The sequence below is a fragment of the Phyllobates terribilis genome, unplaced genomic scaffold (genome assembly GCF_046119375.1).
Source record: "Phyllobates terribilis strain yellow unplaced genomic scaffold, ASM4611937v1 Scaffold_208__1_contigs__length_3488620, whole genome shotgun sequence".
NCBI classification, from domain to species: Eukaryota; Metazoa; Chordata; class Amphibia; order Anura; family Dendrobatidae; genus Phyllobates; species Phyllobates terribilis.
Genome location: NW_027362968.1, coordinates 2,692,094 through 2,836,272, shown reverse-complemented (window position 1 = coordinate 2,836,272; position 144,179 = coordinate 2,692,094).

The following is a 144,179-nucleotide window of genomic DNA, read 5'->3' as shown; positions in this document are numbered from 1 at the left end:
AATATAAATATATATAATACGTCAGCGGAGCAATCCGGCCACTTTCTACTGAATATAAATATATATAATACGTCAGCGGAGCAATCCAGCCACTTTCTACTGAATATAAATATATATAATACGTCAGAGGAGCAATCCGGCCACTTTCTACTGAATATAAATATATATAATACGTCAGCGGAGCAATCCAGCCACTTTCTACTGAATATATATAATACGTCAGAGGAGCAATCCGGCCACTTTCTACAGAATATAAATATATATAATACGTCAGCGGAGCAATCCAGCCACTTTCTACTGAATATAAATATATATAATACGTCAGCGGAGCAATCCAGCCACTCTCTACTGAATATAAATATATATAATACGTCAGCAGAGCAATCCAGCCACTTTCTACTGAATATATATATATAATACGTCAGCGGAGCAATCCGGCCACTTTCTACTGAATATAAATATATATAATACGTCAGCGGAGCAATCCAGCCACTTTCTACTGAATATAAATATATATAATACGTCAGAGGAGCAATCCAGCCACTTTCTACTGAATATATATATATAATACGTCAGCGGAGCAATCCAGCCACTTTCTACTGAATATAAATATATATAATACGTCAGCGGAGCAATCCAGCCACTCTCTACTGAATATAAATATATATAATACGTCAGCAGAGCAATCCAGCCACTTTCTACTGAATATATATATATAATACGTCAGCGGAGCAATCCGGCCACTTTCTACTGAATATAAATATATATAATACGTCAGCGGAGCAATCCAGCCACTTTCTACTGAATATAAATATATATAATACGTCAGAGGAGCAATCCAGCCACTTTCTACTGAATATAAATATATATAATACGTCAGCGGAGCAATCCGGCCACTTTCTACTGAATATAAATATATATAATACGTCAGCGGAGCAATCCGGCCACTTTTTACTGAATATAAATATATATAATACGTCAGCAGAGCAATCCAGCCACTTTCTACTGAATATATATATATATAATACGTCAGCGGAGCAATCCGGCCACTTTCTACTGAATATAAATTTATAATACGTCAGCGGAGCAATCCAGCCACTTTCTACTGAATATAAATATATATAATACGTCAGCGGAGCAATCCAGCCACTTTCTACTGAATATAAATATATATAATACGTCAGCGGAGCAATCCAGCCACTTTCCTCTGAATATAAATATATATAATACGTCAGCGGAGCAATCCAGCCACTTTCTACTGAATATAAATATATATAATACGTCAGTGGAGCAATCCAGCCACTTTCTACTGAATATAAATATATATAATACGTCAGAGGAGCAATCCAGCCACTTTCTACTGAATATAAATATATATAATACGTCAGTGGAGCAATCCAGCCACTTTCTACTGAATATAAATATATATAATACGTCAGCGGAGCAATCCAGCCACTTTCTACTGAATATAAATATATATAATACGTCAGAGGAGCAATCCAGCCACTTTCTACTGAATATAAATATATATAATACGTCAGCGGAGCAATCCAGCCACTTTCTACTGAATATATATATATAATATGTCAGCGGAGCAATCCAGCCACTTTCTACTGAATATATATATATATAATACGTCAGCGGAGCAATCCAGCCACTTTCTACTGAATATAAATATATATAATACGTCAGCGGAGCAATCCAGCCACTTTCTACTGAATATATATATATATATAATACGTCAGCGGAGCAATCCAGCCACTTTCTACTGAATATAAATATATATAATACGTCAGCAGAGCAATCCAGCCACTTTCTACTGAATATAAATATATATAATACGTCAGCGGAGCAATCCAGCCACTTTCTACTGAATATATATATATAATACGTCAGCGGAGCAATCCGGCCACTCTCTACTGAATATAAATATATAATACGTCAGCGGAGCAATCCAGCCACTTTCTACTGAATATATATATATAATACGTCAGAGGAGCAATCCAGCCACTTTCTACTGAATATAAATATATATAATACGTCTGCGGAGCAATCCAGCCACTTTCTACTGAATATAAATATATATAATACGTCAGCAGAGCAATCCAGCCACTTTCTACTGAATATATATAATACGTCAGAGGAGCAATCCAGCCACTTTCTACTGAATATAAATATATATAATACGTCAGCAGAGCAATCCGGCCACTTTCTACTGAATATAAATATATATAATACGTCAGCGGAGCAATCCGGCCACTTTCTACTGAATATAAATATATATAATACGTCAGAGGAGCAATCCAGCCACTTTCTACTGAATATAAATATATATAATACGTCAGCAGAGCAATCCGGCCACTTTCTACTGAATATATATAATACGTCAGCGGAGCAATCCGGCCACTTTCTACTGAATATAAATATATATAATACGTCAGCGGAGCAATCCGGCCACTTTCTACTGAATATAAATATATATAATACGTCAGCAGAGCAATCCAGCCACTTTCTACTGAATATATATAATACGTCAGCGGAGCAATCCAGCCACTTTCTACTGAATATAAATATATATAATACGTCAGCGGAGCAATCCGGCCACTTTCTACTGAATATAAATATATATAATACGTCAGCGGAGCAATCCGGCCACTTTCTACTGAATATATATAATACGTCAGAGGAGCAATCCGGCCACTTTCTACTGAATATAAATATATATAATACGTCAGCGGAGCAATCCGGCCACTTTCTACTGAATATAAATATATATAATACGTCAGCGGAGCAATCCAGCCACTTTCTACTGAATATAAATATATATAATACGTCAGCAGAGCAATCCAGCCACTTTCTACTGAATATAAATATATATAATACGTCAGCGGAGCAATCCGGCCACTTTCTACTGAATATAAATATATATAATACGTCAGCAGAGCAATCCGGCCACTTTCTACTGAATATAAATATATATAATACGTCAGCGGAGCAATCCAGCCACTTTCTACTGAATATATATAATACGTCAGCGGAGCAATCCGGCCACTTTCTACTGAATATAAATATACAGTAAGGTTTTTAATATAGGCAGTATAGGTACCGTCCCGATTTAGGGTCACCTTGCCGCTGGTAGGACGGCTTGTATACTTTTTTTGATCAAAAATAGTTCACTAAGAACCCTATATTTATTATGCAACTTTGCTTTACATTTATATATAATGATGGTAGGGTATGAGATATATTTTTTGTCTTTTGTAGGTTTTGAATATAAATATATATAATACGTCAGCGGAGCAATCCAGCCACTTTCTACTGAATATAAATATATATAATACGTCAGCGGAGCAATCCAGCCACTTAATACTGAATATAAATATATATAATACGTCAGCGGAGCAATCCAGCCACTTTTTACTGAATATAAATATATATAATACGTCAGCGGAGCAATCCAGCCACTTAATACTGAATATAAATATATATAATACATCAGCGGAGCAATCCGGCCACTTTCTACTGAATATAAATATATATAATACGTCAGCGGAGCAATCCAGCCACTTAATACTGAATATAAATATATATAATACATCAGCGGAGCAATCCGGCCACTTTCTACTGAATATAAATATATATAATACGTCAGCGGAGCAATCCAGCCACTTAATACTGAATATAAATATATATAATACGTCAGCGGAGCAATCCAGCCACTTTTTACTGAATATAAATATATATAATACGTCAGCGGAGCAATCCAGCCACTTTCTACTGAATATAAATATATATAATACGTCAGAGGAGCAATCCAGCCACTTTCTACTGAATATAAATATATATAATACGTCAGCGGAGCAATCCAGCCACTTTCTACTGAATATAAATATATATAATACGTCAGTGGAGCAATCCGGCCACTTTCTACTGAATATAAATATATATAATACGTCAGAGGAGCAATCCAGCCACTTTCTACTGAATATAAATATATATAATACGTCAGAGGAGCAATCCAGCCACTTTCTACTGAATATAAATATATATAATACGTCAGAGGAGCAATCCAGCCACTTTCTACTGAATATAAATATATATAATACGTCAGCGGAGCAATCCGGCCACTTTCTACTGAATATAAATATATAATACGTCAGCGGAGCAATCCAGCCACTTTCTACTGAATATAAATATATATAATACGTCAGTGGAGCAATCCAGCCACTTTCTACTGAATATAAATATATATAATACGTCAGCAGAGCAATCCAGCCACTTTCTACTGAATATAAATATATATAATACGTCAGCGGAGCAATCCGGCCACTTTCTACTGAATATAAATATATATAATACGTCAGCGGAGCAATCCAGCCACTTTCTACTGAATATAAATATATAATACGTCAGCGGAGCAATCCAGCCACTTTCTACTGAATATAAATATATATAATACGTCAGCGGAGCAATCCAGCCACTTTCTACTGAATATAAATATATATAATACGTCAGCAGAGCAATCCGGCCACTTTCTACTGAATATAAATATATATAATACGTCAGCGGAGCAATCCAGCCACTTTCTACTGAATATAAATATATATAATACGTCAGCAGAGCAATCCAGCCACTTTCTACTGAATATAAATATATATAATACGTCAGCAGAGCAATCCGGCCACTTTCTACTGAATATAAATATATATAATACGTCAGCAGAGCAATCCGGCCACTTTCTACTGAATATAAATATATATAATACGTCAGCGGAGCAATCCAGCCACTTTCTACTGAATATAAATATATATAATACGTCAGAGGAGCAATCCAGCCACTTTCTACTGAATATAAATATATATAATACGTCAGCGGAGCAATCCGGCCACTTTCTACTGAATATAAATATATATAATACGTCAGCGGAGCAATCCGGCCACTTTCTACTGAATATAAATATATATAATACGTCAGCGGAGCAATCCAGCCACTTTCTACTGAATATAAATATATATAATACGTCAGCAGAGCAATCCGGCCACTTTCTACTGAATATAAATATATATAATACGTCAGCGGAGCAATCCAGCCACTTTCTACTGAATATAAATATATATAATACGTCAGCAGAGCAATCCAGCCACTTTCTACAGAATATAAATATATATAATACGTCAGAGGAGCAATCCAGCCACTTTCTACTGAATATAAATATATATAATACGTCAGAGGAGCAATCCAGCCACTTTCTACTGAATATATATATATAATACGTCAGCAGAGCAATCCAGCCACTTTCTACTGAATATAAATATATATAATACGTCAGAGGAGCAATCCAGCCACTTTCTACTGAATATAAATATATATAATACGTCAGAGGAGCAATCCAGCCACTTTCTACAGAATATAAATATATATAATACGTCAGAGGAGCAATCCAGCCACTTTCTACTGAATATAAATATATATAATACGTCAGAGGAGCAATCCAGCCACTTTCTACTGAATATATATATATAATACGTCAGCAGAGCAATCCAGCCACTTTCTACTGAATATAAATATATATAATACGTCAGAGGAGCAATCCAGCCACTTTCTACTGAATATATATATATATAATACGTCAGCGGAGCAATCCAGCCACTTTCTACTGAATATAAATATATAATACGTCAGCAGAGCAATCCAGCCACTTTCTACTGAATATATATATATAATACGTCAGCAGAGCAATCCAGCCACTTTCTACTGAATATAAATATATAATACGTCAGCGGAGCAATCCGGCCACTTTTTACTGAATATAAATATATATAATACGTCAGCAGAACAATCCAGCCACTTTCTACTGAATATAAATATATATAATACGTCAGCAGAGCAATCCAGCCACTTTCTACTGAATATATATATATAATACGTCAGCAGAGCAATCCGGCCACTTTCTACTGAATATAAATATATAATACGTCAGCAGAGCAATCCAGCCACTTTCTACTGAATATAAATATATAATACGTCAGCGGAGCAATCCAGCCACTTTCCTCTGAATATAAATATATATAATACGTCAGCGGAGCAATCCAGGCACTTTCTACTGAATATAAATATATATAATACGTCAGTGGAGCAATCCAGCCACTTTCTACTGAATATATATATATAATACGTCAGCGGAGCAATCCAGCCACTTTCTACTGAATATAAATATATAATACGTCAGCGGAGCAATCCAGCCACTTTCCTCTGAATATAAATATATATAATACGTCAGCGGAGCAATCCAGGCACTTTCTACTGAATATAAATATATATAATACGTCAGTGGAGCAATCCGGCCACTTTCTACTGAATATATATAATACGTCAGCGGAGCAATCCAGCCACTTTCTACTGAATATAAATATATATAATACGTCAGAGGAGCAATCCAGCCACTTTCTACTGAATATAAATATATATAATACGTCAGCGGAGCAATCCAGCCACTTTCTACTGAATATAAATATATATAATACGTCAGAGGAGCAATCCAGCCACTTTCTACTGAATATAAATATATATAATACGTCAGCGGAGCAATCCAGCCACTTTCTACTGAATATAAATATATATAATACGTCAGAGGAGCAATCCAGCCACTTTCTACTGAATATAAATATATATAATACGTCAGCGGAGCAATCCAGCCACTTTCTACTGAATATATATATATAATACGTCAGCGGAGCAATCCAGCCACTTTCTACTGAATATATATATATATAATACGTCAGCGGAGCAATCCAGCCACTTTCTACTGAATATAAATATATATAATACGTCAGAGGAGCAATCCAGCCACTTTCTACTGAATATAAATATATATAATACGTCAGCGGAGCAATCCAGCCACTTTCTACTGAATATAAATATATATAATACGTCAGAGGAGCAATCCAGCCACTTTCTACTGAATATAAATATATATAATACGTCAGCGGAGCAATCCAGCCACTTTCTACTGAATATAAATATATATAATACGTCAGAGGAGCAATCCAGCCACTTTCTACTGAATATAAATATATATAATACGTCAGCGGAGCAATCCAGCCACTTTCTACTGAATATATATATATAATACGTCAGCGGAGCAATCCAGCCACTTTCTACTGAATATATATATATATAATACGTCAGCGGAGCAATCCAGCCACTTTCTACTGAATATAAATATATATAATACATCAGAGGAGCAATCCAGCCACTTTCTACTGAATATAAATATATATAATACGTCAGCGGAGCAACCCAGCCACTTTCTACTGAATATAAATATATATAATACGTCAGAGGAACAATCCAGCCACTTTCTACTGAATATAAATATATATAATACGTCAGCAGAGCAATCCGGCCACTTTCTACTGAATATAAATATATATAATACGTCAGCGGAGCAATCCGGCCACTTTCTACTGAATATAAATATATATAATACGTCAGAGGAGCAATCCAGCCACTTTCTACTGAATATAAATATATATAATACGTCAGCAGAGCAATCCGGCCACTTTCTACTGAATATAAATATATATAATACGTCAGCGGAGCAATCCAGCCACTTTCTACTGAATATAAATATATATAATACGTCAGCGGAGCAATCCGGCCACTTTCTACTGAATATAAATATATATAATACGTCAGCGGAGCAATCCGGCCACTTTCTACTGAATATAAATATATATAATACGTCAGCGGAGCAATCCAGCCACTTTCTACTGAATATAAATATATATAATACGTCAGCGGAGCAATCCGGCCACTTTCTACTGAATATATATAATACGTCAGAGGAGCAATCCGGCCACTTTCTACTGAATATAAATATATATAATACGTCAGCGGAGAAATCCAGCCACTTTCTACTGAATATAAATATATATAATACGTCAGCAGAGCAATCCAGCCACTTTCTACTGAATATAAATATATATAATACGTCAGCGGAGCAATCCGGCCACTTTCTACTGAATATAAATATATATAATACGTCAGCGGAGCAATCCAGCCACTTTCTACTGAATATATATAATACGTCAGCGGAGCAATCCGGCCACTTTCTACTGAATATAAATATACAGTAAGGTTTTTAATATAGGCAGTATAGGTACCGTCCCGATTTAGGGTCACCTTGCCGCTGGTAGGACGGCTTGTATACTTTTTTTGATCAAAAATAGTTCACTAAGTACCCTATATTTATTATGCAACTTTGCTTTACATTTATATATAATGATGGTAGGGTATGAGATATATTTTTTGTCTTTTGTAGGTTTTGAATATAAATATATATAATACGTCAGCGGAGCAATCCAGCCACTTTCTACTGAATATAAATATATATAATACGTCAGCGGAGCAATCCAGCCACTTAATACTGAATATAAATATATAATACGTCAGCGGAGCAATCCAGCCACTTTCTACTGAATATATATATATATAATACGTCAGCGGAGCAATCCAGCCACTTAATACTGAATATAAATATATATAATACGTCAGAGGAGCAATCCAGCCACTTTCTACTGAATATATATATATAATACGTCAGCGGAGCAATCCAGCCAATTTCTACTGAATATAAATATATATAATACGTCAGCGGAGCAATCCAGCCACTTTCTACTGAATATATATATATATAATACGTCAGCGGAGCAATCCGGCCACTTTCTACTGAATATAAATATATATAATACATCAGCGGAGCAATCCAGCCACTTTCTACTGAATATAAATATATATAATACGTCAGCGGAGCAATCCAGCCACTTTCTACTGAATATATATATATAATACGTCAGCGGAGCAATCCAGCCACTTTCTACTGAATATAAATATATATAATACGTCAGAGGAGCAATCCAGCCACTTTCTACTGAATATAAATATATATAATACGTCAGAGGAGCAATCCAGCCACTTTCTACTGAATATATATATATATAATACGTCAGCGGAGCAATCCAGCCACTTTCTACTGAATATAAATATATATAATACGTCAGCGGAGCAATCCAGCCACTTTCTACTGAATATATATATATATAACACGTCAGCGGAGCAATCCAGCCACTTTCTACTGAATATAAATATATATAATACGTCAGCGGAGCAATCCGGCCACTTTCTACTGAATATAAATATATATAATACATCAGCGGAGCAATCCAGCCACTTTCTACTGAATATAAATATATATATAATACGTCAGAGGAGCAATCCAGCCACTTTCTACTGAATATAAATATATATAATACGTCAGCGGAGCAATCCAGCCACTTTCTACTGAATATAAATATATATAATACGTCAGCGGAGCAATCCAGCCACTTTCTACTGAATATAAATATATATAATACGTCAGCGGAGCAATCCAGCCACTTTCTACTGAATATAAATATATATAATACGTCAGCGGAGCAATCCAGCCACTTTCTACTGAATATAAATATATATAATACGTCAGGGGAAAAATCCGGCCACTTTCCTCTGAATATATATAATACGTCAGAGGAGCAATCCGGCCACTTTCTACTGAATATATATAATACGTCAGAGGAGCAATCCAGCCACTTTCTACTGAATATAAATATATATAATACGTCAGCAGAGCAATCCGGCCACTTTCTACTGAATATAAATATATATAATACGTCAGCAGAGCAATCCGGCCATTTTCTACTGAATATAAATATATATAATACATCAGCGGAGCAATCCAGCCACTTAATACTGAATATAAATATATAATACGTCAGCGGAGCAATCCAGCCACTTTCTACTGAATATATATAATACGTCAGCAGAGCAATCCGGCCACTTTCTACTGAATATATATAATACGTCAGAGGAGCAATCCGGCCACTTTCTACTGAATATATATAATACGTCAGAGGAGCAATCCAGCCACTTTCCTCTGAATATATATAATACGTCAGCGGAGCAATCCGGCCACTTTCTACTGAATATATATAATACGTCAGAGGAGCAATCCAGCCACTTTCTACTGAATATAAATATATATAATACGTCAGCAGAGCAATCCAGCCACTTTCTACTGAATATAAATATATATAATACGTCAGCAGAGCAATCCGGCCACTTTCTACTGAATATAAATATATATAATACGTCAGCGGAGCAATCCAGCCACTTTCTACTGAATATAAATATATATAATACGTCAGCAGAGCAATCCGGCCACTTTCTACTGAATATAAATATATATAATACGTCAGCGGAGCAATCCGGCCACTTTCTACTGAATATAAATATATATAATACGTCAGTGGAGCAATCCAGCCACTTTCTACTGAATATAAATATATATAATACGTCAGTGGAGCAATCCAGCCACTTTCTACTGAATATATATAATACGTCAGAGGAGCAATCCGGCCACTTTCTACTGAATATAAATATATATAATACGTCAGCGGAGCAATCCAGCCACTTTCTACTGAATATAAATATATATAATACGTCAGAGGAGCAATCCAGCCACTTTCTACTGAATATAAATATATATAATACGTCAGCGGAGCAATCCAGCCACTTTCTACTGAATATATATATATATAATACGTCAGCGGAGCAATCCGGCCACTTTCTACTGAATATAAATATATATAATACATCAGCAGAGCAATCCAGCCACTTTCTACTGAATATATATATATATAATACGTCAGCGGAGCAATCCGGCCACTTTCTACTGAATATAAATATATATAATACATCAGCGGAGCAATCCAGCCACTTTCTACTGAATATAAATATATATAATACGTCAGAGGAGCAATCCAGCCACTTTCTACTGAATATAAATATATATAATACGTCAGAGGAGCAATCCAGCCACTTTCTACTGAATATATATATATATAATACGTCAGCGGAGCAATCCAGCCACTTTCTACTGAATATAAATATATATAATACGTCAGCGGAGCAATCCAGCCACTTTCTACTGAATATAAATATATAATACGTCAGCGGAGCAATCCAGCCACTTTCTACTGAATATAAATATATATAATACGTCAGCGGAGCAATCCGGCCACTTTCTACTGAATATAAATATATATAATACATCAGCGGAGCAATCCAGCCACTTTCTACTGAATATAAATATATATATAATACGTCAGAGGAGCAATCCAGCCACTTTCTACTGAATATAAATATATATAATACGTCAGCGGAGCAATCCAGCCACTTTCTACTGAATATAAATATATATAATACGTCAGCGGAGCAATCCAGCCACTTTCTACTGAATATAAATATATATAATACGTCAGCGGAGCAATCCAGCCACTTTCTACTGAATATAAATATATATAATACGTCAGCGGAGCAATCCAGCCACTTTCTACTGAATATAAATATATATAATACGTCAGCGGAGCAATCCAGCCACTTTCTACTGAATATAAATATATATAATACGTCAGCGGAGCAATCCAGCCACTTTCTACAGAATATAAATATATATAATACGTCAGGGGAAAAATCCGGCCACTTTCCTCTGAATATATATAATACGTCAGAGGAGCAATCCGGCCACTTTCTACTGAATATATATAATACGTCAGAGGAGCAATCCGGCCACTTTCTACTGAATATATATAATACGTCAGAGGAGCAATCCAGCCACTTTCTACTGAATATAAATATATATAATACGTCAGCAGAGCAATCCGGCCACTTTCTACTGAATATAAATATATATAATACGTCAGCAGAGCAATCCGGCCATTTTCTACTGAATATAAATATATATAATACATCAGCGGAGCAATCCAGCCACTTTCTACTGAATATATATAATACGTCAGCGGAGCAATCCGGCCACTTTCTACTGAATATATATAATACGTCAGAGGAGCAATCCAGCCACTTTCTACTGAATATAAATATATATAATACGTCAGCAGAGCAATCCAGCCACTTTCTACTGAATATAAATATATATAATACGTCAGCAGAGCAATCCGGCCACTTTCTACTGAATATAAATATATATAATACGTCAGCGGAGCAATCCAGCCACTTTCTACTGAATATAAATATATATAATACGTCAGCAGAGCAATCCGGCCACTTTCTACTGAATATAAATATATATAATACGTCAGCGGAGCAATCCGGCCACTTTCTACTGAATATAAATATATATAATACGTCAGTGGAGCAATCCAGCCACTTTATACTGAATATAAATATATATAATACGTCAGCGGAGCAATCCAGCCACTTTCTACTGAATATAAATATATATAATACGTCAGAGGAGCAATCCAGCCACTTTCTACTGAATATAAATATATATAATACGTCAGCGGAGCAATCCAGCCACTTTCTACTGAATATAAATATATATAATACGTCAGAGGAGCAATCCAGCCACTTTCTACTGAATATAAATATATATAATACGTCAGCGGAGCAATCCAGCCACTTTCTACTGAATATAAATATATATAATACGTCAGAGGAGCAATCCAGCCACTTTCTACTGAATATAAATATATATAATACGTCAGCGGAGCAATCCAGCCACTTTCTACTGAATATATATATATAATACGTCAGCGGAGCAATCCAGCCACTTTCTACTGAATATATATATATATAATACGTCAGCGGAGCAATCCAGCCACTTTCTACTGAATATAAATATATATAATACGTCAGAGGAGCAATCCAGCCACTTTCTACTGAATATAAATATATATAATACGTCAGCGGAGCAATCCAGCCACTTTCTACTGAATATAAATATATATAATACGTCAGAGGAGCAATCCAGCCACTTTCTACTGAATATAAATATATATAATACGTCAGCGGAGCAATCCAGCCACTTTCTACTGAATATAAATATATATAATACGTCAGAGGAGCAATCCAGCCACTTTCTACTGAATATAAATATATATAATACGTCAGCGGAGCAATCCAGCCACTTTCTACTGAATATATATATATAATACGTCAGCGGAGCAATCCAGCCACTTTCTACTGAATATATATATATATAATACGTCAGCGGAGCAATCCAGCCACTTTCTACTGAATATAAATATATATAATACGTCAGCGGAGCAATCCAGCCACTTTCTACTGAATATAAATATATATAATACGTCAGAGGAGCAATCCAGCCACTTTCTACTGAATATAAATATATATAATACGTCAGCGGAGCAATCCAGCCACTTTCTACTGAATATAAATATATATAATACGTCAGAGGAGCAATCCAGCCACTTTCTACTGAATATAAATATATATAATACGTCAGCAGAGCAATCCAGCCACTTTCTACAGAATATAAATATATATAATACGTCAGTGGAGCAATCCGGCCACTTTCTACTGAATATAAATATATATAATACGTCAGCGGAGCAATCCAGCCACTTTCTACTGAATATAAATATATATAATACGTCAGCGGAGCAATCCGGCCACTTTCTACTGAATATATATAATACGTCAGAGGAGCAATCCGGCCACTTTCTACTGAATATAAATATATATAATACGTCAGCGGAGCAATCCAGCCACTTTCTACTGAATATAAATATATATAATACGTCAGCAGAGCAATCCAGCCACTTTCTACTGAATATAAATATATATAATACGTCAGCGGAGCAATCCGGCCACTTTCTACTGAATATAAATATATATAATACGTCAGCAGAGCAATCCGGCCACTTTCTACTGAATATAAATATATATAATACGTCAGCGGAGCAATCCAGCCACTTTCTACTGAATATATATAATACGTCAGCGGAGCAATCCGGCCACTTTCTACTGAATATAAATATACAGTAAGGTTTTTAATATAGGCAGTATAGGTACCGTCCCGATTTAGGGTCACCTTGCCGCTGGTAGGACGGCTTGTATACTTTTTTTGATCAAAAATAGTTCACTAAGTACCCTATATTTATTATGCAACTTTGCTTTACATTTATATATAATGATGGTAGGGTATGAGATATATTTTTTGTCTTTTGTAGGTTTTGAATATAAATATATATAATACGTCAGCGGAGCAATCCAGCCACTTTCTACTGAATATAAATATATATAATACGTCAGCGGAGCAATCCAGCCACTTAATACTGAATATAAATATATAATACGTCAGCGGAGCAATCCAGCCACTTTCTACTGAATATATATATATATAATACGTCAGCGGAGCAATCCAGCCACTTAATACTGAATATAAATATATATAATACGTCAGAGGAGCAATCCAGCCACTTTCTACTGAATATATATATATAATACGTCAGCGGAGCAATCCAGCCAATTTCTACTGAATATAAATATATATAATACGTCAGCGGAGCAATCCAGCCACTTTCTACTGAATATATATATATATAATACGTCAGCGGAGCAATCCGGCCACTTTCTACTGAATATAAATATATATAATACATCAGCGGAGCAATCCAGCCACTTTCTACTGAATATAAATATATATAATACGTCAGCGGAGCAATCCAGCCACTTTCTACTGAATATATATATATAATACGTCAGCGGAGCAATCCAGCCACTTTCTACTGAATATAAATATATATAATACGTCAGAGGAGCAATCCAGCCACTTTCTACTGAATATAAATATATATAATACGTCAGAGGAGCAATCCAGCCACTTTCTACTGAATATATATATATATAATACGTCAGCGGAGCAATCCAGCCACTTTCTACTGAATATAAATATATATAATACGTCAGCGGAGCAATCCAGCCACTTTCTACTGAATATATATATATATAACACGTCAGCGGAGCAATCCAGCCACTTTCTACTGAATATAAATATATATAATACGTCAGCGGAGCAATCCGGCCACTTTCTACTGAATATAAATATATATAATACATCAGCGGAGCAATCCAGCCACTTTCTACTGAATATAAATATATATATAATACGTCAGAGGAGCAATCCAGCCACTTTCTACTGAATATAAATATATATAATACGTCAGCGGAGCAATCCAGCCACTTTCTACTGAATATAAATATATATAATACGTCAGCGGAGCAATCCAGCCACTTTCTACTGAATATAAATATATATAATACGTCAGCGGAGCAATCCAGCCACTTTCTACTGAATATAAATATATATAATACGTCAGGGGAAAAATCCGGCCACTTTCCTCTGAATATATATAATACGTCAGAGGAGCAATCCGGCCACTTTCTACTGAATATATATAATACGTCAGAGGAGCAATCCGGCCACTTTCTACTGAATATATATAATACGTCAGAGGAGCAATCCGGCCACTTTCTACTGAATATAAATATATATAATACGTCAGCAGAGCAATCCGGCCACTTTCTACTGAATATAAATATATATAATACATCAGCGGAGCAATCCAGCCACTTAATACTGAATATAAATATATAATACGTCAGCGGAGCAATCCAGCCACTTTCTACTGAATATATATAATACGTCAGCGGAGCAATCCGGCCACTTTCTACTGAATATATATAATACGTCAGAGGAGCAATCCAGCCACTTTCTACTGAATATATATAATACGTCAGAGGAGCAATCCAGCCACTTTCCTCTGAATATATATAATACGTCAGCGGAGCAATCCGGCCACTTTCTACTGAATATATATAATACGTCAGCGGAGCAATCCGGCCACTTTCTACTGAATATAAATATATATAATACGTCAGCAGAGCAATCCGGCCACTTTCTACTGAATATATATATATATATAATACGTCAGTGGAGCAATCCAGCCACTTTCTACTGAATATAAATATATATAATACGTCCGCGGAGCAATCCAGCCACTTTCTACTGAATATAAATATATATAATACGTCAGCAGAGCAATCCGGCCACTTTCTACTGAATATAAATATATATAATACGTCAGCAGAGCAATCCGGCCACTTTCTACTGAATATAAATATATATAATACGTCAGCGGAGCAATCCAGCCACTTTCTACTGAATATAAATATATATAATACGTCAGCAGAGCAATCCGGCCACTTTCTACTGAATATAAATATATATAATACGTCAGCGGAGCAATCCGGCCACTTTCTACTGAATATAAATATATATAATACGTCAGAGGAGCAATCCAGCCACTTTCTACTGAATATAAATATATATAATAAGTCAGCGGAGCAATCCGGCCACTTTCTACTGAATATATATAATACGTCAGAGGAGCAATCCGGCCACTTTCTACTGAATATAAATATATATAATACGTCAGCGGAGCAATCCAGCCACTTTCTACTGAATATAAATATATATAATACGTCAGCAGAGCAATCCGGCCACTTTCTACTGAATATAAATATATATAATACGTCAGAGGAGCAATCCAGCCACTTTCTACTGAATATAAATATATATAATACGTCAGCGGAGCAATCCGGCCACTTTCTACTGAATATAAATATATATAATACGTCAGCAGAGCAATCCGGCCACTTTCTACTGAATATAAATATATATAATACGTCAGCGGAGCAATCCAGACACTTTCTACTGAATATAAATATATATAATACGTCAGAGGAGCAATCCAGCCACTTTCTACTGAATATAAATATATATAATACGTCAGCGGAGCAATCCAGCCACTTTCTACTGAATATAAATATATATAATACGTCAGCGGAGCAATCCGGCCACTTTCTACTGAATATAAATATATATAATACGTCAGAGGAGCAATCCAGCCACTTTCTACTGAATATAAATATATATAATACGTCAGCGGAGCAATCCGGCCACTTTCTACTGAATATAAATATATATAATACGTCAGAGGAGCAATCCAGCCACTTTCTACTGAATATAAATATATATAATACGTCAGCGGAGCAATCCAGCCACTTTCTACTGAATATAAATATATATAATACGTCAGAGGAGCAATCCAGCCACTTTCTACTGAATATATATATATATAATACGTCAGTGGAGCAATCCAGCCACTTTCTACTGAATATATATATATATATAATACGTCAGCGGAGCAATCCAGCCACTTTCTACTGAATATAAATATATATAATACGTCAGCGGAGCAATCCAGCCACTTTCTACTGAATATAAATATATATAATACGTCAGCGGAGCAATCCAGCCACTTTCTACTGAATATAAATATATATAATACGTCAGAGGAGCAATGCAGCCACTTTCTACTGAATATAAATATATATAATACGTCAGCGGAGCAATCCAGCCACTTTCTACTGAATATAAATATATATAATACGTCAGAGGAGCAATCCAGCTACTTTCTACTGAATATATATATATATAATACGTCAGCGGAGCAATCCAGCCACTTTCTACTGAATATAAATATATATAATACGTCAGCGGAGCAATCCGGCCACTTTCTACTGAATATATATATATATAATACGTCAGCGGAGCAATCCAGCCACTTTCTACTGAATATATATATATATAATACGTCAGCGGAGCAATCCAGCCACTTTCTACTGAATATATATATATATAATACGTCAGCGGAGCAATCCAGCCACTTTCTACTGAATATATATATATATAATACGTCAGCGGAGCAATCCAGCCACTTTCTACTGAATATAAATATATATAATACGTCAGCGGAGCAATCCAGCCACTTTCTACTGAATATATATATATATAATACGTCAGCGGAGCAATCCAGCCACTTTCTACTGAAAATAAATATATATAATACGTCAGAGGAGCAATCCGGCCACTTTCTACTGAATATAAATATATATAATACGTCAGCGGAGCAATCCAGCCACTTTCTACTGAATATATATATATATAATACGTCAGCGGAGCAATCCAGCCACTTTCTACTGAATATAAATATATATAATACGTCAGCAGAGCAATCCAGCCACTTTATACTGAATATATATAATACGTCAGCGGAGCAATCCAGCCACTTTATACTGAATATAAATATATATAATACATCAGCGGAGCAATCCGGCCACTTTCTACTGAATATAAATATATATAATACGTCAGAGGAGCAATCCAGCCACTTTCTACTGAATATAAATATATATAATACGTCAGCGGAGCAATCCGGCCACTTTCTACTGAATATATATATATATAATACGTCAGCGGAGCAATCCGGCCAATTTCTACTGAATATATATATATATAATACGTCAGCGGAGCAATCCAGCCACTTTCTACTGAATATAAATATATATAATACGTCAGCGGAGCAATCCGGCCACTTTCTACTGAATATATATATATATAATACGTCAGTGGAGCAATCCAGCCACTTTATACTGAATATAAATATATAATACGTCAGCGGAGCAATCCAGCCACTTTCTACTAAATATATATATATATAATACGTCAGCGGAGCAATCCAGCCACTTTCTACTGAATATAAATATATATAATACGTCAGAGGAGCAATCCAGCCACTTTCTACTGAATATAAATATATATAATACGTCAGAGGAGCAATCCAGCCACTTTCTACTGAATATAAATATATATAATACGTCAGCGGAGCAATCCAGCCACTTTCTACTGAATATATATATATAACACGTCAGCGGAGCAATCCAGCCACTTTCTACTGAATATATATATATATATAATACGTCAGCGGAGCAATCCAGCCACTTTCTACTAAATATAAATATATATAATACGTCAGAGGAGCAATCCAGCCACTTTCTACTGAATATAAATATATATAATACGTCAGCGGAGCAATCCGGCCACTTTCTACTGAATATAAATATATATAATACGTCAGCGGAGCAATCCAGCCACTTTCTACTAAATATAAATATATATAATACGTCAGAGGAGCAATCCAGCCACTTTCTACTGAATATAAATATATATAATACGTCAGCAGAGCAATCCAGCCACTTTCTACTGAATATAAATATATATAATACGTCAGCGGAGCAATCCAGCCACTTTCTACTGAATATATATATATATAATACGTCAGCGGAGCAATCCAGCCACTTTCTACTGAATATAAATATATATAATACGTCAGTGGAGCAATCCGGCCACTTTCTACTGAATATGAATATATATAATACGTCAGTGGAGCAATCCGGCCACTTTCTACTGAATATATATATATAATACGTCAGCGGAGCAATCCAGCCACTTTCTACTGAATATAAATATATATAATACGTCAGCGGAGCAATCCAGCCACTTTCTACTGAATATAAATATATATAATACGTCTGCGGAGCAATCCAGCCACTTTCTACTGAATATAAATATATATAATATGTCAGCGGAGCAATCCAGCCACTTTCTACTGAATATATATAATACGTCAGAGGAGCAATCCAGCCACTTTCTACTGAATATAAATATATATAATACGTCAGCAGAGCAATCCGGCCACTTTCTACTGAATATAAATATATATAATACGTCAGCGGAGCAATCCAGCCACTTTCTACTGAATATAAATATATATAATACGTCAGAGGAGCAATCCGGCCACTTTCTACTGAATATAAATATATATAATACGTCAGCGGAGCAATCCAGCCACTTTCTACTGAATATAAATATATATAATACGTCAGCGGAGCAATCCAGCCACTTTCTACTGAATATATATATATAATACGTCAGAGGAGCAATCCAGCCACTTTCTACTGAATATAAATATATATAATACGTCAGAGGAGCAATCCAGCCACTTTCTACTGAATATAAATATATATAATACGTCAGCAGAGCAATCCAGCCACTTTCTACTGAATATAAATATATATAATACGTCAGCGGAGCAATCCAGCCACTTTCTACTGAATATAAATATATATAATACGTCAGAGGAGCAATCCAGCCACTTTCTACTGAATATAAATATATATAATACGTCAGCGGAGCAATCCGGCCACTTTCTGCTGAATATAAATATATATAATACGTCAGCGGAGCAATCCAGCCACTTTCTACTGAATATAAATATATATAATACGTCAGCAGAGCAATCCAGCCACTTTCTGCTGAATATAAATATATATAATACGTCAGCGGAGCAATCCAGCCACTTTCTACTGAATATAAATATATATAATACGTCAGCGGAGCAATCCGGCCACTTTCTACTGAATATAAATATATATAATACGTCAGAGGAGCAATCCAGCCACTTTCTACTGAATATAAATATATATAATACGTCAGCGGAGCAATCCGGACACTTTCTACTGAATATAAATATATATAATACGTCAGTGGAGCAATCCAGCCACTTTCTACTGAATATATATATATATATAATACGTCAGCGGAGCAATCCAGCCACTTTCTACTGAATATAAATATATATAATACGTCAGCGGAGCAATCCAGCCACTTTCTACTGAATATAAATATATATAATACGTCAGCGGAGCAATCCAGCCACTTTCTACTGAATATAAATATATATAATACGTCAGAGGAGCAATCCAGCCACTTTCTACTGAATATATATATATATATATATAATACGTCAGTGGAGCAATCCAGCCACTTTCTACTGAATATATATATATATATAATACGTCAGAGGAGCAATCCAGCCACTTTCTACTGAATATAAATATATATATAATACGTCAGCGGAGCAATCCAGCCACTTTCTACTGAATATAAATATATATAATACGTCAGCGGAGCAATCCGGCCACTTTCTACTGAATATATATATATATAATACGTCAGCGGAGCAATCCAGCCACTTTCTACTGAATATAAATATATATAATACATCAGCGGAGCAATCCAGCCACTTTCTACTGAATATATATATATATAATACGTCAGTGGAGCAATCCAGCCACTTTCTACTGAAAATAAATATATATAATACGTCAGAGGAGCAATCCAGCCACTTTCTACTGAATATAAATATATATAATACGTCAGCGGAGCAATCCAGCCACTTTCTACTGAATATATATATATAATACGTCAGCGGAGCAATCCAGCCACTTTCTACTGAATATAAATATATATAATACGTCAGCGGAGCAATCCGGCCACTTTCTACTGAATATATATATATATAATACGTCAGCGGAGCAATCCAGCCACTTTCTACTGAATATATATATATATAATACGTCAGTGGAGCAATCCAGCCACTTTCTACTGAATATATATATATATATAATACGTCAGCGGAGCAATCCAGCCACTTTATACTGAATATAAATATATATAATACATCAGCGGAGCAATCCAGCCACTTTCTACTGAATATAAATATATATAATACGTCAGAGGAGCAATCCAGCCACTTTCTACTGAATATAAATATATATAATACGTCAGCGGAGCAATCCGGCCACTTTCTACTGAATATATATATATATAATACGTCAGCGGAGCAATCCAGCCACTTTCTACTGAATATATATATATATAATACGTCAGCGGAGCAATCCAGCCACTTTCTACTGAATATAAATATATATAATACGTCAGCGGAGCAATCCGGCCACTTTCTACTGAATATATATATATATAATACGTCAGTGGAGCAATCCGGCCACTTTCTACTGAATATATATATATATAATACGTCAGCGGAGCAATCCAGCCACTTTCTACTGAATATATATATATATATATAATACGTCAGCGGAGCAATCCGGCCAATTTCTACTGAATATAAATATATATAATACGTCAGCGGAGCAATCCAGCCACTTTCTACTGAATATATATATATATAATACGTCAGCGGAGCAATCCAGCCAATTTCTACTGAATATAAATATATATAATACGTCAGCGGAGCAATCCGGCCAATTTCTACTGAATATAAATATATATAATACGTCAGCGGAGCAATCCAGCCACTTTCTACTGAATATATATATATATAATACGTCAGCGGAGCAATCCAGCCAATTTCTACTGAATATATATATATATAATACGTCAGTGGAGCAATCCGGCCACTTTCTACTGAATATATATATATATAATACGTCAGCGGAGCAATCCAGCCACTTTCTACTGAATATATATATATATAATACGTCAGCGGAGCAATCCGGCCAATTTCTACTGAATATAAATATATAATACGTCAGCGGAGCAATCCAGCCACTTTCTACTGAATATATATATATATAATACGTCAGCGGAGCAATCCAGCCAATTTCTACTGAATATAAATATATATAATACGTCAGCGGAGCAATCCAGCCACTTTCTACTGAATATATATATATATAATACGTCAGCGGAGCAATCCAGCCACTTTCTACTGAATATAAATATATATAATACGTCAGCGGAGCAATCCGGCTACTTTCCTCTGAATATATATATATATAATACGTCAGAGGAGCAATCCGGCCACTTTCTACTGAATATAAATATATATAATACGTCAGCAGAGCAATCCAGCCACTTTCTACTGAATATATATATATATAATACGTCAGCGGAGCAATCCAGCCACTTTCTACTGAATATAAATATATATAATACGTCAGCGGAGCAATCCAGCCACTTTCTACTGAATATAAATATATATAATACGTCAGCGGAGCAATCCAGCCACTTTCTACTGAATATAAATATATATAATACGTCAGCAGAGCAATCCAGCCACTTTCTACTGAATATAAATATATATAATACGTCAGCGGAGCAATCCAGCCACTTTCTACTGAATATAAATATATATAATACGTCAGCAGAGCAATCCAGCCACTTTCTACTGAATATAAATATATATAATACGTCAGCGGAGCAATCCGGCCACTTTCTACTGAATATAAATATATATAATACGTCAGCGGAGCAATCCGGCCACTTTCTACTGAATATAAATATATATAATACGTCAGCAGAGCAATCCAGCCACTTTCTACTGAATATAAATATATATAATACGTCAGCGGAGCAATCCGGCCACTTTCTACTGAATATAAATATATATAATACGTCAGCGGAGCAATCCGGCCACTTTCTACTGAATATAAATATATATAATACGTCAGCGGAGCAATCCAGCCACTTTCTACTGAATATATATATATAATACGTCAGCGGAGCAATCCAGCCAATTTCTACTGAATATAAATATATATAATACGTCAGCTGAGCAATCCGGCCACTTTCTACTGAATATAAATATATATAATACGTCAGCGGAGCAATCCAGCCACTTTCTACTGAATATAAATATATATAATACGTCAGCGGAGCAATCCAGCCACTTTCTACTGAATATATATATTTATAATACGTCAGCGGAGCAATCCGGCCACTTTCTACTGAATATAAATATATATAATACGTCAGCGGAGCAATCCAGCCACTTTCTACTGAATATAAATATATATAATACGTCAGCGGAGCAATCCAGCCACTTTCTACTGAATATAAATATATATAATACGTCAGCGGAGCAATCCAGCCACTTTCTACTGAATATAAATATATATAATACGTCAGAGGAGCAATCCAGCCACTTTCTACTGAATATATATATATATATAATACGTCAGGGGAAAAATCCGGCCACTTTCCTCTGAATATATATATATATAAAATACGTCAGTGGAGCAATCCAGCCACTTTCCTCTGAATATATATAATACGTCAGCGGAGCAATCCGGCCACTTTCTACTGAATATATATAATACGTCAGCGGAGCAATCCAGCCACTTTCTACTGAATATAAATATATATAATACATCAGCGGAGCAATCCAGCCACTTTCCTCTGAATATATATATATATATAAAATACGTCAGCGGAGCAATCCAGCCACTTTCCTCTGAATATAAATATATATACTACGTCAGCGGAGCAATCCAGCCACTTTCTACTGAATATAAATATATATAATACGTCAGCGGAGCAATCCAGCCACTTTCCTCTGAATATATATAATACGTCAGCGGAGCAATCCGGCCACTTTATACTGAATATAAATATATATAATACGTCAGCGGAGCAATCCAGCCACTTTCTACTGAATATAAATATATATAATACGTCAGAGGAGCAATCCAGCCACTTTCTACTGAATATAAATATATATAATACGTCAGCGGAGCAATCCAGCCACTTTCTACTGAATATAAATATATATAATACGTCAGAGGAGCAATCCAGCCACTTTCTACTGAATATAAATATATATAATACGTCAGCGGAGCAATCCAGCCACTTTCTACTGAATATAAATATATATAATACGTCAGAGGAGCAATCCAGCCACTTTCTACTGAATATAAATATATATAATACGTCAGAGGAGCAATCCAGCCACTTTCTACTGAATATATATATATAATACGTCAGAGGAGCAATCCGGCCACTTTCTACTGAATATAAATATATATAATACGTCAGAGGAGCAATCCAGCCACTTTCTACTGAATATAAATATATATAATACGTCAGCGGAGCAATCCAGCCACTTTCTACTGAATATAAATATATATAATACGTCAGAGGAGCAATCCAGCCACTTTCTACTGAATATAAATATATATAATACGTCAGAGGAGCAATCCGGCCACTTTCTACTGAATATAAATATATATAATAAGTCAGCGGAGCAATCCGGCCACTTTCTACTGAATATAAATATATATAATACGTCAGCGGAGCAATCCAGCCACTTTCTACTGAATATAAATATATAATACGTCAGAGGAGCAATCCAGCCACTTTCTACTGAATATAAATATATATAATAAGTCAGCGGAGCAATCCGGCCACTTTCTACTGAATATAAATATATATAATACGTCAGCAGAGCAATCCGGCCACTTTCTACTGAATATAAATATATATAATACGTCAGCGGAGCAATCCGGCCACTTTCTACTGAATATAAATATATATAATACGTCAGCGGAGCAATCCGGCCACTTTCTACTGAATATAAATATATATAATACGTCAGCGGAGCAATCCGGCCACTTTCTACTGAATATAAATATATATAATACGTCAGCGGAGCAATCCAGCCACTTTTTTGACTATATCAAACGTCAGCAGAGCTAAATATTTTAATTAAAGTTTACAACCTTATTCGTTCCGTAATTCCATTATAATGGCCCCCAAACGCCAGCACGTTCTTTCTGAGGAGAAAACTCAGGCAAAAAAATCAAAAAGGGCTGAAGCTCAAAAGGTTGGTAGAAGTAGGGGTAAAAAACAGCACCTTAAATTGCAGCGTGAAAAAAATACTGTCAGAAGAAAGGCTGCCCGTCATAATCTCACCCCAAAAAAGCCTCAACAGATGCGCAACGCTGACGCTGAGAGGCATAGGTCTGCTCCAGAGAGGCATAGGTCTGCCCCAGAGAGGCGTAGGTCTGCCCCAGAGAAGCATAGGTCTGCCACAGAGAGGCATAGGTCTGCCCCAGAGAGGCGTAGGTCTGCCCCAGAGAGGCATAGGTCTGCCCCAGAGAGGCGTAGGTCTGCCCCAGAGAGGCATAGGTCTGCTCCAGAGAGGCGTAGGTCTGCCCCAGAGAGGCATAGGTCTGCCCCAGAGAGGCATAGGTCTGCCACAGAGAGGCGTAGGTCTGCCCCAGAGAGGCATAGGTCTGCCACAGAGAGGCGTAGGTCTGCCACAGAGAGGCATAGGTCTGCCCCAGAGAGGCATAGGTCTGCCCCAGAGAGGCGTAGGTCTGCCCCAGAGAGGCATAGGTCTGCCACAGAGAGCCATAGGTCTGCCCCAGAGAGGCGTAGGTCTGCCCTAGAGAGGCATAGGTCTGCCCCAGAGAGGCGTAGGTCTGCCCCAGAGAGGCATAGGTCTGCCCCAGAGAGGCGTAGGTCTGCCCCAGAGAGCCATAGGTCTGCCCCAGAGAGGCATAGGTCTGCCCCAGAGAGGCGTAGGTCTGCCCCAGAGAGGCATAGGTCAGCCCCAGAGAGTGTGACAGATGCTGAGCTTCAGCAGCATCGCAGCGCCAATGCTGAGAGACACAGAGGAGCCCGTACTAAACAACCTGCCCGCTGGGGTTAAAAACGGAAGATCTCGCAACACTGCTTTGCTTACTGAAAACTTCAATGAAGACGACATTGAGGCATGCTATCTTGGCCCAATGAACAACAAATGCTCATTTTGTAATGCCAACCATTTCCAAAATGAAATTACAACAAACTGTTGTCATAGTGGAACCATCAAACTGGAAGAAGTGTGAATGCATCCCTATATTACTAATTGCATGAAGAGATCAGAACCAAACTCCAAGAATTTCATGGAAAACATAAGATCATACAATAGTGTAAACGCTTCTGCATCAATGGGCGCACAAATTGACCAATCAATTAACAGGCGATCAGGTCCTTTCTGTTACAGAATCCATGGGCAAATTTACCATGCAACATCTGCGTTGCACCCTAACCAAGGTGAATCACCAACATACGCCCAGTTATATATTCTGGATTCGGCACAATCCAGCCAACAGTGGATGCATTCGTAATCTTATGGAAAATCTACAAAGAATTCTGGAAGATATCAATCCTTTCTCCAGAGAATACAAAAATATGTTGCAATTTGAACAAGAAGAAATGCTAAAAGCAAATCTAGAAAACCGAATGCCAATTGAATATAGCATGACTTTCGTGAGAGAAAAAGTAAATACTATGCACCCCGGCAGAATCAATGCTCCAACTGCCAGAGGGGAAATTGCTGCCATTTCCCACAGCACAGATGGTGCACCCCCAGAAAACCGTGACATTACCATTCATCCAAAAAGTGGAATTTTACAAAATATATCTATTCTGAGTAGACTCTGTGACCCAATGAGCTACCCTTTGCTTTTCCCTTATGGGGACTCTGGGTGGACTACAGAACTAAAAAAAACAGTTGGTCGAGGAAATGTGACTCCACTTCAATGGTATTCATACCACTTTGCCATTCGTGATGGTACTTTTAACCAGTTCCTTAATGCAGGAAAGCTGACACACCAATTTATGGTTGATGCCTATTGCAAAACTGAGGCAAACCGTTTGAATTGGGTGTGCACAAATCAAAGTACTGTAAGAGCTGAAGAATATGACGTCCTTCACCAATTCATGACCAACCACCGTTTCATGAACATAAATATCCTACCTGGAAAAAAAGTCATATTGCCATCGACTTTCCAAGGAAGTCCAAGAAATATGGCACAAAACTACCAAGATGCCATGGCAATGGTCAGGAAATATGGCAAACCAGACCTATTTGTAACAGTAACGTGCAATCCAAAATGGAGGGAAATCAGGGAAAACTTACTTCCCAGTCAGCAACCATGCGACAGGCCCGATTTAGTAGCTCGAGTATTTAACATGAAACTAAAATTGCTACTTGGAGACCTAACCACATACCCCAGATTTGGACGTGTTAATGGTATGGTGTATGTAATTGAGTTCCAAAAAAGAGGGCTCCCTCATGGACACATATTGGCATTTATGGCCCCGGAATACAAAGCCTGGGAAAAAGAAAGAATTGACAAAATTGTTTGTGCAGAGCTCCCGCACAAAGACACGCATCCGAAGCTTTATGAAATTGTACAATCTTGCATGATGCACGGTCCATGTGGTCCACTTAATCCAAATGCACCATGCATGGACAATGGAAACTGTACTAAAGGTTTTCCCAAGGATTTCTGTTCCGAAACTAATAGCAATGTAAATGGATCCCCTAAATATCAACGCCGGGATGAGAACAACTTTGTTGAACTTGGTGGAAACAGGGTTGATAATAGATGGGTTGTACCTTACAATCCTTATCTTTCCTTAAAATACAATGCTCACATAAACGTTGAGATTTGCAGTTCTATACAAAGTGTAAAATATTTGTTCAAATATGTTTACAAAGGGCATGATTGTGCAAATCTACAGTGTGTTACTGCTGCCACAGAACAAGAAGCCACGGTTGAATGGGATGAAGTAAAAAATGACTTAGAAACGCGATATGTAAGTGCACCTGAAGCATGCTGGAGACTCAGGGAATATAAAATGCACCATCAACCTGACCATGTGGAAAGATGAAATGTCCACCTTGAGGACAAGCATACAATATGCTTCATAGCAGGTAAAGAAGCTGAAGCTGTGCAGCGGAAAAACACCAAGTCTAAACTTCTTGCTGGGTTTAAACTGAATCGGGAAGATCCTAATGCCCAACAATATTTCTACATTGAAATCCCTGAACATTTCACTTGGGATGAAAAAAACATTAAATGGAAACCACGTTGCAAATGTCATAAAACCACAATTGGCAGAATGTTTAACGTTAGTCCATTAGACAGAGAAAAATACTTTCTCCGAATTCTCCTTCTCAATGTTAGAGGCGCAACATCTTTTGAGGATCTCAGAACAACTGAAGGAAACCGTTTTGCTACTTTCCAAGAAGCCTGTATTGCAAGAGGGTTAACTGATGATGACTCTGAATGGGATACTCGCCTAACAGAAGCTGCCACTTATCAAATGCCAATACAACTTACACAATTGTCTGCATTTATTTGCATCATGTGTGAGCCGTCTAATGCTGCAGCATTGTTTCAAAGGCACAATAAAAATCTCATGGAAGACTACACCAGACGTTTCCCTCATGTAGAAAAGGCCGTCTATATGACATTACATGAAATTGAGCCTGTGTTACGGACACATGGAAAGTCATTACAAGATTTTGGCCTACAACTTCCTGTTGGCAAGTACGATGATCCAATCAATTCTGGCAAATATTACGACCCTGTTGCGGAAAAGGCTTTGTTTGAGGAGAAATTCAAAATGTTAAACCCAGGACAACGAAAGGCTTTCGAAAAAATCAGAGAAGCTTTTGAGATTCCAACTTGCAAAAACGTCTATTTTTTATTGACGGACCTGGTGGAAGTGGTAAAACATTCCTGTATAATACAATCATGCATTACATTCGGAGCAAAAATGAATTAGTCTTGCCATGTACATTTACAGGCATTGCTGCTACTTTGCTGGAAGGAGGCCGAACTTCCCATAATCTGTTCAAACTGCCTATACCAATTAATGAAACGTCGACGTGCAATATTCGTCATGGCAGCAATACTGCCAATGAGTTGAAAAACGCCAAACTCATAATCTGGGACGAAGCTTCTACGGCTCCAGCTCATGCTGTAAATGCAGTTGACACCTTCTACAAAGAACTCATGGCTGAAGATCCAAAAGTTCCCTCCAAAAAACGTTCGGAGGTGCAGTGTTTGTTTTTGGTGGAGATTTTCGACAAATCCTTCCTGTTGTTCCACATGGCAGCAGAACCGAAATAATTTCAGCATGCATGAAGAACAGCAATTGTTGGAGGAATATTGAAGTCCTCAAATTGGACCAAAACATGCGTACCAATGAGGACAATGTCCCCCAAGAACATCAAGGCTTTTCCCAATGGCTTTTAAACCTTGGAGATGGAAAACTTCAAGAACCAGGACTAGAGGAAGGTATCTTTGAAATTCCTTCTGTCTGCATTGAAAATGGATGTATTGTTGATGCTGTCTTTCCTCAAGTCATACAACCAGAAGATAAAAGCATTGCAAACCGTGCAATCCTAAGTCCAAAAAACCAACATTCACATGAACTGAATGAAAAAGTTCTTAGACGAATTCAGTCTGAATTGAAATGCTACACCAGTATTGATTCCATTCAGCAAGATACTGCAAATGCTGAGGAAGCAGCAAACTATCGATGGAGTTCTTAAACAGCTTAACGCCTGGTGGTATGCCTCCTCATAGATGACATTTGAAAGTTGGAGCAGTAGTCATGCTATTAAGAAACCTTAACTCAAGAAGAGGTCTTTGCAATGGCACCAGAATGGTTGTGAAGCAAATGATGTCAAAAGTCATTGACTGTGAAATCCTCAGCGGATCATTTAATGGTAGAAGGGTATCATTCCCAGAGTTATTCTGCCCCAAGCCATCCTCATCTTCCTTTTACTTTAAAACGAAAACAGTTTCCCTTAAGACTTGCTTATGCTATGACCATCAACAAAAGTCAAGGGCAAACACGGGATTCAGTTGGCATATATTTGCCATCTCCAGCCTTCAGCCATGGCCAACTTTATGTCGCCTCTTCAAGGACAAAATCCTTCCAACAAGTCAAAGTCAAAGTTTTTGCTACTGATCAACGAGGCAACTTAAAGAAAGACCACAGAGTTTACACCAAAAATGTTCTTTACACAGAAGATTTTGCACAATAATTTTTTTTTCCAGCTAATAGTTTAATAAAATGTAAAATGTTATATATAACAGTGAAAGTGTCTTTCTGTTCAAAGCCAAAATGGGTGGCGGCTGTGCAGTGTGGTGCCTGAGTCAGAGCGTGTGCACACTGCACTACGATGCCATTTTACTGAAGACACTGTGTGTGCAAATTCCCAGACACAGTGTCTTCAAGAAAATGGCGCCAGATATTGTGAGATGCGCACACGTTGACTCAGGCACTATTTTATGGGAACAGAACATGACCGGATGGGGGCACAGTATGGGAGCAGCACATACCAGGATGGGGGCACAGGATGGCAGCAGCACATACCAGAATGGGGGCACAGGATGGCAGCACATACCAGGATGGGGGCACAGAATGGCAGCTGCACATACCAGGATGGGGGCACAGGATGGCCGCAGCACACACCAGGATGGGGGCGCAGGATAGCAGTATATACCAAGATAGGGGCACAGGATAGCAGCACATACCAGGATAGGGGCACAGGATGGCAGCAGCACAAGACCGGATTGGAGCACAGGATTAGAGCTGCACATACCAGGATGGGGGCGCAGGACAGCAGCAGCACATACCAGGATAGGGGCACAGGATGGCAGCAGCACATACCAGGATAGGGGCACAGGATGGCAGCACATACCAGGATAGGGGCACAGGATGGCAGCTGCACATACCAGGATGGGGGCACAGGATGGCCGCAGCACACACCAGGATGGGGGCGCAGGATAGCAGTATATACCAAGATAGGGGCACAGGATAGCAGCACATACCAGGATAGGGGCACAGGATGGCAGCAGCACAAGACCGGATTGGAGCACAGGATTAGAGCTGCACATACCAGGATGGGGGCGCAGGATAGCAGCAGCACATTACAGAATGGGGGCGCAGGATAGCAGCACATACCAGGATAGGGGCACAGAATGGCAGCACATACCAGGATGGGGGCGCAGGATAGCAGCAGCACATGACAGGATGGGGGCGCAGGATAGCAGCAGCACATTACAGAATGGGGGCGCAGGATAGCAGCACATACCAGGATAGAGGCACAGGATGGCAGCACATACCTGGATAGGGGCACAGGATGGCAGCAGCACATATCAGGATGGGGGCGCAGGATAGCAGCACATGACAGGATAGGGGCACAGGATGGCAGCAGCACATTACAGAATGGGGGCGCAGGATGGCAGCAGCACATGACAGGATGGGGGCACAGGATAGCAGCACAAACCAGGATGGGGGCGCAGGATAGCAGCACATACCAGGATAGGGGCACAGGATGGCAGCAGCACATTACAGAATGGGGGCACAGGATAGCAGCACATACCAGCATGGGGGCGCAGGATAGCAGCACATACCAGGATGGGGGCACAGGATGGCAGCAGCACATTACAGAATGGGGGAGCAGGATGGGAGCAGCACATGACAGGATGGGGGCGCAGGATGGGAGTGACGCGCCCCCTGGGACATATTCCTTTTTGAGGGGAATACCCGGCACCGGATCAGATGGGGGTTGTAGTCTCCGAGCGGCTGTGACCCGGCCCGTGCCCAGGGCGTCAAACTCAGTGTTATGTGGCAGTCCTACAGATGTTATTAAGAGTTCTTTTGTGTCGACTACGCCACCCGTTGTGATGCGGTCACTGTGGCCGCCGCTGCAGCAGGGTCCGCTGAGGCTGATGGTGGGTGCGCAGCTTGGTGGGATAACCCCCAACGGGAGGGGTATAGCCTCAGGGGGGACAGGTGCAGAGGATTGGGGTTGTGGTGGTGCAGTGCAGACGGCAATTAAGACAGAGTCGGGTTGTGCAGTTAAGGGTGTTTACTTACTGCAGATGTTGTACTGGTCACTCCAGCTTTGAGTGACCACCCGAGCCGTGCTGCGTCCACCAGGTCCTGGATCCAGCCAACCCCCAAACAAGTCCGGAGCGTGGCCCTGAGCTCTCCTTCTGTCCCGTTCTCTGGCCGTCCCCACCAGTGATCCACCTAGGTCCAGCTCCCTCGGGCCTTCTGTTGGGACACCCTTGGCCTTGGGTTCCCTGACCCTTCATGTGGTATGCCTTCGGGGTGGATGTGGTGGGTGACCGTGGCAGATGCTGCCCACGGCCTCCGGTCTCTGGCTAGGGTGTGTTTTCTGCCCCCACCAGTTTGGGATCCGGTACCCTGTGCCGACTCTTCACCCGGGGATTTAATTTGGGTTCTTGGAGTCCTCTTTTCTGTTTCCCCCTCTGGGTCTCTCTTCTCCTCTCTCACTCTGGGTCTCTCTTCTCCTCTGCTCGCTGACTTGTTCTCTGCATCTGACCCTGATCTTAGTTGGTGCCCTCCTTATATATCCCTCTATGTGTGAGCTCAGGTGACCAGCACCCAATGAGCTCCTATCACTACCCAGACTGCACCCCCTATCTGCCCCTACACTACATGAGATGTTCCAACCCCCTCCCACTCCAGCCAAGGACAGACTCGGTCGTACCTGCACATTTCTAAGTGGGAGTACCGTTGGTCTGCCCTCCGGAAATGGGATGTGTGTAGTGCATGCAGCCTACCGAGCTCAGTCCCACTCTCCATCCTTGCCCGGGAGTGGAATATCACACCTCTGGGTTGAGGTGCAATACCCCTGTAGCAGCCGAATCCTCAGGGTGCTACATTCCCCCCTGGTAAATCACAGCACGTCCTCGGGCTGTAAAGACAAAACACCATACATGCAATTTTTTTTTTTTCAATATCAACATAATAAAACATATAAAACTTTATAAATATATGCAACATAAAACTTTTCATAAAAATAACTTTCTCGTCGCTTCTGGCTCCTCCTCCGGTCACTGTGCAACGTGTGACCAGGTAACACGCGACAGTCTCTGGAACACGTGGCTTTCCTATAAAACCAGTAGGGGGCGCTTTAGGAAGCGCAACTATATACAGGGGAATTTGGCCGCTCTCAGTCCTCGGCCAGGTAAAGGGAAGGGAATGGCTGCTCACAGTCCTCAGCCTGGTATGGATACGGGATAACGGGTAAACAGTTCACTCATGCTGGTCCCAACGGGGACTATATATGTAGCAACAGTTTCTTTGTTACCCGGTCGGGTAACTATTTACATCTACTGCTCTGCCGCACTCAACGGCGTCTTCCTCCTGCTCTTTGCTTGTAGCTGGTTGTAGCTTCAGACCCGTCCGGGTCCTCTTGCTCCTCCTCCTCGCACCGCAACTCCTCCTCCGTCAGGCGGTGTACGTGGAGGGCGTAAGGTCCTTTGGCACACTTGTGCCGGGTGAAGGTGACCTCGTCTCCGATGTAGAGGTCACGACCTCTGTGACCCTCCGGCAGATGGGATTCAACGTCTCTGCGCGTTACAAAAACGTCACCGAAGGTGTTGCGGTCTCGGATGAAGCCCCACGCATGCTGCTGGTTGAACTTGATCACTGTCCCGATGGTGCGGGGACAATGCGCTGCACGGGGGTCCCTCCTGGTCCGGCTCTTCTGCTCGGCACTCCGTACTTGGGCCTGTTGCTCTCGGACCCGCCTCTCTTCCCGCTCCCTTGCGAACTCCGCGAGCTGCTGACGGCAGCACTCAGCGCGCTCTGCCGCAGCTGCCCGGGTTTCCCCGGTGAACCCCATTAGATCTTCTCCCGTGGGGTCCCACGCAAATTGGGCTTCTTCCAGAGGAGGCGAGACCCGTGCCACGGGCTTCGGAGCCGGAATCAGGGGCTCACACAAGGGCCCTAGTCTCTGCTGCCGCTCCAGCTCATGGAATTCTTCGGGCCAGATGAAGGGCCGCCCGTCCGGCCATGTGAGCTGGCTGAACAAGTCCTCCCCCAGATGTGGCACCCTTGGTTTCGCGGGCGCGGTGTTGGCGACGCCCGGGTTGCCCAGGCCTTGCGGCCAGGCCTGGGGCATCTGGAAGGTGAAGGGCACCGTTAACACGGCGGCGCCCTGGGCTACCTGGCCTTGCGACCAGGCCGGAGGCTCCGCGGAGGTAGGGGGCGCTGTTGGTGATGCGGCGCCCGGGGGTACTAGGCCTTGCGACCAGGCTGGTGGTATTTCCTGCTTTGTCACGCTCCGGGTCGAGGCGTGTGACGTCACAGGGGTCGCTGCGGCGGCTTCCGGTCGGGGCCTAGTCCATAGCGGTGACATGGCGGCTACGGGCACAGCAGGGGGACTTTCGGGCTCTGCGACGGGGAGCTGGGGCAGGTGGGCGGTTTCCCGGCTTGGGGTATAGGCGTCCCCTTTACCTGCCTCCTTGCGTCCGGCTCCCTTCTCGGCGCCGTCTCCGGCCTTGGGTCCTCCCGCGCCATCCTCAGAGGCGGTCTGTTTCCTCTTCCAGGGTAGCGTGCTCCGTTGACTGGTCTCAGCTTGCTGGGCCATCTCCCGGCTCCATTCCGCCAATATCTCGCGCTGTACCCGGGCCATCCTCCGTGCAAGGCCCTCCAGGGCAGTCTGTGCACACTCCCGGTCTCGGGGGAGCTGTGCAAGGACCTCCACTAGGCCTAGTGGGGTCGTGGATTCTAGCAGGCTCCTGGCCAGCGGGCCGGTGCTGCTCTGCTCTCCTTTCTCGGTCTCTAGCAGACTCCTGGCCAGCGGGCCGGTGCTGTTCTGCTTTCTCTCCATCTCCGGGTAAGCTCCTCCGCTACTCTTCTCCAGGCTTCTTGCCTCCGGGTGCGCTCGCTCCAGCCTGCTCGTTAGACTTCTTGTCTCCGGGTGCGCTCGCTCCAGACTGCTCCAGGCGGCACCCATCTTCGTTCTTTTCTTTCGTCTCCTCCCACTTCGAGGGCGGTCCCGGGGCAACTCGGTGACTGTCAGCTCCAGGGGCAGTTCTTCCACGCTGACAGACACCTCCAGCATCACAGTCTCTGTTGGTGGGGGCGGTTTCCACTTTTGGCGCCATTTTCTGTCCTGGCCCACGATGGGAGGCGGCCTCTTGCCCTCCTTTGGCACGCCCATAATGGCGTCCGCTCTGCCAAGGCGGGAAATCTTCGGATTTGGCGGGAAGCGTCGCCCAGTGGCGGGAAACTCTGCAGATGGCGGGAACAAGCTGGAAATGGCGGACAATCGGCGCGAAACGACCTGTGATGGGGTCCGATGGCGTGGACCCTCCGGAACCGGCGGGAGACTTCTTTCTGAGGTAAACTTGCACTTTTCTTCAGGCACGCAGTACCCGGGTGTTGCGGGCACGTAATCCTGCCGACTACGCCAAAGTTGACGCGCCCCCTGGGACATATTCCTTTTTGAGGGGAATACCCGGCACCGGATCAGATGGGGGTTGTAGTCTCCGAGCGGCTGTGACCCGGCCCGTGCCCAGGGCGTCAAACTCAGTGTTATGTGGCAGTCCTACAGATGTTATTAAGAGTTCTTTTGTGTCGACTACGCCACCCGTTGTGATGCGGTCACTGTGGCCGCCGCTGCAGCAGGGTCCGCTGAGGCTGATGGTGGGTGCGCAGCTTGGTGGGATAACCCCCAACGGGAGGGGTATAGCCTCAGGGGGGACAGGTGCAGAGGATGGGGGTTGTGGTGGTGCAGTGCAGACGGCAATTAAGACAGAGTCGGGTTGTGCAGTTAAGGGTGTTTACTTGCTGCAGATGTTGTACTGGTCACTCCAGCTTTGAGTGACCACCCGAGCCGTGCTGCGTCCACCAGGTCCTGGATCCAGCCAACCCCCAAACAAGTCCGGAGCGTGGCCCTGAGCTCTCCTTCTGTCCCGTTCTCTGGCCGTCCCCACCAGTGATCCACCTAGGTCCAGCTCCCTCGGGCCTTCTGTTGGGACACCCTTGGCCTTGGGTTCCCTGACCCTTCATGTGGTATGCCTTCGGGGTGGATGTGGTGGGTGACCGTGGCAGACGCTGCCCACGGCCTCCGGTCTCTGGCTAGGGTGTGTTTTCTGCCCCCACCAGTTTGGGATCCGGTACCCTGTGCCGACTCTTCACCCGGGGATTTAATTTGGGTTCTTGGAGTCCTCTTTTCTGTTTCCCCCTCTGGGTCTCTCTTCTCCTCTCTCACTCTGGGTCTCTCTTCTCCTCTGCTCGCTGACTTGTTCTCTGCATCTGACCCTGATCTTAGTTGGTGCCCTCCTTATATATCCCTCTATGTGTGAGCTCAGGTGACCAGCACCCAATGAGCTCCTATCACTACCCAGACTGCACCCCCTATCTGCCCCTACACTACATGGGATGTTCCAACCCCCTCCCACTCCAGCCAAGGACAGACTCGGTCGTACCTGCACATTTCTAAGTGGGAGTACCGTTGGTCTGCCCTCCGGAAATGGGATGTGTGTAGTGCATGCAGCCTACCGAGCTCAGTCCCACTCTCCATCCTTGCCCGGGAGTGGAATATCACACCTCTGGGTTGAGGTGCAATACCCCTGTAGCAGCCGAATCCTCAGGGTGCTACAGGAGCAGCACATGACAGGATGGGGGCGCAGGATGGGAGCAGCACATGACAGGATGGAGGCCATATACCAATATAAATGCTCGCCACCCGGGCGTAGAACGGGTGGTTCAATAGCTAGTACATTATAGGTGAAGTAGACTCAAAAGACCAAGCAGATTCAACCTTAAAGAACGAGTCATTACTTCTTCTTTTACCCATGAGCCCCGCACGTCATGCCCAACTGCCCCAACGCACATTTTGAATCTTCCTCAGGGGGTGCCCCTGCGTGCGTTGGGGCAGTTGGGCATGACGTGCGGACTCACGGGTAAGTGCCTCATTCATTACCAGTATACTTATCTCTAACATTCAAGAAGTTGTCCACTACTTTATGTATCCCCCCCGGGCCCCTAAGACTTATTGTAAATACCTTCTGTTGCTGATAATGCCTGTGAGCGGCGCTATCGTTGCCTCTCACAGGCATCACGTGACTCCGCGCTGACGTCATGACAAGTGAGGCGTGACTCAGCACTGGGGTCCCCACGGTGGCCGCTGGGTTGTGGGTGGGGTTACCCCCGCGTCACACCTTGCATCCACCGCGCGCTTTCCCAATGAATGGAGAGAGGCAGAGCGCGTGGTGGATGCTGGGTGTGACGAGGAGGGGTCCCCCGCCCACAGCCTGGAGTCCACCCTGGAACCTGGAAGACAAAGACCCCCGGCTGCTGCCAGCACTTGTCGTGACATCAGCGGATGTCAGAGCCGGCTGCAGCCGGGGGTCACATGATGCCTGTGAGCGGCCAGTGATAGCGCCACTCACAGGCCGTATCTGCAACAGAAGGTATTTACAAGAAGTCTTAGGGGCCCCGGGGGGATACATGGGGGGATATAAAGTAGTGGACATCCCCTTTCAGCCATGGCGCTCTATTTTACCACCTGTGTGCCTGCTTTTATGTAATCTCCACCTATATGATGTGTGCTGCTCCTCTTTATTGATTTTGATTTAATTATACTGAGTTAGGACCTAAGCACTATAATACTGTTGTGGGGATCTATGTGATACTGCTATATCTATGTCAGATATGTAATTGGTCTGGCACCCCCACTAAAACCACGTCCCCTCCCCCACCCCCCACCCCCCGTCCAACTAATCTCATATATGTGTGTCTCTCTTGTGATTAATAAAATTGATGTTGATATTTACTTTATGATTGAAGTAGTAATGACTCGTTCTTTAAGGATGAATTTGCATTGTCATTGTATCATAACACAGGATAACAAAAAAAATGGTGGTAGCCCATGCAAGTGCTGCACTCACTATTCTGCTGGTGCAGTCACTGGGTACATACATTACATTACTGATCCTGTACTGATCCTGAATTATATCCTGTATAATACTCCAGAGCTGCACTCACTATTCTGCTGGTGCAGTCTCTGTGTACATACATTACATTACTGATCCTGAGTTACATCCTGTATTATACTCCAGAGCTGCACTCACTATTCTGCTTGTCCAGCCGCTCCCTCTCTCCTCACACACATATTATACATATATACACAATAATAACTACCTACACCATGACATCTGGTCCGGTTACCAAACAAATAATAACAATATAATAAACAATAACCGACAAATTATATACAAACTAATATATACATTCTTTTTTTTTTTTTTTTAAATAACATAAATACTAACTATACAAATATATACAAGACAAAACAAAACCCCCCACACTCAAGCCCACCAGTCCCTCCCCGGCACTGACCTGAGAGCTGGTCCTGCGCCTCATGCCTCAGTCCAACGTCCATAGGCCAGATCAGGCAGTGCCAGTTTTTCACCCAAATAACCAGTGTCCCACAAGATGAACCCACCTCCCCCCTTTTCCCTCCACCCAACCTAACAGCTACACCCAAACCCATATATACAATATATACAGAAACAAACAATACAATAACCACAACTGACAAAGCCCAAATTCGGCGCCTGCAGCCCTACATCACTGTCTACTGATCAAATACAAAAATCTATGGTGTCAGCAGCAGCCCACCACCAGGAGAGGAGATGACCACACTAGGGCACACTAAAAGAAAAGCCCCTCCAGAGGAGAGCGGCCCTCCGTGTACCCAGTCTCCCATACTCCAGAGAACGCACCTTCACCAGGTCACCGAGTATGGTCCTAAACACATCGTCCACTGGGAGGATTTTCCGTTGCGTCGATACTAAGCACCGCGCGTTCCACGTGTGATACCTAACCACTGCGCTAACTAGAAATAAGGTGCAGTGGTCCCGACCACCCAGGTCCCCGAATGCTCCATAGGCCAATTCCGCATAAGAGAGACCGACCAGCCGGGGCCAGCCAATGGAGGCGCCCATCCTGTTGTACACCTCTGTGTTAAAGGGACAACGAAGCAGGAAGTGGTCCATGCTTTCAAGCATGGTACCACAATGCTCCCGAGGACAGTTCCTGTCCTCAGAGCTCCTACACTTCAGATTGTCCCTCAAACACAGTTTCCCATGGAAGCAGCGCCAAGCCAAGTCCCAAAACTTCGAGGGATCCTGATAGAATTCAAAAGATGCAGACCCACCCCAACATCCCGACTTGGGCAATCCCTGCACACCAGAGGCCTCTGAAAATGAGTCAACAGAACCCTTTTGTCAAGGAGCTTCCTTGGCAGAGTCCTGACCTCCCACATTCCCAGACCCCACCGACGAATTACCTTCAGAACCACAGTAGCGTAAGCCGGTAGATGTCAATGTGGTGTGCGTAGATCTTTCACTTGCCCTCCTGTCTCCCATTCCTGGAAGAAAGGCTGAAACCATCCCTTACAGCAGAATACCCACGGGGGAGCCCTCTCTTTCCAGAGGTTTGCAATATTGATCTTAATGAAGGTATTCACAAGGAATACCACAGGGTTGACCATACCCAACCCTCCTAGTCTCCTCGTACGGTAAGTAACCTCCCTCTTGACCAGGTTCAGTCTATTCCCCCATAACAGTTGGAAGAACAAACTGTAAACCCGAGTCCAGAGAGGCTCCGGCAAGATGCACACACTGCCCAGATAGATCAGCAAAGGGAGCAGGTAAGTTTTGATCAGGTTTACCCTTTCCCTTAGGGTCAAAGACCAACCCTTCCATTGGTTCACCTTCTGAGTGGCGATCTCTAGCCTGCTGTCCTAATTTTGTTTGGGGCAATCCCCCTGGCCAAATTCGATGCCAAGAACTTTTGCGGAGACTTTGGGTCCTGGAAGGGTGTACGGGAGATCAAAACCAGAATCTCCTCCTCCCAGCCAGAGACTCTCACACTTATCCCGGTTGATCTTGGACCCGGATGCCTCCGAGTAGCTATTTACTTCTGATATCAGCCACTCTGCCTCCCCATCAGAGGAAACAAAAACGGTGACATCATCGGCATACGCCACCACTCTCAGAGTGGCTTCCGGTGCTGCTCGGTCCATCACGATCCCAGCCAATGGTCCACGCTCCACCCTCCTAAGAAGTGGGTCAATCGCAAACACGTACAGCAGCGGGCTCAAGGGACAACCCTGGCGAACACCACACCCAACCTCAAAAGAGCTGCCAATCCAACCGTTCACAAGCGGGAAACTCTCTGCCCCAGCGTACAAGGTCTTAAGCCAATCAACAAATCCCCCCGGCAGGCCATACCTCAGAAGGACAGACCAGAGGTACTCATGATTAACCCGATCAAACGCTTTTGCCTGGTCCAATGACAGCATGTACCCCTTCCAGTCACCAGCCCTACCCTGCTCCACCGCCTCTCGGACACAGAGTACAGCACTAATTGTACTGCGGCCCGGAACAGAGCAATGCTGGGCTCCCGAAAGGAGCCGGGGCGCAAATTTCACCAACCGATTAAACAGCACCTTTGCCAAAACCTTCCTGTCTGCATTGAGAAGCGCTATGGGACGCCAATTCTCAATGCAAGATGAGTCCTTACCCTTTGCCAAGATAATCAGGGCAGACCTCCTCATTGATTTTGGCAGAGTGCCCGATGAAAGACATTCATTGAATACCTCAGTCAACAGGGGAACCAAGGCGTCCTTAAAGGTCTTATAGAATTCAGATGTTAAGCCATCTGGACCGGGAGATTTCTTTAGGGCAAGCCCTTCAATCGCCAACTTAACTTCCTCTTCCCTGATCATCTCTGTCAAAACGCCAAGAGAGGGGTCTACCCCTGGTTCGGGGACGGCTTCAGCCAGAAAAGCCGACATCTCATCCCAATCCAGATCCCTCTCCCCCAAGAGGTGCGAGTAGAAGGATCTGACGACCTCCAGGATCCCTAATCTGGATCTTTTCAGGGACCCCGCAGTGTCAACCAGTCCTGTAACAACTTTACTATTCACTGACATCTTGCAGTTTCTGTAAGGGTCTGGCGAGCGGTACTTCCCATACTCCCTCTCAAAAACCAAAGATGCGTGTCTATCATACTGACACCTCATTAGCAAAGATTTCACTCTGGAGATCTCCTCACGGCTACCTCCAGTTGAGACAAGATGCTCGAGTTTCCTCCTCAGGCCCTGATACAGGTGGTACCTGTCCAGGCTCCAGAGGCTCGAGAGCTGGCGGAAGAATCTCGCCACCCTTTTCTTGAACATCTCCCACCACTCTGACTTACTACTACAAAGATCCAGTAAGGGTACCTGGCTCTGAAGAAAATCCTCAAAGGACTGTCTTATCTCCGCTTCTACCAAGAGAGACGAATTGAGCCTCCAAAAGCCTCTTCCTATCCGGCGAGTCTCTGTAACATTCAGAGAAAACAAAATCAAACAGAGATCAGAGAACTCCACCTCAACAGCAGATACTGCTGAAGAGACGGCTTCCTCCTTTAAATAAAACCTGTCTATCCTGGACCTACAGTTACCTCTATGATAGGTGAACCCCTCGTGGACTGCGGTGAGCCGGATGTGGACATCTACCAGGCGAGCTTCACTAGCTACAATATTAAGGGCGACGCCATCATAAGTCAGCTTGTCTCTGGAACCTCCTCTATCTCGGGGCCTCGTGACAGTGTTAAAGTCCCCTCCAAAGACGACCTGCCGACTCGTAAAAAGGTAGGGCTTGATCCTCATAAAGAGACACTTCCGGTCCCACTTAGATTGGGGACCATAGATGTTAATGAGCCAGAGCTCTTGTCCCTTCATGAGGACATCTAATATCAGGCACCTCCCCATTTCTAACTCAATAACCCGTCGGCATTCTACCGGTGCGGTAAAAAGGACCGCCACTCCGCTATACGGCTCGGCCGCAAGAGACCAATAGGAGGACCCAAGTCTCCACTCCCTCTGCCATATTTGGCAGCCTGGTCTCTTGCAAAAAGAAAACGTCAGCTTCAACCCGGCTGAGAAAATCAAAGGCCGCCAATCTAGCCATATTTGACTTAATGCTGGCGACATTAATGGACACCAGCGTCAACGGAGTGGGTACCGCCATCATTGGTGATTGAGTTAGATGGCTTTCTTCTTCCCACTCCCCTTATCCTCTGCCTCAGAGGAGGAATCCTTCCCCCTCTTTAATGATACAGAGGTGTCCATTCCCACATTTTTCCTTCTTTTTTCGTCCTCGTCTCCGGACTCTGGGCCAGTCCCTCCCCCCAAGGACCTTGCATCCCCAGGAGAAGGAGACTCGGCGCCCACTGTAAGCTCCGCCGAAGCCAGAACCTCACCCTCAGCCTCCTCTTCTGAGGAAGAGATGTTGTCAAGGGCTTGGAAGCGGTTAGAAAGACCAACTAGAGGGGAGTCAGTTTTACCTTCCTTAGGTACCTTGGTCAGAGCGGGAGAAGATGTTTTATCTCCCTTCTTTCTCTTCTTTTTGGTGCCGAGCTTACGCTTGTTCTCTAGCCACCGCTTATTATCCTCATCCATACTTTCATAATGGGAGGATTCTGAGGCAGAGGGGGTTTCCTCCCTGTGGATCCTCCTGATCTCCTCATCAAACTCATCATCCCTCGGGGCCTCAGCAGCAACACTGGCATCCAGGACAGGGGCCGCCCCCGTAGCCCGTGGCTCGCCCCACTCCCTCTCCTGTCTGCACTTGTCTAGACCCCTCAGCTGGGCAGGCATCTTTTTATTGTTTTTCTTCCCTGGCCCCTCAGCTACCCCACCCCTGCTAGTTCTCTCCCCAGCAAAATCGGCCTCACGGCTTTCTCCCACCGGGGTCTCGACTGCATTAGCGAAGGAGCGAGGACAACGGCTGACTGGGTGACCTAACTCACCACACAGGTGGCACCTAATCTCCACACAAGAGGCAGCAAGATGACCGACACCCCCACACAATGCACATTTCTGCACAGTGCAGTTTGCACTGAAGTGTGTAGGGTCGCCGTACCTGTGACAGAGCTTTGGTTGCCCCAGGTAGAAGACCAGGATACGATCCCTACCCAGGAAGGCAGATGATGGAATGTGGGCAACCGTACCACCTGAACACTTAAGTTTTACCATAAACGTCCAGGCCCCTGACCAGATACCAAACTCGTCACGGTTTTTATTTGGCATCTCCACCACCTCTCCACACTGACCAAGCCATAATCATCAACATTAACAGAAATAAACACTTGAAATAGATCACTCTGTGTGTAATGACTCTACATAATATATGAGTTTCACTTTTTGTATTGAAGAACTGAAATAAACTAACTTTTTGATGATATTCTAATTTAGTGAGATGCACTTGTATATTACCTCTCTTATCTGAGATTCGTGTACAGGAGACCTATATCAGTTGGGATAGCGTTTTACAGGCATCTAGTCAGGGATTATTGCATTGTACTCCGTGCTTAAAAAAAACTATTCCCTATTGAGAACGCTGTTAGCTGCTTTTAAAATAGGGACAGGTGCTAGATGGTATTATCAGCTGGAAATGAGTGTTCATTCTGGATGTGTTTGATCATATCTCATACACCACATGGCCAGATAAGGTAGCAAAATGTTAAAATGACATTTGCGGGTGAATGCATTTTTCACCGTTGAAAAAAATGCAAAAGTGCAAAAACGCATCAAAAACGATAAGTGTGAACTTAGCCCAAGGTCTGGAGGTGCATTTTTGCTTTTGGTTATTTATTTGGCTTTATATACAGTGGCAAATCCAACCAAAACAAAGCAACGAAAAAGGAGCCAACGGTTTTAAAGATATGCATCAAAATTTATTAGTACATAGATGATCAGACAAAAGCAGGAATCAGTGTGGAAAACACATGAGGAATAGAAACCCGCAACAACCCTCTCCACAATGGCGGACACATGCAGGACCAAACAGTACAATTTAAGTCGGATATAGACTATCTAAGTATTTGAGGAGTAACACCATACATAGATGATATGTCAATACATATTTTCAAGTACAGCACCTATACTGGACTAGAATACCCATGCTGTCCTATACTGCTGAGTGTACGTTCCCTATCATATGCCAGATATAACCATAAGTGACCTGCTAAGTCACTATATACATACCAGAGATATCAAGCTTCAGCAGAAGACAGTCAGGGAATAGTCAAAGATTTAGAGGTCCGTCTAAGGTCGGCACATGCGGAGCAGAGAAGTCCCGACGCGCGTTTCGGTGGTTCCCTTCGTCAGGGGGCATGTTTGCTGCCTCGCTGTCACTTGCTTATATTGGCGCCAGGCACATTTAAAGACCGGAAGTGATATCAGCGTCACTGCGGAGACCAGGACGCCAGCCGACATCCGCATCATGTGACAGCGGAGGGGCGGGGCTTAAGCCCTAACGCCACACACCGCTGAAACACACAGTGTCATTGCGGAGGTAGAACGCCGGCCGGCATCCGCGTCATGTGACAGCAGAGGGGCGGGGCATAAGCCCTGACGCCACACACCGCTAGAACACAAAGACCGCGGGACCAGAAGTGACGTGCGCATCACCATGGGGATCCGGACGCCGGCCAGCATCCGCGTCATGTGACAGAAGCGAGGGCTACAGAATAGCCACAACACCTCATGTCACTGGGACACGGAAAGCCGGCCGGCGCACAGACCCACATAGTCAGCACATTTGCCTGACTGTCTCCTTCACTAGGCCAGGTATCATCGCAGCCCTCTCATTGAAATAACGAGAGTCAGTTCTATAAGGCCATGATGCCACATATCAAAGATTGTCTAAAAGATAAAATAAAGAAAGAGGGGAAAGAAAACATGAACTGGGGGGGGGGGACCCAGAAATGTAGAAATTTTTCCAAATTTATTAAAAAAGAAAAACTTAAATATCACATGGTCATAAGTATTCAGACCCTTTGCTCAGTATTGAGTAGAAGCCCCCTTTAGAGCTAGTACAGCCATGAATCTTCTTGGGAATGATGCAACAAGTTTTTCACACCTGGATTTGGGGATCCTCTGTCATTCTTCCTTTCAGATCCTCTCCAGTTCCGTCAAGTTGGATGGTGAACGTTGGTGGACAGCCATTTTCAGGTCTCTCCAGAGATGCTCAATTGGGTTTAGGTCAGGGCTCTGGCTGGGCCAGTCAAGAATGGTCACAGAGTTGTTCTGAAGCCACTCCTTTGTTATTTTAGCTGTGTGATTAGGGTCATTGTCTTGTTGAAAGGTGAACCTTCGGCCAAGTCTGAGGTCCAGAGCACTCTGGAAGAGGTTTTCATCCAGGATATCTCTGCACTTGGCAGCATTCATGTTTCCTTCAATTGCAACCAGTCATCCTATCCCTGCAGCTGAAAAACACCCCCATAGCATGATGCTGCCACCACCATGTTTCACTGTTGGGATTGTATTGGGCAGGTGATGAGCAGTGCCTGGTTTTCTCCACCCATACCGCTTAGAATTATCACCAAAGTTATCAAAAAGTTCTATCTTCATCTCATCAGACCAGAGAATCTTATTTCTCATAGTCTGGTAGTCCTTCATGTGTTTTTGAGCAACTTCTATGCTGGTTTTCATATGTCTTGCACTGAGGAGAGGCTTCCATCGGGCTACTCTGTCATAAAGGCCAAACTGGTGGAGGGCTGCAGTGATAGTTGACTTTGTAAAACTTTCTCCCATCTCCCTACTGCATCTCTGGAGCTCAGACACAGTGATCTTGGGTTTGTTCTTTACCTCTCTCACCAAGGCTCTTCTCCCACGATTGCTCAGTTTGGCTGGACGGCCAAGTCTATGAAGACTTCTGGTGGTCCCAAACTTCTTCCATTTAAGGATTAGGGAGGCCACTGTGCTCTTAGGAACCTTGAGTAATGCAGAAATTATTTTGTAACCTTGGCCAGATCTGTGCCTTGCCACAATTCTGTCTCTGAGCTCCTTGGACAGTTCCTTTGAGCTCATGATTCCCATTTGGTCTGACATGCACTGTGAGCTGTGAGGTCTTATATAGACAGGTGTGTGCCTTTCCAAATAAAGTCCTATCAGTTTAATTAAACACAGCTGGACACAATGAAGAAGTAGAACCATCTCAAGGAGGATCACAAGGTAATGGACAGCATGAGACTTAAATATGAGTGTCTGAGCAAAGGGTCTGAATTCTTATGACCTTGTGATATTTCAGTTTTTTTCTTTTTTAATAAATTTGCAAAAATTTCTATATTTCTGTTTTTTTCAGTCAAGATGGGGTGCAGAGTGTACTTTAATGAGAAAAAAGAATGAACTTTTTAGAATTTACCAAATGGCTGCAATGAAACAAAGAGTAAAACATTTAAAGGGGTCTGAATACTTTCCGTACCCACTGTATATATTTGTTCAGGATGTGGGGGGGGCGCGGTCCCGGGCCCATTAGACTATAGTTGCCCCACTGTATGTACATATATATACAATATTCATTTTTTAGAGTTAGGCATATAACAATTTTTAACAACTGCATACCAATTCCGTCTTGTTTCATTGGCACTCTCATACATAAACAGCGATGGGTGACATTGATGCCTGTTCCCCAGGTAGCACATTTTAATCCCACAACTGGGGTTATAAAATCCTTGGGGATTAATTTCATAGTGTTTTTATGAATTTTTTTTATATAGTACTGTCCACACTGAGTATTTAATTCTCCCCTCTTTTCCTTCCTTTTTTTACTGTCCCATTTTACCATTCTTATTTGAATAAAAATGAATGAAAAACTAAAAATAAATACAATTGTTCACGTCCCCCACTCAGCAACAGCACTTCCGGCTGGAACATCACTCCGGACGGGCACAGGAGAGGGGCAGATTCGGGATGTTGCTCCCGCAACATTTCCACCTTGCCAGAGGACCCTACCATAGTCACTACCATGGAGTGGGAGCTGGAGGACTGCTAACATAATTGTATTCATCTGAATGCTTGAACCAACGGTGCTGTACATACCTAGTACAAATGAACTCAGCTGTCTCCCTGCGGTGGATCAGGGGATACCTTGTGTAATATTAAAGATTTTCCTGCAAAAATTGCTGTATATTCACAATTATTTTCTATTAGTCATTATTATAGGTGGAGATTGTCTTACTGACCCCACAGCCCTGGTGAGAAGGGTGGTCTCTAGAATACAGAAGGTCTTATTATGTCACAGTGGGGATGTGACCCCTGGGCTCCCCAGGACGCCCAGCACCGAATCCAATTGGTTCCTGTGCATAAAACTTAGGTCGAGCCACATTTAGGTAAAAGGGTCCGAGTCTATGGATAAAATCTATGGATCAGAACATGCTTTTCCTAGATTGACCGTCATTTCTAGGTGTAACAGAATCACTGGTCCTCTCCTCCACTTTTGGCCGAGGTCTGGAGGATTACTGGGAGACATGGAACAGATGTTCTCCTGTTTGTAGCCCACCCATCAGACATGTATGTCATAAACATCTGACACCCCATAAATGTCAGGAGGACTCTATTAAATACAAAGGGACATTAATCAATTTAAAAGTTTTATTTTTAAATTAAGAATTGCATGGAAGGACGAGGAGATGTTCTTGGAGGAGCCTCCTTCTTCAGCAGATGTTCCTTGCTGGTCAGGAGGCCACATGTAGATGGTACCAGTCCTTCCATACAGGTACAGCATTGATGGTGGACGCACTGTACTTTCCTCAGGGCGCTAGACGTGGCGGTTTTCTGCCCTCGCGATGTTTATGGAGCCGCGGTGACAGACACCAAATAAGCAGCTTTCTCGGATGGAGTGAGCAGCCCTGGATAGTCCACGCCGGCAGGATGAGATCACCCGGCGGAAGAGAGAACCTATGAGAAGAGACGTAACACTGATGTCAGTAACAGGACTCCATATCAGAGGACACGGCTGTGCGGTCACTGTGGCCGGACGGCAGAGGAATCATCCATACACAGGTACGGGGGGATTGTCCGCCATCATACATGTGACAATCCCACCACTGACAGATCTGCTCCACGGCCGACACCACACAACATGGGGCTTATTGTCACACTCACCTCTTCTCCTTTCCCCTTCTTCTTCTCTCTCTGGTTTTTGTTGTTTTTTCGGTTTTCTTTTCCCCTGAACTGGAAATTCGAATAAAAAACAAGAAAAAGATGTTGATTATAAACTCCTAAGAGATGAGCTTTGTATGGTTCTATAGGATGGTGTTATTCTCGTGGCTTGTAGCCCTGGTAATCGATTATTGCCCCATAATGGGGGAAATATGTCACATATACATAACATCAGCAGAGGGGTGAGAATTAGATTACCCAGAGAACTGATTAATATGAAACCTGCCAGGTGGGGTCTCGACAAGGAGCTATGTCCCTTCTTACCATGATATTACTTGTAATGTGCCTCAGTGTTGCCTTATAATCAGTTACATAAACCTCAGTGTAACATTGAGGCCATAAAGGGGTCAGTATGGGCCATATGGGGCCGTGGGCGCAGGATTCGGGTCAGTTTAGCAGAAGACTGAACGGCCCCTTAGAACTTTCAATGCATAAAAGAATGAAGATTTTTACAGAATGAACTGCTCATCGCTTTATAGGGAGAAAAAAGTAGTAATTTTCTGATCCTTTATGTGCACGTTCACATTACATGTTTTGACCACAGACTGTGAAAAGATGTCATATATACCTGTACACACCTGACAATGGGGAAGACTCTCTGTAATTAGCAGTGAAACACTGCTTGTCTCCATCAGGTTTAGAAGGGGAAGATTCTTGCTGCCTGTTTGGTAGAAAAAAAACATATAAATTACAAGCGAAAACAATAAAAAATGGACGAACACCCGTCTGCAAGGCCGGTTAGGACATTTGGATAACATGGAGGAGGCACCCTGCTCAGGACCCACTTCTATCACTAAGAATGGAGAATCGCTAGTAATATTGGCCTGTAATGAGCTGGAAATGATTGACTGGTCGCAATGATCGACTGTTATCGCTGGCGTTATCACAAGCCAGAACCACAGTGATCATCAATCATGGGGTGGTGGCGCTGGATATAGTGCTGAGTTACACTTATCTTACAGTTGATCTTCTGATATATCAGATCCAAACCCGATAATAATAATTTATTCACATGTCTGAGTGTTTTGCACTCTCTGGGGAATACACTGGAGGTGGCTTCAGTTCTTCATCGTTCATCACCCTGGTATTGGTGGAACAGAGCTAAAACATAGAGAAAAATAAAATAAATATATATTTAAACTTTATTTTAATTATAAGTTTTATAGATCTTACCGGTCACACTTACTTTAGAAAGCCTTTGAGACGATGATATAAAGTTCAGGCTTTCTGGCCAGTCATTGTCCTCGCTTGTGTCCCCCTCATCTGAATCAATAAGTTCGTAATTGCTACATTGAGCTGAAAAGCACAAGTGTTATTAGAGATTATTAGTATGAGACCGGATCACGGAAAGTTATCATTTGATCACTAATAATGATTGGGACTGATTGTCACAAAATATGAAAGACAAGACACACAAAAGCTTTCTGCAGATGACGTCTCCTTCTACTTACGGTCAAAGTAGCCAGTGTCCTCTTCTGACTCAAAGTTAGGAATGAAATGTGGCTCCTTACTTAGAAGTCTGTCAAAGTCTATGCCACATAGGAATGGATGCATTTTGATCTCTTTAGCTCCTCCTGGGAAAGGAAGACAATAAAAAGTGATATAGACATTATCAGACAGACAGCTCCATATCTGAACAGTTTATGTTACTCTGAACTGAAGACTGAAGGCGAACAGAGCTGATGTGAAGAAAAGTTGCTGAAAGTCAGAGCATGAAGTAAGGGAATGGAAAAGCAGGTAAAGCAGAGAACCTCAGTGCTGATCCTCAGGGGCGTGATCATTTATCTGGTCACAGATGTGTAATAATTCATTATTAATACTATTATATACATTACCTGTCCCAAGTCTATGTGCCGGATCTTTTCTGAGCAGCTCAGTGATGATGTCCTGAGCATCAGGTGGAGGAGTGCGATTATCAAATGTCCAAGTTATCTCATCTGTTATATTAAAAGAAAATGTTACAGAAAATAAAACCTCTTCATTTACTTTATTAAAACAAAAATCTTTTGTATTAACACAACAAGTAACTAAACCACAGAACCAATCTAAGCAAATAACAATGACACCACACCGCATTCAGATTATTTTACTTACCCCTTAATATACTGCAGTAAGTGTCATATTTGGAATCCCCATGAAATGGTACACGGAATAGAAGGAATTCGTGTAGGATGATCCCTACCGACCACCAGTCCACAGGCCGCCCATAGCCTTCCTGTAAGATGACTTCAGGGGCGATGTATTCAGGGGAGCCAGCAATCTGGAAAGCAACAGAAGAAGGAGATGAGGAGCTGAGAAAATAATTGTGACGAATAACATCAGAGGAAAACGTTTTCTAGATGAGAAGATATCAGAGAAGAAGAAATAGATGAGAAGAGTAAAGAACAAGATCCTGTAAGTAAAGCCGACCTCATCATCACGGAACTCTCTGGTGACGTCCTCGGTTGGAGCCTCGTAGGTTTCTGATGTTGGTCTCATGAGGCCGAGTTTGGAAAGTCCGAAGTCCGTGACTTTAATATGACCAGATGCCGATACCAGGAGGCTGTGAAAAAACAGACGGTGTCAGCCCCAAGTAATAACCCATAGACTTTATGACAATCTCTAACTTTCTTCCTCCTAGAGGGGGCACTTACTTCTCAGGCTTCAGGTCTCGGTGCACCACACCAAAACTGTGCAGGTATTCCACAGCCAGGACTGTTTCTGCAATGTACTTTCGGGCCAAGGGGACGGGTAAAGGTCCATAGATGTTCATAAGACTGCCACAGTCTCCTCCTACAGGAGAAAGCAAATATGACAGGAGAGGGTTTGTTACAATGTAAATTACACATGATGCGTGTGAATGAGAAATAAGCGGAGACATTGGGGCAGGATGTCACACAAAGAGATATACTGTGTAATAATGCAAAAGAAAAACAATGGAGCGTACCCTAATAGTAACTAGGACTGCGCTGAATGTCTATGAAGCAAAACCACAAATGTGCAAAAGCTGCAGAAATAAGTGCAAGGAAACAACGTCCCATATAAAAATGTGAAGTTATACTATGTATATTACAATAAATAACCTAAATAAATCTATAATTGATAGAAGGTGTCAGCCGTCTCATAGTATGGTGGAATATAACCTGACGGAGTATGAAACGCTTGTTGCAGCGCGGTACTCATACTTTTTTTCTTAAATATAGCTATCCACTCTCCTTCATGGCTGGATATTACCATCAACAAGAATATATTATATATACTACCCCATGCTATGAGATTGCTGACATCTTCTATGATTTATAGATTTATCTCGCTTATTTATTGTAAGACACTATACTTTTTCGGCCGTATTAGTATCCCTTTTTTCTATGAGTTACCTTGTTAGTTTAAGTTATTTATTCCATGGGACTAATAAAGATTCATATTTTATATAGGGGGTTGTTTTATTGCATTTATTTGTACAGCTTTTTCTCATTTGTGGCTTTGCTTTATGTACTGTACAATGTATAGCGTATACTATATACTGCAGAGCGACCCTATACAAAAAGACAGAGCTGGGCTTCATCTACGAGCCTCTGGTTCATTTCTCTATGAAATGCTCATCTACCGTGGTTCCCCAAAAATAACAACTACCCCGAAAATAAGCTCTAGGATTATTTTACAGGATTTTTGGAGTATGCTTGAAATATAAGTCCTACTCCAAAAATAAGCCCTAGTTACAGTCAGGGCCAGCATTAGGAGGGAGGGGGACACTTGGCAGTTGCCCAGGGCCCGCACTCTTTTAGGGGCTCCCAGCATTTCTATTCCGAGACTGCTTTATCTGACCATAATGTGACCATAGGTCCTTTAACTACAAGAGAGTCTAGATGAACTGAAGGGGAGGCAGGCTACTGTGTATCATTTATACTGTGTGTGTATAGGCATGTGTATGTATGTGCTGTGTGCATGTACATATCTATGTATGTGCTGTGTGTGTATATACATCTGTATGTGCAGTATATGTGTGTATAAACATGTGTATGTATGTGCTGTGTGTGCATGTACATATATATCTATGTATTTGCTGTGTGTGTATATACATGTGTATGTATGTGATGTGTGCATGTGCAGTGTTTGTGTGTATACAGTTGTGCTCAAAAGTTTACATACCCCGGAAGAATTTTTCTTTCTTTGCTTTGTTTCAGTATGAATGATAACAAAAAAAAATTTTCTCCACTCATGATTATTGGTTGGGCGAAGCCATTTATGGTCAAACTCAGCAAATACTGGAGGCAAATTTTCACTCATCAGCACGGAAGCTGCGGATGGGACGTACTTGGACGTTCCAACATGACAACGATCCAAAACACAAGGAAAAGTCGACCTGTCATTGGCTACAGCAGAACAAAGGGAAGGTCCTGGAGTGGCCATCTCAGTCTCCTGACCTCAATATCATTGAGCCACTCTGGGGAAATCTCAAGAACGCATTTCATGCAAGACATCACAGGAATTTACAGGAACTGGAGGCTTTTTGCCCAGAAGAATGGGCAGCTTTAACATCTGAGAAAATAGAGAACCTCATCCACAACTACCACAAAAGACTTCAAGCTGTCATTGATGTTAGAGGGGGCAATACACGGTATTAAGAACTGGGGTATGTGAACTGTTGATCAGGGTCATTTGGATGTTTTTGGTTGTCATTAAGATTTAAAAAGAGAAAACACAGGAGTTTGACAATAAATGGCTTCACCCAACCAATAACCATGAGTGGAGAAAAAGTTATCATTCATATTCTCTGAAACAAGAACAAGAAAGGAAAAATTCTGCCGGGGTATGTAAACTTTTGAGCACAACTGTACATGTGAATATGTAGTGTGTGTATGTGCAGTGTGTGTGTTTGATGATATAGTTATATTTGAAAAAATGTTTCTTTTTTTCAAGAATAAATGTGGATTGTTGTGCATGAGGAAGACAATAAGACATCCCCTGAAAAAAAACTAACCCATCTCTAACAGCAAAAAACTATAGACCCTGTGTTATTTTTGAGGAAACATGGTGCAAACTGTTAAAATTCAGTCAAATCCTCCTTTCTCCATAGTGGAGATTTCTGCCATGCTCAGTGAGGACATACCCTGAAGACTTTCACAGACAAATTCATTTTTCTGGCATTTTGATAACAGATAACTTATAGTAAAAGCAGTGTGGACATGTAACCATCTATGTGGTCACATTCTGCTTATGGAGAAGGTCCTAGAGATGAGCAGACCAGCGCTGGATATAGATACGATGGAGATGTCCTACCTGGTACATACTCCATGACCATGCACAGATGACGTGTGGATGGAAAGGAGCACAACATGGAGGCCACGAAGGGACAATCTGCGAATGTTAGGATGTCCCTCTCTAGAAAGGCCCGTTCAAGTCTTACTGGATCTTTCAGCTTCTGCTTGTCCAGTTTCTTCATGGCGTATAACTGTTTGGAGTCTTTTTGGCGCACTAAGTGGACGGTTCTGAAGAGGAAGAAAATCGGTGGTTTATAATGTATTCTTACTAACAGTCTGTCTATAGACCTCATCACATCTCCTGTACTAATGGTGAATACTAGATATGCTGTCATCGCTACATAGATGATCTCCACTGGGAGGTCCTCATCCATGCCCCATCGTAAATGAACTGAATAATGACAATTAGATGTGCACAGAAGAGATGAGAGAATTAATTACAGTGAAATAGAATTCTACTCATATTTTACAAAGATCTGTATTCACCAAAATGGCGATTTTATTTTGTAATTAGCTTCCTCATGGATTCAGCAAAATGATGAGCGAGTGGACACTATTTTCTAAACCTTAAAAGGCCTTCAAAATGTTAGAAAAACACATTCTTATCCTCACCTCTCCGGCCCCTCTGCCTCAACTGCCTGGTCCGCTCTTTCAAATCTCTGCTGCCAGTGCAGAAGTCCAAACATGTCTAAGGCTGAGACAGGACTTCTGGCATTGAGGAGGTCTAGGAGGATTCTGCACAAACGCATGAAAGGTCACGGTGTCGTGGCATTGGGAACCTTCATGAGCTTGCATAGAATCCTCCTGAAGCTCCTCAAAACTAGAAGTTCTGGCCCAGCATGAGCAGCGGCAATCTGAAGATGTGGTGAGGACTGGACGGATGTCGGTAAAAAGCAGAGGGGTCGGAGAGGTGAGCAGTGAGGTCAGTATAAGTCTATTGTCCACTTTTTACATCTTACATTTATTAGGCTCTGGGGTCTGGAGAGAACCCAGACCATAACAAAAGACATTCAATTCGTGAATCACATTTCCCAGGGAAGTCTGCATGCACAGGCGAATGTGAATTATGCCAGATCCGCTCTTCTCTAGAGAACAGGGATGTGGACTCCAATAATTCCTCTATGGTAACACTGTACGGGCACAGAGACAGAGGGATCGTCATAAGGAGCCCTAGAAAACATATATTATGCCGACATCAAGCTCACCCAAAAGCTCCACAGCTGAACTGTTTGATCTGGTTGTAGTCGCTCTTACAAGGATTTCTCCCTGGGTTCAATGATCCGATCAAGGCCTAGAAATAATAAGAAATGGCATTAAAGCATAAAATCTGCAGAAAGATAACATCTATGGATGCAGGAACTTCTCCTGTATATTATGTGGACGTGATACAAGCCGGACCCCCATAGACACCATTATATACAGGGGATATCCCCCATACACAGACATCACTGTACTGCAGGAGAGGAGACGGGAGATCACACAGCGGGGGCGGGAATAATAATGCCGCCATCACACACAATAGATCTGATCTACATGAAGAATAGGGATATCCCCTCGTCATATGGGGGATAATATTATATGTGTAATTTACCCCCGTTACCTGATGATACACAGACGTCTCCGCTGATACTTACACTGACAGATTCCTGGACCTCGGGGGTCTCACATATTCCACCATCAGTAATTGCCGGCACAGATATTCCTATAATAATGAGGAAACGTTTTGTATTAGACGATATCAGTACATAATATATAACATCCATATTAAGAAGGAGATGACACGGGCTCTGTACACGGTGTAATACTGGTATATGGGATTCTGCACACAACGTATATATTTATGGCTCCTCCATAGATGGATATTCTGGACCATAAATGGCCATTGTTCAGGATCTGATTCATCCTAGAACAATTACATGATCGGGGACCTAGGAGCCTCCTTGTACATGATGAAGAAGAGCACAGAGGAGAGAAGCAGAATTACCTGCGCCCCCTCCATTATAGTCTATGGGGGGCTCCGGAGCCGTCACCGGCCTCATACAGAGGATGGAGAGTAAATCTACATGTTCTCTGCCGTTCTCTATAATATCCAGATATGTGAATGTAAGAATATTAGATGATTGCTCACCTTCCATCAGATCAGTGTTCAGCCCCTGCTGACTGGTATTAGGGTCCGGGATAGTCAGGTTTTCCCCCTCTTCGGAGTCACCTTCTGATGTTTCCTGATGGGTTTAATATGTGCAATTAATATAACATTTCACAAATACTAAATTACCGTATACAGTCCATCCTCGACTTATGAACTTCTGACTTACAAACAACTCCAAGATAGAAAGGGTTGATGTTGAAAAAAAGCTAATATTCACCACTCTCCTCTCCAGCCGCCCCGCTGCTCACCACCTGCCGTCCAGTCCTTTCCACTGTCATTTGCCGTTTCTCTGGTCTCTTTACTATAGTCTAGGACTTCCAGCCGCATTCAGAACCCAGAGGTCACTGCTCATCATAAGGTCATGAGGATGAGGCTGGAAGTCCGGCCCCATAGTGAAGAGGCTGGAAATGTGGTGCACTATGATGGAAAAAGGAAGACCGGGCGGCAGGCACCGAGCGAAAAATTATTGTTTTTTTTTACCCTGTTTTAACTTATATACAAATTTGGGTTACAAACAAACCTATAGGATTTATCTAGTTTATGACAAGGGGACGACCTGTACATAAGTCAGGAAGTACTAAACCAGGACCTAGGGGATAAGCTCAGTATTGGACGGACTATGCATAAGGCAGGAAGTACTAAACCTGGATCTACGGGACAATCTCAGTATTGGATGGACCATAAATGGCCGCTCCCTCCAGAAAATCCACATGAATTTATAAGGGACTTATATCTACAGCTGTTTTCTAATAACTTCTATTATCAGAGCTGCAGCATTTACAAGATGGAAGTTTGTGATGATGGAATGAGACAGAGACGGAAACACAACCTCTGCAGCCGTAGAGACAGGCGGCCATAGAATATCCTGCACCTCTGACATCATAAATCTGCCCCTCTGCTATATGACGGCTAATCTGGAGAAGATCAGACCAGGACGTGTGATATAGAAGGTGATGGATCCTTACCAGACGCTCCAGTGAGCCGGCCGGACGCTCCAGTACATACAGGACATTTTGGGCCAGTTGTATAATAAAGGCCAATTCTCCACTTGTGGATTTTTCTTCAGCCTATAAAGATGGAAATAAATAGAAAGGGAAAATCATGAGAGAACATGGAGGAAGCCGGTTATGTCACCACATTACTCCTTCGATCTACTCTACAATTACTACATATCTGGTGACTTGGTGCCAGTTGTCTATAATATAATCAGGGATGTGTCCTTCTGTCCGAAGCCTCTGTAGACTGCGCCTGCACAGTCTGGCCCCAGACAGAAGAATGCATCCAGCCATTACAGGTGACAGATAAGATGAGTATATGGCACTGGAGATCGCAGTATGCGTAGGCACTGTAGGCATACTGCGTTCAGAGCCTACGCATACCTAGGCCGGGGGAGGAGTGCAACGTCGGAATCGGCGCTTGTGCATAGCGCACTATCTGGCGCCATTTTAGTGAAAGCAGATTTACAGTGTGTCTTCAATAAAATGACACTGGACCGTGCTGTATGCGCACGCGAGTACTCCGGCGCCTTTTTGTTGAATACATGCGATAAATGTGTCTTCACTAAAATGGAGCCAGATTCCGATTGCCATTTCAGTATGATAACACAGGTGACGCGCTTCCAGGGAGCGATGGAAAGGTGAGTAGGATGGGGAGCACAAAACAGGATGGGGGAGCACATAACAGGATGGGGGAGCACATAACAGGATAGAAGAGCACATAACAGGATGGGGAGCGCAAAACAGGATGGGGGAGCACATAACAGGATGGGGTGCACATAACAGGATGGAAGAGCACATAACAGGATGGGGGAGCAGGATGGCGGAGCACTTAACAGGATGGGGGCAGAACATAGGATGGGGGCAGCACATAACAGGATGGGGAGCACTTAACAGGATGGGGGCAGAACATAGGATGGGGGCAGCACATAACAGGATGGGGAGCACATAACAGGATGGGGAGCACATAACAGGATGGGGAGCACATAACAGGATGGGGAGCACATAACAGGATGGGGGAGCAAGATGGAGCACAAAACAGGATGGGGGAGCACATAACAGGATGGGGGAGCACATAACAGGATAGAAGAGCACATAACAGGATGGGGAGCACAAAACAGGATGGGGGAGCACATAACAGGATGGGGAGCACAAAACAGGATGAGGGAGCACATAACAGGATGGGGTGCACATAACAGGATGGAAGACATAACAGGATGGGGGAGCAGGATGGAGAAGGACTTAACAGGATGGGGGCAGCACATAACAGGATGGGGAGCACATAACAGGATGGGGAGCACATAACAGCATGGGGGAGCACATAACAGGATGGGGGCAGCACATAACAGAAAGGGGGAGCACATAACAGGATGGGGGAGCACATAACAGGATGGGGTGCACATAACAGGATGGAAGAGCACATAACAGGATGGGGGAGCAGGATGGCGGAGCACTTAACAGGATGGGGGCAGAACATAGGATGGGGGCAGCACATAACAGGATGGGGAGCACTTAACAGGATGGGGGCAGAACATAGGATGGGGGCAGCACATAACAGGATGGGGAGCACATAACAGGATGGGGAGCACATAACAGGATGGGGAGCACATAACAGGATGGGGAGCACATAACAGGATGGGGGAGCAAGATGGAGCACAAAACAGGATGGGGGAGCACATAACAGGATGGGGGAGCACATAACAGGATAGAAGAGCACATAACAGGATGGGGAGCACAAAACAGGATGGGGGAGCACATAACAGGATGGGGAGCACAAAACAGGATGAGGGAGCACATAACAGGATGGGGTGCACATAACAGGATGGAAGACATAACAGGATGGGGGAGCAGGATGGAGAAGGACTTAACAGGATGGGGGCAGCACATAACAGGATGGGGAGCACATAACAGGATGGGGAGCACATAACAGCATGGGGGAGCACATAACAGGATGGGGGCAGCACATAACAGAAAGGGGGAGCACATAACAGGATGGGGGAGCACATAACAGGATGGGGTGCACATAATAGGATGGAAGAGCACATAACTGGATGGGGGCAGCACATAACAGGATGGGGGAGCAGGATGGCAGAGCACTTAACAGGATGGGGGCATCACATAGGATAAGGGCAGCACTTAACAGGATGGGGGCATCACATAGGATAAGGGCAGCACATAACAGGATGGGGGAGCACGTAGCAGGATGGGATGCACAAAACAGAATGGGGGAGCACATAACAGGATGGGGGCAGCACATGACAGGATGGGGGCAGCACATAACAGGATGGGGGAGCACATAACAGGATGGGGAGCACATAACAGGATGGGGGGGCAGGATGGTGGAGCACATAGCAGGATGGCAGAGCACATAACAGAATGGGGAGCACATAATAGGATGGGGGAGCACATAACAGGATGGGGGAGCATGGAACAGAATGGGGACAGCACATAACAGGATGGAGGAGCACATAACAGGATGGGGGAGCACATAACAGGATAGGGGAGCATATACCAGGATGGGGGAGCATATACCAGGATGGGGGAGCAGATACCAGGATGGGGAAAGCACATAACAGGATGAGGAAGCAGGATGAGGGGAGCATGGACCAGGATGGGGGAGCATGGACGAGGATGGGGGAGCATTGACCAGGATGGGGGATCATGAACCAGGATAGGGGACCATATACCATGAAAAATGCTCCCCACTCGGGCGTAGAACGGGTTCAATAGCTAGTATACTATATTACTGTCTGCCTAAAGAACAATTTTATGTGAATAAACTTATTATTCCATCCTTATTACTTTTATATGTTTTGTGCAGAATTCTGCTGCTTACCTGTTGCACCAATGTCCTGATGTTCTTCTGTAAATGCTCAAGATATGCTGAGCTTATACGACCTTGCTTGTATTTGGTCAGGCATTCTCTCACTAGCTCCATAACCAGCCGGTAAGTGAAGCTGAGGACACCATCGGGTAGTGGTAGCACAATGTCAGGGGCATAGGTGGTAAGAATCCCCTGCAGCAGTGCTAACATCTGAAAATTGTCTGAAGGAATTTCAGACATTTCAAGTAAATCCAAATCGCAGTTAGTAAATCACTAGCTATGTAGCTAATCACCAACAACAATGACACCGGAATGTCAAAGTGACACTGTAGCTGTAAACACTGGCACAAGTATTGGTGGTGCATTATGATGTCATAATAGCAGTGATATCATCACGGAATGTTGAGATGTTACCATATATGGAGCTTCTCACCTTATAAGGAAGTTGCCTAGCAACAGTGAGGATGGTAAAACCATAGGGTGAGCATCAGTGCTTGTATGTAAGAGGGAGCTGTGGGCACCGGGCTCTTCTCATCAGTGAGGGGATTTATAAATATATTTATTAATATCTGTATACACAATAAAAATCATAATTACGTATTTATAAGAAATCCGGATTCAGGATCTAAAAGAAGTATCTTTATCTGGGGGGTCCAAGGAATGAAGATCAGAAGCCCACGCCTCACCATCTCCCCCAATCTCCCAAGATGGGGGTCTCTATTACAAATATAACCCTGCCTGACATTTGAGAAAATCTAAATTTTGTTACTTAATTATTACTAATTGTTATTATGAAACAGAAAAAAGAGTCGGAATCAGGAGAATTCAGGGATGTTTAGATATTTAGCTCAAATTTTGAACAGGTGACAGATCCTCTATAATCTTGGTGAATAAAACACTTGTCCTAATAAATCTCCTCCTACGTTCTCCGATCACCACCATATTTGTATTCCAAGAGCCTCAAAGCACCGGAAAGAGAAAGTAAGTGAAGAATCAGGCGCATTCTAATCTGTAACCATGGAGACACATAGGCTGCATAAGAGCTGTATACACTACACAAGATTTACAAATTTGTTTCATTTTTTATTTTAAGGAACCAAGTGAAAAAAAATACTGTAAAAGATCTTCTAACAACGAGAAATGATTCCAGGATTGTCTTTCCACTATATATACAGTATATACTCACAACACAAAGGTTAACTAATAGTTTTAATGATTTTCTGTAATAAATATTTGTATAAATATGAGAAACATTTATATAAAAATACAACAAATGATAATAAATATTTCAATTATAAAACAAGAAATACGTCTTATAATAATATTACTCAGCGATTTATAAAAGTAACAAAGTTCTTGTCGCTGCTGCTCCTGACGACCAATCAGATTTCTGCCGTTTTGCCTCTTGCAGTGCGGAATCGATGGCTGGAATCTGACTGGTTGCTACGGGCAACACTTTCATTATTCTCTACACTGTTTGTATAAATAATCCTTGAACTTTCGTTGTCGATAGCAACCGATTAGAATTCAGCTTTTACATTTGTAATTTACACGAGATAAATAAACGTGATTTCTGATTGGTCGCTAGGAGTAACAAAGACGCTACATGACAGCTGAGGCTCCGTGACAATGGCGTCTGTTACTCCAGGTACTGGATGATGGGCCGGACACAGGTGCAGCCCACCGTCACCAGCTGCTTCTCCAGCCTATAGGTGGGACACATCCTCTCATCTCACCACGCAGGACCAGGATCTCCTGTCTGATGGGGACTGAGTTCATGCTGAGGTCCACATGACCCTCCGGGTCCAATCATCCGCGGTGGAGACATCGGGCCTCGCTGATGACCGCAGGGAATCTGTTATTGTCCACATTAGAGCTGGTGGAAGGAGATGAGAGAAATCAGGACACAGCAGTAACCATGTTTAGTCCCCCATACTCCGGCCTGCTGACCCCCATATATCATTATTATTATTTCTGCCATTACTCCATGTACATTCACCTGTATTCCCATGGAGAGATGGAGCGGCTCCTCACACTGTCCGCCATTACTTGTGCAGAACTCCGACTGCCGACCTTCATATCCACCTTCACACGTGGAGGAAATGTGGTGTCCGGTGTGAAGAGACATCCCCCGCCGGACACTAGAGGGGCCTCCCAGCCATCAGCGCCAGGGACCTGCCCTTCTCCTCCATGGACACAAGAGATGAAGATCAGAAGAAGCAAAGTGGAGAAAACCTGAGGACAGAAGATGTCACACATGTGATAGGGGACATTGTGGAAGTGTCAACATTATGTAGTGATATAAGTAAGGGTTAAATAATGGATCAATAATATACACTAATAATATTCATACTCGTATGGACCTATCCCAAAGATATGCAACAGCGCTCAAGCCAAGAGCAACCAGATATGACTATATAACACATATAAGAAATTGCAACATTTTAAGTGGAATTCATTCAACAATCTATTATATTGTCATTGAATCATAACCCAGGATAACAAACAAAATGGTGGTGGCCCCATGCAAGTGCGGCACTCACTATTCTGCTGGTGCAGTCACTGTGTACATACATTACATTACTGATCCTGAGTTACATCCTGTATTATACTCCAGAGCTGCACTCACTATTCTGCTGGTGCAGTCACTGTGTACATACATTACATTACTGATCCTGAGTTACATCCTGTATTATACTCCAGAGCTGCACTCACTATTCTGCTGGTGCAGTCACTGTGTACATACATTACATTACTGACCCTGTAGTGATCCTGAGTTACCTCCTGTATTATGCTCCAGAGCTGCACTCACTATTCTGCTGGTGCAGTCACTGTGTACATACATTACTGATCCTGTACTGATCCTGAGTTACATCCTGTATTATACTCCAGAGCTGCACTCACTATTCTGCTGGTGCAGTCACTGTGTACATACATTACATTACTGATCCTGTAGTGATCCTGAGTTACCTCCTGTATTATACTCCAGAGCTGCACTCACTATTCTGCTGGTGCAGTCACTGTGTACATACATTACATTACTGATCCTGAGTTACATCCTGTATTATACTCCAGAGCTGCACTCACTATTCTGCTGGTGCAGTCACTGTGTACATACATTACATTACTGATCCTGAGTTACATCCTGTATTATACTCCAGAGCTGCACTCACTATTCTGCTGGTGCAGTCACTGTGTACATACATTACATTACTGACCCTGTAGTGATCCTGAGTTACCTCCTGTATTATGCTCCAGAGCTGCACTCACTATTCTGCTGGTGCAGTCACTGTGTACATACATTACTGATCCTGTACTGATCCTGAGTTACATCCTGTATTATACTCCAGAGCTGCACTCACTATTCTGCTGGTGCAGTCACTGTGTACATACATTACATTACTGATCCTGTACTGATCCTGAGTTACATCCTGTATTATACTCCAGAGCCGCACTCACTTTTCTGCTGGTGCAGTCACTGTGTACATACATTACATTACTGATCCTGTACTGATCCTGCGTTACATCCTGTATTATACTCCAGAGCTGCACTCACTATTCTGCTGGTGCAGTCACTGTGTACATACATTACATTACTGATCCTGCGTTACATCCTGTATTATACTCCAGAGCTGCACTCACTATTCTGCTGGTGCAGTCACTGTGTACATATATTACATTACTGATCCTGTACTGATCCTGCGTTACATCCTGTATTATACTCCAGAGCTGCACTCACTATTCTGCTGGTGCAGTCACTGTGTACATACATTACATTACTGATCCTGCGTTACATCCTGTATTATACTCCAGAGCTGCACTCACTATTCTGCTGGTGCAGTCACTGTGTACATATATTACATTACTGATCCTGTACTGATCCTGCGTTACATCCTGTATTATACTCCAGAGCTGCACTCACTATTCTGCTGGTGCAGTCACTGTGTACATACATTACATTACTGATCCTGCGTTACATCATGTATTATACCCCAGAGCTGCCCTCACTATTCTGCTGGTGCAGACACTGTGTACATATATTACATTACTGATCCTGTACTGATCCTGAGTTACATCCTGTATTATACTCCTGAGCTGCACTCACTATTCTGCTGGTGCAGTCACTGTGTACATATATTACATTACTGATCCTTTACTGATCCTGAGTTACATCCTGTATTATACCCCAGAGCTGCCCTCACTATTCTGCTGGTGCAGTCACTGTGTACATACATTACATTACTGATCCTGTACTGATCCTGAGTTACATCCTGTATTATACTCCAGAGCTGCAGTCACTATTCTGCTGGTGCAGTCACTGTGTACATACATTACATTACTGATCCTGTACTGATCCTGAGTTACATCCTGTATTATACCCCAGAGCTGCACTCACTATTCTGCTGGTGCATTCACTGTGTACATACATTACATTACTGATCCTGTACTGATCCTGCGTTACACCCTGTATTATACCCCAGAGCTGCACTCACTATTCTGCTGGTGCAGTCACTGTTTACATACATTACATTACTGATCCTGTACTGATCCTCAGTTTCATCCTGTATTATACTCCAGAGCTGCACTCACTATTCTGCTGGTGCAGTCACTGTGTACATACATTACATTACTGATCCTTTACTGATCCTGCGTTACATCCTGTATTATACTCCAGAGCTGCACTCACTATTCTGCTGGTGCAGTCACTGTGTACATACATTACATTACTGATCCTGTACTGATCCTGAGTTACATCCTGTATTATACTCCAGAGCTGCAGTCACTATTCTGCTGGTGCAGTCACTGTGTACATACATTACATTACTGATCCTGAGTTACATCCTGTATTATACTCTAGAGCTGCACTCACTATTCTGCTGGTGCAGTCACTGTGTACATACATTACATTACTGATCCTGAGTTACATCCTGTATTATACTCCAGAGCTGCACTCACTATTCTGCTGGCGCAGTCATTGTGTACATACATTACATTACTGATCCGAGAGAATTATGAATACAGCTCTGGAGTATTATACTGGTTGTAATGATAAGTAATACAATATATTTAAGCAGTAATATGCGTCTCACAATTCGACAAACCCTTTCTAACAACATTCCCTCTTGAACATTGGAGAAACCTCACTGTCCTGTAATATTACAGTATATTATATATAACGCTCTGGATTCATTGTAGCGTTTGTTCTGTTAGTAAATAACAATGTAACATTAATAGACCCCAGATGTGGTGATCAGAGAGGGGCCGCTGCTCTTACCAGGGATGGTGCGGCCATTGTTCTCCTGGATGTGCTCTGCTGCGGTTCTGCTGCTGGACTGGGCTGTGACCCCGACTCCAGGACACATTATATAAGGGTCACACTTGTTTCTGGCCTTTCCTGGAAAGTTCATTACCTGATATTCAGGCTTCAATGACTTTGTGTATTTTTTATGATTTATTTTTCCTAATCTTTAGTAATGGGAAACACTGGGAGAATGGAAAGGTCCGGATCATCTCCGCTGTGGAATCCCTTAATCACTAATTAACCTGCAGAGCGGACACAGAAATAATATTCCCTGATGAAGATAAGAAGAGTCATAATCCCGAGCGCGGACTTGTAATAACAGGTGTGAGAAGCAGAAGACGTTCTGTCCCTCCATATACTCAGAGGGGCATCTGCGGACTGCGGGGGATGTCAGATGTAGTAGACTGCCTTTGGCTGTGTGCCCACGATGCGTTTTTTAAGCATTTCCGCAGCGGCAAAAACGCTGCAGAAACCCTTAAAAACTCATGGTAGAAGGCCTGCCATGTCCCCCAATGATAATCCGCATGTGCTGTGCACATGCTGCGGAAATTTCCGCTGCGGATTATCATTGCGGAAAAAAACGTAGCACTACCAATTATTTTGCGGAAGTGCTGCGTTTTCGCCGCCATTGACTTGCATTAGACCGCATGGATTACCCATCACTGTATATGTAGATGCGTAATCCAAGCGTTCTAATGTGCGGATGGTACCCGGGTGTAGATGAGAGGAGAGTCTCCTCCGGACCCAGGTACCATTAAAAAATCTGTAAAAAAAGAATAAAATAAAAAATAAATGTATATTTACCTTCCGGCGGCCCGCGCTGCGCTCCTCCTTGCTTCCCGGCACGTCGCGATGGAATGAAGGACCTGCGCTGACGTCAGAGTCATGTGACGGGTCACGCGACGCTGACGTCGGCAGGTCCTTCAATCCACCGCTGCCGGCAGCCGGGACCGAGCGAAGCAAGACAGCGCGGGCCATCGGAGGGTAAGTATACATTTATTTTTTTATTTTTTGACATTCTGTCAGTCACACTATATATGCCGGTTGCCGGTTGTATGGATTTATATAGTGTGACCAAGTTGTCAAGCACTTTCCAAGTGATGTTAAAATCTCTAGGAAAGTGCTTGATAACCCACATGCGGAAATGCATATGAACAACGCTTCACATCCGCATGTCCCTGGCAGGAAAAACATATGTATAATCCGCATGTACAATCCACATGTACAATCCGCATGTACAATCCACATGTACAATTCGCATGTACAACCCGCATGTACAATCCGCACGTACAATCCGCACGTACAATCCGCATGTACAATCCGCATGTACAATCCGCACGTACAATCCGCATGTACAATCCGCATGTACAATCCGCATGTATAATCCGCATGTACAATCCACATGTACAATCCGCATGTATAATCCGCATGTATAATCCGCATGTACAATCCGCATGTACAATCCGCATGTATAATCTGCATGTACAATCCGCATGTACAATCCGCACGTACAATCCGCATGTACAATTCGCATGTACAATCCGCATGTATAATCCGCATGTACAATCCACATGTACAATCCGCATGTATAATCCGCATGTATAATCCGCATGTACAATCCGCATGTATAATCCGCATGTACAATCCGCATGTATAATCCACATGTACAATCCGCATGTACAATCCGCATGTATAGTCCACATGTACAATCCGCATGTACAATCTGCATGTACAATCCGCATGTACAATCCGCATGTACAATCCGCATGTACAATCTGCATGTACAATCCGCATGTATAATCCGCATGTACAATCCGCATGTACAATCCGCATGTACAATCCGCATGTATAATCCGCATGTACAATCCGCATGTACAAGCCGCATGTACAATCCACATGTACAATCCGCATGTACAATCTGCATGTACAATCCGCATGTATAATCCACATGTACAATCCGCATGTATAATCCGCATGTATAATCCGCATGTACAATCCGCATGTATAATCCGCATGTACAATCCGCATGTATAATCCACATGTACAATCCGCATGTACAATCTGCATGTATAGTCCACATGTACAATCCGCATGTACAATCTGCATGTACAATCCGCATGTACAATCCGCATGTACAATCCGCATGTACAATCTGCATGTACAATCCGCACGTACAATCCGCACGTACAATCCGCACGTACAATCCGCACGTACAATCCGCACGTACAATCCGCATGTACAATCCGCATGTATAATCCGCATGTACAATCCACATGTACAATCCGCATGTACAATCCGCATGTATAATCCGCATGTACAATCCGCATGTATAATCCGCATGTACAATCCGCATGTATAATCCACATGTACAATCCGCATGTATAGTCCACATGTACAATCCGCATGTACAATCCGCATGTACAATCCGCATGTACAATCCGCATGTATAATCCGCATGTATAATCCGCATGTACAATCTGCATGTACAATCCGCATGTATAATCCGCATGTACAATCCGCATGTACAAGCCGCATGTACAATTCACATGTACAATCCGCATGTATAATCCGCATGTATAATCCGCATGTACAATCCACATGTACAATCCGCATGTATAATCCGCATGTACAATCCGCATGTACAATCCGCATGTACAATCCACATGTACCACCCGCATGTACAATCCGCATGTATAATCCGCATGTACAATCCACATGTACAATCCGCATGTACAATCCGCATGCGTTTTTTTCTGCCAGGGAGATGCAAAAACGCTCAGGAAAAAATCCTGAGCAGTTCTGCATCGTGGGCACGTAGCCTTATAGGCGTGTGAGTGGTGTGACGGGGGTAATTCTGGGTATAATTAATTGGGGAAACAATATATAAAACACCATAAATGAGGGGTGTCAGTGCTTTATGTATGATTGTATGAATGCTCGGCGGTCTTTCCCCGCTCCACCCCGACTCATGGAGAAAGCCTGACAGTCCTGCTGCTTCCACCTAATTAAACAGAAAGCCCATAAAGCCAATTCATCATTGCCTTGGGTCTGTTTTTGGTTTGTGCCATATTCATCTTTTCATTTGCCCTTTTTTATCGCCACTGTTTTATTTCTTCATCTGTTGTTTTTTATGTTCTCCGTTGCCGGTGAGGTTTTGCCTTTCCAGATGTTTTCATCCGGTTCATCATTTACGACTTTCTGAAAAGTTACAAAAGTTTTGCAGATATGCACGTGTGGCGCCCCTGCGGGTGGTTCAGTCTCCACAGGGGTACTGCATCTCAGCCAGAGGTGTGGTACCCCACTCTCAGGTAAGGAGGGAGCACTACCCGGGACCCACACACTCACATCCAACACTACACCACCTCATTAGGGAAGGGCAAGATTGCTCCTGAGGGAGAGCACAGCCCCTGTCCCTGTGTAGAGGTACACAGGGGGTCCGTTCAAGTGCACCCAAATTAACTGAGAGTCTGCTGGATCACTTCCCCGGAGGACACAGGACGACGTGGGCAGTTATAATTCAGCAGCTGTAACCTGGAGCATCTTGACAACTGTAAGTAAAACCTGAAGACTGCACCCGCTGTGTCCTTGACTAATTGCTGCACCACCTGCCTTGCACTACACCAACATCTACCTCATCAAATACTATATCCTGCCCTGGAGCTGAGCTCTGCCGGTGGAGAGCTGCACTATCTCTGCTGCGTCACCATCAGCTCCAGAGGATCTGCACCGCAGCGGCGCCCCCTATAGCTGCATACCACGGGTGGCGTCACAAATTTTATTCCCCTTTTCTTTATTCCCAAATTGACTTTCACTGTTCTTCATTTGACCGCCCTGGGCCATGGACCGGGTCACCGCCACCGTGACAATACAGGACCGGCCCGGCTACCGAGTACCCCACGGCCCATGGGGCGCGTCACTCCTCTCTCCTCTCCCTCCCTTGAGTGATTTTATGTATGCTAGTTTATTTTTTATTTTGGGGGGGGGGTGAGTGCAAAATGTGCAACTTATTGTGCTGAAGAAAGGCAAAAAAAAAGTTTTAATAAAAATAAAGGAAATGTTTTTCTTTAGTGCAGAGTTCATGAATCATTGATATAAAGTTACTAGAGATGATGGAATCTGCCAGGATTTCTATTTGTCAAAACGTGTGAATTTTACAGGGAAATTTGATTTGCCGCAAAGTTATTCTCTGCTAATTGAATCTTCCTCATTATGGGGTCTCTATTGTAATATCTTTAATCTATTGTAACCGTTTGCCCTCTATGGTTCAGCAAGATGGCGGCTGCAGCCGGCTGTCGTTATGTTGAATATGCAATAAAACTTATATTCTGGAGAAAACGGAGTTTTGTACAATTCAAAATTCGATGAGAATTCCAGTCGAATAAATTTAATCATCTTTAATAGTTACATTACAGGAAAGCAATGATGGGGGGATAGTTATATTAGGAAACCCCGAGGTCCGTCACTGCTGTGAGCTGTTATCTCTGTGGCCCCAGATAAGCGGAGAGTTCAGATAAACGATGGCCGTGATTTAGGGAAGTGCTGGGGTCTTACGCTGGTTTCTCTCTTTTATAATCGGACATTATAGGGCAGAGTCGGACAGTCCACAGTGACGGCCTCCATTCCTCACCGGTCACAGACACTGCGGGAACTTACACAAACTTTTAGGAAAACTGATTCCTGGGATGGAGACTCCACCTGGAGCAAAAAGTGGTATAAATAGCGAGAGGGACGGGGATGGAAGGATCAGACACAAGATCCACCGGAATATAGAGCGACCGGAAGAAGCAGGATGGTCCTTACAAGGACATCTCTCATCCTTGTGAGTATTATAGAGACCATGTTATACTATTGTGTTCAGTGGGGGAGATGATAACAGAATTCCATTTATCCAGAATTCAAATATTAATTCGAATAGTTTGGAAAAAGTTCCATGATTTATAGCACTTGCAGGTATTTGATAAAATAATAGTTAAAGGAATTTTTCTATGAAGAGGTAAGATTATATTGAATGATTTTATGAAATCAGAAGAGGAGAAAGGCAGGACTCTGATCCTAAATAGTTATTTTAAAATGATTTTTCAGCTCGGGGTTTATAAAACAGTTTATAAATGAAAAGTTCTATATCTGTCTATTATACTTTGGAGCCGATTCTTTGCTGATTGTTTTTTTTGCCGAGTTTTTGGTGTTCGGCACCTTTTATTTTTGTTTGTGGCGTATTCATCTTAACATTTACACCTTTTGTTTCAGTCCCTTTTTTATGTTTTCGTCCTTTTTTTGTTTGTTCGCTTCTTTTTTTCGCTATATTGCGGAGTTTAGGGTTTCCAGATGTTTTCATCTGATTTATCATTTGTGACTTTTCAGAAGGTCACACATTTTGTTGCTAATTTTCTCCAACCTCTCGGAGTGATTTGATGCATGACTAAATTCTTGCCCATATTTTGCAACATTTTAGCAGAACATTCAACTTTTTAAGCTAAAAAGTTGCAAGACAGGTTAAAGTAAAAAGCATTTTTTGATTTTGCGCAAAGTTGATGAAACGTTTGGGCCATTTTGATGACTTTGGCGCAATGAAAACCAAAGGACAAAAAAAAGAAAAAAAATGCAAATGATAAACTGGACCCTTTATGTTTCAATTGCTCCCTATTTTAAAGATATTAGTTTGCTGTCAGTGAATGAGAACACTGCTGTTTCCATTCAGAGGCAGTAAACCTGTCTGTATCTAGTTGAGAAGCGGATACAATTGTATCCAGTGCAGACAATGCTCTGTAAGCAAAACTCCAGACTGATACATTGTAACAAGCTATTAGATTGTGGCTGATATATATTTTGCTCAGGAGCATTTTCTAGACTGGATACAATGTATCCGCTGAGAGCAGGAGCAGCAATGTGCAGGATTACGGCCTCCGAATGGAAACAGAACCGTCCTCATTCACTGACATCAAGCAGATCCTGAAGATGGTGAGAGATGAAACACAAAGTGTAATAACACAAAGATGGAGAAGATTTCATTTATTCACTGATTTACCGCTGCTCCCATCACTAGTGGTGACGTTACATTTCAGGACAGGACACATAATAATTGCAATTCCCCCTTTAAAGGAAGATAATAGACTCAGCCTTGTTAAACGGGTTATAAGAAAGAGTTATATATATATATATATATATATAATAAGAAAACAAACCAAGTATTGCTCACCCTCCCCAGGTCTAACTCCAGCTTTCCGACACTGCCTGGTCTGTGCTGATTGTCTGCAGTGCTGACATCAAGTTGACAGCATTGCAACCAATCAGTGAGCTGAACACAGCCATGATTCCCTGCAGAGTTGTCGATGTGATGTCAGTGCTGCAGACAATCAGCAGAGATCCGGCAGCAGCGGAGAGCTGGAGTTAGACCCAGGGAGGGGGAGTAATACTCAGTTTGTTTTGTTACAGCCACTGTAGCCCATGATAGTCACTATTCTGAAAGGGGACAACCCCTTCAAGGCAAACGTCATCTGCACAAGACAAGTTTCCCCTCTTCTCCTGTTTGCAATGATGTGAATCATTCTCCATGTTCTCCCCATCTTTCCCTATCTCTCAGGCGGCCGTCCTGGTCTCCTTCAGCTCATCGGCCTTTCTACCAGAGGAAGATTTGCCCCATGATCAGGAAGGATCTAGGGGTGAAGAGCTCCCTCTAGAGGGCAGACAGAGATGTCCTGGAAGAAGGAACCGGCGCCTGCCGACCAGTATGACAGTGGACACCAGTCTGATTGACAGCAGCTCTATGGACGGCTCGGTGCAGATGGGGGACGGTCACACCCGCTCTCTGTCCCCCTGGGAATACAGGTAATATCACAACCTGTCACATTACAAGCAGCGCTGAATAGTGATACAGTCCGGTGGAGATTCCCGGAGTCTCCTATAGAAGGACGTCTAGTAAAGTATAGAAAGAAAATAATCTTTTCAGTAGAGTTACAATAGCAGGGAATAGCTTGTCGGGATGTTTTTATAACCCTTTAGTGGAGAATAACGTCTTCCCACCTTCTAGCCGCCTCTCGTTCTTCTTTTCCTGCCTACAAGCTCCCAGTAACCGTTCAGAAATCTCCCCTGTCCCCAAATAGACTTCAGGGGAGGAGGGAGATGCAGCTGCAGTTATTAGGAATGAAACAAGAAGGAGAGAAGCTGAGAGCGCACGGCGCGGCTCTGACATCACCCAGAATAACCTTGTATGGAGGGAGAAACTGGAGATTTATAGAAGACTGAAGAAAAAGCCTCGAGAATCTGCAGGATGAGAACAAGGAGCGCGGACATGGACCAGGTGTTACACAGCTTCTCTCACTGTGTATTTTTATTCCCAGTCTCAGCACAGATCCCAGCAGGTTCCCTGTCGTCATTGCCGAGGCCGATTGTCTGACTTTTGCTTGTGTAGACGCTGATGGCCATGAAAGTCCAGACCTGATCTCCTTCCCCATCCAGCAGGAGGTGATGGTCCTACGACGGGAGCAGAAAGGCTGCAGCTTCTCCTACAGACTGGAGGGCGAGGTGGTGACTCTGGGCTGCACATGTATCAGATCGACCAAAATTTCTTCAGAATTTTTTATTTAAATAATAAAATAAAAGCAACTTTAATTTTTTTATAGTGTTATCTCTGGTTACAATAGGTTTTGAGGTTTGGTAGTACCTACTTGTCTATTACACAGGTCCATGTTATGGTGGAACATACTGGTATCATCAGAGGACACATGCCGTATATTCTCATTGTATAGGGCCATGCTGCTCCTTCAGGTGTCCTCAAGTTCATATGGAGGCGTCTTTTCTTCTTTAGATTCCAATACAATGTTTCTAGGGAAAGTTCCTCCATAAAAAGAAATCTAATATGGCAGAACGTCTGCAGCTCTGTAATATGAGGGAATCTGTGTGACGCTCTACAGGCAATGGGCAAATGGGCCTTCACCTTAAAGGTTTGGAACAAGATGGTGAGTTATCACTTATCCATAGGATAGGGGATAATTACTGATCGCTTGGGGCCCAATCACTAAAGACCCCACTAATCCCAAATGTGGGCTCCATAATGAATGGAGTGGAGGTCAAGTATGCGGACCCCTCATTGTGTATGGAATTGTTGGATTGCCGAGACTAGCGCTCATTCTCAGGATTCCAAGACACGGACAAGATGGCGGATGAGACTATAAATTATCTTGAAAGTTTCTGACATGGCTGAAAATCAGTTTTTTGGCCAATTATAAAATACTGTGAGGCCGATATATTAAGACTAAAGTTGTGCACAGACTGAAGTAGCATTACTGGCAGAAGAAACGCCAACGCTCTTGCAGAATTTGACAGGTGGACATAGCCATGTCCCATCCAGTCCCGGCTCCTCTCTAGCTCTGCCCAATTTGGCGGAGTTTCTTCAAACTGACGAAAAAAAATTTAAAAGTCGGAATATTTCTGTACAACTCCTCTTTGCTCAATTTTTTTTAATACCTTTCAAAGCAGATTTCTGATAAAAAAAGCTATGATGAAAGTTTTTGGTAAGTCCATTACTGCACACCACCAAAAACCCACTTCTCCCAGCGGCTTACCTATAATAAGTGCAGGGTTTACTGTCTCCTTCGTGCCCTAGAGACTAGGGGAGCCAAAAAGGTCCCTTTATCCCATATATAAAGAGTCTAGATTATTACTACTAAAGACCTGTGTCAGTTGGAGGAACTGATGGAGATTTAGCATCTGGGCCCTCGAGCTTCTGGATACATCACTGATCACCCTTATACTAAAATAAGGATATGGCAGCATCATGTTCTGTCTCAGGCTCTGGAAGACGTGTGAAGGTAAGGAGTAAAATGGGTTCTGAGGAAAACAGGGAAATCCTGGAGAAAACCTTCTGCAGGTGACGACTCGTGAGCAGATTTATCTTCCAGCAAAGTGAGAACTCAGACCGTAAAACCAAAACTACACAGAATGGACTGAAAAACAACAATGTGGTGGGGTCACTGACCAAATCAACCCAATAAAGGACGCGTGGATAAACCTGAAGCTTAAGTGAGGATTGGGGAACATGGCAGGGATTGTCCAGACCTATAGACTTATCCAGGACTCAAGACAATGACTGAGAAAAAGTCCACCAATGTCTTCACTTACGTGTGTCTATATTATGACTCTTTTCAGGGTCATCTGTTTGGTCTCCGACATGTCTCCTGGTTCATGTATTGCCCGTATTGTGTTATTATATAAAACACTGCGTCATTGAGAGGAAGAGGAATCGGAGCTATAATGTGCACCAGGGCTAAGGAACAATTAGGCCACGTGAGCGCAACATGCAGCCCGGGCACCACGGTATGTAGATGGCCGTGCCACACTCTCTGCCCTGAAGTCCTTGTGAGATCCGGGTCAGCACCCGCTATCGACTGCTCCCATGTATCTTCTCTGGCTTGTGGCTTAAAGTGATGCCCAGCTTGAACAAGACAGCGCTAATGGCACACAATGTGGCTAGCATGGCATCAACGGCAATGTTATGGAGGCACTGTGTGGCTGACACTGTTATGGGGGCATTGTGTATGAAATGGTCAGTCATCAGCACTGGAGGTCCTATGTAAGTAGATCCCACCATTTACCAGGCACCTAAATCAGAGGAACGTACCGCCCCCTACTCCAGGTGGAAAAATGTAAAACCGTCCATGTTGTTAATATTGTGTAATATAAATGATTTTCCGGCATAAGTTGCTGAATATTCTTTATTATTTGCTGTTATAAATTTGTTATTAGTCATTATTACAGGTGGAGATTGTCTTACTGACCCCACAGCCCTACTGAGAAGGGTGGTCTCAGAAGTGATCACTAGAATACAGAAGGTAATGTGACAGTGGAGATGTGACCCCTGGGCTCCCCAGGACGCCCAGCACCGAATCCAACTGGTCCCTGTGCATAACACTTATGTAGAGCCATATTAGGTAAAAAGGTCCAAGTCTATGGATAAAATCTATGGATCAGAACATGTTTTTTCTACATTGACCGTCATTCTTAGGTGTAACAGAATCACTGGTCCTCTCCTCCACTTTCGGTTGAGGTTTAGAGGATTAATGGGAGACATGGAACAGATATTCTCCTGTTTGGAGCCCACCCATCAGACATGTATAACGTATAGTACTGACGCCCCATAAATGTCTATTAAATCCAAAGGGACATTAATCAATTTGAAAGTTTTATTTTTAAATTAAGAATTGCATGGAAGGACGAGGAGATGTTCTTGGAGGAACCTCCTTCTTCAGCAGATGTTCCTTGCTGGTCAGGAGGCCACATGTAGATGGTACCAGTCCTTCCATACAGGTACAGCATTGATGGTGGACGTGCTGTACTTTCCTCAGGGCGCTAGACGTGGCGGTTTTCTGCCCTCGCGATGTTTATGGAGCCGCGGTGACAGACACCAAATAAGCAGCTTTCTCGGATGGAGTGAGCAGCCCTGGATAGTCCACGCCGGCAGGATGAGATCACCCGGCGGATGAGAGAACCTATGAGAAGAGACGTAACACTGATGTCAGTAACAGGACTCCATATCAGAGGACACGGCTGTGCGGTCACTGTGGCCGGACGGCAGAGGAATCATCCATACACAGGTGACCCTTATTAACATGACATTACTTGTAATGTGCCTCAGTGTTGCCTTATAATCAGTTACATAAACCTCAGTGTAACATTGAGGCCATAAAGGGGTCAATATGGTCCATATGGGGCCGTGGGCGCAGGATTCGGGTCAGTTTGGCAGAAGACTAAAAAGCCCCTAATAACTTTTAATGAATAAAACAATGAAGATTTTTACAGAATGAACTGCTCATTGCTTTATAGGGAGAAAAAAGTAGTAATTTTCTGATCCTTTATGTGCACGTTCACATTACACGTTTTGATCATAGACTGTGATAGGATGTCATATAGACCTGTACACACCTGACAATGGGGAGGACTCGCTGTCCTTAGCAGTAAAACACTGCTTGTCTACATCAGGTTTGGAAGGGGAAGATTCTTGCTGCCTGTTTGGTAGAAGAAAAACATATAAATTACAAGTAAAAACAATAAGAACACCCGTCTGCAAGGCCGGTTAGGACATTTGGATAACATGGAGGAGGCACCCTGCTCAGGACCCACTTCTATCACTAAGAATGGAGAATCGCTAGTAATATTGGCCTGTAATGAGCTGGAAATGATTGACTGGTCGCAATGATCGGCTGTTATCGCCAGCGTTATCACAAGCCAGAACCACAGTGATCATCAATCATGGGGTGGTAGCGCTGGATATAGTGCTGAGTTACACTTATCTTACAGTTGATCTTCTGGTATATCAGATCCAAACCCGATAATAATAATTTACTCACATGTCTGAGTGTTTTGCACTCTCTGGGGAATACACTGGAGGTGGCTTCAGTTCTTCATCATTCATCACCCTGGTATTGGTGGAACAGAGCTAAAACATAGAGAAAAATAAAATAAATATTTATTTAAACTTTATTTTAATTATAAGTTTTATAGATCTTACCGGTCACACTTACTTTAGAAAGCCTTTGAGACGATGATATAAAGTTCAGGCTTTCTGGCCAGTCATTGTCCTCGCTTGTGTCCCCCTCATCTGAATCAATAAGTTCATAATTGCTACATTGAGCTGCAAGGTATAAGTGTTATTAGAGATTATTGGTATAAGATCCAGTCATGGAAAGTCACCATTTTATTACTAATAATGATGGGGTCTGGTTGTCACATAAAATGAAAGACAAGACACACAACAGCTTTCTGCAGATGATGTCTCATTCTACTTACGGTCAAAGTAGCCGGTGTCCTCTTCTGACTCAAAGTCAGGAATGAAATGCGGCTCCTTACTTAGAAGACTGTCAAAGTCCATGCCACATAGGAATGGATGCATTTTGATCTCTTTAGCTCCTCCTGGGAAAGGAAGACAATAAAAAGTGATCTAGACATTATCAGATAGACAGCTCCATATCTGAACAGTTTATGTTACTCTGAACTGAAGACGTAACAGAGCTGATGTGAAGAAAAGATGCTGAAAGTCAGAGCATGAAGTAAGGGAATGGAAAAGCAGGTAAAGCAGAGAACCTCAGTGCTGATCCTCAGGGGCGTGATCATTTATCTGGTCACAGATGTGTAATAATTCATTATTAATAATATTATATACATTACCTGTCCCAAGTCTATGTGCCGGATCTTTTCTGAGCAGCTCAGTGATGATGTCCTGAGCATCAGGTGGAGGAGTGCGATTATCAAATGTCCAAGTTATGTCATCTGTTATATTAAAAGAAAATGTTACAGAAAATAAAACCTCTTCATTTACTTTATTAAACCAAAAATCTTTTGTATTAACACAACAAGTAACTAAACCACAGAACCAATCTAAGCAAATAACAATGACACCACACAGCATTCAGATTATTTTACTTACCCCTTAATATACTGCAGTAAGTCTCATATTTGGAATCCCCATGAAATGGTACACGGAATAGAAGGAATTCGTGTAGGATGATCCCTACCGACCACCAGTCCACAGGCCGCCCATAGCCTTCCTGTAAGATGACTTCAGGGGCGATGTATTCAGGGGAGCCAGCAATCTGGAAAGCAACAGAAGAAGGAGATGAGGAGCTGAGAAAATAATTGTGACGAATAACATCAGAGGAAAACGTTTTCTAGATGAGAAGATATCAGAGAAGAAGAAATAGATGAGAAGAGTAAAGAACAAGATCCTGTAAGTAAAGCCGACCTCATCATCACGGAACTCTCTGGTGACGTCCTCGGTTGGAGCCTTGTAGGTTTCTGATGTTGGTCTCATGAGGCCGAGTTTGGAAAGTCCGAAGTCCGTGACTTTAATATGACCAGATGCCGATACCAGGAGGCTGTGAAAAAACAGACGGTGTCAGCCCCAAGTAATAACCCATAGACTTTATGACAATCTCTAACTTTCTTCCCCCTAGAGGGGGCACTTACTTCTCAGGCTTCAGGTCTCGGTGCACCACACCAAAGCTGTGCAGGTATTCCACAGCCAGGACTGTTTCTGCAATGTACTTTCGGGCCAAGGGGACGGGTAAAGGTCCATAGATGTTCATAAGACTGCCACAGTCTCCTCCTACAGGAGAAAGCAAATATGACAGGAGAGGGTTTGTTACAATGTAAATTACACCTGATGCGTGTGAATGAGAAATAAGCGGAGACATTGGGGCAGGATGTCACACATAGAGATATACTGTGTAATAATGCAAAAGAAAAACAATGGCGCATACCCTAATAGTAACTAGGACTGCGCTGAATGTCTATGAAGCCAAACCACAAATGTGCAAAAGCTGCAGAAATAAGTGCAAGGAAACAACGTCCCATATAAAAATGTGAAGCTATACTATGTATATACATGTGTATGTATGTGCTGTGTGTGTATAGGCATGTGTATGTATGTGCTGTGTGTGCATGTACATATCTATGTATGTGCTGTGTGTGTATATACATCTGTATGTGCAGTATATGTGTGTATAAACATGTGTATGTATGTGCTGTGTGTGCATGTACATATATATCTATGTATTTGCTGTGTGTGTATATACATGTGTATGTATGTGATGTGTGTATGTGCAGTGTTTGTGTGTATACAGTTGTGCTCAAAAGTTTACATACCCCGGCAGAATTTTTCTTTCTTGGCGTTGTTTCAGTGAATATGAATGATCACATATAAACTTTTTCTCCACTCATGGTTATTGGTTGGGCGAAGCCATTTATTGTCAAACTCAGCAAATACTGGAGGCAAATTTGCACTCATCAGCACGGAAGCTGCGCATGGGACGTACTTGGACGTTCCAACATGACAACGATCCAAAACACAAGGCCAAGTCGACCTGACATTGGCTACAGCAGAACAAAGTGAATGTTCTGGAGTGGCCATCTCAGTCTCCTGACCTCAATATCATTGAGCCACTCTGGGGAAATCTCAAGAACGCATTTCATGCAAGACATCACAGGAATTTACAGGAACTGGAGGCTTTTTGCCAAGAAGAATGGGCGGCTTTACCATCTGAGAAAATAGAGAACCTCATCCACAACTACCACAAAAGACTTCAAGCTGTCATTGATGTTAGAGGGGGCAATACACGGTATTAAGAACTGGGGTATGTGAACTTTTGATCAGGGTCATTTGGATGTTTTTGGTTGTCATTAAGATTTAAAAAGAGAAAAGACAGGAGTTTGACAATAAATGGCTTCACCCAACCAATAACCATGAGTGGAGAAAAAGTTATCATTCATATTCTCTGAAACAAGGCCAAGAAAGGAAAAATTCTGCCGGGGTATGTAAACTTTTGAGCACAACTGTACATGTGAATATGTAGTGTGTGTATGTGCAGTGTGTGTGTTTGATGACATAGTTATATTTGAAAAAATGTTTATTTTTTTCAAGAATAAATGTGGATTGTTGTGCATGAGGAAAACAATAAGACATCCCCTGAAAAAACTAACCCATCTCTCACAGCAAACAACTATAGACCCTGTGTTATTTTTGAAGAAACATGGTGCAAACTTAAAATTCAGTCAAATCCTCCTTTCTCCATAGTGGAGATTTCTGCCATGCTCAGTGAGGACATACCCTGAAGACTTTCACAGACAAATTCATTTTTCTGGCCTGTTGCTAACAGATAACTTATAGTAAAAGCAGTGTGGACATGTAACCATCTATGTGGTCACATTCTGCTTATGGAGAAGGTCCTAGAGATGAGCAGACCAGCGCTGGATATAGATACGATGGATATGTCCTACCTGGTACATACTCCATGACCATGCACAGATGACGTGTAGTTGGAAAGGAGCACAACATGGAGGCCACGAAGGGACAATCTGCGAATGTTAGGATGTCCCTCTCTAGAAAGGCCCGTTCAAGTCTTACTGGATCTTTCAGCTTCTGCTTGTCCAGTTTCTTCATGGCGTATAACTGTTTGGAGTCTTTTTGGCGCACTAAGTGGACGGTTCTGTAGAGGAAGAAAATCGGTGGTTTATAATGTATTCTTACTAACAGTCTGTCTATAGACCTCATCACATCTCCTGTACTAATGGTGAATACTAGATGAGCTGCCATCACTACATAGATGATCTCCACTGGGAGGTCCTCATCCATGCCCCATCGTAAATGAACTGAATAATGACAATTAGATGTGCACAGAAGAGATGAGAGAATTAATTACAGTGAAATAGAATTCTAGTCATATTTTACAAAGATCTGTATTCACCAAAATGGCGATTTTATTTTGTCATTTGCTTCCTCATGGATTCAGCAAAATGATGAGCAAGTGGACACTATTTTCTAAACCTTAAAAGGCCTTCAAAATGTTAAAAAAAACCACATTCTTATCCTCACCTCTCCGGCCCCTCTGCCTCAACTGCCTGGTCCGCTCTTTCAAATCTCTGCTGCCAGTGCAGAAGTCCAAACATGTCTAAGGCTGAGACAGGACTTCTGGCATTGAGGAGGTCGAGGAGGATTCTGCACAAATGCATGAAAAGTCACGGTGTCGTGGCGTTGAGAACCTTCATGAGCTTGCATAGAATCCTCCTGAAGCTCCTCAAAACTAGAAGTTCTGGCCCAGCATGAGCAGCGGCAATCTGAAGATGTGGTGAGGACTGGACGGTTGTTTGTAAAAAGCAGAGAGGTTGGAGAGGTGAGCAGTGAGGTCAGTATAAGTCTATTGTCCACTTTTTACATCTTACATTTATTAGGCTCTTGGGTCTGGAGAGAACCCAGAGCATAACAAAAGACATTCAATTCGTGAATCACGTTTCTCAGGAAAGTCTGCATGAACAGGCGAATGTGAATTATGCCAGATTCGCTCTTCTCTAGAGAACAGGGATGTGGACTCCAATAATTCCTCTATGGTAACACTGTACGGGCACAGAGACAGAGGGATCGTCATAAGGAGCCCTAGAAAACATATATTATGCCGACATCAAGCTCACCCAAAAGCTCCACAGCTGAACTGTTTGATCTGTTTGTAGTCGCTCTTACAAGGATTTCTCCCTGGGTTCAATGATCCGATCAAGGCCTAGAAATAATAAGAAATGGCATTAAAGCATAAAATCTGCAGAAAGATAAAATCTATGGATGCAGGAACTTCTCCTGTATATTATGTGGACGTGATACAAGCCGGACCGCCACAGACACCATTATATACAGGGATATCCCCCATACACAGACATCACTGTACTGCAGGGGAGGAGACGGGAGATCACATAGCGGGGGCAGGAATAATAATGCCGCCATCACACACAATAGATCTGATCTACATGAAGAATAGGGATATCCCCTCGTCATATGGGGGATAATATTATACATGTAATTCACCCCCGTTGCCTGATCATACACAGACGTCTCCGCTGATACTTACACTGGCAGGTTCCTGGATCTCGGGGGTCTGACATATTCCACCGTCAGTAATTGCCGGCACAGATATTCCTATAATAATGAGGAAACGTTTTGTATTAGACTATATCAGTACATAATATATAACATCCATATTAAGAAGGAGATGAGACGGGCTCTGTACACGGTGTAATACTGGTATATGGGATTCGGCACACAACGTATATATTTATGGCTCCTCCATAGATGGACCATAAATGGCCATTGTTCAGGATCTGATTCATCCTAGAACAATTACATGATCGGGGAACTAGGAGCCTCCTTGTACATGATGGAGAAGAGCACAGAGGAGAGAAGGGGAATTACCTGCGCCCCCTCCATTATAGTCTATAAGGGGCTCCGGAGCCGTCACCGGCCTCATACAGAGGATGTAGAGTAAATCTACATATTCTCTGCCGTTCTCTATAATATCCATATATGTGAATGTAAGAATATTAGATGATTGCTCACCTTCCATCAGATCAGTGTTCAGCCCCTGCTGACTGGTATTAGGGTCCGGGATAGTCAGGTTTTCCCCCTCTTCGGAGTCACCTTCTGATGTTTCCTGATGGGTTTAATATGTGCAATTAATATAACATTTCACAAATACTAAATTACCGTATACAGTCCATCCTCGACTTATGAACTTCTGACTTACAAACGACTCCAAGATACAAAGGGTTGATGTTGAAAAAAAAGCTAATATTCACCACTCTCCTCTCCAGCCGCCCCGCTGCTCACCACCTGCCGTTCAGTCCTTTCCACTGTCATTTGCCGTTTCTCTGGTCTCTTTACTGTAGTCTAGGACTTCCAGCCGCATTCAGGACCCAGAGGTCACTGCTCATCATAAGGTCATAAGGATGAGGCTGGAAGTCCTGCCCCATAGTGAAGAGGCTGGAAATGTGGTGCACTATGATGGAAAAAGGAGACCCGGGTGGCGGGCAGCGAGCGAAAAATTATTGTTTTTTTTACCCTGTTTTAACTTATATACAAATTTGGGTTACAAACAAACCTATAGGATTTATCTAGTTTGTGACAAGGGGACGACCTGTACATAAGTCAGGAAGTACTAAACCAGGAGCTAGGAGTTAAGCTCAGTATTGGACGGACTATGCATAAGGCAGGAAGTACTAAACCTGGATCTACGGGACAATCTCAGTATTGGATGGACCATACATGGCCGCTCCCTCCAGAAAATCCACATGAATTTATAAGGGACTTATATCTACAGCTGTTTTCTAATAACTTCTATTATCAGAGCTGCAGCATTTACAAGATGGAAGATTGTGATGATTGAGTGAGACAGAGACGGAAACACAACCTCTGCAGCAGTAGAGACAGGCGGCCATAGAATATCCTGCACCTCTAACATCATAAATCTGCCCCTCTGCTGTATGACGGCTAATCTGGAGAAGATCAGACCAGGACGTGTGATATAGAAGGTGATGGATCCTTACCAGACGCTCCAGTGAGCCGGCCGGACGCTCCAGTACATACAGGACATTTTGGGCCAGTTGTATAATAAAGGCCAATTCTCCACTTGTGGATTTTTCTTCAGCCTATAAAGATGGAAATAAATAGAAAGGGAAAATCATGAGAGAACATGGAGGAGGCCGGTTATGTCACCACATTACTCCTTCGATCTACTCTACAATTACTACATATCTGGAGACTTGGTGCCAGTTGTCTATAATATAATCAGGGATGTGTCCGTCTGTCGAAGACTCTGTAGACTGCGCCTGCACAGTCTGGCCCCAGACAGAAGAATGCATCCAGCCATTACAGGTGACAGATAAGATGAGTATATGGCACTGGAGATCGCAGTATGCGTAGGCACTGAAGGCATACTGCGTTCAGTGCTTACGCACACCTAGGCCGGTGGAGTAGTGCAACGTCGGAATCGGCGCTTGCGCATAGCGCGCTATCTGGCGCCATTTTAGTGAAAGCAGATTTGCAGTGTGTCTTCAATAAAATGACACTGGACAGCGCTGTATGCGCACGCGACTACTCCTGCGCCTTTTTGTTGAATACATGCGGTAAATGTGTCTTCACTAAAATGGAGCAAGATTCCGATTGCCATTTCAGTATGATAACACAGGTGACGCGCTTCCAGGGAGCGATGGAAAGGTGAGTAGGATGGGGAGCACATAACAGGATGGGGGAGCAAGATGGGGGAGCACGAAACAGGATGGGGGAGCACATAACAGGATGGGGGAGCACATAACAGTATAGAAGAGCACATAACAGGATGGGGAGCACAAAACAGGATGGGGGAGCACATAACAGGATGGGGTGCACATAACAGGATGGAAGAGCACATAACAGGATGGGGGCAGCACATAACAGGATGGGGAGCAGGATGGCGGAGCACTAAACAGGATGGGGGCAACACATAACAGGATGGGGAGCACATAACAGGATGGGGAGCACATAACAGCATGGGGGAGCACATAACAGGATGGGGGCAGCACATAACAGAATGGGGGAGCACATAACAGAATGGGGGAGCACATAACAGGATAGGGTGCACATAATAGGATCGAAGAGCACATAACAGGATGGGGGCAGCACATAACAGGATGGGGGAGCAGGATGGCGGAGCACTTAACAGGATGGTGGCAGCACATAGGATAAGGGCAGCACATAACAGGATGGGGAGCACATAACAGGATGGGGGAGCACATAACAGGATAGGGGAGCACATATAGGATGGGGTGCACATAACAGAATGAGGGAGCACATAACAGGATGGGGGCAGCACATAACAGGATGGGGGCAGCACATAACAGGATGGGGGAGCACATAACAGGATGGGGAGCACATAACAGGATGGGGGGCAGGATGGTGGAGCACATAACAGGATGTCAGAGCACATAACAGGATGGGGAGCACATAACAGGATGGGGGAGCACATAACAGGATGGGGGAGCATGGACCAGAATGGGGGCAGCACATAACAGGATGGAGGAGCACATAACAGGATGGGGGAGCACATAACAGGATAGGGGAGCGTATACCAGGATGTGGGAGCATATACCAGGATGGGGGAGCACATACCAGGATGTGGGAGCATATACCAGGATGGGGGAGCATATACCAGGATGGGGGAGCACATAACAGGATAGGGGAGCATATACCAGGATGTGGGAGCATATACCAGGATGGGGGAGCATATACCAGGATGGGGGAGCACATACCAGGATGGGGGAAGCACATAACAGGATGAGGAAGCAGGATGGGGGAGCATGGACCAGGATGGGGGAGCATGGACGAGGATCGGGGAGCATGGACCAGGATAGGGGATCATATACCATTAAAAATGCTCCCCACCCGGGCGTAGAATGGGTTCAATAGCTAGTATACTATATTACTGTCTGCCTAAAGAACAATTTTATGTGAATAAACTTATTATTCCATCATTATTACTTTTATATGTTTTGTGCAGAATTCTGCTGCTTACCTGTTGCACCAATGTCCTGATGTTCTTCTGTAAATTCTCAAGATATGCTGAGTTTATACGACCTTGCTGGTATTTGGTCAGGCATTCTCTCACTAGCTCCACAACCAGCCGGTAAGTGAAGCTGAGGACGCCATCGGGTAGTGGTAGCACAATGTCAGGGGCATAGGTGGTAAGAATCCCCTGCAGCAGTGCTAACACCTGAAAATTGTCTGAAGGAATTTCAGACATTTCAAGTAAATTCAAATCGCAGTCAGTAAATCACTAGCTATGTAGCAAATCACCAACAACAATGACACCGGAATGTCAAAGTGACACTGTAGCTGTAAACACTGGCACAAGTATTGGTGGTGCATTATGATGTCATAATATCATCATTAGTGTTGAGCGATACCTTCCGATATCAGGAAATATCGTATCGGATTGGATCGGGCCGATACCCAAAAAGTATCGGATATCGCCGATTCCGATACCGGAAACCAATGCAAGTCAATGGGACACAAATATCGGAATGAAAATAAACCCTTTCTTTCCTTGTAGGTTAATTCTACATGAAGTAAAACAACTAAGAATAATGTAGAATGACATGAAAAGCCGGCAATTCATCAGCGGCATTCACCGGTACCCGACAATTTACAACAGAAAGAATAGAGCTTCACACATAGATTAGATAGATAGAAACATGTCAGTCACATATATATGAAGTACAGTGACAGTGTTGCTTACTGTACTTGTCATTTAGTGTAAAGGATTTATTAAAAAAAATATTAGTGTTTTCGTGCACCGTCTCTTTAAAAAAGCCGGCCGGCAATTCAGCATCTGTACCCGACAATTTATAACAGAAAGAATAGAGCTTCACACATAGATTAGATAGATAGAAACATGTCAGTCACATATATAAGAAGTACAGTGACAGTGTTGCTTACAGAACTTGTCATTTAGTGTAAAGGATTTATTTAAAAAAATAATAGTGTTTTCATGCACCGTCTCTTTAAGAAAGCCGGCCGGCAATTCAGCATCTGTACCCGACAATTTAGAATAGAAGGAATAGAGAATCACACATAGATTAGATAGATAGAAACATGTCAGTCACATATATATGAAGTACAGTGACAGTGTTGCTTACAGAACTTGTCATTTAGTGTAAAGGATTTATTTAAAAAAATAATAGTGTTTTCATGCACCGTCTCTTTAAGAAAGCCGGCCGGCAATTCAGCATCTGTACCCGACAATTTAGAATAGAAGGAATAGAGAATCACACATAGATTAGATAGATAGAAACATGTCAGTCACATATATATGAAGTACAGTGACAGTGTTGATTACTGTACTTGTCATTTAGTGTTAAAATAAAGGATTTATTTAAAAAAAAATTGGCGTGGGGTTCCCCTTAATTTTAGGCTCTAGCGGAGGTTAAGCAGACAGCTGGGGCAAATGATTGAAGCCTGGGAAGGGGGTAATACCCACGGAGCTTCCCAGGCTACTAATATCAGCCCCCAGCTGAATACTTAGCCTTTACTAGCTATTAAAATGGGGGACCCCCCAAAAAAAATGACGTGGGGTCCCCCCTAATTTAATAGCTAGCACAGGCTAGGCAGACAGCTGGGGGCTGATATTAATAGCCCAGGAAGGGTGCCATGAATATTGGCCCCCTCCCAGGCTAGAAACACCAGCCGTCAGCCGCCCCAGAAATGGCGCATCCATAGGATGCGCCAATTCTGGCACTTAGCCTCGCTCTTCCACGCTGCCCTGGTGCGGTGGCAGGGGGTAATAGGGTTGGGGTTGATGTCAGCTTATAATGCCAGCTGACATCAAGCCCAGGTTAGTAATGGAGAGGCGTCTATAAGACACCCCCATTACTAACCCCATAGTCAAAGTTAAAAGAAAACACAAACACCCAGAGTAAAGTCCTTTAATTGAAATAAAGACACAATTCTTTATTGTTCTAAATTAAACCATACTTACCATCACGCCCATTCCAGCTGAAGCCAACGATCTCCTGCAATAAAGGAAAAATAATAAAGCAACCTCATCCTTACCTTTCGATGGTTCCCAGGACAGCTCCAGCTCTGCTACATCGAGATGACAGGCTGGACAGCAGCAGAAAGCTGCCATCCAGCCTGTCATCCCGCAGACACTGAGAAGCGCAGGCATGCTTGCGCTCCTCAGTGTCTCTCTGTGACGTCATCCAGATGAGCCGAGGTCATGTCCAATGAACTCAGCTCACCTCATGCACGTCACTGACAGCGTGGGAAAATTCTCCTGCACTCAGCGCTTCAGCGTGAGAATTCTCCCACGCTGTCAGTGACATACATGAGGTGAGGTCATGTCCAATGAACTCAGCTCACCTCATGCACGTCACTGACAGCGTGGGAAAATTCTCACGCTGAAGTGCTGAGTGCAGGAGAATTTTCCCACGCTGTCAGTGACGTACATGAAGTGAGCGGAGTTCATTGGACATGACCTCGGCTCATCTGGATGCCGTCACAGCCAGACACTGAGGAGTGGAAGTATGCCTGCGCTTCTCAGTGTCTGCGGGATGACAGGATGGATGGCAGCGTTCTGCTGCGGTCCAGCCTGTCATCTCGATGTAGCAGAGCTGAAGCTGTCGTGGGAGCCATGGAAAGGTAAGGATGAGGTTGCTTTATTATTTTACTTTTATTGCAGGAGATCGTTGGCTTCAGCTGGAATGGGCGGGGTGGTAAGTATGGTTTAATTTAGAACAATAAAGAATTGTGTGTTTATTTCAATTAAAGGACTTTTTTCTTGGTGTTTGTGTTTTTTTAAATACTTTACTAGAAATTCATGGTGGTCATGTCTAATATTGGCGTGACCCCATGAATTTTGGGCTTAGGGCCAGCTGATAATGCCAAGCTGGCCTTAACCCCTTTATTACCCAGTGAGCCACCGCACCAGGGCCCTGGATGAGTTGGGTACAGCGCCAGAAGATGGCGCTTCTATGAACGCGCCATTTTCCGGGGCGGCTGCGGACTGCAATTTGCAGCGGGTGGGGCCCAGAAAGCTTGGGTCTCCCTGCGCTGCAGATTCCAGCCCCCAGCTGCCTAGTTGTACCTGGCTGGACACAAAAATAGGGCGAAGCGCCACACATTTTTTTTTTTAATTATTTCATGAAATTCATGGAATAATTAAGAAAAAAAGGGCTTCCCTATATTGTTGTGTCCGGCTAGGTACAAATAGGCAGCTGGTGGTTGGGGGCAGCCCGTTCCTGCCTGCTGTACCTGGCTGGACACAATTATAGGGCGAAGCCCCACATAATTTTTTTTTAATTATTTCATGAATTTCCTGAAATAATTAAAAAAAAATTGACGTGGGGCTTCACACTATATTTGTGTCCAGCCAGGTACAGCAGGCAGGAACGGGCTGCCCCCAACCACCAGCTGCCTATTTGTACCTAGCCGGACACAACAATATAGGGAAGCCCTTTTTTTCTTAATTATTCCATGAATTTCATGAAATAATTAAAAAAAAAAAACGTGGAGCTTCTCCCTATTTTTGTGTCCAGCCAGGTACAACTAGGCAGCTGGGGGATGGAATCTGCAGCGCAGGGAGGCCCAAGCTTTCTGCCCTCCCCCCCCCCGCTGAAAATTGCAGTCCGCGGCCGCCCCGGAAAATGGCGCGTTCATAGAAGCTGGATGCTGTACCTGGCTGGCATACAAAAATATGGCGAAGCCCACGTCAAAAGTTTTGGGAAAAATTTATTAAAAAATAAATAATAATTTAGGGACTGCATCTTTATTAAGTCCTCAAATGTCATTTAGTGTTAAAATAAAGGATTTATTTAAAAAAAAAATGGCGTGGGATCCCCCATAATTTTAGTCTCTAGCGGAGGTTAAGCAGACGGCTGGGGCAGATGTTTGAAGCCTGGGAAGTGGGTAAAACCCACGGAGCTTCCCAGGCTACTAATATCAGCCCCCAGCTGAATACCTAGCCTTTACTAGCTATTAAAATGGGGGACCCCCCCAAAAAAAATGACGTGGGGTCCCCTCTATTTTAATAGCTAGCAAAGGCTAGGCAGACAGCTGGGGGCTGATATTAATAGCTCAGGAAGGGTGCCATGAATATTGGCCCCCTCCCAGGCTAGAAACACCAGCCGTCAGCCGCCCCAGAAATGGCGCATCCATAGGATGCGCCAATTCTGGCACTTAGCCTCGCTCTTCCACGCTGCCCTGGTGCGGTGGCAGGGGGTAATAGTGGTGGGGTTCATGTCAGCGCCAGCTGCCATGAAGCCCAGGTTAGTAATGATGGCCGTCTATATGACACCCCCATTACTAACCTACAAAGTGTTAAAAAGAAAAAACACACTACACCCAGAAAAAAATAATTTATTTGAAATAAAACACCATTTTATTTAATTCTTAGTTTACTAAAAAAAAAATAGTTACCTGTCCACGTTCCTGCGCTGATCTCCCATGCACAGCTGTCACATCTGGAGATGGTGACAGCTGTGCATGGCTGCTGTAAGCTCACGCTGCCGGGAACACGTCCGCTCCCGGCAGCGGGAGCCACTGACTGAGGTCACCGGAGTGCATTCAGGCAGCGCAGCTCCGGAGACCTCCTTTACGGCAGTGCTGTACCGTGGGAATTTCTCACGATACAGCAGTGCCGTAAAGGAGCTAACCGGAGCAGCGCTGCCTGAACTCCGGTGAACCCTTACGGCCCCGTCATTCTAGCGGCGGCAGCGGTTCAGAGCGGTCACATTCTATGTGGCTGCTCTGAACTGGAGATCTTCGTGGGACACTCGTGGACTACTACAGAGGGGTAAGGATAAGGTTGTGGTTTATTATTTTATATTTTATTACAGGAGATCGATGGCTTCGGGGAATTAGGTGTCTTGGTGAGTATAGGTGTAGTTTTTTATTTTTTACTTTATTTTAGGTGGCGATCGGCGGGGACAGGTAATGTATGAACTAATTTCTTTTAGGTAACCACTGGCCACCAATGACATGTATTTAACATTTATTGGGGACACAGTAGGGCAATTTAAATAGCAGGATCAGGCTGATGGGAACTACTGCTCCCATCGAGCTGATCCTGCTGGCAGGAGTGGACGGGGGACAGACATAGGCCGATGGGAGTAGTAGTGTCACATCGGCCTATGTCTGCCCGCAGACACACCCGCACACACACCCGCACACACACACCCCGCACACACACCCGCACACACACCCCGCACACACACACACCCCGCACACACTAATCATGACGGGTCCGGGAGGTGAGGCTGACCTGTGCGGCCGTGGGAAAGTTGATGTGAGTTCATGCAGTCAAGCATGAACTCACATGAACCCTCTGAGGGCACCGCGGCTACTTCAAATGAACAGCTGATCGGCATCACCTGATACCTCAGCTGTTCATTTGAAATAACCGGCGGGAAAGCGCAGCACAGAACGGGAAAGCCGGCGGTGAAGTCTTTTCACTGCCGGCTTCCCCGCCCGGGTCCTTCGCTCCTTGGTGCTGCGCTCCCCGTCCGGTCCTAATTTACGATCGGGATGGGAGGTGGCGAGGGGAGCGGAGGATCGGGGTGGGAGGCTGCGGGGAAGCAGTATGGGGCTGCGTGATTGTTTAAAAGCCGGCGGCTTTTTACCGCGCCGGCTTTTAAACAATCAGGAGAATTCTCCCACGCTGGGATGGCATTCTGATGACAAGCTGGATCGCAGCTGAGCGCTGCCATCCAGCTTGTCATCCTTCAGAGACACTGCAGAGCGCAGGCATTATGGGAACTTCCGATTCCGGTATTCGATATTATAAAAGTATCGGAATTAAGTATCGGAATTCCGATACAGTGAATATCGGCCGATACCCGATATTTCAGTATCGGAATGCTCAACACTAATCATCATGGAATCTTGTGATGGAATCTTATATGGAGCTTCTCACCTTCTAAGGAAGTTGCCTAGCAACAGTGAGGATGGTAAAACCATAGGGTGAGCATCAGTGCTTGTATGTGAGAGGGAGCTGTGGGCACCGGGCTCTTCTCATCAGTGAGGGGATTTATAAATATATTTATTAATATCTGTATACACAATAAAAATCATAATTACGTATTTATAAGAAATCCGGATTCAGGATCTAAAAGAAGTATCTTTATCTGGGGGGTCCAGGGAATGAATATCAGAAGCCCACGCCTCACCACCCCCCAACTTCCCAAGATGGGGGTCTCTATTACAAATATAACCCTGCCTGACATTTGAGAAAATCTAAATTTTGTTACTTAATTATTACTAATTGTTATTACGAAGCAGAAAAAAGAGTCGGAATCAGGAGAATTCAGGGATGTTTAGATATTTAGCTCAAATTTTTTGAGCAGGTGACAGATCCTCTATAATCTTGGTGAATAAAACACTAGTCCTAATAAATCTCCTCCTACGTTCTCCGATCACCACCATATTTGTATTCCAAGAGCCTCAAAGCAGCGGAAAGAGAAAGTAAGTGAAGAATCAGGCGCATTCTAATCTGTAACCATGGAGACACATAGGCTGCATAAGAGCTGTATACACTACACAAGATTTACAAATTTGTTTCATTTTTTATTTTAAGGAACCAAGTAAAAAAAAATACTGTAAAAGATCTTCTAACAACGAGAAATGATTCCAGGATTGTCTTTCCACTATATATACTGTATATACTCACAACACAAAGGTTAACTAATAGTTTTAATGATTTTCTGTAATAAATATGAGAAACATTTATATAAAAATACAACAAATGATAATAAATATTTCAATTATAAAACAAGAAATACGTCTTATAATAATATTACTCAGCGATTTATAAAAGTAACAAAGTTCTTGTCGCTGCTGCTCCTGACGACCAATCAGATTTCTGCCGTTTTGCCTCTTGCAGTGCGGAATCGATGGCTGGAATCTGACTGGTTGCTACGGGCAACACTTTCATTATTCTCTACACTGTTTGTATAAATAATCCTTGAACTCTCGTTGCCGATAGCAACCGATTAGAATTCAGCTTTTACATTTAGAATTTACACGAGATAAATAAACGTGATTTCTGATTGGTCGCTAGGGGTAACAAAGACGCTACATGACAGCTGAGGCTCCGTGACAATGGCGTCTGTTACTCCAGGTACTGGATGATGGGCCGGACACAGGTGCAGCCCACCGTCACCAGCTGCTTCTCCAGCCTATAGGTGGGACACATCCTCTCATCTCACCACGCAGGACCAGGATCTCCTGTCTGATGGGGACTGAGTTCATGCTGAGGTCCACATGACCCTCCGGGTCCAAACATCCGCGGTGGAGACATCGGGCCTCGCTGATGACCGCAGGGAATCTGTTATTGTCCACATTAGAGCTGGTGGAAGGAGATGAGAGAAATCAGGACACAGCAGTAACCATGTTTAGTCCCCCATACTCCGGCCTGCTGACCCCCATATATCATCATTATTATTTCTGCCATTACTCCATGTACATTCACCTGTATTCCCATGGAGAGATGGAGCGGCTCCTCACACTGTCCGCCATTACTTGTGCAGAACTCCGACTGCCGACCTTCATATCCACCTTCACACGTGGAGGAAATGTGGTGTCCGGTGTGAAGAGACATCCCCCGCCGGACACTAGAGGGGCCTCCCAGCCATCAGCGCCAGGGACCTGCTCTTCTCCTCCATGGACACAAGAGATGAAGATCAGAAGAAGCAAAGTGGAGAAAACCTGTGGACAGAAGATGTCACACATGTGATAGGGGACATTGTGGAAGTGTCAACATTATGTAGTGATATAAGTAAGGGTTAAATAATGGATCAATAATATACACTAATAATATTCATACTCGTATGGACCTATCCCAAAGATATGCAACAGTGCTCAAGCCAAGAGCAACCAGATATGACTATATAACACATATAAGAAAGTCCAACATTTTAAGTGGAATTCATTCAACAATCTATTATACTAGTTATTGAACCCGTTCTACGCCCGGGTGGCGAGCATTTTTATTGATATATCGTCTCCCATATATCGTATGAGTATGTGTTTCCCCCTCCTAGTATTTGTGCTGCCCCCATCCTGTCCCCACGATCCTATCCTGGTATGCATGGCACACCTCAACCCCAATCCTGGTATGCATGGCACTCCTCACCCCCAATCCTGGTATGCATGGCACTCCTCACCCCCAATCCTGGTATGCATGACACCTCTTACCCCAATCCTGGTATGCGTGGCACTCCTCATCCCCCATTCTGGTATGCATGGTACCCCTCATCCCCAATCCTGGTATGCATGGCCCCCTCATCCCCAATCCTGGTATGCATGGCCCCCCTCATCCCCAATCCTGGTATGCATGGCACCCTTCATCCACAAATCCCGGTATGCATGGCACCACTCATCCCCAGTCCTGGTATGCGTGGCTCCCTCATCCTCAATCCTGGTATGCATGGCTCCCTCATCCCCAATCCTGGTATGTATGGTCCCCTCACCCCCCAATCCTGATATGTGTAGTACCCCTTATCCTGGTATGCATGATCCCCTCACCCCCCAATCCTGGTATGTGAGGCCCCCTCACCAACCCAGTCATGGTATGTGTGGCCACCTCATCCCTTTCACGCTGTACACACATACAAAAAAATAATGACTTATACTCACCTTTCTTCCCTGTGCTCCAGCGCTGCTGTGCCCTGTTCTGCCGGAGGCCGGGGGAGGAGTGTGGCGCCGGAGTACGTGCATGACCATACCGCGCTGTCCGGCGCCATTTTTCTGAAGACAAACTGCAAATGTGTCTTCAGTAAAATGGCGCCGGATAACGCTATGCACATGCGCCGATCCGACGCCTCACTCCTGCCCCGGTCTCTGGCGAAGAGAGGTGCCGCAGCAACGCTCCTCCTGGTCAGGTAAGTATGTAAGTATGGCACCAGAGATCGCAGTATGCATTCAGTGTCTACGCATACCGCGATCTCCGGCGCCATACACACTCCTCTTACCTGTAACAGCTGGATGCGGCCTTCTGTCTGAAGCCAGACTGTGCGTCGCGCATGCGCAGTCTATAAAGGCATCAGACAGAGACACGCATCTCCCATTATATTATAGATTGTCATGTCATTGACCAAAAACCCAAGCTCAGGACAACAGTATCTATAATATAACGGCAGATGCGTGTCTCTGTCCGAAGCCTCGATAGACTGCGCATGCGTGACGCGCCTGCTGAGTCTATACCCCCCACAGAGGCACGCATCCCAATCCTAAACGAGGATGTGGATTGTGGCACCAGAAATCGCGGTACGCATAAGCACTGAACGCATACCGCGATTTCCGGCACCATAACAACTTACCTATCCTGGAGGTCAGTTGCCACGGCATCTCTTCAGGCAGAAGGCCGGGATCCACCGTCGGCATCGGAACATGCGCATAGAGCACTTCCGGCGCCGTTTTATTGAAGACACATTGCAAGGGTGTCTTCAACAAGATGGCGCCGGAAACCGCGGTCTGCGCAGGCGCTGATGCGGCGTCAGTGCTCTCCCCCGACCTCTTCTGACATCACTAATCATTTAAATATCTAACGCACCCCCACACTTCGCCGCCATTTTAAAGACAGAAGATTTCTGCGTCACACAGCGCCTCCAGTCTCTAGCTTAAAAAAACAAAAACATTTTGTAGTATATATAGATATATATATTACACATATATGTATATATATATATAAAGAAGATACTATATACAAATATATATATCTATATATACTATATAGAATAGTTATCAGAGTACTCCAACACAGTCAGCGGAGCAATCCCGCACAAAATACGTCAGCGGAGCAATCCCGCACAAAATACGTCAGCGGAGCAATCGCGCACCAAAAAACCTCAGCGGAGCAATCCCGCACAAAAAAACCTCAGCGGAGTAATCCCGCACAAAAAAACCTCAGCGGAGCAATCCCGCACAAAATATGTCAGCGGAGCAATCCCGCACAAAATACGTCAGCGGAGCAATCCCGCACAAAATACGTCAGCGGAGCAATCCCGCACAAAAAACCTCAGCAGAGCAATCCCACACAAAATACGTCAGCGGAGCAATCCCGCACAAAAAACCTCAGCGGAGCAATCCTGCACAAAATACGTCAGCGGAGCAATCCCACACAAAATACGTCAGCGGAGCAATCCCGTACAAAATACGTCAGCGGAGCAATCCCACACAAAAAACCTCAGCGGAGCAATCCCGCACAAAAAACCTCAGCGGAGCAATCCCGCACAAAAAAACCTCAGCAGAGCAATCCCGCACAAAAAACCTCAGCGGAGCAATCCCGTACAAAATACGTCAGTGGAGCAATCCCCCACAAAAAACTTCAGCGGAGCAATCCCGCACAAAATACGTCAGAGGAGCAATCCCGTACAAAATACGTCAGTGGAGCAATCCCGCACAAAATACGTCAGCGGAGCAATCCCACACAAAATACGTCAGCGGAGCAATCCCGTACAAAATACGTCAGCGGAGCAATCCCACACAAAATACGTCAGAGGAGCAATCCCGTACAAAATACGTCAGTGGAGAAATCCCGCACAAAATACGTCAGCGGAGCAATCCCGCACAAAAAACCTCAGCGGAGCAATCCTGCACAAAATACGTCAGCGGAGCAATCCCACACAAAATACGTCAGTGGAGCAATCCCGCACAAAAAACCTCAGCGGAGCAATCCCGCACAAAAAACCTCAGCGGAGCAATCCCGCACAAAAAAACCTCAGCAGAGCAATCCCGCACAAAAAACCTCAGCGGAGCAATCCCGCACAAAATACGTCAGTGGAGCAATCCCGCACAAAAAACTTCAACAGAGCAATCCCGCACAAAAAACCTCAGCGGAGCAATCCCGCACAAAAAACCTCAGCGGAGCAATCCCGCACAAAAAAACCTCAGCAGAGCAATCCCGCACAAAAAACCTCAGCGGAGCAATCCCGCACAAAATACGTCAGTGGAGCAATCCCGCACAAAAAACTTCAACAGAGCAATCCCGCACAAAAAACCTCAGCGGAGCAATCCTGCACAAAATACATCAGCGGAGCAATCCCGCACAAAATACGTCAGAGGACCAATCCCGCACAAAATACGTCAGCGGAGCAATCCCGCACAAAATACGTCAGCGGAGCAATCCCGCACAAAAAACTTCAGTTGAGCAATCCCTCACAAAACACCTCAGTGGAGCAATCCCGCACAAAATACGACAGAGGAGCAATCCCGCACAAAATACATCAGCGGAGCAATCCCGCACAGAATACATCAGCGGAGCAATCCTGCACAAAATACGTCAGCGGAGCAATCCCACACAAAATACGTCAGCGGAGCAATCCCGCACAAAATACATCAGCGGAGCAATCCCACACAAAATACGTCAGCGGAGCAATCCCGCACAAAAAACCTCAGCGGAGCAATCCTGCACAAAATACGTCAACGGAGCAATCCCACACAAAATACGTCAGCGGAGCAATCCCGCACAAAATACGTCAGCGGAGCAATCCCACACAAAATACGTCAGCGGAGCAATCCCACACAAAATACGTCAGCGGAGCAATCCCGCACAAAATACGTCAGCGGAGCAATCCCACACAAAATACGTCAGCGGAGCAATCCCACACAAAAAAACCTCAGCAGAGCAATCCCACACAAAAAAACCTCAGCGGAGCAATCCCACACAAAAAAACCTCAGCGGAGCAATCCCGCACAAAATACGTCAGTGGAGCAATCCCGCACAAAAAACTTCAACGGAGCAATCCCGCACAAAAAACGTCAGCGGAGCAATCCCGTACAAAATACGTCAGCGGAGCAATCCCACACAAAAAAACCTCAGCAGAGCAATCCCACACAAAAAAACCTCAGCGGAGCAATCCCACACAAAAAAACCTCAGCGGAGCAATCCCGCACAAAAAACTTCAACGGAGCAATCCCGCACAAAATACGTCAGAGGAGCAATCCCGTACAAAATACGTCAGCGGAGCAATCCCGCACAGAATACGTCAGCGGAGCAATCCCGCACAAAATACGTCAGCGGAGCAATCCCACACAAAAAACGTCAGCGGAGCAATCCCACACAGAATACGTCAGCGGAGCAATCCCGCACAAAATACGTCAGCGGAGCAATCCCGCACAAAATACGTCAGCGGAGCAATCCTGCACAAAATACCTCAGCGGAGCAATCCTGCACAAAATACGTCAGCGGAGCAATCCCGCACAAAAAAACGTCAGCGGAGCAATCCCGCACAAAAAACGTCAGCGGTGCAATCCCACACAAAAAACGTCAGCGGAGCAATCCCGCACAGAATACATCAGCAGAGCAATCCCGCACAAAATTCGTCAGCGGAGCAATCCCGCACAAAAAACGTCAGCGGAGCAATACCGCACAAAAAAACGTCAGCGGAGCAATCCCGCACAAAAAAACCTCAGCAGAGCAATCCCGCACAAAAAACTTCAGCGGAGCAATCCCGCACAGAATACGTCAGTGGAGCAATCCCGCACAAAAATCAGTGGAGCAATCCCGCACAAAAAACCTCAGCGGAGCAATCCCGCACAAAAAACATCAGCGGAGCAATCCCGCACAAAAAATGTCAGCGGAGCAACCCCGCACAAAAAACATCAGCGGAGCAATCCCGCACAAAAAAACATCAGCGGAGCAATCCCGCACAAAAAACATCAGCGGAGCAATCCCACACAAAAACCATCAGCGGAGCAATCCCGCACAAAAAAACATCAGCGGATCAATCCCGCACAAAATACGTCAGCGGAGCAATCCCGCACAAAAAACGTCAGCGGAGCAATCCCGCACAAAAAACGTCAGCGGAGTAATCCCGCACAGAAAACATCAGAGGATCAATCCCGCACAAAATACGTCAGCGGAGCAATCCCGCACAAAATACATCAGCGGAGCAATCCCGCACAGAATACGTCAGCGGAGCAATCCCGCACAAAATACGTCAGCGGAGCAATCCCACACAAAAAACGTCAGCGGAGCAATCCCGCACAAAATACGTCAGCGGAGCAATCCCGCACAAAAGACGTCAGCGGAGCAATCCCGCACAAAAAACCTCAGCGGAGCAATCCCACACAAAAAACTTCAACAGAGCAATCCGGCACAAAAAACATCAGCGGAGCAATCCCGCACAAAATACGTCAGCGGAGCAATCCCGTACAAAAAACGTCAGCGGAGCAACCCCGCACAAAATACGTCAGTGGAGCAATCCCACACAAAATAGGTCAGCGGAGCAATCCCGCACAAAATAGGTCAGCGGAGCAATCCCGCACAAAATACGACAGCGGAGCAATCCCGCACAAAATACATCAGCGGAGCAATCCCGCACATAATACGTCAGCGGAGCAATCCCGCACAAAATACGTCAGCGGAGCAATCCCACACAAAAAACTTCAGCGGAGCAATCCCGCACAGAATACATCAGCGGAGCAATCCCGCACAAAATACGTCAGCGGAGCAATCCCAAGCAAAAAACGTCATCGGAGCAATCCCGCACAAAAAACATCAGCAGAGCAATCCCGCACAAAATACGTCAGCGGAGCAATCCCGCACAAAATACGTCAGCGGAGCAATCCCGTACAAAAAACGTCAGCGGAGCAACCCCGCACAAAATACGTCAGCGGAGCAATCCCACACAAAAAACTTCAGCGGAGCAATCCCGCACAGAATACATCTGCGGAGCAATCCCGCACAAAATACGTCAGCGGAGCAATCCCAAGCAAAAAACGTCATCGGAGCAATCCCGCACAAAAAACGTCAACGGAGCAATCCCGCACAGAATACCTCAGCGGACCAATCCCGCACAGAATACGTCAGCGGAGCAATCCCGCACAGAATACGTCAGCGGAGCAATCCCGCACAAAATACGTCAGCGGAGCAATCCCGCACAGAATACGTCAGCGGAGCAATCCCGCACAGAATACGTCAGCGGAGCAATCCCACACAAAAAACGTCAGCGGAGCAATCCCGCACAGAATACGTCAGCGGAGCAATCCCACACAAAATACGTCAGCGGAGCAATCCCACACAAAATACGTCAGCGGAGCAATCCCGCACAAAAAAACGTTAGCGGAGCAATCCCGCACAAAAAACGTCAGCGGAGCAATCCCGCACAGAATACGTCAGCGGAGCAATCCCACACAAAATACGTCAGCGGAGCAATCCCGCACAAAAAAAGTCAGCGGAGCAATCCCGCACAAAAAACGTCAGCGGAGCAATCCCACACAAAAAACGTCAGCGGAGCAATCCCGCACAGAATACGTCAGCGGAGCAACCCCGCACAAAATACGTCAGAGGAGCAATCCCGCACAAAATAGGTCAGCGGAGCAATCCCGCACAAAATAGGTCAGCGGAGCAATCCCGCACAAAATACATCAGCGGAGCAATCCCGCACATAATACGTCAGCGGAGCAATCCCGCACAAAATACGTCAGCGGAGCAATCCCGCACAAAATACGTCAGCAGAGCAATCCCACACAAAAAACTTCAGCGGAGCAATCCCGCACAGAATACAGCAGCGGAGCAATCCCGCACAAAATACGTCAGCGGAGCAATCCCAAGCAAAAAACGTCATCGGAGCAATCCCGCACAAAAAACGTCAGCGGAGCAATCCCGCACAGAATACGTCAGCGGAGCAATCCCACACAAAATACGTCAGCGGAGCAATCCCAAGCAAAAAACGTCATCGGAGCAATCCCACACAAAAAACGTCAGCGGAGCAATCCCACACAAAAAACATCAGCAGAGCAATCCCACACAAAAAACGTCAGCGGAGCAATCCCGCACAAAATACGTCAGCGGAGCAATCCCGCACAAAATACGTCAGCGGAGCAATCCCACACAAAATACGTCAGCGGAGCAATCCCGCACAAAAAAACGTTAGCGGAGCAATCCCGCACAAAAAACGTCAGCGGAGCAATCCCGCACAGAATACGTCAGCGGAGCAATCCCGCACAAAATACGTCAGCGGAGCAATCCCGCACAAAAAAACGTCAGCGGAGCAATCCCGCACAAAAAACGTCAGCGGAGCAATCCCGCACAGAATACGTCAGCGGAGCAATCCCGCACAGAATACGTCAGCGGAGCAATCCCGCACAAAAAAACGTCAGCGGAGCAATCCCGCACAAAAAACGTCAGCGGAGCAATCCCACACAAAAAACGTCAGCGGAGCAATCCCGCACAGAATACGTCAGCAGAGCAATCCCGCACAAAATTCGTCAGCGGAGCAATACCGCACAAAAAAACGTCAGCGGAGCAATCCCGCACAAAAAACGTCAGCGGAGCAATCCCACACAAAAAACGTCAGCGCAGCAATCCGGCACAGAATACGTCAGCGGAGCAATCCCACACAAAATACATCAGCGGAGCAATCCCGCACAAAAAAACGTCAGCGGAGCAATCCCGCACAAAATACGTCAGCGGAGCAATCCCGCACAAAAAAACGTCAGCGGAGCAATCCCGCACAAAAAACGTTAGCGGAGCAATACCACACAAAAAACGTCAGCGGAGCAATCCCGCACAGAATACGTCAGCAGAGCAATCCCACACAAAATTAGTCAGCGGAGCAATCCCGCACAAAAAAAGTCAGCGGAGCAATCCAGCCACTTTATACTGAACATATATATATATATATATATAATACGTCAGCGGAGCAATCCGGCCACTTTCTACTGAACATATATATATATAATACGTCAGCGGAGCAATCCAGCCACTTTCTACTGAATATATATATATAATACGTCAGCGGAGCAATCCAGCCACTTTCTACTGAATATATATATATATAATACGTCAGCAGAACAATCCGGCCACTTTCTACTGAATATAAATATATATAATACGTCAGCAGAGCAATCCAGCCACTTTCTGCTGAATATATATAATACGTCAGCGGAGCAATCCAGCCACTTTCTGCTGAATATAAATATATATAATACGTCAGCAGAGCAATCCAGCCACTTTCTACTGAATATAAATATATATAATACGTCAGAGGAGCAATCCGGCCACTTTCTGCTGAATATAAATATATATAATACGTCAGCAGAGCAATCCAGCCACTTTCTGCTGAATATATATAATACGTCAGCAGAGCAATCCAGCCACTTTCTGCTGAATATATATAATACGTCAGCGGAGCAATCCAGCCACTTTCTACTGAATATATATATATATAATACGTCAGCAGAACAATCCGGCCACTTTCTACTGAATATAAATATATATAATACGTCAGCAGAGCAATCCAGCCACTTTCTGCTGAATATATATAATACGTCAGCGGAGCAATCCAGCCACTTTCTGCTGAATATAAATATATATAATACGTCAGCAGAGCAATCCGGCCACTTTCTACTGAATATAAATATATATAATACGTCAGAGGAGCAATCCAGCCACTTTCTACTGAATATAAATATATATAATACGTCAGAGGAGCAATCCGGCCACTTTCTGCTGAATATAAATATATATAATACGTCAGCAGAGCAATCCAGCCACTTTCTGCTGAATATATATAATACGTCAGCAGAGCAATCCAGCCACTTTCTGCTGAATATATATAATACGTCAGAGGAGCAATCCAGCCACTTTCTGCTGAATATATATAATACGTCAGCGGAGGAATCCAGCCACTTTTTTGACTATATCAAACGTCAGCAGAGATAAATATTTTAATTAAAGTTTACAACCTTATTCGTTCCGTAATTCCATTATAATGGCCCCCAAACGCCAGCAAGTTCTTTCTGAGGAGGAAACTCAGGCAAAAAAATCAAAAAGGGCTGAAGCTCAAAAGGTTGGTAGAAGTAGGGGTAAAAAACAGCACCTTAAATTGCAGCGTGAAAAAAATACTGTCAGAAGAAAGGCTGCCCGTCATAATCTCACCCCAAAAAAGCCTCAACAGATGCGCAACGCTGACGCTGAGAGGCATAGATCTGCTCCAGAGAGGCATAGGTCTGCCCCAGAGAGGCGTAGGTCTGCCCCAGAGAGGCGTAGTTCTGCCCCAGAGAGGCGTAGGTCTGCCCCAGAGAGGCGTAGGTCTGCCCCAGAGAGGCATAGATCTGCCCCAGAGAGGCATAGGTCTGCCCCAGAGAGGCGTAGGTCTGCCCCAGAGAGACGTAGGTCTGCCCCAGAGAGGAGTAGGTCTGCCCCAGAGAGGCGTAGGTCTGCCCCAGAGAGGCGTAGGTCTGCCCCAGAGAGGCGTAGGTCTGCCCCAGAGAGTGTGACAGACGCTGAGCTTCAGCAGCATCGCAGCGCCAATGCTGAGAGACACAGAGGAGCCCGTACTAAACAACCTGCCCGCTGGGGTAAAAACGGAAGATCTCGCAACACTGCTTTGCTTACTGAAAACTTCAATGAAGACGACATTGAGGCATGCTATCTTGGCCCAATGAACAACAAATGCTCAATTTGTAATGCCAACCATTTCCAAAATGAAATTACAACAAACTGTTGTCATAGTGGAACCATCAAACTGGAAGAAGTGTGAATGCATCCCTATATTACTAATTGCATGAAGAGATCAGAACCAAACTCCAAGAATTTCATGGAAAACATAAGATCATACAATAGTGTAAATGCTTTTGCAACCATGGGCGCACAAATTGACCAATCAATTAACAGGCGATCAGGTCCTTTCTGTTACAGAATCCATGGGCAAATTTACCATGCAACATCTGCGTTGCACCCTAACCAAGGTGAATCACCAACATACGCCCAGTTATATATTCTGGATTCGGCACAATCCAGCCAACAGTGGATGCATTCGTAATCTTATGGAAAATCTACAAAGAATTCTGGAAGATATCAATCCTTTCTCCAGAGAATACAAAAATATGTTGCAATTTGAACAAGAAGAAATGCTAAAAGCAAATCTAGAAAACCGAATGCCAATTGAATATAGTGACGCGCCCCTGGGCCTGTGTCGCGCTGCGTTGCGCACGCGGGAGCTTACCCGGAGCCGGATCAGTGGAGGATTGTAGTCTCGTGGCGGTGACCCGGTCCGTGCCCAGGGAGTCAAACTAGACGGCAGTCTATTAGTAGTAAATAGTTGATGACTACGCCACCCGTTGAGTGCAGCCAGGGAGCTGCTGCTGCAGGGCAGACCGCTGAGGCCGGTGGTAGGATTGTGCAGCGTGATAGTATAACCCCCAACGGGAGGGGTATGGCCTCAGGGCAGCCGACGTGGATGATGGGGGTAGCAGGAACCACTCAGAGACGGTACGGTGTAGTTCAGGGTCTTTACTGGTAACAACGATAGACCCTCCCGGAGTACTTGCTAGCAAACGGGGCCTGGTCAGTCTTTGAGCAGATGGGATCTCCCCTGGCCAGGCGTAGTTGTAGGCCTCCCAAACTGACTGTACTCTTCTGGCTACCTTGCTAGAAGCTGATGTAAGTAGCCCACGTCCCTGAGTGTACCGTGTGGTGCTCACCCGTATGGCCGGTGACTCGGGGCCTTCTAATGGCTTCCGCTCCATGATGGCGGTGCTGGTCCCACGCGTGTGACCGTGCCTTCGGGCTTCTGGGCCAGAGGACCTGAAATCCCCTGCCTGACGGATTCTGCTGCTGGGTAGGAGTTAGTCCCCACAGCCTCGGACTCCGGGTCCGGTAAAGAATCTTCTTAGTCAGGGCGAGCTCTGCAGCTGCCAGCCCCTGACTCCTTGTAACTCTGCTGTTTCCTATGCTGCTTCTTGTCTCCACTCTCCTTGTCTGACTAACCCTGCCTCAGCCCAGGGTTTATACAGGGGAAGTTCTTCCCCTCCCAAGACTGGGCAGGAGGTGTGGCATGCACAGGATCCCTGACCAAAGGACCTCCCACCTTCTCTCAGACGTAATATCTCTATCACTGTGGCAACCAGACCCCTGGGGTGTCACATTCCCCCCTAGTGAAATTTAGTACTCCGGGACTAGACACTTTTTAGAAAAATATACCAAGGTATAACAATAACAATAAAATACAATAAGGAAACACAATAAGATGGTCACGGCATATCCGCAACCGGGTGTAGTCTTTGAAGAAAAGCAAAGGTGTCCATTTCACCAACACAGGGAGACGTAACCAGGTAGGGGTCTGTCCTACCCCGAGTCCTTAACAGTCTCTAGTCCATTCTGGGTTACGCTCCAACTATATACAAGGATTCCCGGTAAATCCACCAAGGTTTCCTAAAAACAACTGGAAACACAAAATTATACACAAGCAACAATACACAGATAAACATAAATAAAACTATTTTTACACTTCAAATTCTCCAGCGTGCGGGTAACTGGCCTCTAGTGGCCCTAGTGGACCTACGGAGCTGACTGTCTGGCCCTGAACTACAGGGTGTAGGAGCTGTCAAGGGTAAACTGGGCAGCTGTCTACCGGCTCTTTGTCTCACTAGGGGTACGGCAGGCTCACTATAAGCAGAGGGTTGATTCTCCTGTTCTACTTGTGTGGAGTCTTCTGCCTCCTGGACCGGCTGTTCTTCCAGCTCTACCCGTTGCTCCGTAGGTTCTTGGGATGATGGTTGGAGGAAGGTGAGTACGGGTACCACAACTGCACCATTGACTTGAGTCCAAGACCGAGGGAAGTCCCCGAGCACGGTACTAACCATATCTTCCCTTTCTCCCACGGGTCGATGGTCTTCTTGTTCCTCTTCAGGGTTCCTCAGTTGTTCGGGACACTTCTTCAGGTAGTCCCAGGATACAATGGCTGTGGTTTCCCCTCCGTCTTTACTGATGGTACAGACCTTCGGGTTCTCGTGGCTTGAGGGCAGTACGGTGTACGGGTCCTTCTCCCACTGGTCATCCAACTTGTGGAGCCGTCTTTTCCTCTTCAAGACCTGCTCTCCGGGTACCAGGGGAACAGCGGGAGCATACTGGTTGTAAGTCTTCTCTTGTCTTTCCCTAGCCTGACAGAGACTTCGCTCCACGCTCTCCTGTACTCTCCGGTACTGCTGCTGCCTCTCTGTGTCCCAGTCTGTTTCTGGTGAAGTGTCCTCAGGTGTCAGGACTCCCATTTCCAGGTCAACAGGTAACTTACCAGGTCTCGCCCTCATTAGGTAAGCCGGGGTACAGTTGGTGGAACCTACCGGGATGTGGTTGTATAGGTCCACCAGATCGGGCAACTTCTCAGGCCACAGACTGCGTTCTTCCAGGGGCAATGTTTTTAGAAGATCCATTACCACCTGGTTCATTTTTTCACAAAGTCCATTAGTTTGCGGATGGTAGGGTGTCGTCCTTATCTTCCGGCAGCCATACAGATTGCAGAATTCCTGGAAGACCTCCGCTTCAAAGGCAGGTCCCTGGTCCGTCAGCACTTGGTCCGGGTACCCGTGTGGACGGCAGAAGTGCTGCTGGAAGGCCCTAGCTGCTGTTTGAGCCGTTAAGTCCTTGACGGGGACGACAACCAAGAACCGGGAGTAATGATCCACGATGGTTAACGCGTAGACATAGCCACTTCTGCTTGGGGTCAGTTTTACATGATCCAAGGCTACCAGTTCCAACGGTTGCCGGGTGACGATGGACTGCAGGGGAGTCTTCTGGCTGGCCCGGTCCTTCCTTCTCAGATTGCACGGGCCACAGTCTCTGCACCACTTCTCGATGGTTCCCCTCATGCCTACCCAGTGGAACCGCTCGCGCAGCAGGAACTCCAGCTTTTTCCACCCGAAGTGTCCAGCTCCGTCGTGGTATGCCTCCATCACCATGGCTGCGTCTCTTCGTGGCACAACTACTTGCCAGAGTAGTTCATGCGTCCGGGAGTTGACCATTCTGCGGCACAACTTCCCCTTGTAAAGGAATAGTCGACTCGTCTCCGCCCATAGTTGTTTGGATTCCTCCGGAGCGTCTGGTTCAAGGCGAGCCTCCGGCCGAGTCAGCATCTCCTTCACCAGTCGGACGGCAGGGTCGCTGTCTTGCGTTTCCGCCCAGTTGTAGTGGGGTAAGGGGTTCAACGTAGCAGCCTGCTTACCCCTTACCCGGTGGGAATACTGGATAGTCCCATGACGGTGGAACGCAGGGAGTTCAACTTCTTCCAGTCCCTCCGGATCTTCTCCTTCGTCCGGCAGGTTGGGCATCCTGGACAGGACGTCCGCGTTAGTATTGGAGCGTCCTGCCCGGTATTTGATTGTGAACTCGTAGTTGGACAGACGGGCCATCCACCTCTGCTCCAGGGCACCGAGTCTTGCCGTGTCCAGGTGTGTCAACGGGTTGTTATCCGTGTATACGGTGAACCGGGAAGAAGCGAGGTAATGCCTAAAGCGCTCGGTAACTGCCCATACCACGGCCACGAACTCTAGCTTAAATGAGCTGTAATTCTCGGGGTTCCTTTCGGTGGGTCGCAGTTTTCGGCTGGCATAGGAGATTACTCGTTCTCTCCCCTGCTGAATCTGGGACAGTACGGCTCCTAGCCCGATGTTACTGGCGTCGGTGTAGAGGATGAAGGGCTGGCTATAGTCCGGGTACGCCAGGATTTCATCCCCCGTGAGGGCCATCTTCAGCTGGCGGAAGGACTCTTCTTCTAGCTCTTCCCATTTGAAGGGCGGCTTCTGGTTCTTGGCCTTCCGGGACTGGCCTATCAGGAGGTCCTGCATAGGCGCTGCCTTTTTGGTGAAACCGGGAATAAACCTTCGGTAGTAGCCTACCAACCCTAGGAACTGCCGCACTTCTTTTACGCTGGAGGGGCTTGGCCATCCCTTAATTGCGGTGATCTTATCGGGGTCGGGAGCCACTCCGTCAGCGCTCACCACGTGTCCCAGGTATTGCACCTTTGGTTTCAGGAGGTGACACTTGGAGGGTTTCACCTTTAGGCCGTAACTCGCCAGAGCTTCGAACACCTCCGCCAGGTGTTTCAGGTGGTCCTCATAAGTTTTGGAGTATACGATGACATCGTCCAGGTACAACAGGACCGTCTCGAAGTTTCTGTGGCCCAGACAGCACTCCATTAATCGTTGGAAGGTTCCTGGGGCGTTGCAGAGTCCGAACGGCATGCAGGTGAACTCGCTAAGTCCCATCGGGGTGGTGAATGCGGTCTTCTCCCGGTCCGCCTCTGCTACAGGAACCTGCCAGTACCCGCTAGTGAGATCCAAGGTAGAGAAGAAGTTAGCAGATCTTAAAGCAGCCAATGACTCCTCTATCCTTGGTAAGGGGTACGCATCCTTGTGTGTGATACGGTTGATTTTCCGGTAATCTACACACATCCTCATGGTGTTGTCTTTCTTTTTGACTAAAACTAGTGGGGCTGCCCAGGGGCTACAGCTATCCCGGATTACCCCAGCCTCCTTCATGTCCCTAAGCATCCCCTTGGCGTGTTGGTAATGTGCAGGGGGTACGGGTCGATACCTCTCTTTTATGGGAGGATGATCTCCCGTGGGGATGCGGTGTTCTACCCCCTTGACTCGCCCGAAGTCTAACGGGTGTTTACTAAACACTCTCTCATACTCTTGAACCACCCGATAGACTCCTTGTTTCTGGTGTGAGGGAGTGGAGTCAGTACCCAGATGTAGTTGCTGACACCAGTCCTCCATGTCTTTCTTAGAGCCGTTACCTTCCTCCGGGTGAGATGGAGGCAAGGGTTCCACAGATTGTATAGAATTTTGATTAGTGGTATATAATTTGGCTAGCGTGGCATACCGGGGCAGGTACACTTCCCTCTCCCCGATATTTATTATGCGAATGGGCACACTCCCATGGCGTACATTGACCACCCCCCGTGCTGTCAAAATGGTGGGCCTACTGTCTGAGTAAACTGGTTCTACCATTGCCTGGTAATCTCTACCTCTCAGACCAATAGCTGCCCGGCACCAAATCATCATTTCACTTTTTGGGGGCATGGCAATAGGAAAAGGGTCACACATTCTTACGCTACCAATCTCACCGCCGGAGAGTTCCACTTGTTGCCGTTGCATCAGTGCCCGGATCTCTTTCTGGAGCACCCGCTGCTCGCCGGAGCTGGCGTTCTTGGCAACCTGCTGTAAAAGGAAAATCACCTCTGCAAGACAATTTTCAATTACGTTAGTTCCTAGAGTTATTTTTGGGTGACTCTCATGTTTATCAATATCTACAATGATCAGTCCCTGTGCGGCCAGTTCGACCGATTTTGAGGGTCACCTCTTTAAATCCGATCTGTGGCACGGGCTGGCCATTGCTGGCGATGATACTCAAGTCGTCGTCAGGGTAGCGGGTAATATCCGAGTCATTCCAGTACTGCTTGAAGAGCACGTACGGGATGGTGGTGACCTGTGACCCGGTATCCAGTAGGGCACTCATGGGAATGCCATCCAGTACCACAGGCAAGACTGGACGTCCTCCCACATATCTGTCGCGCCAGTTCGATGGGCCTGGTGATCTTTTTCCTGGGGGTTGGCCCTCTACCCCAGGTTGTGCCCGTTTAAAGAACAGTACCTTTCCATATGTCCGGGTTGATTGCAGCGGCGGCAGATGGGTCGTCCGTCCTCGCTGTATCGGTCACTGGGTCTTCCTCTGGCCGGTGGGGTCCTCCTTGGTCGACGCCACGGGATGTCCTCCGGTCCGGATGCCAGCTGGATCTTCCCTGGGGTGGAAACCTGTAAAGACTGCACAGTTCGGGTTAGCGCAGCAACGCTCTTAGCTAGCTCTTGGACCTGATGGTGTAGGTCTGGAGCCGGGTCATTGTCCAAAGCCTGCGCATCAGCTCCCACAGGCCCTGCCGACAAGGGCGCCGCCTCCTGGTGGTAAGTGATAGCTGGGCGCCTGTGGGTCACAACGCCACCCGGTGCTGGCTCTCGGAGCACCCGGATAGCTCTATCCTTGAACTGTGCAAAGTCCAGATGGGGATCCTGTAAGGCCATTGCCCGCAACTGGGTTCGGTGGGCATTGCAATATAAACCCTCTATAAATTGTTCAGTCAACAGCCTGTCCTCGTTTCCCACCCCATCAGGGTCGGTCTGCTTTATGGCCCTCAGGGCCTCTTGTAGGTTTAGTGCATAGTCCCTTATACTCTCATGCGCTCGCTGCTTGCACCCGTAGAATCTAAGCTTAATCTCGGCTGAGGTGCGGGTATCAAAGGTGTCCTTCAGCCGGGTTAGTATCCCTGCGACAGTCTTCCTCCCAGGTGGCCAGGATTTTACTTCCCTTTTGGCTGCCCCGGTTAGTTGGGCCACCAGGATGCTCACTTTTTGCTCTTCTGTGAGGGGGTACACCTGGAAGAGGCTATCCAGCTTTTCTCTAAAGTCATGCAGGGTATGTGACTCCCCTGAGTACTGGGGTAGCCAAGCTGCTCCCGGGATATAGGGCATGGTGAAGGGCATAACTGCAGCAGCGGTAGCGCTGGCGGGGGTTGAGGCAGTGAAGCTCTCCTCCGTATCCGACATCTTCCTCCCCCCTAGTGGACCGTGGCCTACCTTGCGATGATCCTCTTCCGTAGGCCGCGGCTCCGCAGTGGATCGTCAGGGTTGAGGACCTTCCGTCGCGCTCCTGTGACGTCGGCGTCTGCTGGACTCCTTCCAGGACCTTACGCAACGTCCGGACGTGAGGCGGGGCTTCAGTTCTCGCGCGCTTTCGGAGTCCACGCCCCTCTTCTTCCCGCGCGGCGTCCTCAAGATGGCGTCCAATGGCGGGAAAACTCCACGGATGGCGGGAAGAAGGTCGAAGATGGCGCCGGATGGCGGGAAAACTTCGCGGATGGCGGGAAGAAGGTAGAAGATGGCGCCGGATGGCGGGAAACCTTCACCACTGGTAAGTTTGAACAGTCTTTTTTTTTTCAGGCACGCAGTACCCGGTGGTTGCGGGCACGAAATCCTGCCGACTACGCCAATGTTGACGCGCCCCTGGGCCTGTGTCGCGCTGCGTTGCGCACGCGGGAGCTTACCCGGAGCCGGATCAGTGGAGGATTGTAGTCTCGTGGCGGTGACCCGGTCCGTGCCCAGGGAGTCAAACTAGACGGCAGTCTATTAGTAGTAAATAGTTGATGACTACGCCACCCGTTGAGTGCAGCCAGGGAGCTGCTGCTGCAGGGCAGACCGCTGAGGCCGGTGGTAGGATTGTGCAGCGTGATAGTATAACCCCCAACGGGAGGGGTATGGCCTCAGGGCAGCCGACGTGGATGATGGGGGTAGCAGGAACCACTCAGAGACGGTACGGTGTAGTTCAGGGTCTTTACTGGTAACAACGATAGACCCTCCCGGAGTACTTGCTAGCAAACGGGGCCTAGTCAGTCTTTGAGCAGATGGGATCTCCCCTGGCCAGGCGTAGTTGTAGGCCTCCCAAACTGACTGTACTCTTCTGGCTACCTTGCTAGAAGCTGATGTAAGTAGCCCACGTCCCTGAGTGTACCGTGTGGTGCTCACCCGTATGGCCGGTGACTCGGGGCCTTCTAATGGCTTCCGCTCCACGATGGCGGTGCTGGTCCCACGCGTGTGACCGTGCCTTCGGGCTTCTGGGCCAGAGGACCTGAAATCCCCTGCCTGACGGATTCTGCTGCTGGGTAGGAGTTAGTCCCCACAGCCTCGGACTCCGGGTCCGGTAAAGAATCTTCTTAGTCAGGGCGAGCTCTGCAGCTGCCAGCCCCTGACTCCTTGTAACTCTGCTGTTTCCTATGCTGCTTCTTGTCTCCACTCTCCTTGTCTGACTAACCCTGCCTCAGCCCAGGGTTTATACAGGGGAAGTTCTTCCCCTCCCAAGACTGGGCAGGAGGTGTGGCATGCACAGGATCCCTGACCAAAGGACCTCCCACCTGCTCTCAGACGTAATATCTCTATCACTGTGGCAACCAGACCCCTGGGGTGTCACAATAGCATGACTTTCATGAGAGAAAAAGTAAATACTATGCACCCCGGCAGAATCAATGCTCCAACTGCCAGAGGGGAAATTGCTGCCATTTCCCACAGCACAGATGGTGCACCCCCAGAAAACCGTGACATTACCATTCATCCAAAAAGTGGAATTTTACAAAATATATCTATTCTGAGTAGACTCTGTGACCCAATGAGCTACCCTTTGCTTTTCCCTTATGGGGACTCTGGGTGGACTACAGAACTAAAAAAAACAGTTGGTCGAGGAAATGTGACTCCACTTCAATGGTATTCATACCACTTTGCCATTCGTGATGGTACTTTAACCAGTTCCTTAATGCAGGAAAGCTGACACACCAATTTATGGTTGATGCCTATTGCAAAACTGAGGCAAACCGTTTGAATTGGGTGTGCACAAATCAAAGTACTGTAAGAGCTGAAGAATATGATGTCCTTCACCAATTCGTGACCAACCACCGTTTCATGTACATAAATATCCTACCTGGAAGAAAAGTCATATTGCCATCGACTTTACAAGGAAGTCCAAGAAATATGGCACAAAACTACCAAGATGCCATGGCAATGGTCAGGAAATATGGCAAACCAGACCTATTTGTAACAGTAACGTGCAATCCAAAATGGAGGGAAATCAGGGAAAACTTACTTCCCAGTCAGCAACCATGCGACAGGCCCGATTTAGTAGCTCGAGTATTTAACATGAAACTAAAATTGCTACTTGGAGACCTAACCACATACCCCAGATTTGGACGTGTTAATGGTATGGTGTATGTAATTGAGTTCCAAAAAAGAGGGCTCCCTCATGGACACATATTGGCATTTATGGCCCCGGAATACAAAGCCTGGGAAAAAGAAAGAATTGACAAAATTGTTTGTGCAGAGCTCCCGCACAAAGACACGCATCCGAAGCTTTATGAAATTGTACAATCTTGCATGATACACGGTCCATGTGGTCCACTTAATCCAAATGCACCATGCATGGACAATGGAAACTGTACAAGGTTTTCCCAAGGATTTCTGTTCCGAAACTAATAGCAATGTAAATGGATCCCCTAAATATCAACGCCGGGATGAGAACAACTTTGTTGAACTTGGTGGAAACAGGGTTGATAACAGATGGGTTGTACCTTACAATCCTTATCTTTCCTTAAAATACAATGCTCACATAAACGTTGAGATTTGCAGTTCTATACAAAGTGTAAAATATTTGTTCAAATATGTTTACAAAGGGCATGATTGTGCAAATCTACAGTGTGTTACTGCTGCCACAGAACAAGAAGCCACGGTTGAATGGGATGAAGTAAAAAATGACTTAGAAACTCGATATGTAAGTGCACCTGAAGCATGCTGGAGACTCAGGGAATATAAAATGCACCATCAACCTGACCATGTGGAAAGATGAAATGTCCACCTTGAGGACAAGCATATGACTCGCCCCCTGGGCCTGTGCGGGGGAACCCGGAACCGGGACTGTTGTAGGATGCTGGGGGTTGTAGTCTCAGTGTGGCGTTGACCCGGTCCGTGGCTCAGGGTGGTCAAACCAGTGGCAGTCTTAGGTAATAACAATGTCCGACTACGCCACCCGTGGATTGCGGTCAGTGGGGACCGCCGCTGCGCTGCCGACCGCTGAGGCTGATGTTGTTTGCGCAGCCGAGTATGGGATAACTCCCCACGGGAGAAGTATTGCCTCAGGGCAGCTAATGTGAGAGATGATGGGAGTGATGGTGTGAGGGTCACAGTGCTAATGGTGCTGGTGCGGCAAGGAATCACAGAAACGTGCGGTGCAGTTCAGGGTTTTTACTGATGGTATAAGGCAGACCCTCCCGGGAGTACTGGCTAGTATAAGGGGCCTGGTCAGTCTGTGAGCAAGCAGGAGTTCCCCTGGCCAGGTGGAGTTGTATGCCTCCCTGTTTATCTGCACTCTTCCTGGCTACCTTGCTGTAAGCGTGTAGAAGTAGCCCACGTCCCTGAGTATACCGTGTGGTGCTCACCCGTATGGCTGGTGACTTGGGGCCTTCTGTTAGCCTCCGCTCCTGGATGGCGGCGCTGGTCCCTTCTTTGTGACTGAGCCTCCGGGCTTCTAAGGCCAGAGGACCTGGAATCCCCTGCCGGCTGGTTTCTGCTGCTGGGTGTATATCAGTCCCCACAGCCTCGGACTCCTGTGTCCGGTTTTAGTGACTTCAGCCAGGGCGAGCTATATCTCTGCTCAGCTCCAGCCCCTGGTCTTCAGCTGCTGCTCCTACAGAGCTCCTGATGTATCTTTCCCTGTGTCTGGAACTGTCCTAATCCCGCCCCAGACCCAGTTTAAAAGGGCAGATTCCTCCCCTCCCAGGTCTGGGCGGACCGTGTTGCATGTTTAGGGATCCTGACCAGAGAAACCTCCCACTTGCTCTCAGACATAATATCTCTATTACTGTGGCAACCAGACCCCTGGGGTGCCACATTCCCCCCTAGTAAATTTTAGTACTCCGGGACTAAACACATTTTTTTTTTTTAAAGAAACATAAATACAGGGTATAACAATAATATAATAACATATTTACAAGAAGCTTTAGTTCTTTAAAGGTCACGGCGTGTCCGCAACCAGGTGTCCATATCACCCAAGGTGAAGTTTTTGAAACAAGAGGGTGTCCATGTCACCCAAGGTGAAACTTTAAGCGAAGTAGGGGACCTGTCCAAAGCAAACCCCTTGCGTTGGCCTTGGGCGTGGCTGCAAGGGTAGACTAACTACTTTGGGCCGCAAGGAGGCCACGCCAGACAGGTTTTCTCTTCCGCGGCCGTCTTCGCAAGAGGCACCAAGGTGCAACTATCTACAAAACTGTTCCGGTTATCCAGTGTCCATAACCTGTTAGTCCAAATAAATCTGCAGGGTAACTGAGAAACATAATTAGTAACATGCAACAACAAAAACCATAAACAGTTAACAGATAAATTCACAGTGCATTAGTTATATTCTCCAGCGAGCGGGCATCTGACCTCTAGTGACTCTAGTGGACCTACGGAGCTCACTAACTGGTTCTGCACTACAGGGTGTAGGGGAGGTTGTAGGTAAGCTGGGCAGCTGTCTGCGCACTCTTTGGCTCACTAGGGGCACGGCAGCCTCGCTACTAGCAGAGGGTTGATTCTCCTGGACTGCTGGTGCGGACTCTTCTGCCTCTTGGGCCGGCTGCTCTTCCAGCTCTACCGGTTCCTCTGTAGGCACTTGCGGGGTTGGCTGGAGAAAGGTGAGGACGGGTACCACGACAGCGCCGTTTACTTGTGTCCAAGACCGGGGGAAGACTCCGAGTACGGTACTGATCATTTCTTCCCTTTCCTCTGCGGGTTGAGGGTTTTCTTGATCTTCTTCAGGGCTTTGCAGCTGCTCGGGACACTTCTTCAGGTGGTCTCTGGAGACAATGGCTGTGGTTTCTCCTCCATCCTTACTGATTACGCAGATTTTTGGGTTCTCATGGCTTGAGGGCAGTACGGTGTACGGGTCCTTCTCCCACTGGTCGTCCAACTTGTGGAGCCGCCTCTTCCTCTTCAAGACCTGCTCTCCAGGTACCAGGGGAACAACGGGATCATACTGGTTATAAGCCTTCTCTTGCCTTTCTCTAGCTTGAGACAGACTTCGCTCGACGCTCTCCTGTACTTTCCGATACTGCTGCTGCCGTTCTGTATCCCAGTCTGCCTCTGGCGAGGTGTCCTCAGGTGTCAGGACTCCCATATCCAGGTCAATAGGCAGCTTACCAGGTCTTGCTCTCATTAGGTAAGCCGGGGTACAGTTGGTGGAACCTACAGGGATGTGGTTATACAGGTCCACCAGATCGGGCAGTTTCTCAGGCCACAGACTGCGTTCTTCCAGGGGCAATATTTTTAGCAGATCTATCACCACCTGGTTCATCTTCTCGCAGAGTCCATTGGTTTGAGGGTGATAGGGCGTTGTTCTTATCTTCTTGCAGCCATACAGGTTGCAGAACTCCTGGAAGACCTCCGCTTCAAAAGCTGGTCCTTGGTCTGTCAACACTTGGTCCGGGTACCCGTGTGGACGGCAGAAGTGCTGCTGGAAGGCTCTAGCTGCTGTTTGAGCCGTTAAGTCCTTGACTGGGACCACCACCAGGAACCGGGAGTAATGATCTACGATTGTGAGGGCGTAGACATACCCAGATCTGCTTGGAGCCAGTTTCACATGGTCCAGGGCTACCAGTTCCAGTGGTTGTCTGGTGATGATGGGCTGCAGGGGAGTCTTCTGGCTGGCACGGTCTTTTCTTCTCAGGTGGCACGGGCCACAGTCTCTGCACCACCTCTCGATGGCTCCTCTCATGACTACCCAGTAGAACCGTTCACGCAACAAGAACTCCAGCTTCTTCCATCCGAAATGCCCTGCTCCGTTGTGGTATGCCTCTAGAACTATAGCCGCGTCTCGTCTTGGGACCACTACCTGCCAGGTCAACTCATGTGTTCGAGAGTTAACCATTCTCCGGCACAGCTTCTCCCTGTAGAGGAACAGCTTACTTTTCTCCTTCCACAGTTGCTTGGTCTCCTCCGGAGCATCTGGGTCAAGACGGGCATCGGCCTGGGTCAGCATTTCCTTCACCAAACGGACTGCGGGATCACTGTCTTGCGTTTCTGCCCAGTTGTAGTGGGGCAAGGGATTGAACGTCACGGAGCGCCTGTCCTTCACACGGTGGGAATACAGGGTAATCCCATGACGGTGGAACGCAGGGAGCTCGACTTCTTCCAGATCTTCTGGATCTTCCCCTACGTCCGGTAAGTTCGGCATTCTAGACAGGGCATCCGCGTTGGCATTTGAGCGTCCTTCCCGGTATTTGATGGTGAATTCAAGGTTGGACAGGCGGGCCATCCATCTCTGTTCCAGGGCACCGAGCCTTGCAGTGTCCAGGTGTGTCAACGGGTTGTTATCCGTGTACACGGTGAATTTGGAGGAGGCAAGGTAATGCTTGAAACGTTCGGTCACTGCCCACACTACTGCCAGGAACTCCAGCTTGAATGAGCTATAATTCTCAGGGTTACTCTCCGTGGGCCATAGCTTCCGCTGGCGTAAGCGATTACCCGTTCTTTCCCTTGCTGGATCTGGGACAGTACGGCTCCTAGTCCGATGTTGCTTGCGTCTGTGTGGAGGATAAAGGGCTGGCTGTAGTCTGGATATGCCAGGATTTCATCCCCCGTGAGGGCCATCTTCAGCTGACAGAAGGACTCCTCTTCCAGCTTTTCCCACCTGAAGGGCGGCTTCTGGTTTTTGGCTTTCCGAGATTGACCTATCAGGAGGTCCTGCATAGGGGCTGCCATTTTGGTAAAACCGGGAATGAATCTTCGGTAGTAGCCTACCAACCCGAGGAACTGCCGCACTTCCTTTATGCTGGAGGGTCTTGGCCAGTCTTTAATCACGGTGATCTTATCGGGGTCGGGAGCCACTCCGTCAGCACTCACCACGTGTCCCAGGTACTGCACCTTTGGTTTCAGGAGGTGACACTTGGAGGGTTTCACCTTTAGGCCGTAGTTTGCCAGAGCTTCAAACACTTCTGCCAGGTGTTTCAGGTGGTCCTCGTAGGTCTTGGAATAGACGATGACATCGTCCAGGTATAACAGGACCGTCTCGAAGTTCCGGTGTCCCAGACAGCATTCCATCAACCGTTGGAAGGTTCCCGGTGCGTTGCAGAGCCCGAATGGCATACAGTTAAATTCGCTGAGACCCATCGGGGTGGTGAATGCGGTCTTCTCCCGGTCCGCCTCTGCTACAGGAACCTGCCAGTACCCGCTAGTGAGATCCAAAGTAGAGAAGAAGTTAGCAGATTTTAATGCAGCTAAGGACTCTTCTATCCTTGGTAACGGGTACGCATCTTTGTGTGTGATACGGTTGACCTTCCTGTAGTCTACACACATTCTCATGGTGTTGTCTTTCTTTTTCACTAAGACTAGTGGAGCTGCCCAGGGGCTACAGCTGTCCCTGATTACCCCAGCCTCCTTCATGTCTCTAAGCATCCCCTTGGCGTGTTGGTAGTGTGCCAGGGGTACGGGTCAGTATCTCTCCTTTATGGGAGGATGGTCTCCCGTGGGGATGTGGTGTTCTACCCCCTTTACTCGCCCGAAGTCTAGCGGGTGTTTACTAAACACTCTCTCGTACTCTTGAACCACCCGATAGACTCCCTGTTTCTGGTGTGAGGGAGTGGAGTCAGTACCCAAATGCAGTTGCTGACACCAGTCCTCCATTGGTTTCTTAGAGCCGTTACCTTCCTCTGGTTGAGATGGAGGCAAGGGTTCCACGGCCTGTACCGAGCTCTGGTTGATGGTGAACAATTTGGCTAGCGTGGCATACCGGGGCAGGTGTACTTCTCTCTCCCCGATATTTATGATGCGAACGGGCACCCTCCCATGGCGTACATCGACCACCCCCCGTGCTGTCAAAATGGTGGGCCTACTGTCTGAGTAGACGGGTTCTACCATTGCTTGGTAGTCTCTACCTCTTAGACCAATAGCTGCCCGGCACCAAATCATCATCTCACTTTTTGGGGGCATGGCAATAGGGAACGGGTCACACATTCTCACGCTACCTATCTCACCACCAGATAGTTCCACCTGTTGCCGCTTCATCAGTGACCGGATCTCTTTTTGGAGCACACGCTGCTGGCCGGAACTGGCGTTCTTGGCAACCTGCTGTAAAATGAGAATCACCTCTGCAAGACAATTTTCAATCACATTAGTTCCCAAGGTTATTCTAGGGTGACTCTCATGACGGTCTATGTCCACTATAATCAGTCCTTGTGCCGCCAGTTCGACTTTACCGATCTTAATGGTCACCTCCTTGAATCCCACCTGCGGCACGGGCTGACCATTGCTGGCGATGATACTCAGGTCGTCATCTGGGTAGCGGGTTATGTCCGAGTCATTCCAGTACTGCTTAAAGAGCACGTACGGGATGGTGGTCACCTGTGACCCAGTGTCTAGTAGGGCACTCATAGAAATGCCATCCAGTACCACAGGCAAGATTGGACGTCCCCCTACGTATTTATCACGCCAGTTTGATGGGCCTGATGATCTTATGCCTGGGGGTTGGCCCTCTACCCCAGGTTGTGCCCGTTTAAATGACAGTACCTTGCCACATGTCCGGGTTGATTGCAGCGTCGGCAGATGGGTCGTCCGTCCTCGTTGTATCCGTCGCTGGGTCTTCCTCTGGCCGGTGGGGTCCTCCTCAGTCGGCGCCATGGGACGTCCTCCGGTCCGGATGCCAGCTGGATCTTTCCTGGAGAAGAGACCTGTAAAGACTGCACAGTTCTGGTTAGTGCGGCAACACTCTTAGTCAGCTCTTGGACCTGATGGTGCAGGTCTGTTGCCGGGTCATTGTTCAAAGCCTGCGCATCAGCCCCCACACGCCCTGCAGACAAGGGCGCCGTTTCCTGGTGGTAAGTGATAGCAGGGCGCCTGTGGGTCACAGCGCCACCTGGTGCCGGTTCTCGGAGCACCCGGGTGGCTCTGTCCTTGAACTGTGCAAAGTCCAGGTCAGGGTCCTGTAAGGTCATTGCCCGCAACTGGGTTCGGTGGGCATTGCAATATAAACCCTCTATAAATTGTTCAGTCAACAGCTTATCTTCATTTCCCACGCTGTCAGGGTCTGCCTGCTTAATGGCTCTCAGGGCCTCTTGTAGGTTTAGAGCATAGTCTCTTATACTCTCATGTGCCCGCTGTTTACACCCGTAAAATCTGAGCTTTATTTCGGCTGAGGTGCGGGTATCAAATGTGTCTTTCAGCCGGGCTAGTATTTCTCTGACAGTCCTCTTCCTCCCAGGTGGCCAGGACTTTACCTCCCTTTGGGCTGCCCCAATTAATTGGGCCACCAGGATGCTCACTTTTTGCTCTTCTGTGAGGGGGTACACCTGGAAGAGGCTATCCAGTCTTTCTCTAAAGTCATTTAGGGTATGTGACTCCCCTGAGTACTGGGGTAGCCAGGTTGCCCCCGGGATATAGGGCATGGTGAAGGGCATGACCGCAGCAGCGGTTGCGCTGGCGGTGGCTGTGGCAGTGGAGCTCCCCTCGGTATCCGGCATCCTCCTCCCCCCTAGTGGACCGTGGCCTACCTTGCGATGCTCTTCTTCCGTAGGCCACGGCTCCGCAGTCGATCGTCGGGGTTGAGGACCTGGCGTCGCGCTCCGATGACATCAGCGTCGCTCTTCCTCCCTTCCAGGACCTTGCGCAGCTTCAGTGCGTGGGGCGGAGCTTCGGATCTCGCGCGCTTTCGGCGTCCACGCCCCTCTTCTTCCTGTGCGGCGTCCCGAAGATGGCGTCCGAAGGCGGGAAGCAGCCGCGGATGGCGGGAAGAAGGCAGAAGACGGCGGGAAACGGTCCAAGATGGCGTCTGATGGCGGGAATCGGCTCTGGATGGCGGGAAACGACTCCGGACGGCGGGAAACTTCACCACAGGAAAGTTCAAAAGTCTTTTTCAGGCACGCAGTACCCGGTGGTTGCGGGCACGAAATCCTGCCGACTACGCCAAAGTTGACGCTCCCCCTGGGCCTGTGCTGGGGAACCCGGAACCGGGCCTGTTGTAGGATGCAGGGGGTTGTAGTCTCAGTGTGGCGGCGACCCGGTCCGTGGCTCAGGGTGGTCAAACCAGTGGCAGTCTTAGGTAATAACAATGTCCGACTACGCCACCCGTGGATTGCGGTCAGTGGGGACCGCCGCTGCGCTGCCGACCGCTGAGGCTGATGTTTGCGCAGCTGAGTATGGGATAACTCCCCACGGGAGAAGTATTGCCTCAGGGCAGCTAATGTGAGAGATGATGGGAGTGATGGTGTGAGGGTCCCAGTGCTAATGGTGCTGGTGCGGCAAGGAATCACAGAGACGTGTGGTGCAGTTCAGGGTCTTTACTGATGGTATAAGGCAGACCCTCCCGGGAGTACTGGCTAGTATAAGGGGCCTGGTCAGTCTGTGAACAAGCAGGAGTTCCCCTGGCCAGGTGGAGTTGTAGGCCTCCCCGTTTATCTGCACTCTTCCTGGCTACCTTGCTGTAAGCGGGTAGAAGTAGCCCACGTCCCTGAGTATACCGTGTGGTGCTCACCCGTATGGCTGGTGACTTGGGGTCTTCTGTTAGCCTCCGCTCCTGGATGGCGGCACTGGTCCCTTCTTTGTGACTGAGCCTCCAGGCTTCTATGGCCAGAGGACCTGGAATCCCCTGCCGGCTGGTTTCTGCTGCTGGGTGTATATCAGTCCCCACAGCCTCGGACTCCTGTGTCCGGTTTTAGTGACTTCAGCTATATCTCTGCTCAGCTTCAGCCCCTGGTCTTCAGCTGCTGCTCCTACAGAGCTCCTGATGTATCTTTCCCTGTGTCTGGAACTGTCCTAATCCCGCCCCAGACCCAGTTTATAAGGGCAGATTCCTCCCCTCACAGGTCTGGGCGGGCGGTGTTGCATGCTTAGGGCTCCTGACCAGAGAAACCTCCCACTTGCTCTCAGACATAATATCTCTATTACTGTGGCAACCAGACCCCTGGGGTGCCACACATACAATATGCTTTATAGCAGGTAAAGAAGCTGAAGCTGTGCAGCAGAAAAACACCAAGTCTAAACTTCTTGCTTGGTTTAAACTGAATCGGGAAGATCCTAATGCCCAACAATATTTCTACATTGAAATCCCTGAACATTACACTTGGGATGAAAAAAACGTTAAATGGAAACCACGTTGCAAATGTCATAAAACCACAATTGGCAGAATGTTTAACGTTAGTCCATTAGACAGAGAAAAATACTTTCTCCGAATTCTCCTTCTCAATGTTAGAGGCGCAACATCTTTTGAGGATCTCAGAACAACTGAAGGAAACCGTTTTGCTACTTTCCAAGAAGCCTGTATTGCAAGAGGGTTAACTGATGATGACGCTGAATGGGATACTCGCCTAACAGAAGCTGCCACTTATCAAATGCCAATACAACTTACACAATTGTCTGCATTTATTTGCATCATGTGTGAGCCGTCTAATGCTGCAGCATTGTTTCAAAGGCACAATAAAAATCTCATGGAAGACTATACCAGACGTTTCCCTCATGTAGAAAAGGCCGTCTATATGACATTACATGAAATTGAGCCTGTGTTACGGACACATGGAAAGTCATTACAAGATTTTGGCCTACAACTTCCTGTTGGCAAGTACGATGATCCAATCAATTCTGGCAAATATTACGACCCTGTTGCGGAAAAGGCTTTGTTTGAGGAGAAATTCAAAATGTTAAATCCAGGACAACGAAAGGCTTTCGAAAAAATCAGAGAAGCTTTTGAGAATCCGCACTTGGAAAAACGTCTATTTTTTATTGACGGACCTGGTGGAAGTGGTAAAACATTCCTGTATAATACAATCATGCATTACGTTCAGAGCAAAAATGAATTAGTCTTGCCATGTACATTTACAGGCATTGCTGCTACTTTGCTGGAAGGAGGCCGAACTTCCCATAATCTGTTCAAACTGCCTATACCAATTAATGAAAAGTCGACGTGCAATATTCGTCATGGCAGCAATACTGCCAATGAGTTGAAAAACGCCAAACTCATAATCTGGGACGAAGCTTCTATGGCTCCAGCTCATGCTGTAAATGCAGTTGACACCTTCTACAAAGAACTCATGGCTCAAGATCCAAAAGTCCCCTCCAAAAAAACGTTCGGAGGTGCAGTGTTTGTTTTTGGTGGAGATTTTCGACAAATCCTTCCTGTTGTTCCACATGGCAGCAGAACCGAAATAATTTCAGCATGCATGAAGAACAGCAATTGTTGGAGGAATATTGAAGTCCTCAAATTGGACCAAAACATGCGTACCAATGAGGACAATGTCCCCCAAGAACATCAAGGCTTTTCCCAATGGCTTTTAAACCTTGGAGATGGAAAACTTCAAGAACCAGGACTAGAGGAAGGTATCTTTGAAATTCCTTCTGTCTGCATTGAAAATGGATGTATTGTTGATGCTGTCTTTCCTCAAGTCATACAACCAGAAGATAAAAGCATTGCAAACCGTGCAATCCTAACTCCAAAAAACCAACATTCACATGAACTGAATGAAAATCATCTTAGACGAATTCAGTCTGAATTGAAATGCTACACCAGTATTGATTCCATTCAGCAAGATACTGCAAATGCTGAGGAAGCAGCAAACTATCGATGGAGTTCTTAAACAGCTTAACGCCTGGTGGTATGCCTCCTCATAGATGACATTTGAAAGTTGGAGCAGTAGTCATGCTATTAAGAAACCTTAACTCAAGAAGAGGTCTTTGCAATGGCACCAGAATGGTTGTGAAGCAAATGATGTCAAAAGTCATTGACTGTGAAATCCTCAGCGGATCATTTAATGGTAGAAGGGTATCATTCCCAGAGTTATTCTGCCCCAAGCCATCCTCATCTTCCTTTTACTTTAAAACGAAAACAGTTTCCCTTAAGACTTGCTTATGCTATGACCATCAACAAAAGTCAAGGGCAAACACTGGATTCAGTTGGCATATATTTGCCATCTCCAGCCTTCAGCCAGGGCCAACTTTATGTCGCCTCTTCAAAGACAAAATCCTTCCAACAAGTCAAAGTCAAAGTTTTTGCTACTGATCAACGAGGCAACTTAAAGAAAGACCACAGAGTTTACACCAAAAATGTTCTTTACACAGAAGATTTTCCACAATAATTTTTTTTTCCAGCTAATAGTTTAATAAAATGTAAAATGTTATATATAACAGTGAAAGTGTCTTTCTGTTCAAAGCCAAAATGGGTGGCGGCTGTGCAGTGTGGTGCCTGAGTCAGAGCGTGTGCACACTGCACTACGATGCCATTTTACTGAAGACACTGTGTGTGCAAATTCCCAGACACAGTGTCTTCAAGAAAATGGCGCCAGATATTGTGAGATGCGCACACGTTGACTCAGGCACTATTTTATGGGAACAGAACATGACCGGATTGGAGCACAGGATTAGAGCAGCACATACCAGGATGGGGGCACAGGATGGCAGCAGCACATACCAGAATGGGGGCACAGGATGGCAGCTGCACATACCAGGATAGGGGCACAGGATGGCCGCAGCACATACCAGGATGGGGGCACAGGATGGCAGCACATACCAGGATGGGGGCCCAGGACAGCAGCAGCACATACCAGGATAGGGGCACAGGATGGCAGCAGCACATACCAGGATAGGGGCACAGGATGGCAGCACATACCAGGATAGGGGCACAGGATGGCAGCACATACCAGGATAGGGGCACAGGATGGCAGCTGCACATACCAGGATGGGGGCACAGGATGGCCGCAGCACATACCAGGATGGGGGCGCAGGATAGCAGCATATACCAGGATAGGGGCACAGGATGGCAGCACATACCAGGATAGGGGCACAGGATGGCAGCAGCACATATCAGGATGGGGGCGCAGGATAGCAGCACATGACAGGATAGGGGCTCAGGATGGCAGCAGCACATTACAGAATGGGGGCGCAGGATAGCAGCACATACCAGGATGGGGGCACAGGATAGCAGCACATACCAGGATGGGGGCACAGGATAGCAGCACATACCAGGATGGGGGCGCAGGATAGCAGCACATACCAGGATGGGGGCACAGGATGGCAGCAGCACATTACAGAATGGGGGCGCAGGATGGGAGCAGCACATGACAGGATGGGGGCGCAGGATGGGAGCAGCACATGACAGGATGGAGGCCATATACCAATATAAATGCTCGCCACCCGGGCGTAGAACGGGTGGTTCAATAGCTAGTACATTATAGGTGAAGTAGACTCAAAAGACCAAGCAGATTCAACCTTAAATAACGAGTCATTACTTCTTCTTTTACCCATGAGTCCCGCACGTCATGCCCAACTGCCCCAACGCACATTTCGAATCGTCCTCAGGGGGTGCCCCTGCGTGCGTTGGGGCAGTTGGGCATGACGTGCGGACTCACGGGTAAGTGCCTCATTCATTACCAGTATACTTATCTCTAACATTCAAGAAGTTGTCCACTACTTTATCCCCCCCCCCAATGTATCCCCCCCGGGCCCCTAAGACTTATTGTGAATACCTTCTGTTGCTGATAATGCCTGTGAGCGGCGCTATCGGTTGCCTCTCACAGGCATCACGTGACTCCGCGCTGACGTCATGACAAGTGAGGCGTGACTCAGCACTGGGGTCCCCACGGTGGCCGCTGGGTTGTGGGTGGGGTTACCCCCGCATCACACCTTGCATCCACCGCGCGCTTTCCCAATGAATGGAGAGAGGCAGAGCGCGTGGTGGATGCTGGGTGTGATGAGGAGGGGTAACCCCACCCACAGCCTGGCATCCACCCTGGAACCTGGAAGACAAAGACCCCCGGCTGCTGCCAGCACTTGTCGTGACATCAGCGGATGTCAGAGCCGGCTGCAGCCGGGGGTCACGTGATGCCTGTGAGCGGCCAGTGATAGCGCCACTCACAGGCCGTATCTGCAACAGAAGGTATTTACAAGAAGTCTTAGGGGCCCCGGGGGGATACATGGTGGGGGGATATAAGGTAGTGGACATCCCCTTTCAGCCATGGCGCTCTATTTTACCACCTGTGTGCCTGCTTTTATGTAATCTCCACCTATATGATGTGTGCTGCTCCTCTTTATTGATTTTGATTTAATTATACTGAGTTAGGACCTAAGCACTATAATACTGTTGTGGGGTCTATGTGATATTGCTATATCTATGTCAGATATGTAATTAGTCTGGCACCCCCACTAAAACCACATCCCCTCCCCCACCCCCCACCCCCCGTCCAACTAATCTCATATATGTGTGTCTCTCTTGTGATTAATAAAATTGATATTGATATTTACTTTATGATTGAAGTAGTAATGACTCGTTCTTTAAGGTTGAATCTGCATTGTCATTGTATCATAACACAGGATAACAAAAAAAATGGTGGTAGCCCATGCAAGTGCTGCACTCACTATTCTGCTGGTGCAGTCACTGTGTACATACATTACATTACTGATCCTGAGTTACATCCTGTATTATACTCCAGAGCTGCACTCACTATTCTGCTGGTGCAGTCACTGTGTACATACATTACATTACTGATCCTGAGTTACATCCTGTATTATACTCCAGAGCTGCACTCACTATTCTGCTGGTGCAGTCACTGTGTACATATGTAGCACCCTGAGGACTCGGCTGCTACAGGGGTATTGCACCTCAACCCAGAGGTGTGGTATTCCACTCCCGGGTAAGGATGGAGTGTGGAACTGAGCTCAGCTAGCTGCATACACTACATACATCCCATTTCCGGGGGACAGAACTACTGTACTCCCACCAGATTTATGTGCAGGTACGACAGCGTCTGTCCCTGGCTGGAGTGGGAGGGGGGTGGAACATCCCAGTAGTGTAGGGGCAGATAGGGGGAGCAGTCTGGGTAGAGCTAGGAGCTCATTGGGTGCTGGTCACCTGAGCTCACACATAGAGGGAGTATATAAGGTGGGCACCATCTTAGAACAGGGTCTTTGTAGAGGAGAAGGGCAGAGAAGCTCAGCCAGCTCCAAGGCCAAGTCAGAGAGAGAGGAGAAAAGAAAGGCCCAGAGAGGGGAGAAGAAGGAACCCCAAGAACCCAGAAATCAAAGCAGAAGGGTGAAGGGTTGGCAACACGGGTACCGGATCCCAAGCTGGCAGAGGCCAAAACACACCTTAGCCAGGAACCGGAGGTCGTGGGCAGGATCTGTCACGACCCTCACCAAATCCACTAGAAAGGCACACCACGTATAGGGTCAGGGAACCCAGAAGAGGGACAACCAACAAGAGACCCGAGGGAGCCGGACATAAGTGGATCCCTGGTGGGAACGGCCAGTAAAAGGGAAAGTCAGAAAGGGAGCTCAGGATCACGCTCCAGAATTGCTTGGGAGTTGGCCGAGTCCAGGACCTGGTGGACGCAGCACGGCTCGGGTGGTCACTCAAGGCCAGAGTGACCAAAAGAACAGCAGTAAGTAAAAACCCTGAACTGCACAGCCCGACTCTGAGTCTTCTTACCATCCACACTGCACCTCCACAACCACCATCCTCTACATCTGACCCCCTGAGGCTATACCCCTCCCGTTGGGGGTTATACTACCACAGCTGCACAAACACCACCAGCCTCAGCGGACCCTTCTGCAGCGGCGGCCTTATTGACCGCAAATCAACGGGTGGCGTAGTCGACACTAAGAACACTCAAATAACATCTATCAAGACTGCCACACACTGAGTTTGACACCCTGGGCACGGACCGGGTCACCGCCACTCGGAGACTACAACCCCCATCTGATCCGGCTCCGGGTAATCCCCAAAACAGCACTGGCCCAGGGGGCGCGTCACATACATTACATTACTGACCCTGAGTTACATCCTGTATTATACTCCAGAGCTGCACTCACTATTCTGCTGGTCCAGCCGCTCCCTCTCTCCTCACACACATATTATACATATATACACAATAATAACTACCTACACCATGACATCTGGTCCGGTTACCAAACAAATAATAACAATATAATAAACAATAACCGACAAATTATATACAAACTAATATATACATTCTTTTTTTTTTTTTAAATAAAATAAATACTAACTATACAAATATATACAAGACAAAACAAAACCCCCCACACTCAAGCCCACCAGTCCCTCCCCGGCACTGACCTGAGAGCTGGTCCTGCGCCTCATGCCTCAGTCCAACGTCCATAGGCCAGATCAGGCAGTGCCAGTTTTCCACCCAAATAACCAGTGTCCCACAAGATGAACCCACCTCCCCCCTTTTCCCTCCACCCAACCTAACACCTACACCCAAACCCATATATACAATATATACAGAAACAAACAATACAATAACCACAACTGACAAAGCCCAAATTCGGCGCCTGCAGCCCTACATCACTGTCTACTGATCAAATACAAAAATCTATGATGTCAGCAGCAGCCCACCACCAGGAGAGGAGATGACCAGACTAGGGCACACTAAAAGAAAAGCCCCTCCAGAGGAGAGCGGCCCCCCGTGTACCCAGTCTCTCATACTCCAGAGAACGCACCTTCACCAGGTCACCGAGTATGGTCCTAAACACATCGTCCACTGGGAGGATTTTCCGTTGCGTCGATACTAAGCACCGCGCGTTCCACGTGTGATACCTAACCACTGCGCTAACTAGAAATAAGGTGCAGTGGTCCCGACCACCCAGGTCCCCGAATGCTCCATAGGCCAATTCCGCTTAATAGAGACCGACCAGCCGGGGCCAGCCAATGGAGGCGCCCATCCTGTTGTACACCTCTGTGTTAAAGGGACAACGAAGCAGGAAGTGGTCCATGCTTTCAAGCATGGTACCACAATGCTCCCGAGGACAGTTCCTGTCCTCAGAGCTCCTACACTTCAGATTGTCCCTCAAACACAGTTTCCCATGGAAGCAGCGCCAAGCCAAGTCCCAAAACTTCGAGGGATCCTGATAGAATTCAAAAGATGCAGACCCACCCCAACATCCCGACTTGGGCAATCCCTGCACACCAGAGGCCCCTGAAAATGAGTTGACGCGCCCTTGGGCCTTCTGTGTCGTGCGGCATCGCGCGCACGGGGGCTTACCCGGAGCCGGATCAGATGGGAGTAGTAGTCTCGTGGCGGTGACCCGGTCCGTGCCCAGGGAGTCAAGCTGAGCGGCAGTGTCTTGAATAGTAGGTGTTGTACGACTACGCCACCCGTTGAATGCAGCTATCGAGCTGCTGCTGCAGGACAGTCCGCTGAGGCCGGTGATATGGTTGTGCAGCGTAGATGGTATAACCCCCAACGGGAGGGGTATGGCCTCAGGGCAGCAGGTGTAGATGATGGTGGTGGTGATGGTGCAGCAAGGAGACTCAGAAACGTATGATGCAGTTTCAGGGTTTTTACTCACAGATGTTGCTTCAGTCACTTCGGCCGGGAGTGACCACCCAAGCCGTGCCGTGTCCACCAGGTGCGGGACTCGGCTAACCCCCAGGCAGTTCCGGAGCGTGGTCCTGAGCTCCCCTCTCTCTCTCTCTCTGCTGGCCGTCCCCACCAGGGATCCACCTTTGTCCGGCTCCCTCGGGCCTCTTGGTGGCAAAACCTTTTCTGGCTTTCCTGACCCTACTCGTGGTATGCCTTCCTGGTGGATATGGTGAAGGTCGTGGCAAAACTTGACCACGACCTCCGGTTCCTGGCTGAGGATCATTAGCCTCCACCAGTTTGGGTTCCGGTACCCGTTTTCCGCCAACCCTTCACCCTTCTGGTTTACTTCTGGGATCTCAGGGTTCCCTCTTGTCCTGCGTCTCTGGGCCTTTCTTCCTCCTTCTCTCCACTACAGGCCTGGCCCTGGAGCTGGGCCCAGCCGGAGCCACAGCTCCCTGTCAGCCCTCTTGGCTGAGCTCCTCTCTGAACTGACTCTCCCTGTCTCTAGATGGTGCCCACCATATATACTCCCTCTATGTGTGAGCCCAGGTGACTAGCACCCAATGGGCTCCTACCTCTATGCCCAGAGCCCCTCCCCTATCTGCCCCTACACTACTGGGATGTTCCTCCCCCCCTCCCACTCCAGCCAGGGACAGACGCTGTCGTACCTGCACATTCACCTAGTGGGAGTACCATTGATCTGTCCCCCGGAAATGGGATGAGTGTAGTGCATGCAGCTAGCTGAGCTCAGTCCCACACTCCATCCTTACCCGGGAGTGGAATACCACACCTCTGGTTTGAGGTGCAATACCCCTGTAGCAGCCGAGTCCTCGGGGTGCTACATTCCCCCCTGGTAAACCACAGCACGTCCTCGGGCTGAAAAAGAGTAAAACAAACAAACATACAACAATTTTAAAATGCTCTTACATATAAAATATAACTATAACTCATCCCTTTATGGGAGGTACTCTACTTTTCAATAAACACCATAAAATATCTGGCTAACGCCACCGGAACTCTTTTGTAAACATTTAACACTTCAGTTTCACATTATTAAACATTCTTGATCAACACGTCCTTGATCTCTGGCCACTGTGCAACTTGTGACCAGGTAAGGTGCCACAGTCACTTGTAGAAAAACAGTTCTCCTATAAAACCGGTAGGGGGCGCCTTAGGAAGCGCAACTATTTACAGGGTATGGCCGCTCTCAGTCCTCGGCCAGTGGGGATTTAGGAGTGGCTGCTCACAGTCCTCAGCCTGTGGGGGGTAAGGAATGGCTGCTCACAGTCCTCAGCCTGTGGGAATAAGGAATGGCTGCTCACAGTCCTCAGCCTGTTTAGAGATGGGGGCACACGGGGAACAGTTCACTAGTCCCAACGGGGACCATATTTTAATTAGCAGCAGTCCTTGTACCCTAACGGGTAATTATGTACAGTTCCACTTTACCGTACTTCAGTAACGGCGTCCTCCTGCTCCTTCTCGCGGGTAGCCTTCAGACCCGTCCGGGTCCTCTTGTTCCTCCTCATACCGCAGCTCTTTCTCCGTCAGCCGGTGCACATGAAGGGCGTATGGTCCTTTTGCACACTGATGCCGGGTGAAGGTGACCTCGTCACCCAGGTAAAGGTCACGTCCGCGGTGTCCCTCCGGCAGGTGAGACTCGACATCCCTGCGGGTGACAAAGACGTCGCCGGGGGTTCGGTGATCCCGGATAAAGCCCCAACCGTGCTCCAGTTGGAACTTGATTACGGTCCCGGTGGCGCGGGGACCGTGGGCTGCACGGGGGTTTCGCCGGGTCCGGCTTTTCTGCTCCGCACTTTGGACTTGCAGCCGCTCCTCGCGGACCCGCCTCTCTCGCCGTTCCCTGTCGAAGACCTCCAGTTGTTGCCGGCAGCACTCCGCACGCTGGGCTGCGGCCGCCTGGGTCTCTTGGGTGAGCCCGATGAGGTTTTCTCCAGTGGGGTCCCATGCGAACTGCGCCTCCTCCAACGGGAGTGGGGTGATCTTGGCGGGCGCCGGAGCCGGGATCAGGGGCTCACACAGGGGCCATACCTTCCGGAATCGGGGATTGATGTATTCCGGTGGCCACTCGAAGGGCTGCCCATCCGGGCAAATATGCTGGGCGAACAGGTCTTCACCCAAGGGCAGCACGGTGGAGGTTGAGGGCGCGGTGGTGACAGCGGCGCCCGGATTCACCAGGCCTTGTGACCAGGCCGGTGGCACCCTGAAGGTGAAGGGCACTGCGGAGACGGCGGCGCCCGGGGGTACTCGACCTTGCGACCAGGCCAGTGGCTTGGTGGAGGTAGAGGGCGCTGTTGGAACTGCGGCGCCCGGGGGTACTCGACCTTGCGACCAGGCCGGTGGCGTTTCCTGCTTGGCCGCGCTCAGGGTTGAGGCGCGTGACGTCTCAGGGGGCGTGGCCGCGGCTCCTGCTGCTTGAGGCCTAGTCTGGAACGGTGGCGGTGCAGCAACGGGCACGATCGGTGGGATTTCGGGCTCTGCGACGGGGAGCTGGGGCAGGCTTACGGCTACTAGGCTTGGGGTGGTGACGTCCCCTTTACCTGCTTCCATTTCTTCAGCTCCTTCCACGGCGTCGTCTCCGGCCTTCGTCCCTTCTGCACCATCTTCGGGGGCAGGCGTGCTCCTCGTTGCGGGTGGCGTCCTTTGCTGGCGGGTTCCAGCCTGCAGGGCCATCTCTCTGCTCCACTTGGCCAGTACTTCCCTCTGCACTCGGGCCATCTTCCGAGCCAAGCCCTCCAGCGCGGTCTGTGCATGCTCCCGATCTTTGGGGAGCTGTGCCAGGATCTCCACCAGGCCTTCTGGAGTGGCGGCCTGCAACAGGCTCCTGACCACAGGGTCGGTGCTGCCTGACTCTCCCTCCATCTCCGGGTGCGATCTCTCCAGACTCCTCCAGGCTGCACCCATCCTCTCTCTTTTGTTCTTGATCCGCCCACACTGAGGGTGGTCCCGGGGCAACTTGGTGATTGTCAGTTCCAGGGGCAGTCCCCCCACGCTGATGGACATCTCTATCATTGCAGTCTCTGCTGGTGGGGGCGGTCTTTGCTTTTGGCGCTCTTCTGGGACCAGGCCCACGATGGGAGGTAGTCTCTTGCCACCCTCTGGCACGCCCACAATGGCGTCCGCTCTGCCAGGGCGGGAAATCGTCTCAGATGGCGGGAATCGTCCCCCAATGGCGGGAAACTCTGTGGATGGCGGGAAAAGACTGCAGATGGCGGGCAAACGGCGGGAAACGATCCGAGACGGCGTCCGACGACGGGGACCCTCCGGAACTGGCGGGAGACTTCTTCTTACGGTACATGTAAACTTTTCTTCAGGCACGCAGTACCCGGTAGTTGCGGGCACGTAATCCTGCCGACTACGCCAAAGCTGACACGCCCCTGGGCCTTCTGTGTCGTGCGGCATCGCGCGCACGGGGGCTTACCCGGAGCCGGATCAGATGGGAGTAGTAGTCTCGTGGCGGTGACCCGGTCCGTGCCCAGGGAGTCAAGCTGAGCGGCAGTGTCTTGAATAGTAGGTGTTGTACGACTACGCCACCCGTTGAATGCAGCTATCGAGCTGCTGCTGCAGGACAGTCCGCTGAGGCCGGTGATATGGTTGTGCAGCGTAGATGGTATAACCCCCAACGGGAGGGGTATGGCCTCAGGGCAGCAGGTGTAGATGATGGTGGTGGTGATGGTGCAGCAAGGAGACTCAGAAACGTATGATGCAGTTTCAGGGTTTTTACTCACAGATGTTGCTTCAGTCACTTCGGCCGGGAGTGACCACCCAAGCCGTGCCGTGTCCACCAGGTGCGGGACTCGGCTAACCCCCAGGCAGTTCCGGAGCGTGGTCCTGAGCTCCCCTCTCTCTCTCTCTCTGCTGGCCGTCCCCACCAGGGATCCACCTTTGTCCGGCTCCCTCGGGCCTCTTGGTGGCAAAACCTTTTCTGGCTTTCCTGACCCTACTCGTGGTATGCCTTCCTGGTGGATATGGTGAGGGTCGTGGCAAAACTTGACCACGACCTCCGGTTCCTGGCTGAGGATCATTAGCCTCCACCAGTTTCGGTTCCGGTACCCGTTTTCCGCCAACCCTTCACCCTTCTGGTTTACTTCTGGGATCTCAGGGTTCCCTCTTGTCCTGCGTCTCTGGGCCTTTCTTCCTCCTTCTCTCCACTACAGGCCTGGCCCTGGAGCTGGGCCCAGCCGGAGCCACAGCTCCCTGTCAGCCCTCTTGGCTGAGCTCCTCTCTGAACTGACTCTCCCTGTCTCTAGATGGTGCCCACCATATATACTCCCTCTATGTGTGAGCCCAGGTGACTAGCACCCAATGGGCTCCTACCTCTATGCCCAGAGCCCCTCCCCTATCTGCCCCTACACTACTGGGATGTTCCTCCCCCCCTCCCACTCCAGCCAGGGACAGACGCTGTCGTACCTGCACATTCACCTAGTGGGAGTACCATTGATCTGTCCCCCGGAAATGGGATGAGTGTAGTGCATGCAGCTAGCTGAGCTCAGTCCCACACTCCATCCTTACCCGGGAGTGGAATACCACACCTCTGGTTGAGGTGCAATACCCCTGTAGCAGCCGAGTCCTCGGGGTGCTACAGAGTCAACAGAACCCTTTTGTCAAGGAGCTTCCTTGGCAGAGTCCTGACCTCCCACATTCCCAGACCCCACCGACGAATTACCTTCAGAACCACAGTAGCGTAAGCCGGTAGATGTCAATGTGGTGTGCGTAGATCTTTCACTTGCCCTCCTGTCTCCCATTCCTGGAAGAAAGGCTGAAACCATCCCTTACAGCAGAATACCCACGGGGGAGCCCTCTCTTTCCAGAGGTTTGCAATATTGATCTTAATGAAGGTATTCACAAGGAATACCACAGGGTTGACCATACCCAACCCTCCTAGTCTCCTCGTACGGTAAGTCACCTCCCTCTTGACCAGGTTCAGTCTATTCCCCCATAACAGTTGGAAGAACAAACTGTAAACCCGAGTCCAGAGAGGCTCCGGCAAGATGCACACACTGCCCAGATAGATCAGCAAAGGGAGCAGGTAAGTTTTGATCAGGTTTACCCTTTCCCTTAGGGTCAAAGACCAACCCTTCCATTGGTTCACCTTCTGAGTGGCGATCTCTAGCCTGCTGTCCAAATTTTGTTTGGGGAAATCCCCCTGGCCAAATTCGATGCCAAGAACTTTTGCAGAGACTTTGGGTCCTGGAAGGGTGTCCGGGAGATCAAAACCAGAATCTCCTCCTCCCAGCCAGAGACTCTCACACTTATCCCGGTTGATCTTGGACCCGGATGCCTCCGAGTAGCTATTTACTTCTGATATCAGCCACTCTGCCTCCCCATCAGAGGAAACAAAAACGGTGACATCATCGGCATACGCCACCACTATCAGAGTGGCTTCCGGTGCTGCCCGGTCCATCACGATCCCAGCCAATGGTCCACGCTCCACCCTCCTAAGAAGTGGGTCAATCGCAAACACGTACAGCAGCGGGCTCAAGGGACAACCCTGGCGAACACCACACCCAACCTCAAAAGAGCTGCCAATCCAACCGTTCACAAGCGGGAAACTCTCTGTCCCAGCGTACAAGGTCTTAAGCCAATCAACAAACCCCCCCGGCAGGCCATACCTCAGAAGGACAGACCAGAGGTACTCATGATTAACCCGATCAAACGCTTTTGCCTGGTCCAATGACAGCATGTACCCCTTCCAGTGACCAGCCCTACCCTGCTCCACCGCCTCTCGGACACAGAGTACAGCACTAATTGTACTGCGGCCCGGAACAGAGCAATGCTGGGCTCCCGAAAGGAGCCGGGGCGCAAATTTCACCAACCGATTAAACAGCACCTTTGCCAAAACCTTCCTGTCTGCATTGAGAAGCGCTATGGGACGCCAATTCTCAATGCAAGATGAGTCCTTACCCTTTGCCAAGATAATCAGGGCAGACCTCCTCATTGATTTTGGCAGAGTGCCCGATGAAAGACATTCATTGAATACCTCAGTCAACAGGGGAACCAAGGCGTCCTTAAAGGTCTTATAGAATTCAGATGTTAAGCCATCTGGACCGGGAGATTTCTTTAGGGCAAGCCCTTCAATCGCCAACTTAACTTCCTCTTCCCTGATCATCTCTGTCAAAACGCCAAGAGAGGGGTCTACCCCTGGTTCGGGGACGGCTTCAGCCAGAAAAGCCGACATCTCATCCCAATCCAGATCCCTCTTCCCCAAGAGGTGCGAGTAGAAGGATCTGACGACCTCCAGGATCCCTGATCTGGATCTTTTCAGGGACCCCGCAGTGTCAACCAGTCCTGTAACAACTTTACTATTCACTGACATCTTGCAGTTTCTGTAAGGGTCTGGCGAGCGGTACTTCCCATAATCCCTCTCAAAAACCAAAGATGCGTGTCTATCATACTGACACCTCATTAGCAAAGATTTCACTCTGGAGATCTCCTCACGGCTACCTCCAGTTGAGACAAGATGCTCGAGTTTCCTCCTCAGGCCCTGATACAGGTGGTACCTGTCCAGGCTCCAGAGGCTCGAGAGCTGGCGGAAGAATCTCGCCACCCTTTTCTTGAACATCTCCCACCACTCTGACTTACTACTACAAAGATCCAGTAAGGGTACCTGGCTCTGAAGAAAATCCTCAAAGGACTGTCTTATCTCCGCTTCTACCAAGAGAGACGAATTGAGCCTCCAAAAGCCTCTTCCTATCCGGGGAGTCTCTGTAACATTCAGAGAAAACAAAATCAAACAGAGATCGGAGAACTCCACCTCAACAGCAGATACTGCTGAAGAGACGGCTTCCTCCTTTAAATAAAACCTGTCTATCCTGGACCTACAGTTACCTCTATGATAGGTGAACCCCTCGTGGACTGCGGTGAGCCGGATGTGGACATCTACCAGGCGAGCTTCACTAGCTACACTATTAAGGGCGACGCCATCATAAGTCAGCTTGTCTCTGGAACCTCCTCTATCTCGGGGCCTCGTGACAGTGTTAAAGTCCCCTCCAAAGACGACCTGCCGACTCGTAAACAGGTAGGGCTTGATCCTCATAAAGAGACACTTCCGGTCCCACTTAGATTGGGGACCATAGATGTTAATGAGCCAGAGCTCTTGTCCCTTCATGAGGACATCTAATATCAGGCACCTCCCCATTTCTAACTCAATAACCCGTCGGCATTCTACCGGTGCGGTAAAAAGGACCGCCACTCCGCTATACGGCTCGGCCGCAAGAGACCAATAGGAGGGCCCAAGTCTCCACTCCCTCTGCCATATTTGGCAGCCTGGTCTCTTGCAAAAAGAAAACGTCAGCTTCAACCCGGCTGAGAAAATCAAAGGCCGCCAATCTAGCCATATTTGACTTAATGCTGGCGACATTAATGGACACCAGCGTCAACGGAGTGGGTACCGCCATCATTGGTGATTGAGTTAGATGGCTTTCTTCTTCCCACTCCCCTTATCCTCTGCCTCAGAGGAGGAATCCTTCCCCCTCTTTAATGATACAGAGGTGTCCATTCCCACATTTTTCCTTCTTTTTTCGTCCTCGTCTCCGGACTCTGGGCCAGTCCCTCCCCCCAAGGACCTTGCATCCCCAGGAGAAGGAGACTCGGCGCCCACTGTAAGCTCCGCCGAAGCCAGAACCTCACCCTCAGCCTCCTCTTCTGAGGAAGAGATGTTATCAAGGGCTTGGAAGCGGTTAGAAAGACCAACTAGAGGGGAGTCAGTTTTACCTTCCTTAGGTACCTTGGTCAGAGCGGGAGAAGATATTTTATCTCCCTTCTTTCTCTTCTTTTTGGTGCCGAGCTTACGCTTGTTCTCTAGCCACCGCTTATTATCCTCATTCATACTTTCATAATGGGAGGATTCTGAGGCAGAGGGGGTTTCCTCCCTGTGGATCCTCCTGACCTCCTCATCAAACTCATCATCCCTCGGGGCCTCAGCAGCAACACTGGCATCCAGGACAGGGGCCGCCCCCGTAGCCCGGGGCTCGCCCCACTCCCTCTCCTGTCTGCACTTGTCTAGACCCCTCAGCTGGGCAGGCATCTTTTTATTGTTTTTCTTCCCTGGCCCCTCAGCTCCCCCACCCCTGCTAGTCCTCTCCCCAGCAAAATCGGCCTCACGGCTTTCTCCCACCGGGGTCTCGACTGCATTAGCGAAGGAGCGAGGACAACGGCTGAGGTGACCTAACTCACCACACAGGTGGCACCTAATCTCCACACAAGAGGCAGCAAGATGACCGACACCCCCACACAATGCACATTTCTGCACAGTGCAGTTTGCACTGAAGTGTGTAGGGTCGCCGTACCTGTGACAGAGCTTTGGTTACCCCAGGTAGAAGACCAGGATACGATCCCTACCCAGGAAGGCAGATGATGGAATGTGGGCAACCGTACCACCTGAACACTTAAGTTTTACCATAAACGTCCAGGCCCCTGACCAGACACCAAACTCGTCGCGGTTTTTATTTGGCATCTCCACCACCTCTCCACACTGACCAAGCCATAATCATCAACATTAACAGAAATAAACACTTGAAATAGATCACTCTGTGTGTAATGACTCTACATAATATATGAGTTTCACTTTTTGTATTGAAGAACTGAAATAAACTAACTTTTTGATGATATTCTAATTTAGTGAGATGCACTTGTATATTACCTCTCTTATCTGAGATTCGTGTACAGGTAACCTATATCAGTTGGGATAGCGTTTTACAGGCATCTAGTCAGGGATTATTGCATTGTACTCCGTGCTTAAAAAAAACTATTCCCTATTGAGAACGCTGTTAGCTGCTTTTAAAATAGGGACAGGTGCTAGATGGTATTATCAGCTGGAAATGAGTGTTCATTCTGGATGTGTTTGATCATATCTCACACACCACATGGACAGATAAGGTAGCAAAATGTTAAAATGACATTTGCGGGTGAATGCATTTTTCACCGTTGAAAAAAATGCAAAAGTGCAAAAACGCATCAAAAACGATAAGTGTGAACTTAGCCCAAGGTCTGGAGGTGCATTTTTGCTTTTGGTTATTTATTTGGCTTTATATACAGTGGCAAATCCAACCAAAACAAAGCAACGAAAAAGGTGCCAACGGTTTTAAAGATATGCATCAAAATTTATTAGTACATAGATGATCAGACAAAAGCAGGAATCAGTGTGAAAAACACATGAGGAATAGAAACCCGCAACAACCCTCTCCACAATGGCGGACACATGCAGGACCAAACAGTACAATTTAAGTCGGATATAGACTATCTAAGTATTTGAGGAGTAACACCATACATAGATGATATGTCAATACATATTTTCAAGTACAGCACCTATACTGGACTAGAATACCCATGCTGTCCTATACTGCTGAGTGTACGTTCCCTATCATATGCCAGATATAACCATAAGTGACCTGCTAAGTCACTATATATACATACCAGAGATATCAAGCTTCAGCAGAAGACAGTCAGGGAATAGTCAAAGATTTAGAGGTCCGTCTAAGGTCGGCACATGCGGAGCAGAGAAGCCCCGACGCGCGTTTCGGTGGTTCCCTTCGTCAGGGGGCATGTATGCTGCCTCGCTGTCACTTGCTTATATTGGCGACAGGCACATTTAAAGACCGGAAGTGATATCAGCGTCACTGCGGAGACCAGGACGCCAGCCGACATCCGCATCATGTGACAGCGGAGGGGCGGGGCTTAAGCCCTAACGCCACACACCGCTGAAACACACAGTGTCATTGCGGAGGTAGAACGCCGGCCGGCATCCGCGTCATGTGACAGCAGAGGGGCGGGGCATAAGCCCTGACGCCACACACCGCTAGAACACAAAGACCGCGGGACCGGAAGTGACGTGTGCGTCACCATGGGGATCCGGACGCCGGCCAGCATCCGCGTCATGTGACAGAAGCGGGGGCTACAGAATAGCCACAACACCTCATGTCACTGGGACACGGAAAGCCGGCCGGCGCACAGACCCACATAGTCAGCACATTTGCCTGACTGTCTCCTTCACTAGACCAGGTATCATCGCATCCCTCTCATTGAAATAATGAGAGTCAGTTCTATAAGGCCATGATGCCACATATCAAAGATTGTCTAAAAGATAAAATAAAGAAAGAGGGGAAAGAAAACATGAACTGGGGGGGGGGACCCAGAAATGTAGAAATTTTTCCAAATTTATTAAAAAAGAAAAACTTAAATATCACATGGTCATAAGTATTCAGACCCTTTGCTCAGTATTGAGTAGAAGCCCCCTTTAGAGCTAGTACAGCCATGAATCTTCTTGGGAATGATGCAACAAGTTTTTCACACCTGGATTTGGGGATCCTCTGTCATTCTTCCTTTCAGATCCTCTCCAGTTCCGTCAAGTTGGATGGTGAACGTTGGTGGACAGCCATTTTCAGGTCTCTCCAGAGATGCTCAATTGGGTTTAGGTCAGGGCTCTGGCTGGGCCAGTCAAGAATGGTCACAGAGTTGTTCTGAAGCCACTCCTTTGTTATTTTAGCTGTGTGATTAGGGTCATTGTCTTGTTGAAAGGTGAACCTTCGGCCAAGTCTGAGGTCCAGAGCACTCTGGAAGAGGTTTTCATCCAGGATATCTCTGTACTTGGCCGCATTCATGTTTCCTTCAATTGCAACCAGTCATCCTATCCTTGCAGCTGAAAAACACCCCCATAGCATGATGCTGCCACCACCATGTTTCACTGTTGGGATTGTATTGGGCAGGTGATGAGCAGTGCCTGGTTTTCTCCACCCATACCGCTTAGAATTATCACCAAAGTTATCAAAAAGTTCTATCTTCATCTCATCAGACCAGAGAATCTTATTTCTCATAGTCTGGTAGTCCTTCATGTGTTTTTGAGCAACTTCTATGCGGGTTTTCATATGTCTTGCACCGAGGAGAGGCTTCCATCGGGCTACTCTGTCATAAAGGCCAAACTGGTGGAGGGCTGCAGTGATAGTTGACTTTGTAAAACTTTCTCCCATCTCCCTACTGCATCTCTGGAGCTCAGACACAGTGATCTTGGGTTTGTTCTTTACCTCTCTCACCAAGGCTCTTCTCCCACGATTGCTCAGTTTGGCTGGACGGCCAAGTCTATGAAGACTTCTGGTGGTCCCAAACTTCTTCCATTTAAGGATTAGGGAGGCCACTGTGCTCTTAGGAACCTTGAGTAATGCAGAAATTATTTTGTAACCTTGGCCAGATCTGTGCCTTGCCACAATTCTGTCTCTGAGCTCCTTGGACAGTTCCTTTGAGCTCATGATTCTCATTTGGTCTGACATGCACTGTGAGCTGTGAGGTCTTATATAGACAGGTGTGTGCCTTTCCAAATCAAGTCCTATCAGTTTAATTAAACACAGCTGGACACAATGAAGAAGTAGAACCATCTCAAGGAGGATCACAAGGTAATGGACAGCGTGAGACTTAAATATGAGTGTCTGAGCAAAGGGTCTGAATTCTTATGACCTTGTGATATTTCAGTTTTTTTCTTTTTTAATAAATTTGCAAAAATTTCTATAGTTCTGTTTTTTTCAGTCAAGATGGGGTGCAGAGTGTACTTTAATGAGAAAAAAGAATGAACTTTTTAGAATTTACCAAATGACTGCAATGAAACAAAGAGTGAAACATTTAAAGGGGTCTGAATACTTTCCGTACCCACTGTATATATTTGTTCAGGATGTGGGGAGGACGCGGTCCCGGGCCCATCAGACTATAGTTACCCCACTGTATGTACATGACGCGCCCCCTGGGACATATTCCTTTTTGAGGGGAATACCCGGCACCGGATCAGATGGGGGGTTGTAGTCTCCGAGCGGCTGTGACCCGGCCCGTGCCCAGGGCGTCAAACTCAGTGTTATGTGGCAGTCCTACAGATGTTATTAAGAGTTCTTTTGTGTCGACTACGCCACCCGTTGTATTGCGGTCACTATGGCCGCCGCTGCAGCAGGGTCCGCTGAGGCTGATGGTGTAGGTGCAGCTTTTGATGGTATAACCCCCAACGGGTGGGGTATAGCCTCAGGGGGTCAGGTGCAGAGGATGGGGGTTGTGGTGGTGCAGCATAGATGTTAAAGGAAGACAGAGTCGGGTTATGCAGTTAAGGGTATTTACTCACTGCTGATGTTCCGGTCACTCCAGCTTCAAGTGACCTCCCGAGCCGTGCTGCATCCACCAGGTCCTGGATCCAGCCAACCCCCAAGCGAGTCCGGAGCGTGACCCTGAGCTCTCCTTCTGTCCTTTCTCTGGCCGTCCCCACTAGTGATCCACCCAGGTCCAGCTCCCTCGGGCCTTCTGTTGGGAGACCCTTGGCCTTGGGTTCCCTGACCCTCCACGTGGTATGCCTTCGGGGTGGATGTGGTGGGTGGCCGTGGCAGACGCTGCCCACGGCCTCCGGTCTCTGGCTGGGGTGTGTTTTTGCCCCCACCAACTTGGGTTCCGGTACCCTGATGCCGACTCTTCACCCGTGGATTGGATTTGGGGTCTCAGAGTCCTCTCTTCTGTTTCCCCCTCTGGGTCTCTCTTGCTTTCTCCTCTCTCTCTCTCTGGGGCTGCTCTGCTCCTCTGCTTCTTACTTCTCTGCAAAGACTGACTGACCTGTTCTCTGCATCTGACCCTGATTCTAGTTGGTGCCCACCTTATATATCCCTCTATGTGTGAGCTCAGGTGACCAGCACCCAATGAGCTCCTATCTTTACCCAGGCTGCTCCCCCTATCTGCCCCTACACTACTTGGGATGTTCCACCCCCCTCCCACTCCAGCCAGGAACAGGCTCGGTCGTACCTGCACATTTCTAAGTGGGAGTACCGTCGGCCTGCTCCTCTGAAATGGGATGTGTGTAGTGCATGCAGCCTAACGAGCTCAGTCCCACTCTCCATCCTTGCCCGGGAGTGGAATATCACACCTCTGGGTTGAGGTGCAATACCCCTGTAGCAGCCGAATCCTCAGGGTGCTACATTCCCCCCTGGTAAATCACAGCACGTCCTCGGGCTGCAAAGACAAAACACCAATAAACATACTTTTTTTTTTTTCATAAACATAACATATAAAACATATAAATTAGCAGCATCAATAAAACTTTTTATATAAACTTTCTCGTCGTCTCTGACTCCTCCTCCGGTCACTGGGCAACTGTTGACCGGGCAAAGTGCGACTGTTCCTTTTCTTAAGGTGGTTTTACAGTAAAACCAGTAGGGGGCGCTTTAGAAAGCGCAACTATATACAGGGGAAGTTGGCCGCTCTCAGTCCTCGGCCAGGTAAAGGGAAGGGAATGGCTGCTCACAGTCCTCAGCCTGGTATGGAAAGGGAAGGGAATGGCTGCTCACAGTCCTCAGCCTGGTATGGATACGGGATAACGGGTAAACAGTTCACTCATGCTGGTCCCAACGGGGACTATATATGTAGCAACAGTTTCTTTGGTACCCGGTCGGGTAACTATTTACATCTACTGCTCTGCCGCACTCAACGGCGTCTTCCTCCTGCTCTTTGCTTGTAGCTGGTTGTAGCTTCAGACCCGTCCGGGTCCTCTTGCTCCTCCTCCTCCTGACACCTCAACTCCTCCTCCGTCAGGCGATGTACGTGGAGGGCGTAAGGTCCTTTGGCACACTTGTGCCGGGTGAAGGTGACCTCGTCCCCGATATAAAGGTCACGACCTCTGTGCCCCTCCGGCAGATGGGACTCCACATCTCTGCGCGTGACAAAGACGTCGCCGGGGGTGTTGTGGTCTCTGATGAAGCCCCACCCATGCTGCATGTTGAACTTGATGACAGTCCCGGTGGTGCGGGGACTGTGCACTGCACGGGGGTCCCTCCTGGTCCGGCTCTTTTGCTCGGCGCTCCTTATTTGGGCCTGTTGTTCCCGGACCCGCCTCTCTCTCCGCTCTCTCTCGAACTCCTCGAGCTGCTGACGACAGCACTCGGCACGTTCTGCTGCAGCTGCCCGGGTCTCTTGAGTGAACCCCATGAGATCTTCTCCGGTGGGGTCCCACTCAAACTGGGCTTCCTCTAGCGGGGGCGAGATCCTTTCCACGGGCTTCGGAGCCGTGATCAGGGGTGCACACATGGCCCCAACCCTCCTCTGCCGCTCCAGTTCATAATATTCCTGGGGCCAGATGAAAGGCTGCCCGTCCGGCCACGTGTGCTGGGCAAACAAGTCCTCTCCCAGACGCGGCACCCTTGGTTTTACGGGCGCGGGCGCGGTGGTGGTAGCGCCCGGGTTGCCCAGGCCTTGCGGCCAGGCCTGGGGCACCTGGAAGGTGAAGGGCACCGTTAGGACGGCGGCGCCCTGGGCTACCTGGCCTTGCGACCAGGCCGGAGGCTCCGCGGAGGTAGGGGGCGCTGTTGGTGATGCGACGCCCGGGAATTCTAGGCCCTGCGACCAGGCTGGTGTTGCTTCCTGTTTTGCCACGCTCGGGGTCGTTGCGCATGGCGTCACAGGGGTCGCGGCGGTGGCTTCCGGTTGGGGCCTAGTCCATGGCGGTGACGTGGCGGTTTCGGGCACGGCAGGGGGACTTTCGGGCTCTGCGACGGGGAGCTGGGGCAGGTAAGCGGTTTCCCGGTTTGGGGTATAGACGTCCCCTTTACCTGCCTCCATGCGTTCGGCTCCCTTTTCGGCGCCGTCTCCGGCCTTCGGTCCTCCCGCGCCATCCTCAGAGGCGGTCTGTCTCCTCTTCGTGGTTGGCGTGCTCCGGGTCTTAGTTTGCTGGGCCATCTCTCGGCTCCACTCCGCCAATGTCTCTCGCTGTACCCGGGCCATCCTCCGTGCGAGGCCCTCCAGGGCAGTCTGTGCACACTCCCGGTCTCGGGGGAGCTGTGCGAGGACCTCCACTAAGCCTAGTGGGGTCGTGGTTTCTAGCAGGCTCCTGACCAACGGGTCGGTGCTGCTCTGCTCTTCTTCCAGCAGGCTCCTGGCCAGCGGGCCGGTGCTGCTCTGCTCTCCTTCCTCGGTCTCTAGCAGACTCCTGGCCAGCGGGCCGGTGCTGTTCTGCTTTCTCTCCATCTCCGGGTGAGCTCGCTCTCCACTCTGCTCCAGGCTTCTTGCCTCCGGGTGCGCTCGCTCCAGACTGCTCGTTAGACTTCTTGTCTCCGGGTGCGCTCGCTCCAGACTGCTCCAGGCGGCACCCATCGTTGTTCTTTTCTTTCGTCTCCTCCCACTTCGAGGGCGGTCCCGGGGCAATTCGGTGACTGTCAGCTCCAGGGGTAGTTCTTTCACGCTGACAGACACCTCCAGCATCACAGTCCCTGTTGGTGGGGGCGGTTTCCACTTTTGGCGCCATTTTCTGTCCTGGCCCACGATGGGAGGCGGCCTCCTGCCCTCCTTTGGCACGCCCATAATGGCGTCCGCTGCTCTTCCAAGGCGGGAAAAAGCTGGAAATGGCGGGAATCGCTTCCCAGTGGCGGGAAACTCGGCAGATGGCGGGAACGAGCTGGAAATGGCGGACAATCGGCGGGAAACGACTGGTGATGGAGTCCGATGGCGTGGACCCTCCGGAACCGGCGGGAGACTTCTTTCTGAGGTAAACTTGCACTTTTCTTCAGGCACGCAGTACCCGGGTGTTGCGGGCACGTAATCCTGCCGACTACGCCAAAGTTGACGCGCCCCCTGGGACATATTCCTTTTTGAGGGGAATACCCGGCACCGGATCAGATGGGGGGTTGTAGTCTCCGAGCGGCTGTGACCCGGCCCGTGCCCAGGGCGTCAAACTCAGTGTTATGTGGCAGTCCTACAGATGTTATTAAGAGTTCTTTTGTGTCGACTACGCCACCCGTTGTATTGCGGTCACTATGGCCGCCGCTGCAGCAGGGTCCGCTGAGGCTGATGGTGTAGGTGCAGCTTTTGATGGTATAACCCCCAACGGGTGGGGTATAGCCTCAGGGGGTCAGGTGCAGAGGATGGGGGTTGTGGTGGTGCAGCATAGATGTTAAAGGAAGACAGAGTCGGGTTATGCAGTTAAGGGTATTTACTCACTGCTGATGTTCCGGTCACTCCAGCTTCAAGTGACCTCCCGAGCCGTGCTGCATCCACCAGGTCCTGGATCCAGCCAACCCCCAAGCGAGTCCGGAGCGTGACCCTGAGCTCTCCTTCTGTCCTTTCTCTGGCCGTCCCCACTAGTGATCCACCCAGGTCCAGCTCCCTCGGGCCTTCTGTTGGGAGACCCTTGGCCTTGGGTTCCCTGACCCTCCACGTGGTATGCCTTCGGGGTGGATGTGGTGGGTGGCCGTGGCAGACGCTGCCCACGGCCTCCGGTCTCTGGCTGGGGTGTGTTTTTGCCCCCACCAGCTTGGGTTCCGGTACCCTGATGCCGACTCTTCACCCGTGGATTGGATTTGGGGTCTCAGAGTCCTCTCTTCTGTTTCCCCCTCTGGGTCTCTCTTGCTTTCTCCTCTCTCTCTCTCTCTGGGGCTGCTCTGCTCCTCTGCTTCTTACTTCTCTGCAAAGACTGACTGACCTGTTCTCTGCATCTGACCCTGATTCTAGTTGGTGCCCACCTTATATATCCCTCTATGTGTGAGCTCAGGTGACCAGCACCCAATGAGCTCCTATCTTTACCCAGGCTGCTCCCCCTATCTGCCCCTACACTACTTGGGATGTTCCACCCCCCTCCCACTCCAGCCAGGAACAGGCTCGGTCGTACCTGCACATTTCTAAGTGGGAGTACCGTCGGCCTGCTCCTCTGAAATGGGATGTGTGTAGTGCATGCAGCCTAACGAGCTCAGTCCCACACTCCATCCTTGCCCGGGAGTGGAATATCACACCTCTGGGTTGAGGTGCAATACCCCTGTAGCAGCCGAATCCTCAGGGTGCTACATACATATATATACAATATTCATTTTTTAGAGTTAGGCATATAACAATTTTTAACAACTGCATACCAATTCCGTCTTGTTTCAATGGCACTCTCATACATATACAGCGATGGGTGACATTGATGCCTGTTCCCCAGGTAGCACATTTTAATCCCCCAACTGGGGTTATAAAATCCTTGGGGATTAATTTCATAGTGTTTTTATGAATTTTTTTTATATAGTACTGTCCACACTGAGTATTTAATTCTCCCCTCTTTTCCTTCCTTTTTTTACTGTCCCATTTTACCATTCTTA